The 142815-nt window shown below is 50.9% G+C and overlaps 1 protein-coding gene across 4 annotated transcripts; it reads right to left on the reverse strand.

Moving 5' to 3' along the window:
• Positions 1 to 14767: 14767 nt before the first annotated feature.
• On the reverse strand, positions 14768 to 118219 carry GTF2IRD1 (GTF2I repeat domain containing 1). Of its 4 annotated transcripts, XM_036225581.1 has the most exons (27): positions 117936 to 118219; positions 88000 to 88128; positions 86465 to 86606; positions 83892 to 84047; positions 81874 to 82057; positions 80893 to 81203; positions 79812 to 79901; positions 78036 to 78119; positions 73144 to 73327; positions 68455 to 68480; positions 67403 to 67511; positions 66427 to 66464; positions 65854 to 65934; positions 65084 to 65173; positions 58866 to 58913; positions 57874 to 57939; positions 56793 to 56976; positions 50925 to 50974; positions 50645 to 50701; positions 49137 to 49220; positions 45280 to 45463; positions 44723 to 44751; positions 22568 to 22645; positions 20853 to 21045; positions 18766 to 18803; positions 16279 to 16412; positions 14781 to 15002 (listed from the first exon to the last, which is right to left on the reverse strand). In XM_036225581.1, exons 2-27 carry the CDS (start codon positions 88120 to 88122, stop codon positions 14934 to 14936), a joined length of 2832 nt encoding a protein of 943 aa, XP_036081474.1. In that variant the 5' UTR covers positions 88123 to 88128; positions 117936 to 118219; the 3' UTR covers positions 14781 to 14933. The 4 variants fall into 4 exon arrangements, with proteins under 4 accessions (XP_036081476.1, XP_036081474.1, XP_036081473.1 ...); XM_036225580.1 differs by lacking the exon at positions 14781 to 15002 and having other exon boundaries at positions 16162 to 16412; positions 117936 to 118108; XM_036225583.1 differs by lacking the exons at positions 50645 to 50701; positions 117936 to 118219 and having other exon boundaries at positions 14768 to 15002; positions 88000 to 88122.
• Positions 118220 to 142815: the final 24596 nt, after the last annotated feature.

Here is a 142815-nt window from a genome sequence, read left to right on the forward strand (position 1 = left end):
TAGATTTTTTAAAATGCAGTATATCCATACAAATATTATTCAGCCATGAAAATAAATAAAATATTGATACATGCTATAACAGGGATGAACCTTGAAAACATTATGCCAGGTGAAAGAAGCCAGTCACAAAGGACCACATATTGCATGATACCAGTTATATAAAATGTCCAGAATAGGAAAATCCATAGAAACAGAAAGTAGATTCATGGTTGCCTAGGGCTGTGGGGGTTGAGGGAAAATGGGATGTGACTGTTAATGGCTATAGTGTTTCTTTCTCAAAATTTTCTGAAATTGTATATTTGCACAACTGTGAATATACTAAAGACCATTGAAATGTACAGCTTACACAAATGAATTGCATCTCAATATAACTGTTATAAGAAGTAAATTGTGCTACATCTACTTGTTGGACTATTATATGGCTATTTATTTGTAAAAAAAAAAAGTTTGAAAGTATGTTCATAATATGATGTTCAGTTAAAACAATAAGAATACAAAATTGTATCATATCAACTATCTAAATATATCTGTGTTGGAGATACTATTGGCAGCCAACCCAGCCTCCTTTTCTTCTTTGTCCAACTTAACAGACTATGTAACTCAGGGAAGCTGACCCAGCTCTGGGGATGATTGCTCTAAACCAATGGCAATAATTCCACCTTAATCTGGTTCACACTGGTCGGTTAGCATATGGCATTCCCAATGACAATGATTGGCTCAGGAGTGACCCAGGTTGACCCAATCAGACTGAATGGGAAAACTTTCAGCCCCTTTAATCTCTCCCTGCTCTAAGAGGTGAAAAAGATGCTAGATTTGTAGACACTGTTGCAGAATAACCCTTGGGGTGAAGTCAAAGTTTGAATGGCCCAGGAGAAGTCACCTGGGTCCTTTAGAATGTCATTGATCTCCATCACCCCAACACTTGGCTGCATCTAGGTTTCCTGCTTTTTGAGATCATAAACAGTTCTCTATTTTAGCTTGTTTGAGTCAAGGTAGTTTTTGTTATCTGATACACTATGCATAGAAAAAAGAGTGGAAGGAAATGTGTATAAGAATGTAAGTAGCGATTATCTTTTGGTGGTGGGATTATGGCTTTAAAAAATTTTTCCTTCCCTATATTTTCATTTTCAAAATTTTCTAAAATTAGCATGTGTTACACTTTTAGTCAGGGTAGAAACTTAAGTGTTTTTTTTTTTTTTAAAGAAAAAGGAAATATAAAAGGATATGTATGCCCCTGTGGTAGCCGGCCACTGGAGAAACATGGCTCCAATGTTCCCTGCCTCCTGGTGTTCACACCCTTGTGTAGTCTTCTCTCATATTGTGCTGGGGCTTGTCTATGCGATCAGCAGTATAAGGCAAAAGTGATGATGTTAGGTTATAAAAAAGGCTGTGACTTCTGTCTTGGGTGCTCACTTTCTCTCTTGAATCACTCTTTCTAGGGGAAGCATGCTGCACTGTTGTGGGCAGTCCTATGGAGAGGTTCAAGTGAGGTTCAACGGCCATGAAGGAACTAAGGTTTGCCTATAGCCATGTGAATGAGCTTGGAAGCAGATTCTCCTGCCCTAACTGAACCTTCAGGTGACTATAGCCCAACCAACTACTTGAGTGCAACATCCTAGAGACTCTGACCCAGAACCACCCATCTAAGCTACTCCTGAATTTCTGACCCTCAGATTCTATATTAGATAGTAAATATTTGTTATTTTAAGCCATTAAGTTTCAGGGTAAATTTTCCATAGCAATAGATAACAGAAATAGATACCACACTCTCACTCAGTAAGCCTCTTTAGGGAAATGAAAACTTCAGAAATAGAAGCACCAGCACCAAAGGGTGTATCTACAAGGATTTTTATTGCCACTACCTTTGTTTTAGAAAAATATTGGGCATAATTATAAATTATGGTGGTATCACTTTGTGGGACTATTGTGCAGCTTTTCATAGAAATGAGGTAACTGACATGCATTAATCTGGAAAGATTTATGGCATATCAAGTGGAGAGAAAACTAAGGTGCAGAATAACATGTATGGTATGTGGGTAGGCATTGCCAAATGTGTCTCCCCACTATCTATACTCCCCTTTTTCCTCATTTACAGGCTGTGTACCTAGCTTCAAAAATTAATCTTGATTTCTCAGCTTCCCTTGCAGCTAGGCACCACCACAGGACATATTTCTGGCTAATGAGATATAAGTGGAAATGTACAGGGAAGAAATGGAAAAACTACTGTCTTTTTAGCAGCATGTGTTACACATGCTTTTAATCAGGGGCAGCTGGTATGTGCCTGTCTTTTGCCTTCCCTCTTCTTCCTGCCTGGAACATGGACTCAATGCCTGGTGGAAAGAGCCATCTCATGACCATGGAGACCAAAGTCACACTCTTGGGATAGGGAAGTGTAAGGAGATGGAGCATGTGTCTTAGCAGCTACAGCAATCTGCACCATCTAATGAAACACATTTTTTATTTAAGCCACTGTTTAGGTGCTGAATGTAGTTCTGATTACCTTGTGGCCCATTTTCATTTTTTTCAAAAAAGGGGGAAAAATCATGTGTAAGATTAGTTATATGAGCCTAAAGATAAAGGATATATATCTCGCCATTAACTCTGACCATTGACAGAAAGGGATAGAGTGGAGGCAAAGGAGCAATTATGAAGTTTTTTCACTCTATGTAGTTTACATTGTTACATCAAACACTTGTTAATTTCATGATAAAATATATTAATGTCCAAAAGCCTTATAAATAGAGAGGAAGAAAGAAAAAGGGTATAACAGCATTCTGGAATTACCTGTTATCACTCAGCCAGCTCAGGCTCAAGGCAAGCTGGGCCCCAGTGACTGGGCAGGTACTGGGCAGAGTGCAGAGGAAGCCAGACAGGGATGGAAGATTCACCAAAGCTGTGCAGTTTGAGCCAACTCCACCAGCTTCATAGTTGTTCTGCAACTCTGTGGAACAGATGTGGAGGGTCAGACCCCAGCCCATCAGCCTGACACTGTAGGCATCCAGGAGACTATCAGAGACCCATCTGTGGCAGGAGGCCCAGGGGGGCAGGTGCAGCCTGGAAAAGGAGGGAAGTGGCCAGGAGAAGCTGGGGACCAGGGTAAGGAGCTACAATGCAGGACTTGTGGCCCCAAGCTCCCCAGAGGGGAGTTCTTGCTTTCAGGAGCAGGGTTCAGTTACCCTTCCTACTCTGGAGACCTGGGCTTGCAACTGAATCCTACCTTTCATGAAGCCGAGCAGGTCCGGGGCACACAGGAGCCAGGTGTGTAGCCCAAATCACAAGCAAAATCGTGCAGCTGATGTGCTCATGATTTGTCTTCTCAGTCAGCGGCTCTGCTTCCTGGGGCCTTCATGGCTATACAGATAGCCAAGGGGTTGGGGGAGGGAGCAACCATGCTACGGTCCTGAATCACCTGCCCCATCACTGTCTACCTGTTCCAATTTCCTCTCTTGTGGAAGCCAGAGGCTTCCTGTACTCTCTGGTTATCTTAGCAGCTTCCTTATTTCTCTCTCAACATCTTAGTGCAAGTGTCTGGATTGTTTCTGCTCTTGAAAACTCAAGCCGAGACCAAGCGGAGAGCCTCTGGGATTGTTCAAAGGGGCACCATGGAAGGAATGGCAGCTTAGCTCAGCAGGGCCCCAGCTAGGTGTTGGGGGAGCCAATGCAGAGATTTTCCTGCCGCCATTTTCCTGAACCAGGCCTGACTGCTCTGCTTCTTTCTCCTCCCTCCCCCACTCAAAGGCCTTCTGTTTGCTGATAACAGAATCTGTCTCCTAAAGAAGGGCTGCCAGAAAAATACAGGAAGCCCAGTTCAATGTGAATTTCAGATAAACAACAAATAACTTTATATATATATATATTTTATGTCCCAAATATGGCATGGAACATACTTATACTAAAGAATTATTTGTTATTTATCTGAAATTCACATTGAACTGAACATCCTGTATTTTTATTTACTAAATCTGGCAATCTGATTCTAAGATGGCTCAGCTTTCAAAGTTTTAATCAGATTTCCCAGAAAGGAAAGAGGGGGAGGAGGAAACAGCACAAAAGAAAAACAAATCTCTACAAAGAGAGCATGCATGTGACTCACAGCTGCCCCTCGGATCTAAAGGCAGAGGAACCTCCTGTGGGCCCAAAGGTGGGTGCTCCCAGGAGAGAGGGCCAGGCTGGCAAAGGGCATCAGCCTCCAACTTCCTGTGGGTCACCCTGGGCAATGGCTGGGCCTCCCTGGCCCTTTGGCTAGCACCTATAGCCTCCAGCAGTTATTTCATTCATCACACTTGTCCTCAGACACCCCCTCCATGTGCCAGACTCAGGTCTGGGAGAGGGGCAGGACTCCTGGGGCCCTTGAGCAGGTGGACAGCAGTTGGTATGTGGAGGATACAGACAAGAAAGCAGATCCCCATGATCCAGGGAGATAGAATTTCTGTTTCTCTCCTTCAGACAGAGAGTTACTTGGCCCCCACTGGGCCCTGCACCTGCCCTCTGCCTGGTGCCAGTGTCTCCTCAGGAGTCTGCACAGGGTGCCTACGGGTAGTATCAGCTGCCGTGGCACTTTTCACAATACCCAGCGGTTGCACTGCCGTTGTCAACAAAAAGCCATCTATGCAGCCATTCTTTCTCCTGCAGCCCATTAGGATGGCAGTAGTGAGCTTCATGAGCAGAAAAGTTTTCTGGAGGGACTGCTTTCCCTGGGCCTGCTGGGTTGGGTTGGGTTGAGGCAAGCTCGGGTCCCCAGTATGCCTACCTATAAGTGTCCTGAGGCTTCAGGTCACTTGGTGGAGCAGGGACAAGACCAAGGTGGGAGACTTCGAATGGCAGGCTGAGGCTAGCTAGTATGGTCAATACTACTTGCTTTATCCAGCATGGATGGATAGCAGGAAAAAAGGAAGGAGAGATTCTGATTTTGATAACCAAGGGGGTAATCTAGAAGCCACCATTCTCTAAACAGAAGCCAAAGTGCTTCAAAAAAATTTTTTTTTATTGTGGTAAGATATATGTATAACATAAGATTTACTATTTAGGTGGACAACTCAGTGGCGTTGAGTACATTCACAATGTTGTATAACTATCACCACTATTTCCAGAACTTTTTCATTACCCCAAACAGAAATTCTCTACCTATTAAACAATAACTCCCCATTCCTCCCCCTTCTTTCCCCAAGGTGTGCCTGTGTGGTATGCAGATTGTTTTGAGCTAAAGGCAACTTTAGAACAGGCTCAAGAGAAATTTCTGCCCTTCTCCTAAACACCTAGAACTTGAATTAGGTGCCTTGACCGTAATTAGCAATGATCAGAGATGACTTCTTTTGACCTATGCACAGGACAGGACAAACATCTATTATTAAGCATCTGCTTTTCTTATTCTGCAATGACCCTTGGAAGCCCTCAAGACACCTTACCTCACCCCTAGCTCAGAATGTCTTATATATCCAAGTTCCCTTTCTATCTCTGAAACTCTCCTGCATGTGGGGTCTCTGATTTCCTCATGTGTGTATTAAATCTGTTTATTTTCTCTTGCCAATCTGTTTTATGTCTATTTAATTATTAGACCAGCCAGAAGGACCTTAAGGGTAGAGGAAAGTTTGTTCTTCCCCCATGCCTCCCACTGCCTGATAACCTCTAATCTACTTCTGTCTCTATGAATTTGTCTGTTCTAAATACCTTATGTAAGTGGAACCATAAAATATGTCATTTTGTGTCTGACTTCTTTCACTCAGCATAATGTTTTTAAGATTCATCTATGCTGTAGCATGTGTGAGAACTTCATTCCTTTTATGGTTGCATAATATTCCATGGTACAGATATACTACATTTTGTTTATCACTTCGTTGTTAGTGGATACTGCATTGTTTTCATCTTTGGCTGCTATGAATGATGCTGCAATGAACACTGGCACACAAGTATCTGTTTGAGTCTCTGTTTTCAGTTATTTAGGGTATATGCCTAGAGAAGGATTGCTGGGCGGAAAGGAAAAACTCTTGTGTTTCTCCTCTACTACAACACTCTATACTTCTGGTCCTACCCCAAGCAATCCTCAGACACTAGCTTGGTGTCTTATGATTTAACTAGCCTTAGATCCCACAGATTAAGGCTCAGTCCCACAAGACTGCCCCCGCTTCAGATGCCAATTACAAGCCCAGGTTGTCACCTGTGCTGGCAGACTGGCTATAAACTGAAAGTTCCCATGACTCCCTCCTTGGGTTCAGTCATTTGCTAGAGTGGCTCACAGAACTCAGGAAAACAGTTTACTTCTAGATTTCTGGTTTATTCAAAGGATATTAAAAGGTACAAATGAAGGTTTCCATTTTCCAGAAGAGTCCAGAGCCCAGGAACTTCCATCCCCATGAAGTTTGAGGTGTGCCAGCATCCTGGCACATGGATAGATTCTTGTTCACTGACCTGGAAGCTCTCTGAACTTGAAATGTAGGAATTTTTATGGAGGCTTCATTATATAGGCACGACTGATTAAATCATTGGCCATTGGTGATTAATTCAGTCCACCTCCCTGCCCCACACTGCCTCTGGCCCCTGAGGTTAGGGAGTTGGGCTGAAAGTTTCAAACTTCTAATCACATGGTTGGTTCACCGGGCAACCAACATCCATCTTTAGGTGCAGTCCCAAAGTCACCTCATTAGCATAAACTCAGAGGTGGTTGAAAGGGCTTGTTAGGAATAATAAATTACACCTTTGTTGACCTCATCGCTTAAGAATTCCAAGGGTTTTAGGAGCTGGTGCCAGGAACAAACGTAAAGACCAAAATATATATTTCTTGTTATATCACAATATCACACTGGATCATATTATAATTCTATGTTTAGCTTTTTAAAAAACTACCAGTTGTTTCCCACAGCAGCTGCACCATTTTACATTCTACCAGCAAGGCATAAATATTCCATTTCCCCACATCTTCACTAATACTTGTTATTTTGTTTTATTTTTTATAATAGTCATCCTAATGAGTGTGAAATGGCATCTCATTGTGGCTTTGATTTACATTTCCCTAATGATTAATGATGCTGACCATCTTTTCATGTACTGATTGGTCATCTGTATATTTTCTTTGGAGAGATGTCCACTTAAGTCTTTGCACATTTCTCAGCTGGGCTGCATGTTTTTGTTGCTGAGTTGTAGGAATTCTTTATATTCTTCACACAGCAACCAGAATGATTTTTTTTTTTTTTAAGCATAAATCGGATTGTGTCACTGCCTAACTAGAACTCTTTGGCAGTGTCTCGAGGCACTCTGAGAGAAGTCTGCCTCTCTTTGCCTTTTCAGCTTCATGACTCTTTCCCCTTAACTCGCAATTCAGCACCTTCTCAGAATGAAACAGGCCTCCTTTCTCCTCCCTACCTCAGGGCCATGGGTGCTGTTCCCTCTCCTTTTGCTCTTTGCCTGGCTGACTCCTACTGACTCTTTGGGACTTGGCTTCACCCTGTCTTTGCAGAGAGGGCTTCCCTGGCAGACCTCACCCTCAGTCACTATACCTTGTTCATTTTCTTCACTACTCTGGTCTTCATTTGTAGTTACATGTTCACTGTTCACTTGCTGCTTCTTGTCCATCAGAAAAAAGGGACACAGAGTCTTGGTAGGGTATGTGGGGGATGCTTCAGGAACGCTTGTTTAATGACTAAATAAGCTGATGAATTATCTCTCTGATGGGCCTTTCGGGAAGACACTGTGCTCTCTTCCACTTCCTAGCCCTGACAGCCAACCTAAGGGGCCAAGTCTCACAAATTTATTGAAGCCACAGCAGGTGACTCTCTAAGTCTCTGCGGTCCCTCCCCCTTTTCCAGATTCATGTCAGATCATTCTCTTCCTTTGGGCCCAGGGAACCAGATGCTGAGGCCGTGAGGGTGCCCGAGATGCTGAAAGGAGGAAGCCCTTTAGGTCATGGGTAGGGCAAGTCTGTGAGCCTGCTCTGAGCTTAGAAGCATTTCCTCTGACAGGAGGTAGGGGCAGCAGCAAAAGAGAGAGAAGGGAGGAGGCAGAAATCAAGGGAGCAGAGCCAAGCTGCCTGTCAAACTAATCGACCTCCAGGAGCTCACTGGATGGCAGAGCAGGGGGGAGCTTGTGGGGAAAGACAAAGTGCCAGAGACCAAAAAACATGAGGCTTCAACAACCTACTGAATGAGAGAAAATATTTGCAAATCTTATATTTGATAAGGGGTATTTAATATCCAAAATGAATAAAGAACTCAAATAACTCAATAGAAAGAAAACAAACAATCCAATTTAAAAAATAGGCCAAGGGTCTGAATTGACATTTTCCCAAGAAGACATACAGGCGGCCAACAGGTACATGTACAGGTGCTCAATATCACTAATCATCAGGGAAATGCAAATCAAAGCCACAATGAGACATTGCCTCACACCTATCAGAATGGCTATTATCAAAAAGGCAACAAATACCAAGTGTTAGTGACTACGTGGAGGAAAAGGGAACCCTTGCGCACTGTTGGTGGGAATGTAAATTAGTGCAGCCACTATGGAAAACAGTATGGAGGTTCCTCAAAATAGTAAAAATAGAACTACCATACATGATCTAGCAATTCTACTTCTGGGTATTTATCTAAAGAAAACAAAAACAGTAACTTAAAAAGATATCTGCACCCCTGTGTTAATTGCAGCATTATTTACAATAGCCAAGACATGGAAACAACCTAAGTGTCCATTGATGGATGAATGGTAAAGAAAAAGTAGTACATATACACAAAAGAATATTATTTAGCCATGAAAAAAGAAAGGAGAGCCTGCCATTTGTGAGAACTTGGATGGACCTTAGGTTATTATGCTAAGTGAACTAAGTTAGAGAAAGACATATGAGGAATCTAAAAATAAGACAAAACCCAGAAAAACCAAACTCATAGATACAGAGAACAGGTCAGTGGTTGCCAGAGGTGAGGGTGGGGGATGGGATAGGGTGGGGTGAGGTGTGGGGTGAGAGGTGAGGTTGGCAAAATGGGTGAAGGGAGTTGGAACGTACAAACTTCCAGTTATAAAATACACAAGTCCTGGGGATGTATGTATATAGCACAATGAACGAAAGCAGCTACAAGAGGAATGGCAGGTTTCCTGAGTGAGGAAAGCCTGTGTCTTCAAGCTTGTATAGCATGACATCTGGAAGGCTACAGAGAAGGCTTCTTTTTTCTGGGGCATACTGAGGAGATATTTGGAGCATGTATTTCAGGCCATGTGTTCAATAAGCTATTTTTCAGAGGACAATAGCACATTGTGTTATGTGCTCTGAGAGTTGCAGCTGGGCCAGGACCTCCTGGGTCTGTACAGAGAGGACCCTACTGCTGGATCATAAAGCAGGGCAGATCCTTGTCAAGCAAAAAAAAAAAAAAAAAAAAAAAAAAGAGGGGAAAGTGTCAGCCAGGTGAAGTTCAGGGTAGTGGCAAGGAGGTCTGAGAGGCTCCAGAATGTTCTGAGAACAGGGAGGGCATGGTTTGGCTGGAGTCCAGGGCACACTGGGAGATACATCAGTGAGTTGTTGGGGACTGGGCCTCAGATACCAGAGTGAGGCCTCTGGATTTCTTTGTGAAACAGTGGAGGCCGGCAGAGCAGGCATAAGACTGGGTAGAGCGTGCTCAGAGCTGTGGCTGAGCGCGACTCCTCACTGCTGTGTTCTCTTCTTCAGGTGCCATCTTTTAAATATCTGTCAGCCAAGCACTGTGCTATAATTGGGGATTGTGGCAATACCTCTAATTGACAGTTTTTATTTGTTTGTGTGTATGGGTGAGTGTGTGTCACTGTGTGCATGTGCGCATATATATGTAAGTATATGTGTATGAGTGTGTATTGACTGTGTGTGTATATGTATGTATGCGTGTGTGACTGTGTATGAATGAATATATGCATATGTATGTGTGTGAGTTTGTATATGTGTGTATGAGTGTACGTGTGTCTTTCTAGCTGTGGCCTCCCACTGATGTGTCCGTCCTGTGGACTGAGAGTAGTGTCTGGTCTAAGCAAACCTGATCTAGCTGGCAGCCATTTTTTTTTTCTTTTTTTCAAATGTACCTCTCTTCTTCAAGCAAGGGGGAAATCAGAGGAAATTGCTTTTTTGCCACTGCTTTTCCTCTCCTGCAGGGAAGGAATAGCAGGCGGTATCCACCCTGGGGTAGACTTAGTGGCCTGAGTCTTTGAGTCAGGGGCCCTGGCTTTGAATCCTGGCTTGGCGCTTACATTTTCCTGGTTATATAACCCCCTGGATATAGTCTTCGATCTTTCTGAACCTCAGATTCTTCATCTGAAAAAGGAAGAAATATTTACTTTGCAGGGCTATGAGGATTAACAGTGCACACAATAGGTCTTGCCTAATGGCTGTGACGTTGTAGACGATTAGTACATAGTAGCTGTTTTTACTATTATCCGCAAAAATGTAAGCAAAGCAGAGTGTTTTTGGTGCCCCTAGTAGTGGCCTCCTATGCCTCTTCCACACTCAGTATTTATCCTGGGTCCCATTTCCCACATCTTAGGTGGGCTGTTTCAAGGACATTGATGTTGCAATCTAGGGCTCCTGGATCCAAACACTTGACCAGAAGTAAAGAAAATGAGCTTTAATGGTAGAAGAACAAGTAGAGGTGCCAGTTTATTTCCCCATACATGGATCTCGGGGGTGGGGTGGGAGCAAGTTTTCTGGAATCATCGTGGAAGGAAAATGTAGAGTTAAGGGAACACTCATTTTCTGCTCCCTGTGGACATGGGTGTAGTTGATTTATGGATCCATGTGGCTCACATTTAGTGAGTAGACCCTTGTCCCATGTCTGTGGTAGGTGCTAGGCTATAACAGGGAGCAGATGGACACCATGCCTAGCATCATAAAGCTAAAGCAGGGCATACAGCCAGAAAAATAACTGCACAGAAAGCGAAGTATTACACATGGTAGCAATAACATGATTTTTTAAAAAGGAGAATAAATTTAGAAATTATGAGGTGAGGGGTATCTGCTTTAGGCTGAGTGTTCTGGAAAGGCCTCTGAGGAGAGGACATTCGGTGACATTTAGGTGGAAGGTAAAACAGGAAGGAGCTACCATAGGAATTGGGAGGAGGAGGCCATTTTGAGGAAATGAAAGAAGGACCTCTAACCCCATGCAACAGAAGTGTGGTGCTGTGGAGACAGCCCTGGGGACGAGGCCAGAGAAGCATGGGGCAGAGGCCTAATCATGCAAAGAGTCTCAAGGTTGTTGGGATCCTGTTTTATCCACATTTCAACTTTTACGCAATTCCCACTTCTGCATCCTCAAATCTCGGGCATCTAGCGCATTGCCAACAAGAGTGGTGCTTGTGTCCTAAGAGCTGCCTGCCAGAGACCTTCGACCTCCAGCACTGCTCCTTCACTGTCTTCGTGCCTCAGTTTTCCCACTGAAAAATTGTTAATATTTTTTCCCCCAAACATTCACCTTTCACTGAACCGCTACATGAAGCTTAAAAGAGGGGCTATCATTTCTCTCCATCTTTTTCTTTTTTCTCCTTTGCCTGGGCCAGAGAGGGGACCCTGCGCACTGGGGTCAGCGGACCACCATTAATAAAACTTTGACTTCTTAAAAACAAACAAAAAAAGATATCTTGCAGGACTGTTGTGAAGCCCCTGCCACTGGAGCTCAGGATCACTCACCTTCTTTTGGCAGAGAGGAGGCAGGCACCTGGCCCGTGAGGGAGGCTTCAGCGTGGAAGCAGGTGCAGTGAGAGCTGCCGGCTGTCTCTGTCTTCCTACACCCCTACCCCACCCCTTAGCTTTGTCCCTGCACCATTATTGCTTTATTACTGTTTTCAGTCATATATAATTCCAGCATTTCCTATAATCTCAATCTTTTCATTGATACCAGATTTTTATACAAAGATTTGTATATAAAATGATTATGTACCCACCAGAATACATTCCCCAGCAATTAGAACGTTTAAAATGCAGCTCCTCACACTCCTTCCACACATTCCTCATTTATTACTTTTGAAAGTGTTTTGTAATTTTTTTTTTTGTGGATGTGTTTACAAATCCAATAACAATTCTCATTTAGAGTTGCACAACACGGAGCCATTTTGAACCCAGACAGATGGCAGCTAAATGAAGTTTAATTAAAGAATGAGTGCTTTGAATCAAATCACTGTAGAAAGTACAGTACACTGAGATTCTGGAGAGGTTGCATAAACAGCATCTGGGCTGTTCTGCAGAAAGCAGGGCCTGTTTGCGAGGAAATACTTGGAAAGGCATCCCCATTGGATCAGGGGCTGAGCAAAGAGAGAAGGCAGGCGGCCAGCGGCCCCCAAGCTCATCCTCTATCCTCTGTCCTCTGCCTGGACACGTCTCCCAAAGCCCTGACAACCAGAACAGGAGGGGAAACCGACGCAGGCCATCTCTCAGTTCAAAGGATTTGACTGGGCGGAGGCGGGAGGGGTTATCCCCTTCTGATTTTATGGAGTGAGGTCGAGCACTAAGGTGCGAGGGTTTGCCGCACTAACCCACTTAATTGCACGCACGTCCGTAGTGACAGTGAAAGGAAACAGATGGGGGAGGCTCTGCAGGCGGCAGCGCCGCTGGATTGGGGTCCACGGACCTTCGAACCCAGGGCTCCACGCCTCTCCCAGCAGGCGCCCGGGGCGCAGGCTCTCTGCCTGTCTCGCTTTCGCGGAGCCCGGCTAAACGCCTCCTCCTGCCAGCCGGGGCTGGCGGGAGCCGCTTCCGGCTCTGGCCTCTGATCTGAGCTTTGGGGCGAGGGCGGCCAGGGCGGGTCTAGACGGCTGACAGGCGCCAGACGGCTGCGGGTGGGAGGGGGTGGCGGGGAGACGCTGCAGGGGCGCCAGGTGGGCCCAGGCCCCGGGCGGTCCTATGGGAAACTGGTGCCCAGGTTGCAGCAACTCACTGCTCAGTGTGGCTGTCTTGGCAAAGAAAGGGGACAGAGGCCTAGAACGCTGGGTTTAGAAGTTTGCACTGGTGCTGTGGGGTAGGTAAAGAACGGAGGTTTTTAATTCAGGGAGAGACAGGGTTATATGGGAGAAGGATGAGTTCCAGGGAATCAGGGCTGAAGGCAAGGTGTCAGCTGCTAGGCTGGCCTTGATTTCCTGGGCAGTTTCTGCCTTGAGGGTGGTAGTCAATGCAGGTTTTTGAACTTTCCTGGCTCAGGGCAGAGGCATGAGGATGGAGTGGAGGGCCCCTGGAGACACTGGGATGAGGGAGGAAGTGGTGGCACCAGCAGAGAGAGGTGCAATTTGGGTCGGGTATGCCAAACTTGTGGTTTCTGGCTTCCTGCATCTTTCCAGGAGGAAGCAGAGTCCGGAAGGCTGGGATGGGGCCTTCCCTCCCATTTCTGGGCATGAGGTTGACCCAGGGGGCTGGCAGAAGCTCTGGACTGTTTGGATCATGTACTTAGCTAACTAATTACTCAGTTCCTCTGAGACTTAGGCTTCTTGCTGGAACTTGGCTGGATCCTGTGGTCACCTTGACTCCTCCACACCCCAGCACTCCTGACCAATTGACCTTCAAGTTCTGTTGGCTGATTTTTTTATTCTCCACCTGGCCCAAACCACTGCCAGCTCTCACTGAACTATTAAGAGCCTCCCACATGGTCTAGTTTCTCCTCACCTCTGATGTTTTCTCTATGAAAGAAGGCTGATCCTTCCAAAATGAGGTTCTGGTCATGGCTTCCCCTGATACTTTTTGCTGTGGCTCTCAACCCCCCCCCCCCCCCCCAGCACGCATGCACATGTGCGCGCCTGTGTGCACACACACACACATGCATGCATGCTACGCGCACATGCTGGCCTGTGAGAAAAAGGATGCAGTCTGGCCCCAGAGTGCACGCCTGGGCCAGCAGAACCAAGGCTGCATTTCTGCCCCCACTCACTCCTTTGGTGCAGCTCTGTGTTCACAGCTTGCTGACTACCCTTACCTACCCCCTCCATCTTAGTACTAGCCACTCTCCTCGAGCCTTCTGCTCTGGTGCCGCCTTCTTGTTCCTGGAATACCCAAGTTTCAGTCCAATTTCACTCTCTTTGGACATGTGGCTCTCTCCTCCTAGAATACCACCTGCCCCGCCCCTCCCCACTGGTCCCACCAACACTTAAATGCCCTTCAAGTCTCAGCTTCAAGGACTCTTTACTGATTCTACACTAGATAAGGTTGCCCTGCCTTGTGCTCCCAGGACACTCTGTCCTTCCCCATCAGGACACCAGCAATGCATGCCTATCTTCTCCACTGGGAGTGAATGAACAGCCGTAGTATGCCAGGCCCCAGACAACTGCCAGGCCCTTTGACTTGTGTTTCTGCCTCCAGTCCTACCCCTTCCTCCACCTTTCCACTTGCCACCCAAAGTGGTCTTTCTGGGACACAACTGTCTCCCATCATTCTGCTGCTCAAATGCCCTGAGCTTTATCAAAAATCCACCCCACTCTCCAGGCTCACCTCAAAGCCCATTCTTCAAGATGTCTTCCCCTCTAGCCATAAAGACCCCACGCTTGATCATACTTGACACGTTTGACTTCACCTGAGTTATTGGGACCAAAATAGCCTCCTACCACACCATGCACTCCCTGAGGCCAAGGGGCTAGTCTGGCACTTGGCTCTCCATGGCACCTCATCTTGAGGTCACGTGGGCCCAGCAGCAAGGAAATGACTGGAATCTGTGCCCAGACACCAGGGCCCAAAGGTCCGAAATACCACCTCTGTGTTCACAGGCCACCTGAGCTGGGTTTCCTAACCTCTTCCTATGGCTGTAGCCGCAATTCCAAAAGAGAACACGCAACAGTTAAGAACAAAGGCAACTTTTTTTTTTTTTTTTTTTTACTTATTTAAAAAGGCCTTGGTGGCAGGAATATAGTGTAAAAATCATTGGAAAAACTAAAAGGCATTGATACATATCCGAATATACACTTTGTACATAAATTACATTTCCTTTAGTCTTTCTGAGGTCCTGATTCAGCACTGAGGTCTAGTAATTCAGAGGTCCTGGCAGCTGCACGTTCAGACCGGCATAGTCCACCATGTACATTGGCCATTGCTAGAGAGAGGGGGACAAACGGTCTGGGTTAGGACTGTAGGTGATATGGGAAAAACACCAGAACACTTAGCTCTACTTTCTGAAGGGCTTCCTCAGATACTATTTATTTTGAGGCTGCTAAAGGCTCAGAGGGGTCATGAAGTTCACCAGAGGCTATGGAACCTGGGTTGGAGCCTTCTGACCTATTTCCACCTGTGTCCCAGAGGCTAATCATGTGGACATGAAGGCCAGAGGGAATTGGGGATTGGCTCAGAACGGGTGGTTATGCTATCAACTCAGCCGCTTCTAGGCCTCATGTGCCAAAGAAGCTGTCATGTCTCTCTGGGGGGAGTAGGGGATGGGAGGAGCTAGTGACCCTCTGTGGGTACTCACATACCCAGAAAGGGAGAATGGCAAAGCCTGAACTTCGGAGTTTTCCAGAAAGAGGCTGAAGGGAAACATGGCCAAAGGATAAATAAACCCTAAAATCCACAAGTAAAAAAAATTCTGTAACTGTGTATGGTGATGAATGTTAGCTAGACTTATTGTGGGAATCACTTTACAATATATACAGATATTGAGTCATAATGTTGTACACATGAAACTAATATAATGTTGTATGTCAATTATACCTCAAAAAAAACCCTAAAATCTTTTCCAAATGTGTTCCAATATTGTCCCCATTTGGACTCAGGATTTCAAAGCTAATCTTTTGAAATCAGAAAGAACTCTCAAGTATGTGCTCTTCGGTTTTCATCTTGGGTGGGAGAAACCAAACCTAGCCACATGGAAGAACAGGCAGAGTTTGCGGGTGAGTTCTCTGTCCACCAGTGACTGCGCAGTGAGGCTGCAGAATCAGTTGGCCTCAGATGCTCCTTCCTCGTCTATACTCTTTGGGTAATACCCACACCTCCCAGGGCTGTGAACACATGCTGTGAGCAGATATTAACCAAGCACCTGACTGCCACAGGGACCTGGGTGTGTCTGCTCAGGGTCCTTCTGCTCTGTCACTGCCCAGGGCAGTGGGCAGGTCCCTTCTCTCTTAGCCTCCGCTTGCCCACCTGTCTGGTGGGGATATGACTTCCTGCCCAGGTAACTGTGAGCTCTTGATGAGAGCGGTAGACTGTCTTGTAGGGAGATCAGGCAGATGTGTCTGTGACCATGAGGTTGTGGAGCCCATTCAGAGCCCAATACCTTCCTGCACCCCAAACCCATGTCCCATAGTGGAGGGTCCTGGCCGAGTGTGGGGTGAAGGCCAAAGAGGAGAGGAGTCAGGTCCAGATCTGTTCAACTTTACCACGAGGGAGATCTGGTTGGTGGATGCCACGGACTCCGGATTGGAGGACGAGGATGAGGAAGACGAGGAGGAAGAAGAGACTGAGTTCCCTTCGGAGATCCGCTTCCTCTTGCGCTTAGGGATGCTGTCTTTGGCTGGTGGGAGAAAAGGCTGCTGATGCCAGATGCCAAGGCCATTGTGTCTCAGCCTCCTAGATGCCCCCTGGAGAAGGCCTTTGTTTTCAGGTTTAAGTCTCCTTCCCAGCATTCAAGACTCCCAACCCACTATCTGAGGCCCATCTCTCCAGCTTCCTTCCCTTACCAGGCCCCACAGCCCATTCGCCTACCTTCTGCTCCAGCTCACCTGCCTGCCTTTACTAACACTACATCCTTACCTCTTAGGTAGGCCTCCCCACTAGGCTCAGTTCAGGCCCAGGTCCTTCTTATGCCCTGCTCAGACCATCTGGCCTGTGGGTCCTGGCCTCTCCAGAACTCCCAGAGTCCTCCCTGGGGCCCTGCGTCCCAAGAGCATGGCCTCCCAAGCAGTACAGACTTGGGTGTTGGGGAGAATCACTTAATAGCCCTGCACCTTCATTTCCTTGTGAGTAAAATGTGTATAAGATTCTGTCAGGTTGCCGGGAGGATCCCATGAGATAATGTGCCTGGTCTCCAGTAAATACTCAGAAACAGAACTAGTATCAACATTGCTGCTGTTACGGTGGACATGTGATGACCCTGACCTGACAATGCTGTGACAGATGACAGTTCACAGGTATGAGTGGACAAGCCGTGTCCCAGGAGTGGGGGAGAAAACCCTCCAGTTTAGAGCCAGAAGTCCTAAATTAAAATTCCACTGCTGCTACTTACTAGCTGTGTGACCCTGGGAAATTGATTAGCCTCTCTGAGCTAGGGGAAAACAGTGTGATGTGAGACTCGAATGAGATTATGTGTGTGAAAGAGCCCAGTACCAAGCCCAGAACAGAGTCAGGACTCAGCAGGTGTTTTGTTGCTGCTTAATTAAATTGATGTGACTATGGAAGACTTATAAAAAAGACTTACAACAATGTGCTATATAAGTAGGGTTTGAGACTTGACTGAGTGGACAGATAATTAAACAGAAACCTAGTAAAGCCCACTAAAAGGGTCTTAAGGACAGTGTGAGGGCAGGCTGGGCCCAGCGGGCAATTGTTTGTCTAGATGGTGAAGAAAAACCAGAGCCTGGGGGTCTGTGATATGGTATAAATAAAGACCCTGGGAAACAGAAGGCTCTGGAGGCTACAGGAGCCAGGCTATGAGTTAGGGAGTAGTGAATTTTGTGGGAGGCAGGCGGGCACTGCTGAAACTGGCTGAACTCCCTGGATTTTGCCTGTATTTGTAAGGCACATGCCTATATCAGACCTTGGGCTTTTAGAATCACTTCGCAGGGCCTAGGAGACCTTTTTTACCTCCACATGAAAAGAAGTCAGAAGTGCTGGCCCAGGGTTGTGGCCAGCCTAGGGTCACCAGAAGATCCTAATGATGGCCGTGGTGGGGGAGTGATAGATCTAAGTGATGGTGTCCACTTTGATAATGTCCCAAATTCTCCTCCTCCCTAAGGCCTCCTCTGTCTCTGCCTTTGACCTGGGAGCTTACCCTGAGTGCCTGGTGCCCTGCCTGGCCCTTGAGATAAGCGCATAATAGAAGGAGGTGATTTTTGGTTGGGCGGTGCCATTCCAGGCAGTGGAGCTTCAGGTGAACCTGGACCCATCTGGAATTGGGACCTCAGGTTTCATGCTGCGGTGAGGCAGCCTTGCTGAACCCCATTGCTGTTTCCACTGAGCAGTCATGCTTAGGCCTGTAGTCCTAATTGGCTTTCGGTTCATATGGGTGGTCTGGATACAGGGCTCTAGGTGGCCACCAACTCATTATGTGGCCTTAGCAAGTCCTTTTCCCATTTCAGGCCTCAGCTGCACAGCTGTACAATGAAGGCGCACCTTCCAATCACACAGATGTACATCCTCCTGAGTCCTATCTTATACCTTCTCTATCAGAACCATTGTACCAGTCTTCCAGGTTCCTGTGAATTGAAAGGTCTAAAAGTCCAGGGGCTGGTGCAGAAGTGTGCTCTGCAAATGCAGGCAGAATTAAGGGGGTCCAGCCAGTCTGGCAGTACTCACCTGCCTTATCCCTGCCAGTCTCGTGTCACCCTTTCTCTCCCCCTGTGGCCTCCATGATCCTACCTGATATCCCCTCCTTCTGACTCCAACCTGTCCTTCATCCTCTCTCTCTAGCTGATCTGACACCATCAGCCATGCTGTGGCAGGGCCCTGGTCTGAGGACAACTACAGGCTCCCTGGGGCCTTCTGGGAATACTAGCCCTGCAGACGGAGATCTCCAGCTCTATGGAGAGGTACTGGATGGAGGGGGCATATACTTTTCTCTAGGTGGTCAGCCACCTATTGTGTGCCACCTGTTGTGTGTCTACAGATTGGTCCTTGGGGAAAGGTGGCTTCTTCAGCTACCTATTTACCTGGCACCTTGGCATCATTGCAAATTTCTGCAAAAGGTCTGAAAAAGAAAGAAATGAGGTAGCAGTTAAAAAATGAGGTTTTCTATTCTTCTCCCCTGCTCCCTGAATATGGGTGATGTCTATCTTGAGATGAGATGCTGCTGCTGGAGCATTAGGTAAGACTCGGATGAAATGGTTAGCACCCCTACCACAGAGCACACAGATGAACAATCAATCGCCAGCCTGGAGCTGTCAGTGCTGTGGCAGGAAAATTGCCCCTTGTGGTCTGGTTTCCTCATCTACAAAGCAAGTGTGTTGTCTGACAAAGTGTTCGGAAATGTGTGCCTAAATGGATATTCATCACAGTGTTATTTTTTACAAACCTTTTAATTTTTACTTTATTTGCAGTATTATTTCCATGAACCTCCTCCCAGCCCCAAATTAGCTACAACCCATATGTCCATCAGCAGAGGACAATACATCCATCTGTATAGTCATTAAAGGGAATAATCATGGGCACAGGGTAATGCTCAAGTGCATTCAAGACATTTACTGTCTATAGATAAATGCTGTATGATCTCAGCTTCATTTTCCCCAAATGCACATCTAATAGGCATTACAAGAAAAGTGGAAATGTGGAAAGAAAGGCCCAAAATGTCTTTGGTGGTTCTCTCTGGGAGGTCCAAGTGGGCACCTTCTCCTACAGTTTCCTGTATTTTCCAGTAGTTACTTCACAGGGTGGACTGTAGGTAAGAGGGGAAAGAAACCTCAACTTTTCATCTGAGATCTTTCTGAATAATTTGTTGTTGGTGGTGGTGGGTTTTTTTTGGGGGGGAGGGACACATGCAAATATTATTTTAATTTTAAAATATCTAGTGTAAGATCGAAAAGAACGTATATACGGGGAAAAATACAGGAGAAATGCATCACAGCATTAACTCTGGAGAGGAGAGTTATGGGTTATCTTTTCTTCTACCTTTTTCAATTTTCCTAGTTTGCTATGTGTATTATTTTTAAATCTAAAAATAATCAAATAAACTATTCTATTAAAAAGTCTAGGATGGGGTTGCATAGTATAGCAGTTAGCATGTCTGCTTTACACACAGAAGGTCCTAAATTCATGCCCCAGTGGAGCCATGGTCCATGGTCTGTGGCCATCCCACCCTTGGAAGCTAAGTAGGGCTGGGCCTGGTTAGTACTTGGATGGGAGACCACCTAGGAAGACTAGGTGCTGCAGGCAAAAAAAAAAAAAAAAAGTCTAAAAGGGTATACAGTAAAATATGAACAGAGGTTATTGCTGGATAATGAGAGTACTAAATGTTATTTTCTAAATATTTGAAAATGGGTAAAAACTAATGATTGATTTATTTAAAGAAAGGAAAATTAAACTAAAATTTAAAAAATAAACACTCATGAATGTTGAAGCTGTGTGTTTCAGTAAGAAAGGGGTTGTAATCAGGACACCTGGTGCTACAGACTGAATGTCTGTGTCCCTTGAAATTCCTATGTTGAAACTAAACCCTCGATGTGATGGTATTAGGAGCTGGGACCTTTGGAAAGTGATTAGGTCATGAGGGTAGAGCCTTCATGAATGGGATTAATGCCTTATAAAAGAGACACCAGAAAGCTCCATGTCTCTTCCAACTGAGAACACAGCAAGAAGTTGGCCACCTATAAATCTGGAAGTGGGCCCTCACCAGACACCGAATTTGCCATTACCTTCCCAGCCTCCAGAACTATGAGAAATAAACTTTTGTTGTTTAAGCCACTCTGTCTATGGTATCATTATAGCAGCCCGGAGAGAGTAAGATACCTGGGTCTGGAGCCAAGCTGACCCACTGTGACTTACACCGTCCCTTTCCTCACTCTGGGTATCAATTTCCTCATCTTTAAGATAACAGTGTTAAGCTAACCCATCTCTTGGATTCTGTGCAAATGAATGGCAAATGAATGATAGGTGTGTCTGTCTGTCTGTCTGTCTGTCTGTCTGTCTGTCTGTCTCCTCCCCACAGCTCCTGGCTGGGCCTGCTTTGGGGATTCCCCTCCAGAATCCATGCAGCACCCTTGCCTACTTTGCCCACCGTGCTCCAGGTGTTGGGGGCACTCACTGGAGCTGGTTGATGATGACCATTCGGACATGCTCCCGGGCCTTCAGGATCTTCTCCAGCCGGTGGATGTCATAGGTGTTGGGGTTCCGGAATGGGATGTCGTCAGGTAGGCCTGTGACCTCAACGGCATCTGGGCTGTCCCGGATCAGTTTGTAAGGGACCAGCACAGGCCGGTTCAGGCCCAGGGCCTCACCTAGAAGGTACATGTGGTCAGGGCAAGAGGAAGATGTCCCCTGTTAAAGGCCAAGCCGTCTGGGAAAGGGCTGGACCCTGGCACAGTCCAGATAAGCAGTTACCATGCTCTAGAGAGAGTTTAAAAGTCAACACACACACCATTTCAAAAAACCTAATTAGCAAAACTAAAACTCTAACTAACACCCAATGCTTATAATGAAACGAGTACCATTACATGTGCCTAGTGCAAAGATTTGTTAAATGTGCACACCTAGAATTGACAAATGAGGGCTTGATGTCTGCTTAAAATCCATACTTAAGTGTTAGAAAAAATTAAATACTTAAGTATTTATGGATGAAATAATATATCTTAGATTTGTTTCAAAGTACTATAAATATCAAGTGAGTATGTGAAGTAGATAAAATAAGATGAGCAAATACTGGTAATCACAGAAGCTGGCTTTGGGTTACACGTGGGCCATACGTCACTCTTTCTGTTTTTGTGTATGTTTGAAACTGGTTCCAAAATAAAAAGTGAAAAAAAGACAACAGCACAAACCGCAAGCAGAGTCTCTTCCCGTTATTCTCAAAATGAAACTCTAACTCATGTCAGGCCTGCCCACCTCTCCCCACAACCAGAAGCCCCCCCAACCTACTTGCTCACGCTCCTAGCCCTCTGGTCTTCTTACTGGTCCCCAATCACAGAGCTGCTCCCTCTGCCTGGAAAGCTTTCCCTCAAATGTTTGTCTCCTCTTGACATTCAGTCTCAGCTAAAACACCCCCTCTTCAAGGGGTGTTCCTGTTCACCAGTCCAGAGAGGCCCTGGCCTCCCACTTCCTACCCTCAGCACTCCTGGTCACACTACTACATTTTCTTCTTTTTCTCATTCTCTGAAATCTCTCTTTTTAAAAAATTTGCTGTTATGTCTCCTCTGCTATAATGTTAAATGGAGATAATAATACTAAATTTGCCACAAATAAAATGTAGTGTATGCAGACCACTTGGTACAGACTGGCATTCATTAATCTGGAAAGTGTTGTATCAATTGTCACTGTATTATTAGCTCTCTACCCTACGTTCTGCCCTGGCACCCTGAATGCCTTCAGCACAGTGCTTAGTATCTCCTGACTCTCATCTATTCCATGTCCATCCCCCTCCACAGACTCTGAGCCCCCTGACAGTGGGAGCGGAATCCTTGTTTTGGAGTCAAGGCTAGGCGCCTGTTGGGTAGACAGGCATCAGCATTAACAAGCTCTTGGATGTGGGCCATGGCCTCTGCCACACAGCCCAGGCCTAAAGGAGCAGAAATGCTGAACATTGTCTTTGCCCTGATCACCACAGACTGGGACTCTTTCCCTGTTCTCAGATGAGGAATGAGGGATCAGTTCTCATCAACCACAGGCTGAGAAACTTTGTCCCCAGGGAGCTGGCAGGCCAGCTGGGGGCAACTGGAGGCCAGGCTGGCTGCAGAGGGAGGAAGGGCCAACCAGGAAGGCTGGCCCCAGAGACCCTGCCCCATGGGCCCTGCCCCCAGCACTGACCGTATTTCTCATTGAAGAGTTCCTTCACCCGCTCCCTCAGGATCACCTTTTCCCCGAGTCTGTTGGCATCATCTTCATCTACAAGAGGAAGACAAGGGGGAGTGAGGGTCGGCACAGGCTAGGCCACTGTCGCTGACTCTCACCTGCTAGAACAGTATCTCTAGGCTCTACCTACTCCCCTACAGCCTGTTTCTGGCCTCAGCTGTCTGTCTGTATATCCATCCATCCATCCATCCATCCGTCCATCCATCCATCCATCTATCCCGAATTCTCTGAATGGATTCCCAAGCACAGGCCCATGTTGCACATGAAGCATCCTTAGGAGAGGGAGGCAGGGCCCTTCCCTCAAGGAACTCACAGCCTAGAAGGGTAGCACAGTTACAGTGCCCACCCAAAAGTATAATAAGAGACACCTACAAGGAGACATGGGGCATGAATCAGGGCGCTCACCCCCATCTGTGTAAGTCTGGGGAGGCTCCCTGGGAGAACAGGATATCTTAAGTGGTCTCTCGGAAGGCGGGTTTGTGATGGATGAGGTGGGGCTGGGAAAAGACACCCACGTAGGACTGGTCCATGCACAGCAGTAAAGGGTGAAAGGTCACAGCATGATGGATGCGGCTGAAGCACAGGGTGGTGCCAAGGGATGCCCAGCAGCAGGTGCTAGTGTAACTGAGCTGGGCTAGCAGGCACTCACCCTGGCGCCTAGCAGACCGAGAGCCCCAGGCCTGTGACAGGAAGAAAGAGAGCTCCTGGTGTGGGGGTTGCACACTCTCCTTGCCCACTGTCCAGGACAGCCCTCTCTGGGCACCAGCTGCTTGGACCTGTGCTCCCCTCGCCCTTCTCCTCAGCCTAGAGGAGTAGCTAGGGTCAGGGGAGTCCCAGAGACAGGGCCTGGGCTAGGGGATGTGGTGAGAGGGAGAGGCCAGGGGAGTGGATGGAACGAAACAGGTCCTGGGACAAAGTGGCCTGTGGGCTTGTGGCCTGGTGTAGGGAGGGAGCTGGAGTTCCAGGAAGGGCACTTTGCACCATCATACAGAAACCACACTGGCTGGCATGTAGGGCGGGGGTGGAGCTGGACACAGGCAGGGAGCCAGGGCCTGGGAGATAAGGGGAAGAACAGACAGAATGGGACTGTGGAGAAAAACAACTCCGGTTCAGTCTGGAAAATCGCACAGAACTCAGTTCCACTTAGGAGGCCGACTCAGGAACTGTGTCTCCCAGGCAGGGGCTCTGTGCCTCACAGTGTCTGTTGCCCCTTCTTGCATATTGCGCCCTAGCCAGAAGGCCCAGGCCTCCCCATGTACCTACCGCCAGGGAGGAGACCCCGTTCCCAGTCTGGGGGCTGCCCGTCAGGGCAGAGAGCTTCCGGCACTGCCCGATGCCCCCGCCTCCCAGTGCTCTTTCACCCACTGCCCTGGGTCTGCCAATTCCCACGGTCCCTTTCATGGCCACATTCCTGACTGTGGAATCTAGATCTGCCACATCTCAAAGTTCCGGCATCTCCCTTTTCAACCACAGCTAACCTGAGACACTGCAAACATCAGGCATCCCAGTTCTCTTCCTCCTCCTGTGTCCCCATTTCAGGGAGTGATGGCCCTAATTCAGCTGCACAAAGACCCCAAACTAATGCCTCTTCCAGATGGTTTTCAGGGCCCTAGACAAGGCAAGAATTGACCTGACCCTTCTCCAGGTCCCAGGCAGACTACTGTGGCAGAGTTCTGGGCCCAAGGGCCATCTAGAGTCTGCAGGGAGGTGGTGGACACTTTCCACCTATCCCCTTGCTACCAAGGGTTCCTCTGGCAGCCAGGATTCTGCACAGGCCCTGCATCACTATATAGGACAGGGAAAGGAGGGCCTAGATTCACACTAACATATGCCACATACTCTGCTGGCTGCTTTCCCGGACACAATCAAGGCTACCTCTCACCACAGCTGAGGAGAGAGGCTGAGGGTCAGAAAGGTTAAGTAACTTGCCCAAGGTCACACAACTGCTAAAGTGCCAGAAATACTCTGACCACAAAGCCCTGTTCTTTCACTCCACTATGAACCCTGGATTTCATAAAGTCTCTGTTTCTCCATCTGTAAAAAGAAGAGTTGATTTTTAAGGTGTTTCCTCTAAATCTCTCGTTTTATCAGCTCACAGTTCTAGGTCTGTCTCCTCTTGAGCCCAGGACAGGGCCAGACTTCACTGATTCTTGACAAAGCCTGCTGGACTGAAAGGAAGTGGACAGCACTCAAAAGACAAACCCAATAAGCTGTGGTTGCAGACGCTGCTGGATACAGCTGTCTCTGTGCACACATGTATGCCTGAGTGGGTATTTCTTACATACTCACCCTGCCTCCTCCTTGAGGCCCTTGTTGCCGTGTGGGTGGAGAGACCAAGACAAGGCAGCCTTGCCTTGGGAAAGGCGATGCTAGGCCCCGGAAGGACACAGAACTTGGAGTCAGAAACCTGAGCTAGTGGGTCATGTGACATCACCACTCAGCATTTCTGCTCACTGTTCATTTGCCCCTTGAACAAATATTTCATAAGCACAATCCTACTTGGATGTGGTGGTGTTCCTGGGCACTTAACAGAGAACAGAAAACAGCCCTAACCTGCGTAAGCAGTGGTGAGGAAAGCTCAGTGACCCACCACAGGCTTAAACACTGTTATTGAAGGCGCTGTGGGAGCACACGGGGACCCAACCCAGCCAGGGATCAGGGAGCATTTCCCAGAGGAGGTGTCCACTGCGTGGCCTCATCTGCACACTGGGGCTCCAGGCATCCTGCGGGTGCTCAACATGTTAAGACATGAAAACTTTCTCCTTTCCTTCCAAGTCCTGCCTGGTTTGAGGGGGAGAGCACCCCCAAATCAAGCTGCAGCTGACAGGTAGTTACACCACGGTGCAGCCAACAGGAGGAACACTAGGATTCCGGACAGTAAACTAGAAATGGTGAGAACAGTTAAATGTCAGGAGAGTAAGACCCGGGCTGCCTCGGGGACAGTGGTGACACTGGGAGGTGTCCTGAACATCTCTGGAGTATGGTGGGGGGCTAGATGTCTGTTGATAATCTCGAGAATAATCATAGCTGCTGCTGTGCACCAAACATATACTACATAAGACTGTGCCTGGCCCGCAACACGTCATCACTAGGTTCTCCTGGCTCAGCATCAGGCCTCAGAAAGGATGTCTCTTGGCTTCTCCCCACCTCTTTGTTTCTATTTCATTTGGAGGAAGTTCCATTTCTCTTAAAGGATCAATCAAATGAATCAGGCTGGGTAGGTTCTGGTAGGGGCTGGAGGGGAGAGTGCTCCTGTCCCTCTGGGAACTAAGAAGAAACAGGAGGCAGCTCCTTGGGCTGTGTGGGCAAAGTAGTGACCCACTTTCTGGGAGGGAACCCAAGCCAGAGGCGAAGAAGCCCTGCTGTGTCCCTGCTCTAGCCCCATCCTGCCCAGCTCCGTGCAGGGGAGAGGGCAATGTGCCAATCCCAACACACCTTGTTGTGGCTTGGAGGTGCCCAGAACAGAGCTGGTCTCCCCTCCCCTGACGTGAATCGCGGCCACTGTCCATGGCTGATGCAGCTTGCCCCGGCATCCTGGTTATTCCTGGGGCAGAAGGTGTTGGGGGGGACTATAGTACTACTTGTTCCATAATCTAAAGGCTAGTTGTTACTGTTCTAAACCTTGAGCCAGCAAACCTATTCTGGGGGAACCTTCCTGAGTTCCCCTGAACCCAAGTTGGCTGTAAAAGACACCAATTAAAAAAAAACTTTTTTTTTTTTTTTTTACACTTACAACACCAGATCTTCCTAGATTGTCTACCATCCAAGTACTAACCAGGCCTGATCCTGCTTAGCTTCTGAGATCAGACATCGGGCTTGTTCAGGGTGGCATGGCTATAGACTAAAAGATACCAATTTTTGCAAGTATTTCAGAATGTTCTCCATCTAAAAACGTCACAGTTAGGGTTCAACACAGAGAGAGTATGTGTGTCCTAAATGTGTACCTGCTTGAATGCCTGCATACTGCAGGGAGGAAGGGGTTCCCCGGGACAGTGACAGGGAAGGTCCCTGGCCCAGCAGACTGCAAGGCAATCTTGATTGTAACACTAATGCTCTGTGGAATTTTGAAAATCACTCAACCGCCTGTTGGGAGGACCCAATAATATTGCATAAAAAAATCTGAAGTCTCATGCCATCAAAGTCAAGATGTTGATGTCATTGAGGCATTATCCTGTAGCCTCAGGAAATGAAATTGTACACAAGACTCTTCCAGATACTGGAAGTTGATTCTTTTAATACCCTGGGTTTGTTATACCCATTTTAGGTAGAGCATTTTATAAAATTCATCAAATACCCTTTTCTTATTAAGCACACATTGGGGGAGATTACCCTCATGATCTGTCCCCCAGTGCCACCCAGAAAGTGCTGCTGAACCTACCCCGCAGTAGTGACCTGTGCCCCACTGCCTCTGCCCCATCCATCCTGCTGGCACTTCTCCCGCCTCTTCCTGATCATCTCCCTTCTCTCACCACTGTCTGCCCCAGTAGTTCTCATCTTGTCCTTTCTAATCTGCTGTTAGGCTGAGGATTAAACAAATTTTGGCTGGGGAAAGAAAGCAACCAAGCTTATTAAATCACAGCCATGCTAGCTAGGTACACAATTTTAAGCCAATGAGCTCAGCCTGATGCCTAGGGTGGCCCCACAGCCCTCTCCTGGGGCAAAGTACAAGAACCCTGAACAGCCTGGCCTTTTTCTGCTGAGCTGAGTTTGAGGTCTGTAGCTCAGATTGACTGTAGGCTGATAATCATGATCATAAACGCAGAGGCACAGAAGCATCCAGCAGCGACAAAAGGACTGTTTAAGAGGCGAGAGACCGAGATCTGTCCAGAAGGGTGGAATGAATATTCCTCCTCTCTTCTCTCTCTGCTAGGCCTGGGCTGGCATCAAGCAGCCCCAGGCAGACTTGGCCCTCTAGAGAACAGAGGGCAGATATCTGCAGGGTATCTATCTCCACCCAGCAGGGAGCTGGGGCCACTCAGGTGGGGGACAAGCCACGGCCTGCTGGAAGCTTGTACAACAGTCCTCCCTTTCCTGGCACCGGACCATCAGAAGAATAAGAACATGCACTTGGATTCACCTTTTAACCCTTCCTGGGCCTGCAGGTAGGCGCAGCAGGAATTGTCATCTCTGTTTTACAAATGGAGAAATTAAGACTCAGAGAGGGGATGGCTATGCTGCAGTGGGGTAGAGGCCCTTGCCCAGGCCTGTGATCTCACATACCCAAGAGAAACTTTTGTACACATGCAAAATGAAACATGTTCAAGGGCGCTAACAGCAAGACCATGGAAGCAACATAAATCGGCTTAGGACAGGAGGAAGATGAGTCCGTGGCAGTACAGCCACTGGATGGAATATTATGGACCAGCGAAAACAAATGAGCTACAGCTACACATTTCACATTATGCTACATAAGGTTAAGTGACAGAAGTCCCAGACTTGATACAATAGGATACCCTGGTTATAAAAGTAAAAAACACGGAAATGAAACAATTTTGGTTTAGGCAAATGTCATATGCAATAGAACCATTTAAAAAATCGACCTGTGAAAAATGACTATGTCATGGGGGAAAACAGCCATAAGAGACATTTTGGGGAATTTGAATATAGACTGTGTATTAGATGAGAGGGAGCTATTAAGTTTCATAAGTGTTATAATTGTATCCTGGCTATGTAAAAGAATAGCATTGTTCTGAGGAGACATGTGTTGAAATATTTAGTCATGAAGAGTCAAGGTGTCTGCAGCTTACTTCAAATGGAGAAAGAGACAGAGAGACAGAAATAAATGGGGTGGGGGAGATGGAGGGAAGTGGAAGGGAAACATGACAAAATGTTAAGAATGAATGAATCTGGAGAAAAGATATACAGGCAGTCATTATACTATTCTTTCATTTTTTTCCCCCTGCAGTTTTAAAATTCTACAAGCAAAAACTAAGAGAATGACATACACAAAATTCAGGATATTCTGGGGAGAGAGGAGGACAGGATGAGAGAGCACGTGGCCGGGTGTACGTTATTGATACTGTTCTAATTCTCAGATGGGTGCTGGGTTCATGGGTGTTCATTGTAGCATATATTAACAAGTGAGCAGACAAATATGAGTACAAATGAAAGAATACAAACAATTTAATACTAAGTGCAATGTGGTACTCTGGACTGAATTTTGGAACATAAAGAAACTGATGAGATCTAAAAATAATCTGTAGTTTAGTTAATTGAATTGCACCAATCCATATTAATTTCTTAGTTTTGATAAATGTACTGTGGTTATGTAAGATATTAACATCCCACATGGGTCAAACAGTATTTGGAAATTCTGTATTATCTTTGCAATTATTTGTAAATTAAAAATATTTCAAAATAAAGTTATAGCAATTAATCGATTATTACATGCAAGATCAATGGCGGAGCAATTGATGTGATCAGTGCATGAGGTCTACTGAGGAGGGGGAGAGGGGAAGAAAGTAAGCCTTTTCCCCCAGTTCACTCAGACCAGGCTCTGTGCCTTCATCTCCCTTCCCTAGGGATGGGTGAGCCACAGCCTGTGCTCTGTGCTCCTCCCTGGACCCCAGCTGTCTGGCCTCCAGCTGCACACAAGGAGCTGGACTAGTGGCTAACAGGAGGCTCTGGCTGGGGCCTCCCCTGTTGGGGCTACCAGGCTCTTCCATTGCCCTCTTAGCTGCCAACACAAGGATGCAAATCCCACATCTGCTGATTACATGCCCACTGAAGACTGTGCCTGGCCATTTACACAGTGATGCCCTCTACTCCTCATGACAAGCGTGACTACTAGGTGTTGGGTTCCCCATTTTATAGCTAAGAAAGCTGAGGCTCAGAGAAGTCAAGTTGCCTGCCCAAAGTTACCAAGGACCAGTCTGCAATTGGTGGCATTAGGAATTGAACTCAGGTCTTTCTGACCCCTAGGTACTGCTTTCTTGTTTGAGAATAGACTAGTGCCTTCTGGGTGGGCTGTCTCACAAATTCTCCTTCAGCCCTATGCTTGAGTCTACAAGCCAGGCTGGGCCAAGCAGGCACCGGGTTTTCTTGTGGGGGGGGGGGGGTCTATCCTGAGTCCAGCCACATGCATGGCCCTTCCCAAGGGAAAATGCCTCCTTCCCTTCCCTCTCCCTTCCTCATGGTCTCAGCTACACAACTGACTGGGCCATGGAGAGCACTGACCCAAGGATGGCCAAAGCCCAGGCAGAACTGCGGCCACAACTGGCTGGGCACAGAATGCCATGCACTCAGCATGATGAGCAGGACATCGGCACCTCTCTTAGGAAAGGGGGACAGATTTGGGCAGCTGACCGTACAGGCTAGAGCAGAAAGGATGCACTCTCCTGCATCACCTGGATGATTCTGAGGACATATCCTCATGCTATGCAGCAGTAGCAGCAGCCAATGCTACAGCCAACGAAAGAATGGACACTCCCTGGGGGCTAAGGTTGTGGTCTGTTTTTAGCTATCTGTTCATGATTATAGCCCCAGCACCTGCAATAATGTCCGACACATTATAGGTGCCCAATAAAATGTAAGGGAAACCAAGCTCTTATATACTAGGCACTGTTCTTAGATCTCTGCATGGATTCATTCACCTAATCCTTCTAACAGTCTTATGAGGCTATCCCTATGAGTATCTCCATTTTACAGATGAGGAAAGTGAGACACAGAGAGGCAGCGCCTGCTCCAGGTTACACAGTGAGTGAGATGAGGAGCTGGGATTTATCCCAGACTCCTAATCACCTCGTAGTACAGCCTCTCTCTGTCCTCGTTGTGAGGTGTCTAAAACCCAGGCTTATAATCATGCTGACTGCTTATTAGGGCCTTGTTTCTACATGTGGGAAAGGGAGGAGCAGATCCTCCTACTCTGTTCACACTGCAGCTCATTCCCTCTGCACTTGCAACCCTCAAACCCACGTTTCCAACTGTCTCCTCAAGCATCCTGGATTCTGCACATCCCCAAATGGCCTCTCTCTCTCTGTGCCCCAACTTGTTTCTCCTCCCTCTCTTCTCACGGGTCGCTGATCCCACTCTCCCACATGCGTGCTCAAGAAAGAAACTGTGGCTGTCTCCAACCCCTGATGGGCTGAGTAGTGGCCCCAAACTCGTCCACGTCCTAATCCCCGGGACCTGTGACTATGTTTCTTTATATGGCAGAAAGGACTTTGCTGATATGATTCAGTTGAGGATCTCGGGATGGGGAGATTATTCTGGATGATTCAAGTGGGCTCTAAATATAACATGAGTCCATTAAAGGAATCAAGGTCAAAAGCAGGAGATGGGACAACAGAAGCAAAGGTTGGAGTGATGTGCTTTAAAGATGGAGAAGCGGCCTCTAGAAGCTGGAAAAGCCAAGAAAATGACTCCTTCTTACAGGCTACAGAAGGAACCTATCCTGCTGATGCCCTGTCTTTAGCCCTGCAAGATTCATTTTGGACTTCTGACCTCTCCAAACGTAAGGGAATAAAGCTGTATTGCTTTAAGCCACTAGTTTAGGCAATTTGTTACAGCAGCCACAGAAAACTAATACAAGCTCCCTGTGTCCCCTTGCTTCCATCTACAAATCCAGGTAGTCACCACAATGGGTCACTTTCCCAGAGAAACTTCACACAGGTCCAGCCCAAGGATAAGTCAGGCCTTGTCACCACTGAGGCAAGAACTTCTCACCTGGCCTCCCTGAATCTATTCTCTGAGCTGCGAGCCATGTTGCTCTTTCTAAACAGTCTATCTGACTATGTCATTCCCTTACTTAAAGCCTGCTGAGGACTCTTTGTTGCCCACGAGGCAAATCCATCTTCCTCCTCCTGGCAAACAAGACCCTTCGCTGATACCATTCTTTTTGTTTTTCATCTATATAATATGTTCTGCCTGCCATTCCCCAGGCCGCTACCCGAGAGGGCGTGGGAAATGTGCTGTTTCATGGAACAGATAACGGAAATTTGGGGCTCTCTCTGTGACGGAATGTGAAAAAGGGACCTCCTATTCCTGCCCCGCCTTATGTGGCATCTATAATCCTGCATTGAGGGGGTTGGGGGAGAGGTGGGCTGCACCTATGAAGGGATATTTTTCTTTGTGCCCAAGACTGGATCCTTCTAAAAAGCCATCACTGTTCAGGGCCTGACCCCAACCACCCCGCGAGATGCTCGGCCAAGTCCCTGGACTCTGGGATCCTCATGGCCACAAGGGGAGAAGGATCTCCTCCAAGGAGAAATGGGGTTTTACACTGGCTGCAGGATACTGCCCACTTCACCAGTTTCTCCTTCTCTTCCTGACCCACGATGCTGAAGGCACTAGGTTCCCTGCTCTGACTTGACTCACTCCTGCTGATCTCATTTTGCTTTCGGGCTTTAAATACCAATGATACATACGCTCACAATCCCCCAAGTTACACAATTATACCTCACACCTGGACTGCTCACCTTAACCCTCGATTTGTGCACTAACCTGCTACTGGACGACACCCCTGACTTAATATGCCACAGACTGAATGCCTGACATTCCAGCCCTCCGCTGGCTCCTCCTGCATCACCCCCATCTCAGCTACAGGCACTTTCGTCCTTCCAGCTCAGCTCAAACCTCCGAAGTCACATTCGACTCCTCTCTCTCACAGCCACGTCAGCAAGTTCCGTTGGCTTTAGCTACAAAATATACCTGGTGCCAATGACTCACCACTGGGTCTCACCTCCTTCCATTTCTCCTTGTTTCCACCCTGTTTGTCCTCACCCATAGGCCAGAGGAATCCTGTTAAATCCTAAACTGCATTCTTTCTTCTGCTCAGAAGCCTGAGCTGATTCCCAGCTCACTTGAAACAAAAGGCAGCCTCTTATCCGGCCCCAGACAATCTGCATTCCCTCCCCAGCTCCACCTCATCTCCCAGCACACACCCCCACTGCCTTCCTCCAACACCCTGGCAGGTGATCTCCTGGCCTTTGTAGTTGCTGTTCTTTATGCCTACACTGCTTTTCTTGTCCTCCCACCCCCTGCCCCCAGCTCACTACCTCCCCTTTCAGGCCTTTACTCAAAGGCCCTTCCTGGACACACCTCTCTATCTAATATTGTAACCTCCTAAAATAAACACAACCTCTCCCATCCACTTCTCTGCTTCTCTTTAGGGCTCACATCTTAACTTGCTTTATGCTTCACACTTTGTTTATTCTCTGCATCCATACCAGAATGCAAGCTCCATGAGGCAGGGATTTTTTTTTTTTTTTTAATTGGTGTTGATCAAAAGCCCAGCACCCAGCCCAGAACCTGGTCTCATAGACATCCTGGAACTGTTCATGAACCAAGTAACTGCACTTGAGCCCCAAAAGCCTCAAAGCCCCTCTGTGGGCTATGCTAGCCTGGTCTCCAGGCCGGGGACCTGTGGAGGGTTAGGGCTGCAAGTCTCCACCCCCCACCTCTTACCGTGAAGATTATTTGTCACCAGACCCCTTCCCAGGAGGTTGGAGAGGTAGAACCTACCCCAGTAAACCACATGTACTGAGCCATACTTAGTGCCCCACCCCCATGCCTCTACTTTTTGGCTCAAAGACGCATTTATCAGCTAGCAAGAACTTCTGTTCAGCACACAGTGCCTGGTGGCCCCTCAAGCTGATTTCATTCCAGCCCAAATAAAGGCAATGGTTGTTCCTGTCAGCTTGGGTGGTCCCAGCTGGGGAAGTAGTTTCAGTGAGGTCTTCTGGAATGTTGCAGAAGAGTCAGAAGACCCCCACTGCTCCCTTCTGGGGTTTGCTGAGGCCCCTGTCAAAATTGCTGGGAACACTGAGGTCCTCCGCCCCCATCCAACCAACCAGAGGCAGGATGGGGCTGTAATCACCCAGCTGAGCCCCCACAGGCTGAGAAATAGGCGGGGCCCCCTGACATCACATCGTTCCATCGCCCACTGTGCTGCCTCGCCTGGAAGAAAGGAGGCAGCGGGCCAACTTTGGGACTGGCATCCAGGCGTCTGTCTGCCCACAAAGGCCTCCAAGCCCCGCCCGGCAGATGCCAGCTCATCCCAGGAAGGCAGAAGGAAGATCATTACTGGAGCCTAATTAACAAAGAAAAGCAGAGATAATTAAGTGGAGAAACATGTGGCTGGCACTGGAATTGTGATATCTTTAGAAACTTGAGAAAGGGTGGTTTTATTTTGAGCTCCTAAGAGCCTGACAGGGTTAGGAGGGCGGTGAGTGAGTGGAAAAGGCCAAGAGGGCCAAGGAGTGTGTGTGCCTGGGAGTGGGAAAATGACCCTCAGGATAGTGGGTGGTGGAAGGTAGGCAGGCCTGCTCCCTGTGACCTCAAGGCCCAGAGACAATAAGTTAATTTGTCTGAGATCACAGACAGTAAGTTAACTTACCCAAGATTACAGACAGTTAACTTATCTAAGATCACACAGCTCAGAAGTGGTGGAACCAGTTTCTGAAGGGGTAGAGGGAACTTTTCCTGCTCTTGTTTAGCTTCCCCCTCCCCCAAACATCCTCTGCTGAAGTCAATACCACCCTGACATCCAGATCCAGCTCAAAGCCTCTTTTCCAAGCCCACTCCCACTAAATGACAGTAACATAGGAGAGAGGTGTGAGGACTACGCGAGTTGACTAAACATTAAACTAGGTTGTATTCAGAGCCTGCTACATAATGCTAGACACAGGAACCTGGCTGATGCCAGACCACAGGAAACCTACAGAAAGATTCCTGCTGAGATCACTACCACCCCAGCACCTTTAAAGCTGCATACCCACACCATGAAAGGAAACAGATATAAACCCAATTCGCTGAGCATGGGGGTCTCATTCTCTGGCTTTGAGAGACCACGTCTCTATCTGTAGAGCATTATTCCTTCTCTAATAAGCTGTCCTTTGTTTCTAACTCTGGCATGCTCTTGCTCTTGAATTCTTTCCTGTGTGGAGCCAAGGACCCTTTCCTGCATCAACAGGAGACTCCATAGGAGAGACCCAGCAGGAGCCCTAATGGGATCGGTGACAAGAGGCGCCACCCCATTTGGGGCTAGGGGTTTTCCTTATTTGCACCTTCCCCCCAAAACAGGGTGATAGCCCTTCACTTGGCAGTCCCTTCGCCAACAGCTGAGCTTCTTGAACTGGGCTCCAGGCACTGCTGTAGGGTGTGAAGTGAGTGAAGCAGAATCATCTATTTCCCTCAGCAGAATATAATTTAACATACACGGTAGTTCCTTCAATTAGAACTAAAGAAGAGTTTACAAAATAGACTATGTGAGGACTTCTTAGACAAGGATGGGGCTGGCCAAGAACTTCGGTCCTGGTCCTTAGGGGTGCTCAGGCTCCGGGTGCAGAGACATCAGCAGAAGAGCTTGCCAAGGCCAAGTTTGCAGGGTCTAGTCTGCGCTGCAAGCCAGGCCTTCCAGGCCCTCCACGCTCCAGCCTGGCCAGCCTCTACCTCACCAACTCCTGTTTTCTACAGGCCTTTCATTCTCCTTGCCCTTGCCTTAGCTCTGTGCCTCAGGAAGGCCTTGGTATGGGACTTTTCCATTTTACAAGTAGGGAAACCGAGGTCCAGGCAGGCAACCCTGACTTACTGGAGTCAGACAGGAAGTCAGCCGTTCTGCTGTGTCTCCAGGGCCCAGAGCCCTTGCTCTAGGGTGGGGATGGTGTGGAGGGAGGCCTGGCTGCTCACCTGAAAGCTCCCTCAAGCTGGCAGGGAACCAAAAGGAGAGGAAGCTGGGGCAGGGCAGCGGGGCTTGTCACTCTGGTTATGATTTGGTTCTCAAGCCCAAAAGATGTTGTGGGGAAGTTTGGAGCTGGGCAGCAGAGGGAAGCAATTCAGTTGGGTGGTGGGAAGCCCCCCCCTCTGTACCCTCCCCTCCCTGGTTCTGAAGGGCCTGGGCTCTCACTTCCCAGGCAGGTGGGTAATACACAAACCAAAGGTATGCCAGTTGGGAAAGCCCTTCTCTCCTCTCCTGCAGGGCACCCTGTGGGAAGAAGCCTCTCAGGTGATTGTAATGTAGGGAGAAGCAAAAGAATTAACATGTTAATCAAGCCACAATCAGAGACTGCTGATTAACCCTGCAGCCTGGCCAGGAGGACACCTGCAGAACAAAGGAAGATTTCTGCTGGGAGCACTAACAACCCATTCCCCACACCTGTGAAGGGGAACTAGGAACTGAGACTCATTCTCTATGGTTAAAACCATGGGAAACCTATGGATTAAAGGCTGGGAGCTGCCAGCAGGCCTTTCCCTCTACACAGTCTTACCTTTTCATGCTACATACTCTTCCCCTTTCTCACTGTATGTCCATATCAAAAGAAATGGGAACTAAAGAATGACATATAAGCTGAATTCCCTGAATACTCAGGGTCCCTCTCATGCCCCTGTCTCTCTCACTGTCCTCATCTGTACCGTCTGTCCCTCCCAGTGCCTTTACTCTTGTCTCCATTTGCTTCTCTCACTGTCCATCTCATTCTCTGACTCTGAGAGACCACAGTGTTATCCCTTTTCTAATAAACTCTCCTTTTGACTCTAACTTTGGTGTGTGTGTTGAATTCTTTTTACACTCTCTGCCAAAGGACCCTCTTCTCTTGATACAAGGCTTGCCCCGCTCCTCACTTGGGGAAATCTTCCCTGTCTTGCATCAATTGGATGCTAAACCTCTGCTTGAATGCCTCCAGTAACAGGAAATTTCCTACCTAACAAAGCTTTTTCTTGAAGCCACTGCTCTTTGAGAACAGTTCTAGAATGTTCTCTAACTGGCAAATTCCTCCACCCCCTCCCTGTTCCTTCACAGGTTCTTTTCCTTCAAGGTCCCTTGTAGGCCAGTGTACTCTGGGCTCTGCCTTGGGCCCTCCTCTGCTAGCTTGGCATTCCTGGTTATGCAACTGCCACTTTGCACCAACCATCCAGCCCCATTGCCATCTTGCCGGCTCTAAGTACCACTCGCGTCCTGCCAACTGCACATTTGGCCCTGGATGTACCGCACTCACCCTTAACGAAAACTGCTTTCCCTCCTGCCTCATACTCTGCTGCAACGTTTAGGTCCTAACTCCACCCACCTCTGGGTCCTGCAGCTGAACTGCTTGGCTTCACTGCCCCAGTTTTGCCTTATACAATACACCCATGGTGGGTGGAAATGTGGTTACCATGGTAACCGTAGGACAAAACAAATCCGATCCTATCATTTTGACTGGAAAAACCTCCAATGTTACAAGATAAAGCTCGAGTCACCAGCGCTTAGGTCAAGGCCTTTATAATTCTGGCCTCATTCTTTTGCTACCCTCCTTCCCCCCTGCTGAACAACCCCTGCCCACCCCATGCTCAGGCTCCAGAGCAGCACAGATCTGGGTATGGCTTTAGCTTGGTGCTAACTATGTGGCTTTGCCTCTTTCAGCCTTAGTGTGCTCAGCTGCAAAATGAGTATGACGGCAGCATTGATCTCACAGGCTTGTGTGAAAGACACAGGGCCTGCACACCGTGGGCTCAGCAAAGGCTGGATGTCATCATTTCATGGCTCCCTACCTTTGTGGTGTCCCCAAGCCCCGGTCTAGAATTTTCCAGCTCCCTAGGGAGCTTGCCCTCACCCCCAGATGCAGCTGGTTCTCCTAGGGGAGAAGGGCTGGTTTTTGCCTACAACTGGCACTGAACTTACATGGTGGTTGGGCTCAGGAAACCCACTGCTCCTCTCATTTCCTGGGGATCAACATGCATGTGGACAAGGCTTCCACGTCCCTGGCCCTCTGTTCCCCAACCTCCTCCCCTCCCTCTAGCCACATCTAAACCTTTGGTTATCAACAGCACAGCAGTGGCCTTTCCACGGTATCCATGCCATACATCCTTCTCTTTCCTTTCTCATCTTCCCAGCCCTCACCTCTAGGGCCCTGACGCCAATAGTCTTTTATCCCCTTTGGGACCTATAATCCCCGCTCTAGTCATCCTGCTGAGGAGTCGGCAGAGGGCCTCTTGCACGAATGCTCAGCAATCCCCCTTCTGCCCATCTTATTTCTTGGGGGTTTCCCCTCTTCTCACCATTCTCCCCACTCTCTCAGCTGGATCACTCATTTTTCTCTAAAATCACGCTATTGCTATTCACACCTCTAAGACCCTTTCCTGATTCATTTCACCCTGCAGCTCCCACCCCATCTCTCTTCCTGCCCCTAAAGGGTCATCTGTCCCTGAGGAATTCCATTTCTCTTTTCGTGCAATTCTGAGCCTACTACACCACACAGGTCCCCACCCCTTCTGGAAACTGCCCTAAACTAAGCTGCCTGTGACCTCTGAATTGCTCAGCCCTACAGTCCTGTTTCAGGTCTCCTGTACTTGACCTCTCAGCAGCACTTGGTCCAGGTGATCACTCTCCTTCAACAGTTTTGGACATCACACCCTCCAGGTGATCCACCTATCTCTTTAACACCTATATGCTGGAGGGCCCCAGGGCTCCTCCTTGCACTCCTTCCAGCTATTTACACTCATCCTCCGTGATGTCCAGCTTCATGACTTAAGTATGTTAAATACAGAGTGGCTCTCCACTGCCTGACCTGCCTGTCCACCTGAGGGTCAAACTTGCTCACCACTCAGATCCTGCCCCCCTCCCCCTCCAGGTGCTCCGGACAAAATCTTGATGCTGTGGGGGTCCAGAATGACTCACCCAAGATGTCCCTCTGTGGTATGCAGATTGTTTGAGCTAAAGGCAACTTCAGCACAGGCTCAAGAGAAACCTCTGTCCCCCTCCCCCACAACAATCTAGAAGAACTTGAATTAGGGACCTTGTCCATAATAAGCAATTATCAGAGATGACTTTCGACCTATCTATAGAACAGGACAAACTTCTATTTACTAAATGTCTCCTCTTACCATCCTGCAAAGGTCCTTTGAAGCCCTCAGGTGAGTTACCTTGTCCTTGGCTCAGGGTGTCTTGTGTTACCTGAATCCTCCTTTCTACCTCTGAATCTCCCCTGCATGTGGGATCTCTGTCTCTCTCATGTATGTATTAAATTTGGTTATTTGGTTATTTTGTCTTGGTAATCTGTCTTATGTCTATTTGATTATTAGAACAGCCAGAAGAATCTTGAAGGTAAAGTTTGTTCCTCCCCACAATGTCATCTTTGACCTCTTTTTCTCACATCCCACATCCACTATATCAGCAATCTTGTTGGTTTTACTTTAAAAACATCTAGAGCCCCAGGACCTTTGCACTGATTGGCCCCACCCGCTGGATGTTTAGACCTGGATTTCAACATGGCTCATGCCCTAACTTCTTTCAGGCCTTAATTCCGGGTCACCTGTTTAAAATTGTCCTCTCAACAGATAGTCCTGTCTCTGTTGTATTTGTCTCCATGGCACTAGTCACTATTGAATATACTATTTTTTCTTACTATTTGTCTCCCCCACAAGAATATAAGCACCACAAGGGTAGAGATTTTTGTCTATTTTGTATTCCCATATCTTGCTTGGCACAGAGTAGACTCAAATTTTTGTTGTATAAATAAATGAATTCCAAGCATTGTGAGCCCAAAGGGTTAGATAGGGAGGATCAATGTTATAGATTATGCTGGCAACCAGAAGGGGGCAGCAGAGAACCTCGTAGTGTAGATATGAAAGATAAAAGGAGAGCATGAGCACATGCTGTGTGACCTTGAACAAGTTCCTTAACCTCTCTGAGCCTGTGTCCTCCTGTAATACTGGTTGGTTATTGGGAGTGATCACATGTGCCAGTATGGGAAGGCTTTGTAATTGGCAAATCATAAGCATGTGGATATTAGGTGTCCATGGTGTGAAGTTACCCAAATATCCACAGTTGAGGAACAGGGAAGTTATACAACTATGCTACAGCCTGATGAGGCAATATTATAAAGTGTTTTTAAAGACATGGGGGAAACGCCTATGTTTTAAGTTTATGTGTTATGTAAATATCATAGAAAGAACAACTGTGAGATGTAAAATTAATAGGCTTGTGGAAAATTTTGGAAGAAACACAGCATCATAAAAATGAACAGCCATCTGAGCAGTTAGATTTCTGTGTTTTCCAAGTTTTTACCATGGACATGTATCCGCTATTCCGTTTAGGTTTTTATGATCCACTAGAAGAATGTTCTGTGGTTGTTACTATACCTACTACCTACACAGAGGGCCTCTCCTTCCTTAGTCACCACTGCTTCTTCCTACATATCCTGACCGGCTTCCTTTGCTGTCCTGGGTTTTTGGATCCTGAGGCCCCTCTGAGTTTTGGGAGAGGTCGCCTTGCCTTGGTACTGCTGAGGACACACAGGGCTATCAAGCTCCCCCAGAGCCTCTTCCACAGAAAACATCCTGCAGTGTTCTGTGTATTTGTCTGCTAGGAGTCCGATGACCTGTGGCCCCTGGTGTACATATGTTCCTGAGAGCCAAGATGCTCTGTTGCTATCCCTAGCCACCCATCTCTCTGGCACCTGGCCCAGTCTCCCAGTGGTACTGTAGGCAGGTGAGTGAGGTGGGGAGCAGCCCAACAAGGCAGCAAGGAGCTACCCATGGTATGTACCTCTCCAGGCCTCACTTACTTGGGCCCCTGGGGTCAGGCCCGAATTCCATGGGCCTCCCTGACAGAATACAGGGAGCCAGACTTTGGAGCCAACAGTTCCTTCATTATAGGTAGGCATACCGGGCACATCACTGAAGTTCCCACCATCCATAAAAAGGGACATAAAAAGGTGACAGTGCAAAGCACTGGACTTATGGCCCGGTATACATCAGGTGTCAGAAATGACTTCCTTTCCTATTTTCCAAGCTCATTAAAAATGTGTATGTCCCTCAAGCGGCTGTATTTTCAGGCTTCCACAGGGACCTTTCCTTCCTGGAAGGAGGGGCTGAGGAACACAGAGGAGCAGAGGGAGGCAAGAAGCTGTCTCTACTCGCTGCATTTCTACTTGCTGCCTCTCAGCAACCCCTTGAAGTCGGTGCTGGAGCTCACTCAGTATAAGCAGGGGGCCTGGCCCCACCACTGTCTGTAGCCCCAGGCTCCTCCAGCCGCATGCCCATCCCCCAAGGATCCTTTGAAGTCCTGACCCACAGCTCCCTTGGCTAGAAGACTGAACCCGTCCCTCCCTGGCCCACTCTTTTCTCTGAGGCTCAGTTGGAACCTGTCTTCCTCTCTAGTCAGGTGACTGCCACCATTCAGGACAAGGGGAGGACAGGCTACCAGACACCAGCGGTGAAACCAAGGGCAGATGTGTACACCAAGCTGGGACAACCCTAAAGGCCCAGGAACGGGTGAACCCTCAACCCTCTCTGGGCCAGCCCACCATTCTGGGTCTCCTTGTGAAATCTCCAGATTTAACAACCAATTCATCTTCAAAGCAGAGTTTCTTCCTTTACGATTCACCTTCACAGAATGGTTCTGTAAAGAAAGGCTTCCATGAAGCCTTCCATACATGACTGAGGAAATCTGAGAGCCATCCTTAACAGGGTTTGCTCCTCCCCAGGGAAGTCGCCCTCTTTGCCAAGCCTCACCCTCTGAGCGCCTTGTTCCCCTGTGGACCCGGACTCCCCAAGCGCCAGTTGGCTCATGTTCAATCCTCTGCAGTGTGGCAGTGACTGCAGAAATGGGCTTCATAGAAGGTTCCAGGCACTTGGCAGGGGTGGGGGTGAGGGGCTCAATGTGTAAGAACAAGGGGCATCTTTCTAATCACCTGAGTGGACAGGTGCCTTCCATGTGTCGATGAGCATACGTGACATTCACGATGTGATGGGCCTCTTCCCCTAACTTGGCAGTATGAAACCCTCTAGAACGTGGTCACAAACCCAGGGAACAAGGGATCCTAAGTAAACTCAGATTAAGTTTCTGCCACTATGTAATGCGGACTTTTGGTAGAAATCTATTTCAATTTTAGAAAAATAAAAAAAGAAGTTTACATGTCTTACACTTCTGAGTTTGCAGACTAAAGTCCATTCTGTATTTTTAGAAGAGGACATAAGAAAAAGGAAAACGTTTCAAAGTTCCCACTGTGCCTGGGATAAGGCCTGCCTCTTTGTCATTACAAGCCACATCCTTCTGGTTGCACTGGCTCCATCTCCTACTGGACACATCTGTACTTTCGCTTAGGCTGTGCCCTGTGTCAGCACCGCACACTGTTCTGCTCACCTCCAAGGCTCAGTTCAATGTCACCTCCTCCAGGAAGCCTTCCAGAGCCCCAAGAATAACAATAATCACCACCCCCATTGGCTGAGCCAGTCCCACAACTGATTCAGGGCTGAAGGCTTTATAAATTTTCACTCAAGTGTCAGGACGAAGTCTGCCCAGGGCAGCAGGGAAACTGTCCTCCAGAGCTCACCCAACACTGTCCACCAGTTGCCCAATTCAGATCACCTAGGGAGGCAGGGCTGACTCCATCTTACAGATGAGTTAGTGTTGGCTCAGGGATATGAAATAATGAGTTCAGGCATATGGCTAGTAAGAGGGTACAGGGATTTGAATCCAGGTCTCTCTGAGTACCAGCCTGTGCTCTCCCATGGGCCACAACCCCAAAGACATCATCTGCCACCTCTCTACACACCCAGGGCACCTGCTAACATTCTACTTCCCCCAGAGACCTGCTCCAACATCGCCCCCAGATGCTGGCCTGTGCCAGGCTTCAGGGATTTTCTCATGGAAGGTTTGGAACAGCCCTTTCTGGAACAGGAACAGCACTCAATGACCTCTGGTAAACCCTTGGAGGCCCGTGAGCCTGGACATTTTCCCAGTGCAGCATGATAAGCGGCATGAGTAAGTGTGGAGCTGGCCTGCAAGTCAGTCTGCCCGGCCTCTCCAGGCTGCCACCAGGCCCAGGGTGCCAATGCCTGGAAAGGTGCAGGCAGTTCCATCCCTGAGGGCTGGGGCCAGGGCCACTTTCCCATCTCCTTCTCCAGGCAGCCTGCCATACTCTCCCACAGTACGTGGGCCGAGAAAGCATTTCCAAGGTTTCTCTCTGCACGGAGGTGCCAAAGGGAAGGTCAAAGGGCAGACAGGCTGGTAGAGACTGTGGGACAACGGCCAAGATCAAGAAGCTGCTCAAACAGCAAGATGGGCCGCTGGGCTCTCCTAGCTGGAGGAACCTGATCAGTGAAAGAGGTCACCCCCAGAATGGCCCAGGGGCTCTGTGGTCTGTATAAAGGCTCCTGGCTGACTTTCTGTCCCCAGTTTTTCTCCCCAAAGCCTGACATTCCACTTTTCAGTGACTGTTCTGAATTATGTACGCTGTGCCCACAATCTGTGGGCCTCCCTGATGGAATGCAGGGAACCAGACTTTGGAGCCAACAGTTCCTTCACCACTATAGGTGGGACATACCACGCACATCACTGAAGTTCCCACCATCCATAAAAAGGAACATAAAAAGATGACAGTGCAAAGCACTGGACTTATGGCCCGGTATACATCAGGTGTCAGAAATGATTCCTTTCCTATTTTCCAAGCTCATTAAAAATGTGTATGTCCCTCAAGCAGCTGTATGTTCAGGCTTCCACAGGGACCCTTCCTTCCTGGAAGGAGGGGCTGAGGAACACAGAGGAGCAGAGGGAAGGCAAGAAGCTGCCTCGCTGCATTTCTACTCGCCATCAGCAGAGGGAAGCCTGGCCATGCTTCCTGCTGCTGCCCGTGGGGTTGGGCCTAGCGTGGATACCGACTTAGGCTGAAACCCAAGTTCTATCAGGGCAGGCAGTGGCTGGAAGCTGACTCAATGGCACCAGCACTGATTTCTATCAGCCCTGGAGCCAGGCGAGTGAACCACAGGCTGCCAAGCACGGTCCTGGAGTAAGGTAGGTTCACAGAGAGCCAAGCAGTCTGTCACAGAGAACTGGTGTGTTCTGGTTCCTATGGCCAGTGAGAAGGCAGCTTACTTAGTGCTTAAGGTCGCAGCACAGTGATCCTAGTGCCTAGTGCCTAGAGACCCAAGGAGGGCCTTGGAAATGTGTGAAACGAACCCACGTGAGGTGGGTGTGACACCCAATGATCTTCCGGCAAGCTTTCACCGGGGGCCGCCATGGCGGCATTTTGCTGCTACTTCCTTGCACCATCTGCACTTCTTCCTACTTTTGAGAGTTCTGGGAAAACTCCTCTGGGGTGAGCCTTGGATTCCTGCTGCCTACCCACCAAATACCTCTCTCTTCTCCCCTCTCCAAGTCCTAACTCTCCCTGAGGCCCAACCAGAGCCTTCCTCCTCAGGAAACTCTCCCCGCTCTCACTCCCCTTCCTGCGGTGGCGGGGGGGGGGGGGGGAAGGGGGGGGGTGGCGGGTGGTCACTGCAGCCTAGATGCCACATTACTACCCCCCTTGGGAAGTCTTGCTCCTTCCAGTTTGATGGCCTCTCAACCCTTCCTCAGAAGCCCAAGCCTGGCCTGGGCATGGGGAGTGAACATCTCCAGGGAGCAGGGGAGAGTGTGCATGCAGGCAAGTGAAAGGTGATATCCCAGGACTGTGAAACCGGATTCCTGTACCGCAGGCTTCCTCTGATCTGGGCATGCTGTGACTGCTCACGCATTCCCAACACGTTGGCTCACCCCCCCACCCCCACCCCAAAGGGCACAGGTTGGCTAGTTTTCACACCAGCAGTGGCTCCTGGGGTAGGCATGGGACAGGGGTGAGGTGGCAGGGCTCCTCTCCTCTCCATACACAGGCTCTGGGGTCAATGGTTCAGTAATATGCAGCCTTCTCCCTAGAGGCCTGGGCAAGTCTGGAGTGCTCACCCAAAGGGACAGCCTCTCTCGTTCAGGATTTGAGAGGGCCAAGGCACAGCCCATGGAGGAGATGGAAGGGGACAGATGCCTTGAAAGGAGCTCAAGGGAGGCATTTTACCATCTAAAGCTGGGTTGGCACCTCTTACATCTTACCACCAAGCTCACAGGTCCCCATGTGGACCTCCCTCCCTTTGAAGTTAGAAACCTACCTGCTATCAACCTTACCTACTCACCAAGGGCAACTAGGCCCCTTCATCAGGAGTAGGGGGGGGGGGGGCGTTCTGACCTAGCCCTTCCTCCTGAACCCTGGCTGGGTGAAGCTTAAAAGTTGCCAGTGTTGCCTACCTCCCACCCCCTTCTCTGCCCAGGTTGCAGTCTGACCTTCCTCCTCCTGCCTCCTTCTTCAGGCCCCACAACCTGTGTCCCACTGTAAGCTCTGCTCTAGCCTCTGGCCCCCTCCCCCACCCCCGGCCAGTGCCTCTTACCAGGCTTTGGGATGAGTCCTTGAAAAGGTCTGGAAAAGAAACAGAGAGGAAAGTGTCAGGGGGAGGACCTGAGAGCTCATCGGAAATGTTTGGGCCCATCCTAGACCCATTTAACTGCCATTTTAACGAGATGCCTAGTAATTCATGTGCAAGAGGGTGACAAGGGTCTCCCACTGGCTCTGCCCTGGCTGGGTCTGTGACCCTGGGCTAATTACTTATCTAGGTTTCCTCCCCTCTGAAGTGAGCCTAACGCTTCTCCCAGGGGGGCTAGGAGTGCAGTGAACAGGTGCTATGGGCAGGCAGTAGGTGCCCATGAGCGCTGCCCCTGCTGTGATCGTTGAGGTGTGGTGCCTGGTCTTGCCTCTGAGGGGCCTTCTGCACCCCAGCCGGCCTGCAGTCCTCCCCCCAACCTCCAGGACCCAGGATGGTGCTGGGAAAGCCACCCTGTCCAGCAGAGAGGACAAACTGACTGACTAAAGGAAAGGTCGAGGGTCCCCAGGTACACGCTCTGATCCATGCTAGTCTTAACTCCTCTCCCCTTCCCTTCCCCTGAGTACCTGGTGACTGTGAACTTAATCTTGTCAGCCACCGCGAGGATCCTCTCCAGGTTCTGTGAGCCAAAAGTGCAGGGCTTTCGGAATGGGATTCCTGGGGGCAGCCCTTCGATGATCACTGAGCCGGGGTTACTCTTGATCCGCTTGTAGGGGACCTGTACCGGGTACTTGATGCCCAAGGCTTCCCCTGTGGGTGAGGACACAGGAAGTACCATCAGGAGCCAGAGGTGGTGCTGGATGTGGGGGTGTGTAAGGGTGCTCTGTGCACATGTGTAAAAGAGAAAGCTGTCACATAGCATCGAGGAAAGGTGCAATCGGTGGGAGACTGGGAGTTAGGGTGTATGAGTCTGCCTGGGCTGGGCAGAGGAGTGGGCAGGGGACATGTAGCTACGACTGCTGGGGAGAGGGCAGTGGCTAAGGTTTCTTAGCCTACTAGCCTGGGAATCTGAAAGCCCATCTCAAGGATGGTACATTCTGAGCATGGTTGGTCCTTCCCACCATGCCTGAGCCTCCATCAACTCCAGGGCTCTGCTTCACCCTGGTTCAGGACCAGTCTGGCTTGAGAGGGCAGACTGCATCTGGAAGCAAGGAAAGCAGTCTGAGGCCAGCCAGGGTGCAGCTCAGACGTCAAGGTCCAGCTCAGACCTCAGGGTCCTCTTTCTGCATCTGAGCATTGGCCTCACTCCTGTCAACAAACTTCCGTGTAGTGCTGTGTCATCTCCATCCCAGTTGACAGTACTTTGTCTCACAGCCAGTTTAGGAGCAGTCCTGGGGCCATTGCTACCCTACTCTCTGCCGAGGCCTGCCGCCTACTGTCAGGGGCCACCCATAAGGCCACGGCTCGGCTGGTCCTCCTGTGGTTCTTGCCCACAGAGCCAAGAACATGGGTGCATGCAGTGCAGCCTTGGATGAGATGAGGCTGACTTGAAAGTCCACGGCTTTCCCAGGCTTAGATGGGATCCACCACTGGAGCCCCCTCCTGGACAAGGGCTGAGCTCACTGTGACTCCTCTGAGGGGCTGGCTGAGAGCATTACCCTCAGTGTTGCAGGATGTCCTTTTATGAAGACACACTGCAAAAATCTCCATGTCTTGCACTAGGAGGAATAGCTGAACTTTTTCATGCAATAAATTAATTTTTATCTCACAGACGTCGGGAATGGTAAAACTTGCCTCATTTCCCTTTCTGCTCTGACTTTTAAGGAAATTGAGGGCCTGTATCCATGCCCTGCATCTAGCAAGTACAGAATTTCTGAGTCTTCATGTCACCCTGGGCTTTATGTCATTGTTTCTGCTTGTTTCGTTTTATTTAATTGAGATATAATTCATAAACCATAAAATTCACCATTTTAAAGTGTTCAATCCAGTGGTTTTTAGTATATTCACAAGGTTGTGAAATTATCACTACTATCTAATTCCAGAACATGTTCACCACCGCAAAAAGAAACTCTGTACCCATCAACAGTCACCCCCTCCCCACACCCTGGCAACCACCAATCTGTTTTCTGTATCTATGGATTTTCGGCCTGCTTTTAATTATTATCTTCATTTTGTTGTTGACTAGTTTATATGTTCCTTTTTGAAATGAAAAAAAAAAAAAAACAGACCAAAAGGAAAATTTATACTCATAATACATTAAAGGGAACACTGCAATCTCTACTTTTCCTCTTGCCTCCCAAATGGCTTTTGCCACCATGACTGACGGCCTCTCTTTGGTGTCCATGACCCGTCACTTTCCTGGTTTCCCCTCTTTCTGGCTGCTCCTCCTTCTCCTGGACCTGACCTCTAACCACGGGCTGCTTGGTCTTTGGTCTGGGTCCTCCTTCTGCCCTCTCTGCATCCCCAGGGGTGTCTCCTCCACTTCTATGACCTAACTTTACCATCCAGTCCAGATACCCCTTCTATACAGCTGACTTGTGTGTATCTCCACTTGCCTATGGGTCAACTTCGGTCACTCCTCAAACTCAACACATCCCCGATGGAACTCATTACCTCCACCCTCTAACTTCCCCCATCGGTGAGGGGGCTGCCCCTTCTCCCTGACAGTGTGAGTGTCCTCCTGTCCCTGGTGCACCAAGTGCTCCGCCCCTCCCTCTTCTCACGGTGACAGGTCCAGGTAACCTAATGAGCATGTGGTGTTTCCCTGTCACAGGGATTGACTCAGGAATGGACAGATGACTCAGTGCGGACTAATGAGAAACTAGGGGAGAGCTCAGGGAATTCTGGGAAAGAAATAACCTGGCTCTCTTGAGAAAGCCTATTGAAGAGCTAGCCTTCTCCTTCCTTCCAGAATGTACAGATGGGATGTCTGGACCTGCTGTGGCCATTCTGCCATCCTGAGATGATGCTGACACTATAGAAAGACACAAAGGACATTCCTAGGCTACTGAGTCCAGCTGACCCTGAAGTCCATCTTACTGCCAGACATCCTGTGTTAGGAGCTATGGCTGGCTGTACTGTCAGAAGACAGCTACATTACTCTTTCTCCCATCCCACACACTCCTCTTACAGTGTAACATACACACTCCTCCACGGAGAACTAGGAGTGGGACTTTGTAACAGCCTTGACCACTAGAGTATGACAAAGGTGACACTGCACAATCTGAGGCAAAATAGCTCCCAGCTGGGTCTCCCTCTCAGGACACGTGCCTCAGGGGCCCTGACAAGTAGGAAATCCAGCTACCATGAAGCCACTATGCGGGAAAGCCAACGGGGAGGGATCACACAGAAACCGTCAGAGATGTCTGAGGGGCCCAGCTGTTCCAGCACCAGCTATTTCTTAGCCCAGGGGTCAGACATGTGAGTCACGATCCCAGCCTAAGCAACCTTCTCACTGAAACCTCAGGAAATACCCTGAGCAAGAGCCACCCAGGTGAGCTGCTCCCAAATTCCTGACTCACTGACACCATGAGATCATAAATGGTCATTGTTATTTTAGGCCACTGTGTTTTGGGGTGATCTGTTCTGCAGTCATAGTAACTGAACCACAAACCAATTAACTCCCTTTATGGTTGAAACCAGTTTGAGTTTGTTTTTGTTACTTAAGACCATAGAGCATCTTAACTGATTCAAGCCAGGACTCAACTGGAGGCCTCTGTTTTCCTCCCACTCTCTGCCAATTCAGCACTAATGATTCTTCCTCTGAACACATCTTGACTCCATCTACTTTCCTTCAGCACCAAGGCCAGGGCCCCAACCAAGATCATTGCTCCTGCCTGAACTACCACTTCACCTTCTGAGCTGGTCTCCCAACATGTACCCTCACCCTCCTGTACCCATTTACCTTCCTCGCAGCAGCCAGGAAGATACTTCAAGTGTAAAGCGACCCCAGTCATGTCAGCCCTTTCAATGAAATACAAAGCTGATACCGTGGATGATATCCTGGCCAGCTCGGGGTCCCTCCTTCCCTAACCTGTACCCCATGCTTTGGCTTTCTTCTCTTCTCAGAACAAGCCCCAGGGCCTTTGCACATGCCATTACCGCAGCTGGAATGTCTTTCCTTCACACTCTGCTTGATTAACTAATTATCTCCTTCAGTTCTTTCTTCAAAGAGGCCTTCCCTGGCTCCCAATTTAGGTAAGCATTCAAGTTATTGTCTCTTGAACAGCTTGCTCTTTTCTTCTATGATCACAGAGCCATTCTTCATTGTCACTAGATTCTGTGTATAGTTGATGAATGTCTGTCTCATCTCAACTATTTATGGGGCCCATGAGGGCAGGAACTGTGTGTTTGCCTCACTGCTGTATTGTCAGTGCTTTGGTAGGTAAATGGTTTTCCCAGAGGTGACCATGGCTGGACCTCGGAAGGTCCTGCCTCTTCCCACCCAGCCGACTCCCCTTCTACCCAGGAGCCTAGGACTCACCATATTTCTTATTGAACAGATCCTGGACTTGTTCCCTCAGTGTGTTGGCGATGTCGATCCGGGAGAGTCTGGCGTCATAATTTTCTGCAAAGTGAAGAACAATTATGGAATGGGCTATTAAATTAAAAGGCACTTGGTGACTTTTAAGGAATGTGATTTTCTAATTATGGGGAACTCCTCTCTGGCAATTATCAGATCCTTGGAGTGGGCCCCTCAGACTCCTTCAGAGCTAACGTCTTGACAGAGACGTGTGTTTTCCCGGAAGGACGCACAGTGTTGCGACAACAGCCATGAGTTGGAAATTAGGTTAATTGTTGGCATTTGAAACACCACAGCAATAAATAAGCCCCGGAGATGAGAGACACCAGGAGGAGGAGTGGTTCCTGTGCCTCGGTGGGGGATGTGAGCTCAGATGACTGGGCAGCTCCTTGAGAGGCAGAGAGCCAGCTAGTAGCTCCCAATGGTCACTCGCTCACCCGGAGGGTGCTTGTTAAGAAGCCCATGTGCCAGCATGTGCCGGGGAGCCCCAGACAGGCCCCTGCTCTTGGGGAGATTACAGTCTGGCACTGTGTTGTGGGAAGAGAGAGGTGAGGGGAAAGGCAGGAAGTGGATCTTGGGGTGGCTGGATTGTGGGGCGTGGTGAGGGCCCCAGTCTTCTAACGGGGCTGGGTATGAGGAACCATGAGGTGAAGTGAGAGACTCAACTCTCCTCATCACAGAAAGTTCCAGGTGCCCGGGAAAGAGTGAGAGAGACTAGGCAGTGAGTAGTCTTGGGTGCTATCTCTTGGGGCTCCGCCACTGCCAGGGCTGGCCCTTCTTGGCACTGGTCTCGCTGACTCATTTTCTCCTTAGAGCCACAGTGACCACCTACCCACAGCCCACCTGGGGAACGCCACACCCAGAGCTGATCCAACAGGCTCATAGATGACTATTCTGTGCCCGCTCACTGACGCTTAATCTCAACCAAAAAGCTGAGAAGTGATACTGCACTCCTACTGATGAGAAAGAGCATCTCCCCTCAGAGCCTAGCCCCTTCCAGCTTCTGCTTCTCATGTATGGTCTGCATTCCATGCCTTTACTTAAGCTTCCTGCTTTTTCCACGCCTCTCTGTCCACACTCACTCCTCATCCCTTCTCAGCCCAGCTGCAGTTCCAATCCTCTAGGGAGCCCTCCTTGCCCTTGAAGACCTCCCCTTCCTCTGATTTCAAAGCAGTAAGAGCACGGCTGCCTGCCTCATATGCAGTGGGCAGGTCAGCTGACTCCCCAGATGGACAGTGGGTGGCTCCTGCATCTTGTGTCCTGTCACCCCCCAGAGCTCAGCATTCCTGTGGAGCCTCTCACTCAGAGCTGGCAGGCTACAGCCCTGTCCTAGCTGCCAGCCCATCTCACTTGGCCCCCCAGACCCAGAGGTTGTAAACAGCCCCACTCCCAGCCTGGCCCTCCAAACCCAAGCCAGGTCAAGGTCATGGCAATGGGACAGCTGACCCCATCCTGAACTGCAACCTTACCTTGAAAGCCCTGTCTCTTCAGGCTCTCGTCCACAAAAGGGTCCCCGGAATCCCTCTCTGGGGGCGGGGGGAGAGAAGCCAGGGTGAGCAGGCAGCTAGCTCTTGAGACTCAGGGACAAAGATGGCAACCAGTTGGGCAAACCCAATGGGGAGGGGAGTGGGAGAATGCCAGGGAAGGACAGGACCAGGACAGAGGAAGCAGAAGGAGGGGAGGTGGCAGAGGCCTGGGATCCCTCCCATGCCCAGCCCACATCTTGGCCCATGACACTGTGCAGGGTACCTTGGCTGTCCGTGATGGGCTCTTTGACTCCCTCGGTGAGCAGCTCGGGCCTGGAAAACACAAGTGGGGCTATCACCAAGGTCCCTCCAGGCCTCCCTCATTCTGCACAGCCTCCCCTTCTGGGCCTCAGTCTATACATCTGTGCAATGGGCCCTCCTGGCTCTGACAGTCCAGGTCTAGAGTCCCTGTCCCCACCTCCCTGCAGCTGTCTTGTTGACTGACCCACAGTGTGAGATCTTGGGGGTGCTGTGCTGGGCTGAGCATTCAGCTAGGAGTGAGACCAGCCTGGTTCTGGCCTGGGGGGCTGACACCCTCACTCTCAGTTCCAAGTCACTATATGACTTCACTATCCAGGGTCAAAGCACATGGTCTGGGGGGCTCCCCACAGAGACAGTGTTAAGTGTAGAAGCCTTCAGGCCTGACTATGTGGAAAGTTCTCAGAGATGCAAGGAAGGCCCGAGGTTTCTGGCTGATACCTGAGAGCTGTCGATCCACTTAGGAGTCAGGGCCTTGGGGATTAGGCTCAACTTTACATTTTAGACTCCAATATCTCATTCTTAGGATGAGGAGACTGAGGCATCAGGAAGGTGAGTCACATACCCGAGACCACACAATTTGAAGGGCAGAGCTGCAATTAGGTGGCCCTCTCCGCCTCATCCATAGCCTTTCTTGAGGGACAGCCTCTCCCTACCCTGGGCCTGTTTCCTCAGATGAATGGGATAACAACCCAGCTTTGGCTCAGAGAGGAGCAGGCCTAATAAATGCAAGTTTGTGAAGGCAACATAGGAACATGGAAAGCACTTTGGCCTGAGTCCGAGAGCCCTGATCGGATGCTCTAAGGTGACTGTATGGACATCATTATACTTTCTGAGCCTCAATTTCCTCATAAGGAGAAGGAGAGGGAGAGGTAGCGGTGGGGGCTCTGAATGCAGTCTGAGGCCTTTTTCAGCTGTTGAGACTGTGGTCCAAGACAGAGAGCTATGCCTCCTCCTTCGTCTGCCCCAGGAGCCTAGTTCTGTGCCAGGCATGGAGTTGATGCCCAGATGCCTGCCTGATGCCAGAGCAGGCACCAAATCCTCATCCGCTGGCCACCTGACCTGGGGGTGGGTGCCCTGAGAGCCTTACTCCCAGACAGGGGCTCTGTGTCACTGCTTGGCATGCCAGTGACAGAGAGCTCATCACCTCTGCAGGTAGCCTCACTACACACCCATCCTCGCACTGAACCCTGGTCCAGCATCCCTTCCCTTCAGATTTGAATAAGCGGTTCTGCTGCCAGTCCCACTCTACCAAGCCCTGTCGGTCTTCCTCTGGCCAGCCTGACCTTCCCAGTGCACTCAGACTGCCACAGACCCCAGGCCTTTCCCCTGCCCCCCACCACCCCAGCCAGCCTGCTCTAGCTGGACAAAGCTGCACTAAAAATGAGGCATTTAGAATCAGTGTGGTATAAAGAGCTTGCTGGTATTTGTCCCTCCAAACCTTTGGAATTTCTTGAGTGACAGGAGTGTCTTTGTTAGTCATTGTGGGCACCCTGGATCACATCTACATTTATGCTAACGTGGTGACTCAGGATTCAGGAAGAGCAATGATGTGATTCGAGGACCAGAGCTTTGAGCCATCTGACATCAGCCCAATCTCCCAACCAACTTCTAGGGAGGGGAGAGCCTGGAGACTGAGTTCAATCATAAGGCCAATAATCCAACCAAGCCAAAGGAATGCATCCCAATAAAAACTGTGGACAGTGAAGCTCAGTGGAGCTGCCTGGTTGGTGGATAATCAATGTGCTGCTACGGTCATGTGTCCTGATTTTGCAGGGAGAGGGCGTGGAAGCTCTGTGTTGGTGCCCTCCCAGACTTCATCCTTTGTGTCTCTTCAATTGGCTGGCCTTGATGTGTATTCTTTATATAAAACTATAATTGTAATACAGCCTATCCATATGAGTTGTTCTAGTTAATTATTGAACTTAGAGGAATCATGGGAAGTCCTGAATTTGACGCCGGTTGTTCAGAAGTGAAGGTAGCCTAGGGCCCCTCGAACTTGGGGCTGGTGTCTGAAGTCGGGGAGGTCTTCCTGGAGCCTGTGCCCCAAACCGGTGGGGTCTAACTCCCAGGTAGTCAGCATTAGAACTGCACTGCAGCACTATGATCAGACAGAACCTTCCACCACTACTTCCCTAGACCTCAGTCTTCCACGATGAGAGTCCACTCATGGTTTTAAATTTCCTAAGGGTTTTTAATTTTGGAGAATTGGACAAAAACAAATTTCTTCTATCCAGAAGAATGCACAAAATATGAAAATTCTGCATACAAATTCAAGGATTTCGATTAAGAATTTTTTTTGACCAAGGTTTATAAAGTTTAATTTCATTTTGTGCCAACTCTCATTGACTGGTAGTGGTTGTCTGGATATTGTTTAGAAGGATGCAGAGGTCAGGTTCAGGCAGGATGAGTGTCAACCAATTACTGATGTCTCCTGCAGGTGATGATTTGTCACACATAAAAACATATATATTTTTATGAGCTGAATTTTGTTCCCCCAAATTTCATAGGTGATGCCCTAACCTCAGAACCTGAGAAAGTGACTGTATTTGAAGACAGTCTTAAAAGAGGTGATTAAATTTAAATAAGGACTTTAAGATGAGCCCTAATCCATCGGACTGGCGTCCTTCTAAGAGATTAGGCCATGCAGAGAGAGACACTGGGGAAGTGAGCACACAGAGAAAAGACCACTTGAGACACAGTGAGGAGGTGGCCACCTGCAAACCAAGGAGAAAGGCCTCAGGAGAAAGCACATCTGTCAGCACGTTAATTTGAACTTCTAGCCTCCGGAATGGTGAGAAATAAATTTCTGCTGTTTAAGCCACCTAGTCAGGAGTATTTTGTTATGGCAGCCCCAGCAAAAATAACATACACACGTATACATACATACATACATACAAATATACACACAAATATACATACATATATAAGACACAGACATATGCTTTACTGATGTTAATTCACACACCGTAAATAAAATCCACTTTTAAACTATTCCATCAGTGGATTTCAAGATATTCAAAGTTTTTATGCAGCCATATTTCTATCTAATTCTAGAACACTTATATCATCCCTAAAATGTATCCTTTTTAAAAGATTAATGAGAAATGGCTAGTTTTCACTTAATATTCTCAGGAGTATTTTTGTTATTTTTAAAAATGAGGAATAACAAAACACACTCAGGTGTTCACTCTCCCTCCTTCAACCATCTCTTAAAATCACCCCGACCAGTCCTTAGTCCCACTGCCCTCCCTGCCTGTTACATTCAACAAGGTTAATCACTCTCTCCCACTTGAATCGCTTTCTTCGCTTGGCTTTCAGGAAACTGGAATTAGTTAAATTAACTTTTTTAAACTGATACGTTTTTAAGGAAATGAACTCCTCATACAGGCAACCACATGGATGAATCTTGAAAGCTAAGTGAAAGAACCCAGACACCAAAGGCCATACACTGTATCAGTCCATTTATGTGACTTTCTGAAAAAAGCAAAATGATGGCGGAACATTGATCAGTGGTTGCCAGAGGTGCCAACGAAGGGGGCACAGGAAGTTTTTGGAGACTGCTTCGTATCTCGATTGTGGTGGCGGTTTATATGGCTATATGCGTTTGTCAAAGTTCAAAGAGCTGCACATTTAAGAAGGGCAAATTTTACTGAATGTAAATTAAACTTCCTAAGGGTTTTTAAAAACCCTGACATTAAAAAAACCACATCTTGACTGATTCCTTACAGTGTGCCAAGTTCTTTGCAAGCCTTGCTCTCTACTGTTACTCTGGGATTTGGTACAGTGCACCCCATTTAACACCCTAAACAATCTGCCCAGGGACACAGGGAGTAACTGGACTGAGACCCGGGACACTGTCTCTCAAGTTTGCCACAGAGCCACTGGGCTCATGTGACTCCTTTTCTAAATATAAAATAGCATTTAAAAATGCTCAGGAGCACAGGGGAGAAGCCGTCTCTGCAGGTAAACAATGAGAAAGGTCAGTTCATGAGGATTTGTTATTGATTTGGTTCCCGCCTCTGAGCTGCCCAAGAGCTTCCAGTTTTGGGTTTGGGGAGATGGACGTGGCAAGCCACACCCATGTGCTACATCCCTCCTGCATGCTGACAGCTCCTAATGTTCTGTCCACACCCTGACCTCTCCTGAGCACTGGGACTTAAGTCCTGATACCCATCCACCATCCCTCCCTAGGACGCCTGACGCATCTTCAACCTAACACACGTCAGCCCCAAGTTGAGTGCAGCCTCCATCCTCATGTCTCCATCTCAGAAAATGGTATCCCCACCAGCCTGGTTGCTCAGGCCTCCTCCTCGCACACCTCGCATCCAACACATCAGCGTATCCTACCAGCCTCATCGTCAAATCATTGCCTGAATCTGACAACTTTCAACACTCCCACTCTACCTTCACCCAGACCAAGCTGCTGCTCTGTTCCCTGGGCCAGAATATAGCCTCCTTACTGGTCCCTGCTTCTGCCTCTGCCCATCTCCCTCAGCCTTACCCTTCTGCCTCACAACTGGAAAAACTGAAAATGAAAATAAAAAAATAGACCAGATCATGTCATACTCTCTTTAAAATCTTCCAGTGAGTACTCATTAAGTTTAAAATAAAATCAAAACTCTTTAAGCCAGCCCCAAACCCCGTGGAATCCGGCCCCTGCTACCCCTTGGGCCTCACCACTCACCACTCTTTCCTTACTCACTCTACACCAGCCATGCTGCCCTTCCTAGTCTTCAAACACACAAGCATGTCCCTGCCTCAGGGCCTTTGTACCTGATGCTCCCTCTGCCTGAACACTCTTCCACCAAATACTGGCATGGCTTGCTTCATTGCGACTCTGTTCTAATATCACCTCCTTAGACAGGTTCCTCTTGTCCCTCTCTGCCCCCTTACTCTGCATTACAACACTTATCTCAACCTGACATTATATTGTGACTTTATTTGGTGAGACTGGCCAACTCAAGGGCAGCACTCAGTGGCATTTGCTACTGTATCACAGCCTGGCACATGGCTGGCATTCGAGATGCATTTGTTGAAGGAAGGAACGAAGTAACCACTATTTGCGTCTCCTGGAGCACCACCTTCCCTACTCCTCCTGGTACAAACCAGACCCCATAGGACAGCTCCCTGTCCCTCACTCCATCACCAGCTTGCCACTCTGGGTGTGAACACTGAATTTCTTAACTTGGGAGCCATTACTCCTCTAGGGAACAAACCCTTGTCTCCTTTTCTTGCTACTTTCAACCAAACCAAACCTAAATTTACAAGATATGACAGTAACACACAGAAGCAACAAACACAAAACAGGTTATGCAAGGTCCTCCCCCTCTTAAAAATTAACAGCTGCCTTCTCCTCCTCCAGAGGGGCTTTATAGCCAAGCTGGGCACACAGCTCCACTGGGTCTTCACTGACCAAACTGAGATGCCCAAAGAAACAAAAAGAGCCTAGAAATGCCACCATCTTTTCCAATCCAGGGATAATGGGATATTGCCCTCAGCAGTACCTGATGCCCCTGGCCCAGAACTCCAACACATCTGCCCAGCAGATGCTCAGAATGGTCTAGCAGAGCAAGCCGGTGGGCACCTTCTCACTCCACATGTTGCCAAACTGGGAACTGAGAGGGTGTCAGTCTGGTTGCTTCGGGTCTGGGAGGCCTGGATTGGGCCTGGACAACGTTGTGCCATCCAACTGTGCCCAAACTCTAACACCTGCTATTTAAAATCAAAACAAAACAAAATCCTGCCTCAATCTGAAGAGGAAGATGGCAATTTGGCACTGCACCTGGGCGCTGGACAAGCCTGGAGGCCTATGGATCTGGTTAGGCCTTACCTCTTGATGACAAACTGGATGCTGTTGCTGGCCTCCAGGATCTTCCGGAGCTTGGCGATCCCGAAGCAGTTGGGCCTGCGGAGGGAGATGCCTTCAGGCAGCCCCACCACAAACAGCTCCTCTGGGTACATCAGGAACTTGGAGTAGGGCACCTTGACAGGCTCCGAGATGCCAATGGCCTTGGCTGCAGAAACACAGCTGCTGTAGGGTCACCCAGAGCTATGGGGCCATCAGCCTCAACTCCCACCTCCTATGTCTGTGCAGGGGGCCACAGATGCCAGAGAGCCCTTTAAGAGTCAGCACTTAGTCAAACCTTCCCAACCTTCCTGAGAGATGAGTATTGTTACCCATAGTCTCTAGGTAAGAGACCTGGAGCATAAAGAGATTGTGAGTCATCTCAGGTCCTAGAGCCCCAGAGCTGGGAGATGTGAACCCCAAACTCATGCTCATTCCGTGCCCTCAAACCAAGGCATTGAGGAGAAACCACTGACAGCTGGTGGGACGTGGTGTCGGCCACTCAAGTCCATGTGTCCCTGTTATCAGAAAGTCCCTCCAGAGGGTCCTCCAACACTGCAAAGAACCCCAAAACTCTGTGTGCCCAACAACATGTCCTGGGAAGAAGACAAGATCTGAGGCCCAGGCCAAGTGCTGCCACTCACTAGTGGGGTCTCAGACACTTCACCAGGCCTCATTTTCCTGATCTGTAAAACGGGTGTTAGGTCACAGGGGTTTTGTGAGACAGGATGAGAGAACTTGTGTGAAGCACTTAGCCAGTGCCTGGCGAACCACAGGTACTTAATAAAGAACAGTTTTCTCTCCTGTCTCTCCACCTTCTCTCCTGGTCTCCTCAGTAGGAAAGTTCTTGCTACATACGTGTCCTTCTGAGGACCCCGAGTGAGGGTGTCCATGAGGACAGAGGCAGACATGAGTGTCAATGTGTTGACTGCGGAGGCTGGGGTGCAGCATTCCAGGAGTAGGGTTTTCTGGCAGTGCCTCAGTCTCCCTGGGTGCCCCTCTGCTCCTGCACAGGGAGCAGCTGGGATGGAAGGACCAGGACGCGGCCGTCCAGCTCCTTGCTCACCGTATCGTGTGTTGAACAGCAGCTCCACCTGCTTCCGCAGAGGCCGGATCACATCACCATGGCTGTCTGAAAGGCAAAAAGTAGCCTGCTGAGCCACCCCAGGGGCAGCGGCACCTTGCTTCCCAGCTCATGTCCCAGCTCGACCAGCAGCAATAATGATCCTGTGGTGAGACCCTGGAATGAGGAAGGCCAGGAACGGTGGTGGCAGTTAACTTCTTCCCTCAGAAATGACATTCCCAGACAGGTCTGGAATTCCTGGGCTCAAGTACCTGCTTGTGAAATCTGGTCTAGGGCATCATCAGGCCCGAGTGGAGATCTGGAAGGTTTTGGGGCCTAAGAATGACCATGGGCCTTTCTAGGTAAGTACCACTCCAGACCAGCTCAGTGATTTAACTAGTAAATACTAAGCCTGCAAATTGAGTATGCTGCCACCAGGTGCCAGCGGACTTCTGGTAACACTTCATGGTTCCCTAACCCTGGCAGGCTGGGTCTGGGAAAGTAAAACTTCTCTCCTTTTACACCCACTCATTCCATTCCAGGGGTAGATATTCCCGAGATGAAACAGACCCGTCCTCACCTTGATCTCCCTTCCTGGCCTACTCCTGCTCTCAGTAGGAAGGGAGTGAGTGGGTCTGATGGACACGAAGCCAATTTTGTTTTATCAGGCCTAAATTCTATCTGCTCAGAAAGACTAGGCTCAGACTTCAGCCTTAAAACCTTTGTGGAAAGAAGCAAAACCTTTGTGGAAAGAGCAGGGTGTGCATAAAAAAAATAAAGCCTTGCAATTTCCCTTTCCATAAAGAGCTACTGTACCTCTGACCAGGTACCTCCTAGTTCTAGAAGACAGGTCGGTAAACCTCCCACCTCAGGCAGCCCACAGAACTCCCACCCCCAAACAGGGTGTTGGAGAGAGATGAAGGAGAGATGAGGAGCCAGAGAAGGGAGCAGCGATTGGGTGGAGAGTGAAATGTGGGAGGTGGTCAGTGCCTCACCCTCCACAGGCCTCTCCTCGGGCCGCAGGTCCTCGCTGGGGCCTTTGTCTGAAAGAGAACAGAAGATGCTCAGAAGCCACGGTCGTTATCTCCTGCATCCTGTGCTGCCAAAGTCGGGCCAACAGGTGAGGAACGGCAGGCTGGTGGGCTCTGACTCAAGCCCAGCAGAGCGATCCCCAGACGGGATGAGGGACCCAGATTCAGCAGAGGTACCCTTCACCTCCATGCAAAGAGAGCAGGTTCAGACACCAGGTGTCCATCACATTTGGTGTGTGCCCCCTGGGGGCCAGCTCTGAGCCTGCCAGTCCTCCCTACTACCTCGTTCTACGTTCTATTCCAGGCACTCAGGACAAACACATGGGAACGAGACAAAGGCCTTTCTTCCTGGTGTGATGCAGACATAACGCAATGCGAGATGGTGGTGATGCCATGAAGAAAAACAAATAAACATGGCGGGGGAGGGGGCAGGTGAGAGGCATGGAGTTATCCAGGGTCAGGTGGTTGGGAGGTGGGGCCGATGAGGTGGTACTGGCCCCAGCCCAGGCTGGAAGCAATGGATCCAACCTTGTGCCCAGATGCTTGTCTATAGGCAGCAAGGATGCAATGCAGCAAACAAGTGACAGCTGAGGCTTCATGGGGGTAGAGGTGGTCCCCTGTCGGCCTTGGGGGCTGAGGAGGGGAGGCTTCCTGTAGGAGGGGAACATCTGGGCTGGATCTGTATCCAGGAAAAGCAATGAAGTGGGAGAGACACAAGCAAGCAGGGAGGAGGAGTGTGGGGAGGGGGGCAAACTCAGAGATAACTGGTTTTGGCTGGAGGATGATATGCAAATGAGGACACTGGGAGTGGGTTGAATGGGGCGTGGTGAAGGGGACAGGCCCTCAGCAGCACCGCCATGGCCAAGGCAGGAACTGGAAGGGTTTTCAACACTTGTGAAAACCCGATGGGAGCTGTGACTTAGGAAGCTCACCAGTGCGTTTCGCAAGCAGGACTAGCCCTTAAAGGCCTTTCAGCCCACAATATGCAGCTGAGCTGGGGAGTGAACACCAGGCGTGCTTGAGGAGAGAGCATTCATTGACAAGGGATGCAGGGCACTATCCCTGTTCTAAACGGGATCTTGAGCTGAAGGAAAAGGACAAAACCTGAGAGCTGTCAATGGTCAATGATCACTCACCAATTGAGGGAAGGTGAACCCGCACATCTAGGATCACCAAAAAACTTGAGACTTGGGGCTCAGCTCAGAAGGAACTGGATACTCAGCCACAGACTTGAAAAGACTGAGTGCCAGCCTAAACCTAAAGGTTTAGGCCTAAACTTTCCTCAGGGGTAAAGGACACACTGCAGGCAGCAGATGCTGGGTCCAATTGACTCTGCCTGAAGAACTGGTTGTGGGAGAAGAACCCATAAGCTACAAACTTGCAGTTAACACCCTGGAAAAAGCTCTCAGCCAATAATGGGGGGTGACTTGGCAGATCACTAACTCAGCTCCCTCCTCACCCAGCTGCATAAACTCAGGTGTGTGGGCTCTCGTGTGCCATCAGCTCGGCTGCCCACAGTGGTCGCAGGCCTCGTAACACTGCTGTATTGTCTCGGTCCCTCTTCCCACCCTCTACTGGTATTCCCAGATCTCTCAGTCAATGAATGCGTTTGTTTTGGGGTCAGCTTCTGGGGGACCCCACTGATTCACTGGGGAGTGGGGCAAACAGGAAGAGACGAGTGGTGGCGACAGAGGGACAAGCAGGGCCACCAGGGAGGGTTTCCCTGAGCAGAGGCCTGTGACAAGGAGTCAGGTATTATATCTGTCTGGAAGTAGAGGAAGCTGCCCAGATGTCAAACCTGGAGCACCTATTAAGTTTTCCAGGTGGCCTGTGAGGGTCAAGAGAGTAGAGACCCGGCCCAGGAGTCTATCCCCACTGTGAGCTGTCCACATGTGCAGTGCTGTCCCCTCAAGAGATAGCAACAACTGAGAGAACTAGCAGATGACCTGAGCCAGCCCAGCCAACCACAACTTTGGAGGGGCTTTTGCCAGGCTTGCTGGGTCCCGCAAGTAGAAGGAAGCTGGGTCGAATCCACTCAGGGGAGGCCTTTCAAAGGCAGGAGGACACGATCCAGGTGTTTGGGGGCCCAAATTCTAAACAAGCGGAACTTGCCTGATTCTCCACCCAGATGGGGAGGGCCAGGCTATTTAGCCTGAACACACCCATCCGTGAGTTCACTGCTCCACCACTTCAACAGTGAGAAACTGGAATGACCTCAATAAATGACCAAGGACATGCTGACAGCGAATACCATACTGCTGCAGAGATATGTCCAAGGCACCAGGCAAAGAAATGAGGGATGAAAGGTACAAAATAGTAACAACAGGAGTTAGCATGTGTGCAGTAAAAACACGGAGGATGGACACTAAACTAGTAGGTGCCTGAGAGGGGGCAGCGGGAGCTTTTTCTTTATGTGTTAAGAGTTCTGTATTATTTATTTTACAGTGTACATGTGTAAACAGAGAAAAGCACAGCATATACACACAGCCCTCTAATCCACAGTGGTCTTAAAAACCTCAGAATCTTCATAACTTTCAGTTTTGAGTGGGGTGACTTGAAAGGAGCCCTGGACAGGGAACTGGCAAACCTGGGTTCCAGCCCAAGGCTGAGTGATCTTGGGAAGGTGAACTGGCCTTGCCAGGCCTCGGTTTCCTGTTTTGTCAGACTAGGAGGGAAGAAGCTTTCCAACATAAATGGCACCATGCTAGACCACAGCTCACTGTCCCTGCAGCACTACCAGCCTCTGGGTCTGCAGACTGGGACCCCACGGTCTCATCTGATACGGCTGTGAGCACAGCCAGGCCACACTGGCAGCTCATCCTGAGCCTCTGGTCAACTAAACTCCTTATAGTCTCACCACCTGCTGTCAAGTCTGGTCATGCTCAGCCCGTGCTTGACAAATAATACTCTTCTTTTCATTACCAAGGTATTGAAAGCACATCATAACTAATTTAGGACAAAAGAAAGATAAAACACTTAACCTAACATAGCTACTGTTTCGATGTGTGTGTGTGTGTGTGTGTGTGTGTGTGTATAAAAACCAGTGATTATGTTTTCAACATGGTTGTCAACAGAGCACACTCATTTTTGTGTCTTTTGCATTCTCCCATGTTGCCTATTTTTAGTAGCTGCATCAGGAGGATACCACTAACAGCACCCCAGTAGTTGGACTGGCTCTTTCCAATTTTTCATTGTCATCAGGAACACTGCCACAAACACCTCTGTACAAAAAATGTTGTCCGTATTTCAGATATTTTCTTGGACTGGATTCCTGGAATGACCAGGGGAGTTCATTTTCATGGCTCTCTGAGCTGACAAATTTCTTTAAAAAAAAAAAAAAAAAAGCAATTTGTGCATTTGCATTCTTACTCATATCATGTATGCTCAACGAAAGTTCTGCCCCGTTAAGGGGTGCAAAAGAGATGCCCCCTGCGTAAGCCCTCGTTTCTCTGTGGCTGCATGTGTTTGCTTACAGGCTGTCTCTTTTTGGTGCAATCATCAGTTAACACTGTGATGAACACTGGGATGTACCACCCACATCCCCACATTGTTGCCCCAGCAGCAGGGACTATGGTCAGCTGGCGGTGCCCCATGTCCTATGACCAACTGAGGTATGAAGGCTAGGATACTGGTTCAACTTGGAACAACTCTACGGGGCCATTCTGGCTCCAGAGCTCCCCGTGGAGTTGGCAGAGGCTATCGCCAGGGCCGCATCAAGGCTTAAGCTCTCCTTCTGCCCCTTCGTGCTTCCTTTCCATCCCCTCCCTTATACAGGTGTTGATCCCAAGGGCAGCTCCTAAGAAATATCCCACACATTAAAAAGGCCCCACTCCATTTCAGAGTCTGTTTCCTGGCGAGCAAAACCCATGACCCATGTCCATGGGCCGTGAATTCTTCTTGTGCATTTCAGACTAGTTTCTGGTGAATCAAGGCCATGAAGAACACCATTCTTGGATGGACTGCCCATTCCTTCCTGAGGCATCTGCAAATTGCATAAGCCTGCTACCTGAGGGTCCTTCATTAAACTAACTGATAAATATTTGGGGAAGAACCAAGCCCTCCAAGATAGAATGGGAAACATCCTCCAAGTGGAAGTTGGGAGCCCCCTGCAGCCCTCCTTCCCCAACTGGCCCAGGGCCAGCCCGAGATCCTGACAGCTCACAAGCCAACTCATACCTTATAAATGATCCGCACTGGGTCCCTTCTTATAACTCAGTTGTCTACATAGAAATCTGTTCCAGAACTGTGACTGGGACTGATACCCGGTCTACTTGTCAGCAATTTGGGCAAACCCTCATCTTGAAGTCTGTTTTCCGTTGTCAGCTCAGCTTCTGTCCACCACAACTTCTCAAGTGCTACAGATGGTGGATCTTAGGTATTTGCTGCCTGGGATCGGACTTACCAGAAGCTGGAGATCTACACTCGTCCACAGCAGCTCTGCAGACGCTCGCATCTCCTTAATAAGTGGGACTCCCAGGTCCTCCTCACTCCCCCATTTCTAGACCGTTCTCCCTGACAGAGGTGATGGAAGCAAATGAGGGGCAGAGATGTTCTGCCTTCATTCTGTCACCAACTCACATATCACAACCCACCTGGCCAGTAGGAAACCTGATTTATTTTTCCAGACATTTGTTTGTTTTTGGTGAGGGAAAATTTAAAAAGTGTAGAAAATCATACAGAATTTTTTAACAAACACTCATGTACCTACCAGCTGGAATGAATGCATGTTAGTATTTGGTCATATTTGCACTTGATTTTTTAATAAATCATTAAACAATACTGTTTTTATGTTTTCAAATTTAGATAAATGCTATATTGTCCATATCCGTCTACACTTGTTTTTCACACTAAACATTGCATTTTTGAGTTCTCTGTACTGTTCCGTTACATGCTGCCCACTATGCTTTTGCATGGTATCCTTGAGCGATAGTTGCCCCTCCTCTCCCCTTCAGATCAAGCCCACACTGGACACCACACACAGGGAAAGTGACAAATGCCATCTCTCTTCTTACAGTTTCCTGGCCTGGCCTTGCCTCCCTCTTACAGAGCTTTCCGAACTCCAGTCACCTGAGTACTGCCATTTTCTGCCGTACCCTCAAACTTTCTGTACTATAATTTACATACTATTTATAATGATTTATTCTTTAAAAAGTACCTATAATAATTCTTATTTTTATTAGGTCTAATAACATCTGTTGATAACGGTTGGAGCTGGGAGTTGGGCACATGAGACTCATTAAAGTATTCATTTCAGTTCTGTTCCAAAACCAAATTTAAAAAGCAAAACATATAGAACTCCACCCACTCCCTGCTGCAGGCCCAACCACTCCTCTTGCCTAGATTATTGCAGTAGTACGGTTCTGCCTTTGTCCCTACTCCTCCGCAGTCTATTCTCAACCCCGTGGTCAGAGTAAATACTGTTAAAATATTCCTTGCTGGCTCCAACCCCCAAGCAGTTCCTGTATCCTCAGAATCAAGCCCCCACTCCTTCCTTTGAGAACCCACCTCATCACCTCCCTAATCTCACCTTCTCACCTTACTCTGCTCCAGCCACTTGGGCCTCCTTGCAGGCATGCTGGGCATGTCCACCTCAGGGCCTTTGTACTTGCTGTTCCTTCTGCCTGGAAAACTCTTTCCTAATATCCGTAGGGCTCCCACCTGCATCTCCTTCAGGTCTTTGCTTCAATATCACTTTCTCGGTGAGGTCCGCTCTGATCAACCAAGTCCTGTAGTAACTGCCTCTCCTACCTCCAATACCTCCCCGTCCTGGCTTTGTGCCCCATAGTACTTACCATCATCTGACTTTCTAATTTATTTATTAATTTGCTTTATCTATCTGCCTATAATGGGATGTCAGCCCCATGAGGACAGGAGCTTTGGTCTGTCTGGTTCACTGCTCTGTCCCTAGCATCTCGCACAGGATCTGGTACATAGCAGGTGCTCAATAAACAATTGTTGAGTAAACAAACAAATTAATGCATATTAAGGCTAGTAACCAGACTTAATATAAACCATGACCAGGTTCAAGTTTTCAGAAAGGAACTGAGCCTGGGCTAGGGAGTCAGGCATGCACTGGATTTCTCTAAGAGGAAAAGTCCATAGCAAGGAAAGCCTGTGGGCTTCGTGGCCCATGCTTCTGCCCATTACACCCCGGGGAGGTGGGTCCCCAGCTCATTTCTTACCAGTCAGCATCTCCATCCCATAACCAGAATCTTCTGAAGGCAGATGCCCAGGCATCGAGTCTGTCATTTCTTCAGAGGTTGGCGAAGGGTCTGGGGACAAAACTCCAAATGACGAGAAACTCTTCTGCCCGTCTCACACAGTCACAGTCTCCCAGGGACTCCAGCCCAGCACGCCCACAGAGAAGGACCCTCAAGGAAGCCATGCCCTGAAACTCTGGGAAGGCAGCCTTAATGATCAAAGGTCAGGAAGGGACCCAGAGGCCTGACACCCTGGGGGCTCCTAGTGGTTACCCTATGGTGAACCTCCAGGGGCCAAGTACTCCCTCCTCTTCACAGGCATGGCAGCTGAGACTCGGGGTTCCGAGTCAGGTGTCAATCTTAGATAGATCCTCTTACTCCGGTGCCTTTTCTTCTCCTCCCTCCTGCATCCCAAATCCCAGGGAAGCCAGGCCGGAGAGATGAAGATTGCAAGGGGACCTTTAGGAAGATCAGAGCTGAGAGACCTGACTCCTGGCACACGGGGCAGATGTGGCTGCAGAAAGCATATGTGATAGTCTACTGTTCTCAGGATCAAAACCAGAGAAACAACAGCCTGGAGACTCCTTCTTGGTTAGGACAGAGTCTAGGGAGACTGAGTGGACAGCTCCGATCTGGCTGGGAGGGGAACCAGTGGCTCCTGCAGGTCTAGGAGCCTTGCTGTGGGAGCTGCTTGATTCCTGTAGGTTCAGGTTGAGGCAGCAGCATCAGCCCTTCAGACATTTGTCCCTTACCTGGGACGGTGACCTGAATGATATCCAGATCCTCTGGCTCAATTTTGATGGGCCTCAGCCCGCCCAGCTCCCCAGAGGTTCCTGTGAGGAAATGAGGGATCCAGTCAGATGCAGACATAAGCCTGGCCAGGTAGGGTGAGTCATTCAGAACATTCTTTTGTCTGTGACTTGTTAGTTACACCCAGCCAAAGTCACAGCAGCCCACACGCTCTTGCCCAGACCACACAGGACCTCAGGCCAATTCTGGTGTCTTCCAATTCATAGACCTGGTGACTAAGGCCCTAAGAGGGGAAGCCACTTGAGAAAGACACCCAGGAGGCAGTATGATGTCAGAATCCTGGTCTCCCAACTCCCTCACAATGTCACCCACATCCCATCTGTCCCTCTCAGCTCCCCACCACCTGTGAACTCCCAGCATGCTCTGAGGCCTAGGGCATGAGGGAAGAGACAGAGGAAATTCATTAGTACTCCAGGCTCATGGTCTGATCTTATCTCCTCAAGGCTGCTGGGTAGCTGGCTGATGGACACTCTCCCGCCCCATGACACACACCAGGGGGTCCTGCTTCTCCTCACCTGGCCCACAGTCTTCAGAAATCCCGCTCTTGTCTGACCTGTGGGAAAGAAGTCAAAAGATGACATGGCGCCAGCCCAGATTTCCCCTCCAGGCAGTCAAGGACCCATCGTGGCTGCCAGTTTGGAATGTACCCCTGACCACACTCACTCCCATCCACACAGAATGGCCCTCCCCATAGCGAGGTTCCCAGTGCCCCGTCTCCTGAGACAGCAGTCTCCTGCTGCCCTAGCCTGCTCACTATCCTGGCGAACTGTCTGGGCGTCCACCTTCCCCACCAGCTGAGCATCCCGGTTTTGGCCAGAATGGGAGCCCCATGACTTAGCACAGTGAGAGTTTGACCAGCGCTTATTGGGGGAATTGAGAGCAGTAGGAACCATCAGCCTGGAGGGTGGGTGGGAGTCTGGGAAAGGGGCTGGGGAGTACAGCTGAGCAGGGCCCAAGATGGATGATTCGGTTAATTCACAAAGCCTAGCGGGGAGGCCTGGGCTAAACGTGGGATTTGGGACAAATGGCCTGTCCCTGGCTCCAAGCCTGGGTGGGGGGCACTGGTAGACAGTAGCCAGGCTGTGAGTTGAGTACAGGACCTTGAAGATATACAGGGCAAACATATGGGTGCCATGGGAAGGCTTCTGAGACCAGGCAACAAGTAGTCAGTTCCCAAGAGAAGATAAGAGGTCTCCAGGTAAAGGAAAATCAGTGATCTCTGTTCTTTTCTGTCCCTTTAGATCCTCGCTGGCCCACAGTGCTGTAAGGGCACACGGTATGTGAGTGTATGTGTGTGTGTGAGAGTGGGTATGTGTGTATGGGGGGGGTCCTGTGTGGGATGACCCTCTGCTTATGCAGGGCATCAGGGAGTTGAGAGACGCTGGATACAGCATCCTTGGCCAGCCCTAGGCCTTGCTCCTCCCTATAGGTGACACCACCCCAGCCCAGAGTGGAGGTGGCCATGGGCCGGGAGCTGGGGTGGAGCCTTACCGAGCAGTCCCGGCCAGGTCGAGGATGGCAGGACGGGAGATCTCTGCAGAGGTGTCCTCTGGCGGGCTGGCTGGCTCCAGTTTCGTAGGGTCTTTGGTAAACTTATTCCCTGGGTGGCGAGTCAGAGAGGGGTGGGGGAGGTCAGGGCAAAGGCTCCCCAGCCTCCTGCTTGCAGACCACCTGGGGAGGGGTCTCTATGTGAAGCTCTTGGGGGAACTCTTGGGTATGGTCTGGCCTCTGTCCCTTTTTCTTGTGGGCTCCATGTCCAAGCAAGCCAGGGTGGGTTTTGGGGAGAGATGCATCCCCTGGGAGAAGGAAAAAGAGCCGCAGTGCCAGGGAGAGCAGGAATCTGTGAGGACTGAGGAGGAGGAAGGAGCGGCCAGAAATGACAGTCTTGACCTTACACATGCTGCTGGGGCTGAGGGAGCCCTGGGGAAACGGCCTGAGTCCCCTCCAAGGCCAAACCGTGGGACCACTCTCTCGTTTAATTACCTCAAGAACCCAGAGGAACATACTCGTATCACCCCCACTTCACAGATTTAGAAATTGAGGTCCATAAGACCTTGCCCACGGTCGTAAAGCTGGTGGGAGATAGGGCTGGAATTGGGATCCTGATACGTTGCACCCCAAGATCCGTGCTCCCTTTGTTGCACCAGACAGAGCTGGCCTCTTCCTCCTGAGAGGCGTACTGCCTACTGGTCATGGCCTGGGCTCTGTGTTTGTAGCCAGGCCCCATTGCTCACTAGCTGGACTTCAGGAAAAAGAAAAACACTCATCTTACAGGGCTGTTGAAAACTAAATTAAATTAAAATGAAATATTCTAACAGCTCAGAAGAGCACAAATCACATGGTAGTATCAGAAAACATTAGCTTTATTATTCTCTGTCCAGGGCATCCCAAATCTTGAGGTTTTTTTTTGTCCTGGGACCTGGGTGCCCCAGGGTGCAGAAGCCACACCCAGGCTCCTTCCCTGCCTGGGGTCCAGTGTATTTGCAGCTCAAGTATTCATCAACTTGGCGCTTGAGAAAAAACTGGGTGGTACCCACACATACCTGTGAAAATTCGCTCATCAAACATCCTGTGGAGAGAGGAGAGACAAGCATGAGAGCAGTGCAGGCCCGAGGGCTCTCCCAGGCTCAGGGAGCTGGCCTCCAAGTCTCATCAAGGAGTCACTGGAGCCACACATGCATAGCTATAGCTACAGACCTGGGCTCTGGGCTAGCCACACACATGGACAGGAAAGGGCATGGTCCGGAACGGCCAGCTACCCCAAACCATATCTCCTCAGCCAGGGAAGCCATGGGTCAGTCCCTGCGTGGTCTCAGAGGGTCCCCACCCTGCTCAGCATGATGCCCCAGGGGCCTCCTCCAGCCCCAAGCTTTCCTTAGCAACAGCTGGCAGATGACTCACACCCTTTCTCACCAGGGGACTCCAAAGGCCTTTACCGAATACCACCTGTGTCTCAGGGACAGGCACAGGGAAGGGCTCTGCTCCCAAAATGCAATCTGTTGACTGCACAAGCCTGGCCTGTCACCAGATTAGCCATGCTGAGTGACACGTGGAACCACTCATTTGCGTCTCAGAAGCCAAGGGGGTCCAAGCAGGAGTGGGGCTGGGAAAGACTTCAGGGGAAGGGGACGGCAAGCTCAGGTGGGATGGCTGAGAGGTTCTCTAGGTAACGGTGGGGGAGGGGTATATGTGCTCCACCCGGCTAGCTGATGCTTAGGTACATGGGTCTCTACCCTGTGGGCAACAGGAAGTCCCTGAGGGGCATGGCACTATCAGATCGCTCCATCATCGCACAGAGGATGGCTGGGAGGATGGGGATGGCTGGGAGCCCAGGGGCCATTCAGGGGCCCCTGAGTCATGCTAGTAAGACACCTGGAAGACTGGCCAGGAAAATGAGAATGAAGAAGTGGGCAAGAGAGGTGGGGTCACCCACCCACCCATGTCCAGGGCTAGTATTCTCTGTTCTGCCCCTAGCCCAACCAGGGTGGTACCCAGCAGTATGGGGCGCCTTGGTCACTGAACCTGAGCAGCAGAGATGACATGGAACAAATGAAGGGGTGTCCAAGTCTGAATACAAGGGGGCAATTCCTAAGGCAGGCCCAGCAGAAAATCCAAACAGAGCCATAACAGGAAGTGAAGCCTGGGTTTCCAGGGCGATGAGAGTACGAGCATGATGTGACCCTGTTCTCTTTCTGAGAGGCCCCTAGTTCCCCTACTGTGCCTGGGGGACCACCACTGTCCGGGTCCCACAAGGCTATGCAGCAGCAACAGGGAAGAATTCTGGAGAAAAGTGGCTTCCTTTCTGAGTCCTGCTTCCTCACCTGGTGACGGGAGGCTGCCAGCATTGCTGGCAGTTTTATTATTTATGGTTTTAGTTATTTACATGGGAACATAGGGATGAGGGCTTGCAGTTTCCCGAGTGGAGCTGGGGGACAGATGACAGGTCTCTTGGTGGCTCCAAGACTGTGACAGACCCCACATGGGCTGCCTAGCCTGAAGGTCTGCTTGATGGGCGTAGACCAAGGGCCACTGCCAATCTTCAGTAGCGCACTCCAATCTCAGAACCCCTCCAGACACTTTCCTTCTTAAATATCCTCTAAAGCTCTGCCTTGGGCAGAACCAACATGTCGGCCCCTCAGGCCTGAACTCAGAGCCCTTCACTAGGGGCTGTGTCCTGGAGGGACAGCAGAGTTGGAGGCCAGAGCTTGGCACAAATTGGGGTTTGGAGGCCAGGAAGCTCCCTCCTACCAATACCCACAGGCCTCGTGGAAATGCTTCTCGTTGGCAGGAGAGCAACCCGACCTCCTCCCACCTCAGTCTCTGAACCTGGGCCCGGCAGAGACTCCACCTCCTGGCTGCATCCTAACCCCCTTTTCTCCTGATCCATGTCTGCTAGGATGATCTCAGATGCTCCACTGAAGAAGCTGGAATGTGTAATAGTGGTAAATGCATACAGGGCTCAGAATAGAACAGCCACTGTTCTAAGCACTTCACTCACACTCAGTCATTTAGCCTCCAATCAGTACTACGAGGCATGGATAATCACTAGCCCCACTTTACAGATGAGGAGAGCGAGGCACAGAGCAGTAAAGTGACTTGCCCAAGGATATACAACCAGGAAATTGTAGGGTCAGGATTTGAACCCAGACCATCAGTGCCCATGCGCTTAATTATTCCTTTATACATGAGGGAGATGAGGTCAAGGAAAAGGACTCGTGTTTATTAAGCATCTACTACACGTAATGTCCACTTCCTCAGTTCGTGTTGAAAAAACCTGGGAGGGGGCATCACTGTCCCATTTTTATAGATGAAGAAACTGATGCTCAGAAGAGAAGCTGCTATTCAAGGTTATCAAGCTGCGAGTGACTTCAAGCACAGCCTGCCTGATGCCAAAGCCTCCTTCTCCAAGAAGCCATACGGGTTTGCTATTCAGAAGCCATTCAGCCTGAAAACATGTTTTGATGTGTCCTGGACTCATCATAGGAGTGACCACCCCCTATGATGGGCAATGGCCTCTGTGGGCAGGAGGGGACCATGCCTGCTGTTTCATGAAGTCCTCGGCAGAACCCAGTAAACGAGCCTGTAGGAGGCACTCAGCACATACTAGTGAAAAATTAAATGAGCTATAGTTTGGATTGAGGGAGGTCAAATATCATGGTCAGGCACATCAGGGGACACTGGGGTGCTCTTGCTTTCTTCTCTCTCAGCCCCGTACCAAGAGTCAACTGAGGAGAGGGACTTAGGCACCAGCAAGAGAGATTTAAGCTAGACAACAGAGGGCACTACCAGCCAGAAAGGCGCTTGATTTCAGTTCACCTACAGAATCATTTATCAAGTGCCCTGTGTAACCAGGACCCTATCAAGCAGGGGTTGTGAGGCACAAGAGATGGCTCAGATGTGGTCTAAGTGTTGCAAAAGAAACCACTTGCTACCAGAGTGCAAAACTCTTTCCAAATGAGGATGAGGAGGGCTTTCCGATGCAGAGAAAAGAAAAAGTGAGCCTTGAAAGACAGAGACAGGTGGGAAGGCAGGTGGGAAGCTGGTCTAGGTGGAGGCAAGGACTTCAGCAAAGGCCTGGAAGCAGGTGGGGCAGCAGGAGTTCCTAGGAGTGGAAGGGCGTGAAGGTTGGCAAGGTGGCTGCCGACAGGCCAGAGAGCGTGCACTGTCCCCTGAGGGCCAGGGGCAGTGAGGAGCTCTGTGCGGGTTAGAACTGACTTTCAGAACATCTCCCAGGAGGCATTGAGAGGCTCACCTCCCCCCCCACCCCACCCCACCCCCCACCGCCGCTCCCCGGCCCCAGCCACTTGTCTCAGCCTCTTGTCCTCACCCCAACCTCCAATGTGGAATCTCAGGGTCCACCTGGGATCTTCTCACCTCTGTCTCCTCCCATGATCCCTTCCTGACCCATGCTGATAACCCTCAGATTTTTATCTCTAACCCAGATCTCTCTCCTGAGCTTCTGATATCTGATACCTCAATTCAGCCTCTGAGAATTCCATCCCCTGAGAGCTTCTTTAACATATTCAAAATGAACTCTCAGAATTGGGGGGGGGGGGGGAGTGGGGGAGGTGTGGGGGGGGGTGGATCCTTGCCTCCCTGCCTCCTGCCCTGCTCCTACATCCCATTCACTGACAAACACCATTACAGCTCAGAATCTATCCCAAATCCAGCCACTTCTCTCCCTTTACCCACAACACTGGCCTGGCTCACCTCCGCAGCCTCCTTGTGAGTCTCCCCACCTTACTCTCATCTCCCCACCTCACTCTCATCTCCCCAGAGTCTGATCTTCCCCAGCAGCCAGAGGGCCCATCAGACCCATCGGATTGCCTCTGGGTCACAGGTAAGCTTCCTGTAGAAGACGGGGACCATGTGGTCCAGGCCCAAGGCTTCCTGGCTCTGGCTTCTATAACCCTGCACAGAGGTCCTTCCCACTGCTCTAGAATGATCCCCAGGCTCTGAGTCAAACCCCAACCTCTACTCACGTCCAAGCCTTCTCTTCTACCCCTGCGCATCTAGGTTGCTCAATGAGGCCATCCCTCTGCCCACTGCCCAACTCAGTGCGGGCTGCCCCTTCTTAAAACTCCCAGCTATGGCTTAACAAATGGGACCTTCTCTCAGAGGCCCCCTGCCCACCCTTAAAAGAACCCCCACCCATTTCTTTCCCATTATCCTGTTTATTTCCTAAGTTCTAAGAAGTCACAAGGCATCAGCCCAAATTTGGACAAGCATTCATTTGTCTGTCTGTCTATCCATCTATCTGTCCATCCATCCATTCCAGATATGAATTAGGCACCTACTACACACCAGAGACTGTTACATGAACACACTGGGAGCCTTACCCTTAGAGAGCTTCTGGAACAGATACCTGGAGAGGGACCAGTGCTACCTAGAGGCAGGGGGCTGGCTGGCATGGCCTCTGGCCACCCCTCCATCTCTAACCATTTAGGAAGGAGCAACCAGGAAGTCTAGGCATTGTCTAGAGCTCCTGGTGCCAGATTGGTGATGAGTCCAGGTAGCAGTGACAACAACTACCCTGCCACCTATGAGGGCCAACACCCTCCCCAGGGAGGAGAAGGCTGCACAGCTGTTAGGTTAAGGAGACTGGATTCTCTCCCAGGTTTGCCTGATTTTTCTGTTTAGTCGCAGAACCCCTTCATTCCACCCCTGCCTCACCATCACCTCCCCGGGGCCCTGCCTCATGCCTGCTGTTGCCCCTGCACCACACCCTGTACCTCTTAATGATGAAGTGGATGCTATGCCGCTCCTCCAGGATCCGTTTCAGCTTGGGGACCCCATAGGTGCAGGGGCGCTTGAAGGGGATCTTGTCCGGGATGCCCACAATCTCCACAGCCTCCGGGTCACAGGCAATCTTCCTGTAGGGGACGGGGACCATGTGGTCCAGGCCCAAGGCTTCCGCTGGAAGGGCAATGGCAAGGCTGAGTGAAAGATGGAGGCTGCAGGACACACAGGGCTCCCGGGCCATGCTCATCATCACCTCCCACCTCCCCCGCACCACTCTGGCCATGCAATGGCCATGCTGAAATGTCAAATCATGTCACTTCTATCAAAAAAAAATGCCCATAGGATCCCATCTCATTCAGTGATGGCCACAGTCTTCCCTGGGCCGATGAGGCCCTTTGTGACCAGAACCCCATCACTTCTGACCTTATCTCCTTCCTTTCACCCCTCTGCTTGCCCACCTGGTCTCTCTGGCACCCTTGTTGCTTCCCTAACACACCAGGCACATGCCCACCCCAGGGCCTTTGCACTTGCTCTTCCATCAATTCAGATATTCTTCTCCCAGATAACCATATGCTTCCCTTCCCTTCTCCATTCAAGTGTTTGCTCAGATGACACCTCGTCAGCCTAAAACAGTCCCCTCCATCCCTTCTTAGCCCACCCTAACACTACAAACATGCTCATCTATGTGTGGGTTTGCTGGAACCTAAGCTCCAAGAGAGCAGGTGCATTTGTTCGCTGCTCCATGTCTGGGATCTAGATAGAGCCAGCACGTAGTAGCTGATCCTTGCATATCTGGTGAGTGAATGAATGGCTGCAGGAAGCTCCCAGGCTTGAGGGAGCTCTTGGCAGGACCTCTACGGATGGCTGCACAGATGTGTCCTTTCCTCCAGGGAGGGACCTGGCACTCCTCTCACTCTTCAGTGACATAAATGAGATCCTGGCCAGAGCTGACAGCAGTGTAGACAGGATCCAAGCTTGTGAGTGGTTACTTGTTTTCGTCTAGATTATTAGGTTTGGTCTTGCGCATTTTGGCCATGCGCTTACACCCATGTTCTGGGTGTTCATTCATTCACTCACCAAACACTTCTTGAGCACCAACTGTATGTCTGATTATACTTTCAGGTGTCCCTGTTCTCCCCAGGCCTGGAAGGTCTCAGGAGACAAGCTGGGCTGAATGTCCACTTCACTCTCGCCTTGTCACTCTGATCTCTCCCAAGGGTCCCGCGTCTCCTCGCTGTTGCCCAGGCCCCTCTCCATCCTGGCCTTGTCTGGGTCCCCACCAGGCTTTGTCTGTGTCCAGATAAGGGTCAGCTCTGAGCTGGACACCCCTCCTGAGCAGGGAAAGGCAGAACTGTCTGGGGCCCTCCATGGGGCACTTTCACCATTGTTTTTTTGTTGATGCAGCCCAGGTTTGCGTTGGTGGCTCTGGCAGCCAGATCCCACTGTGAAGTCACACTTAGCTCATTGTCAAATTAAACCCTCGAAATCTCAACAGCTGTCAAACCATTTCTTCCCCGCACCCTCACCACTGCCAGCCACAACCCAGCCCCAGTACTTGAGTGAAGGGTTCCTCGAGTCTATTCATCTCCACCTGAGTTCATCTGATGTGCTGGGCTTGCCTTTTCAGCAGCAATGAGACCCAGCAGACAGAGGCATGACCCCTCCCAGCCTCTAGCTACTACTACCTGCTGGGAAGGGCAGAAGGAAGCCCCATGGACAATCCTACATCCCTCTTCCAGTCTCACCTCACCTCTTCCCAGGAGATAGTGTCCTTGAGGCTTCCTGAAGGCTGGGCTCCCTCATTTCTTTCTTTCTTTTTTTTCCCCCCTCTGTAATCCCCAGACCCATCGCTGGTCCACCTTGCCCAGGGCTGGTGGTTGAAAGGGCAGAACCAGGGGCAGAATCTGTTCATCCAATGTCTGCGGATGCCTCAGGTTGCCAAATGTCCTCACCCATAGGATCCTCTAATAGTCACAGGGAACCTCCTTTTCCCCTGGCCAGCTGAAGAGAGCTCTGGCCTGAGGAGGGGCAAGGCCTCTATCACGCCTGAATTTGGCTCTGGTGGGGTCCGGGTGCTAAAGTCTGAAAAGGCTCCACATTCTATCAACACCCAGAGCCCACAAGAGGCCAGAAGACTGGCGGCTGTGTGTGAGTTGGGTTGGGGCAAAGCCCTCTGCCAAGGCAGACAGAGCCAGCCTTCCCCAGCTCCCTCCACCTGCTACCCATCCAGTTCATACCCGCCTGGAGCCAGGAGGACTCAGGTGCAGACAGCCCTCCAGTAGGCATTACTAGGCAGAGGAGCAGAGTGAGTGAGCCAGGGTGGCCACATCAAAGGCACCCAGACTATCCCAGACTCCTCACTATGGCTTCAAGGGCCTTGCTTGGCTCCACCTCAACCTGGAACTGCCAAGCCCACATGGCCCGGCCTCCCCAGCCCCAGAGTAGATCAAAGAGCACCTCCTCCATGAAGCCACCACTTATTCCCAAAGCCTAGTAAGACCTCATCTTCCTCTAAGCTGTCCTCTTTTTCTGAGAGCCCCCACATCTGTATGCTACCACATGCTAGAGTGTGTGACTGTATACCACTGCGTGCTCCTGCAGACACATGTTTAGGTGACTGCTAAAGCGCCTTGAGACCAGAGCTGGCCCGAGTGCCTGGTACAAAAACAAGGTTGGGGACTCAAAATGCATGACAGGTAAGTGAGTGAACCAGTAAATGTGTGACAAGAAAATAGAAGGGAAGAAAGCAAGACTGCTACGTGATATAATAAGTATATATGTGGTCTTCAACTCTGGCTCCTGGCACAAGGGCTCCTAAAATCCTCATAATTTCCAGAGTGATAGGGGTGAGGAGGGCATCTTTCATTCTTCATAACAAGCCCCTTTCAACCAGAGTTTATGTTAATGAGGTGACTCTTGGTGGGCCCCCAAATAGCTTCAGGATGGGGCCTGGTTGCCAAAGGAACCAACAGTGTGATTAGAAGATTGGAACTTTCAGCTGCCTCCCAGGCCACCTCCTTGAACGGGAAGGCTTAGAGACTGAGCTAATCACCAGTGGCCAATGATTCAATCAACCGCCGGTGATTAAATCAGCCATGCCTGCTTAATGGAACCTCTCTGAAAACTCCAAATGAAAGGGTTTGGAGAGCTTCTGGGTTGATGAATCCATGTGCCAGGAGGGTGGCACACCCCAAACTCCATGGGGACAGAAGCTCCTGTGCTAGAGACCCTTCCAGACCTTACCCTATGTACCTCTTCATCTGACTGCTCATTTGCACCCTTTGTAATAAACAGATAAAAGAAGTAAAGTGTTTCCTTGAATTCTGTGGGCTGTTACCATAAACTGTCGAACCTGAGGAGGGGGTCATGGGAGCCATGGATGTGGGGCCAGGTCAGACAGAAGTGTGGATATCCTGTGGACCCACTACTTGTGACTGGCATCTGGGGGCAGTCTCGTGGGACTGAGCCCTTAATCTGTGCAGTCGGTGTAACTCCGGGTAGTTAGCATCAGAACTAAATTGAATTGTAGAACACCCAGTTAGTGTCCACAGAGAAATGGAAAATTGCTTGGGAAAACCTACACTTCTGCTGTCAGAAGACTTATGAGTAGAGAAAGGATTTCCCCTTACCAAGGGAGGAGGGAAAGAAAGAGGAGGAAGAAACAAGAGATGAGAGAAAAAGGGAAGGCGAGAGGATGAGGAGAGGGCAGAAAGGGCGGTAAAGCCCCACCCCATCAGGCCTAGCCATGGCTAGAAGGCCAAGGTTAGGGAGGAAGAATGGCCAACGCTGCGCGGCCAGGCAAGTAGCCATGGACCCCCAGTACACTGCTCATCCCCCCACCTTGAACATGCAGGGAGCTCCGGAGGCCCCTGATTCTCCTCTCTCTGTCCTCAAGCTCTGCATTGTGCGCTGTCCTTTCCCTTGCTTGATCCTACCATGCAGATGGACTTCCACACAGTAGGACTGCACGATTCAGGTGGTATTAAATGACATCACACCTGAGTGCTCACAAAGGGACCTGTGGGTACTTGTGACATCTCCCCAGTGACTGACAGCCACTTGCCCAGGCCAGGGCCACACTGTGTCTGACTCCTGAGTGAGGCTTACAGATGGAGCTCAATAAAGGCTGAGCAAGCAAGTGAGAGTGAGGGCTACCAAGGAGCCAGAGAACAGGTGTGGTGGGGGCACACCTCCCTACGAGGTCCTAGAATGTGTACATCTTCCAGTGGCTGTGCTTTTCACTTGGTGTGGAGCTCAACCACAGAGGGTATACCTGCCAACTTACCACCTGAGTGCAGTGGGCTGACATGTGCTCTGAGCCCGGCTCTGTCCTGGGTGCCAGGGACACAGAGAAACACAAGCACAGTCCTGGCCCTCACAAGGACAGATACAGACAGGGCATACAAGTGTGCAACCTGTAACGAGGGGAACCATCAGAGCTTTGGGGGTCTGCCTGGCCCAGGCTAAGTATTGAAGAACAAGTGGGAGTTTAGCCCCAGGAGATGCAAAGGGCAGGGCAGGCAGAGGGCACAGAATGGGCAAGGGCGAGGAGGCAGGAAACCGCATGGTGCTGGGGGGAACTTAAAAGCTCCGTGAGGCCGACAGCCATTTTTCATTTAACAGCCTACCCCAGACCCGCCCGCCTCCCATAGGTGAGTCTAGGTCTGGGGCTTTGCCATCAGTCTTACCCCCTGGAGAATTTGGAAGGGAAATATTGACACAACCACCTCCCTACCCAGACAGGAGATGACATTAGCGTTGACAGCGTGCGGGTGCCAGCATATGGCTCCTGCTGTCATGTTAGGGAACACAAGTGATTGCCATGTAATGAGATGCTCAACACGCTGCTGGGGCCACACAGCGGGCCGTACCGCCTACTCACCATATCTGCTGTTAAACAGGATCTGCACGCACTCCCGGAGTGTGTTGATGTCCTCGGTTTCCTTTATGAAGGCGTCCCACTTCTCTATCAAAACACAGGAAGTACAAGTAAGGGCCACTCGGAGACAGGACCCCATGCCTAGCTACCTCGTAAAGAGCCACCCATTCCCTGCTGCCCTGTGGACACCCCCTGCTGAGGCTGTGCCCCAGAGATAGCCATATTCCTCCCGTGGCCCGGGCAGTGGCATTCCTGTCCAGAACCCCAGAGACCAGCCCCAGCCCTTCCACCTGTTCCTACCTTGGACCTCGACACCCTAGCCTCCTCCACAAAGCAGCCTTACACAAATTCAAGGTGCTCTGATGGTCTCCCCACCTGCTCTCTCCACCACCATGGACAATAGCTATCGCGCAGGCTTGGCCTGTCCATCCCGGGCCCCTCCTACCCTAAGCAAGGCAGGAGACTGAGAGAACGTTCCCTCTGAGTAAGGAGAGGCTGAGTCCTGACCTCGAACACCTAACTCTCATGCCTCATACATTTGACGTCTCGCCCAGCTCGGCCTTGTCGGCTTCCCCCAAATCCTCAGCCCTACTGGTCTCTTCCATAAAACCAAAGGCTCTGCCTCAATTTAATATGAATAATAAGAGTGATCACTTGATTCATTATAATGATAATAGTAACATCTTTCAATTTATTAAGTGTTTACCTGTGCTAAGTACTTCTCTCTACATAATATCCTATTTAATCCCTCATGACAACCTTTAACCATAGATATTATTCTTATTTTTCAGATTGGAAAATAAGTTCAGAGAGGCTGAATATCTTGCCTGAGATTACCCAACTAGTACCCGGTGAGATTCTACCTCAGCTTGTACCCCTTACCCACCAAAGGCTCCCATGATGCTGTGACATCTGGATATCTAGGTCCCCTCCCTGCCAGAGATGGACCCTGTCTGGAACAGTCGGGTCTCCATTCTGAAGACAGGGGACTAGGTTTTCTGAAAGACCCTCTCACTAAAGGTGAGGATAAGACCTCTACAAGGCAAAACTGCTGGAAAGTCTCACTTCGTCCCTTTTCAGTATAAATGAATCCCAAATTTTCCTGCTTTCAGTACTCTGTGAGGTACTTTCAAAATCTGTCCACATATTTTTTTTTGATACTCCTTCAAAAAGTGGAATTTAATGCCTCTTTCTGCTTTTGAGTATGGACTGGATCAAGCTTCTGGCTTCTAATGGGTAAAACATGGCAGAAGTGACAGTGATTTCTGAGGCTAGGTCATAAAAGACATGCAGCTTCCTTTCTCTCAGATGACTAACTTCTAGAAACTGGCTGCCATATTGTGAGAACACTCAAGCAGCCCTGGAAAGGCAGCCAATGCAGTGAGGAGCAGGCCTCCTGCCAACAGCGACCCAGTGAGCGCTGAAGTGGATCCTCTAGTCCCAGGCAAGCCTTCAGATGATCGCGGACCGAGCTGACATCTTGGTGACAACCTCATGAGAAACCCTGAGCCAGAACTGCCCAAGTGAGCTGCTCCTGAATTCCTATTTCACAGAAACTGTAAAGTATAAATGCTTGTTGTTTTGAGCTAAGTTTGGGGGCGTTATGTTACACAGCAACATGTAACTATTACACACAAGCTTTACTCACAAGTCCCTTGCACAGAGGTGTTCCTCCTTTCTCTCACAAAGAGCCAGTGGACACTTTTTGATTCCAGTAAGCACCACCCCCAGCCCTTGATCCCCACTCTGGTCAAGGGACTGCCATGGGCACTATCCTACCTGACTTGTCATGGACGATGGAGAAGAGAATGCGCTTAGAGGCATGGACGTTCTGAATGAGAGGCCCACCAGGTCCGGTGGGCTTCTGTCCTGGACAAGGGGGAGAAAAGGTATAGGTTCGAGGTGGACCCCAAGAGGAAACCCCAGACCCAGCATAGGCACTGGCCCCGGGATAACAGTCTTACCCACCAGGAGCACTCCAGAACTGAGCCCTGTGATCATGAACTCTAAGCAAGTTCCCTGACCAGAGGCCTGAGACATTCTTTAGCAGTCTGCTATCCAAATGGCAGATCAGGGAGGTCACCTTTCACAGATGGGGACACTTATTTCAGACATGTAAGTCCCATCATCCTGCTCATAGCAGGAGAGCATCCTTTTTTCTCCTCATAATAATAATAGTAAACATAACTTATAAGCACCTATTGTGTGCCAAGCATTGAATGTGTTTTAATACAGTTCTCAAACTTGAGCGTACATGAGAACTACTTGGTGGACCTGTCAATTTGCAGACAGCTGGGCCCCGCCCTCAAAGCTTCGGATTCAGCAGGACTAAGGCAGGGCCTGAGAATGTACATTTCTAACATGCTGTCATTTCATCATGAAAACAGCGCTGCAAGGCAAATACTACTGGCATCTCCATTTTATAGATGAGGAAACTGAGGCTCAAAAGGGTAGAGATTTGCCCTAGAAAACATAGCCACTAAGTAAAAAGCCAGGCTGTGAATACAGGTGTTTCTCATACCCAACTGTTCCTTCTCTGATGCTTCCAGCACCCCTAATCCAGTGGGTACTAAATCATGCGACTAATTAGCATGTTTACTGTCTCCACAGACTCCTCTGGGAGTCTTCTCGAGTTTCTCGTGGTCCCAGGCCAAGGACACTGTTCACAGATGGCTGAGCAAAAGCCTGGGGTCTGACAGGGTCAAAGTTAAAATGTCACCTGTCCCACCCCAGCCATCCTCCTGCTCCATTATTTCTTCTTCGGCCTGAGGAGGACCTGAGAGCCCTGACGCCCTAGGGTGCCCTGCATGAGTGACCTTGGCTCCACCCCCCGACTTGGAGGTTCCCAGTAGCAGCTTACCACAGCAGTCAGAGAAGTCTTGGGCAGCGGGAGTCTTGGGCTCAGGCCCAGGCCGGCCGAGGCCCAGGTCACTAGGGGCGAGTGGGCAGGCGGGCATCTCCTGCTTGAGCTCTCTCACAGCATGGTTGGGGACTGCGGTGCTGTACAGGAAGCTGGCCATGGAGGAGGAGGTGGCTGTGGGGGGCAGGTCCTGGGGTGGCCCCTTGGAGGCCTGGCCGTGTAGGCTACAGTCCCGAGACCCTTTGGCTATCAGCGAGACACCGTTCAGCTCCATCAGGGCTTTCGAGTCCCGCCCGCCATCCTCAAGCGGCCTGGGTGAAGGACACAGGATACAACACGATTTTGTGCATTGGCCCCACTGGCTGCATCTCTTACTCTGCAGCCCCCTAACACTCTCTCCGCAGAACATGACAGCCTGAGAGGTACGCAGAGTAGGAGCCAGTCCCCAATGATCAGGTAGGGGTGCAGGCCTGCGGCGGGGCATGATGTGCCTCAAGCCACACAGCTGGGCCACTGGAGGGCCCTGGCCCTGCCCCTTGGCCTCTGTGCCCCAGTCAACCAACTGTGTCCTTTCAGCTGCAGCTGATCATCTTCCATGGCCTTCAGGCTGGCTTCCCACTTCCACACTTCTGCATGGGGCATTTTTGACACCTGGAGTGCTGCTGGTGCTACTCCCTCCGCCCCGACCAGGTCCCTTCCAGCTTCGTTGTACCACAGAGGGCAGCTGGGAAGACTTCTGTGACTAAACGCCTGGCTCAGATCATGCTCCAAGACAGGACTTTAGGCTCACCTCCACTACCAGACTGGGAGCTTTTATAACCGGGTTCCCCCATGGGGGCCTGAAGTCCCCTCCCCTCTGGCTAAGTGACCATGGTGGCTGAGCCAGCATGGGAGCAGGCAGCCCTTCTAGCCTTTTCTGGCCAAGCCCTCATGGTCCAGCCACCAGACCTGGCCCACTCTCAAGCAGGCTGCCTCACTCACCTCTTGAGCTTGAAGCGGATACGGTGGCTGTGCTCCAGGATAGCCATGAGGGCTTTGGGGTCATACTCGGCCGGCCTCCGGAAGGCCAGGCCCTCGGGCAGTCCCTGCACGGCCAGCAGCCCTGGCTCCCTGAGCAGCCTCTCATAGGGCAGTGGCACCACACTGGCCCTTCCCAGGGCCTCGCCTGTGAGGGAAGGGGGTTGAAGAGAGGGCCTAGAATGAGAGGGCAGCCAGGATGGGGTGGGGGCCGGGCATGCCCCATGTTCAGTGACTCCCTTTGGTACTGGGTTCCCAAGAAACTGGACTCCATCGGCTCCTTAAATGCAACCTTACACAGAATAACCCTCATAAGCTGGGAGTAGGATGGGCAGGAGCTGTCTGAGGGATGGGGCTCTCCTGTTGAGGGGTTCCCTGCTTCCCTTACCTTGTTCTTCTGGGTGGAAGGGAAAGTAGGCCCAGGGCTGTGGGCAGGAGATAAGAAGGGGAAAGGGGTGAGAGAGAGAAAGGAAGGCAGGCGAGAGACTGCAAGGAAAAAGCCATAGGGAGGAAGGGAGGAGAATGAGGGGGAGGAAAAGTAAGGAAAATAGGAAGTGAGGAGCAAACAGAAAGGAAGAATTCAGAAAGAGAGAGAGAGACTGAAAAGATGGTAAGGATGAGAGAAGGAGTGAGTAGAGGGGAGACTGGCTAGGAAATAAGGGGGGGTGGGAGGGCTGAGGGGCCTGCGCTCAGAACATCTGTTGTCACCGCCATGCTACAGCCGCCACCAGAACCAGAAAGAGGTGAGGGTCTCACCTCATCGCCACCTCTGATTCTGCCTGAGGTTGGAGAGGGAGAGCCACAGCAGAGTGGGCAGGGGAACAGGGGCTCGGGGCACAAACCCTACAGCTGGCAAAAGTGTCTGCAGTGGCAAAGCCAATCGCATATGAAAACTCCTCTCATCCCAGGGTGGCCAGTGTGTCCACCCAGAACCTCTGGGCCCCCTATCTCCCCTTAGCCTCCTTCTCCTGACATCTAGAAAACAACAGGAGTTTCCTCACAGACCTTTGCTCTATAGAACCAAAGGCTGAATAGGGAAAGGAATAAAGCAAGTCAGAGATAAATGAGGTGGGACCCTTACGGACCTGCCCAAGGTTACCTAGGGAGTGTGAAGGCCATCACTGTGCCCTGAGACTCTGTATCCTGACATTTCCCAAGAAAAGCCAGACCTGCCCCTCCCCAACCCCACAGGAAGGACTTGGCTGACCTGTTAGCCTTTAGTCAGTCATTCAACAAACTCCCTTTGAGCACCTGCTGCTGCTGGGCCCTGAATTGTATGCTGGAGGCAGCAGAAAGGGCGGGCACGGTCCCTGACCCAGTTGAGAATAACCGGGCTAATGAGGGGACAAGGCATAGTGGTTGTCCAGAGAAAACCCTAACCCAGTGTGTGAGGGGCTTCCTGTAGCTAAGCTTTAAGAGAGTATACAGTGTCCAACACACAGAGGAAAAGGCAGTCCCCAAAGGCACAGAGGCACAAAGGCATGGAGGTGTGAAATGAAGCTAGAGTGTGCTGAAGAACAGGGAGTAATTCTATGAGAAGGGTCAGCTTTGCTGGAAAGGTGGGTGGCAACAGGTTGTGGTGGGTGCTTACGCCATGCAGAGGGCAGTGGGGAGCCCCAGAAGGCAGTAGAGGGAAGAGCATGGTCAGATTTGTGCTTTGGGAAGATGTCCTTGGTCATACAGTGGGTGGGGGCAGCAGGGAGTTGGCCTGGAGGTGAGGAGGCCAGGGGAAGCCTGAGGCCATTTCCAGGTGAGAGGTGAAAATGACCAGTGCCGGGGCAGAGGGGACGGTGGTTCGGGAAACGAGGCTGAGTCGGAAGAGCCATGCCTGGGGATGCAGCTGAGGGGTAGGGGGTCATGCCCCTAGTCCTTGAGGTTTTGCCCAGGGTCTGTAATGAGGCAGAAGGGGGCCCCCTCAGGTGAGCAGGGACTGGGGCTCCCACCCACCTGGGGGCCCCAAATGGAATGAGGAAGGATCTTACTATAAAGAACATCAAACACCTCCTCTACCATCTTCCGCAGAAGGTACACGTCCGAGCCATGCTCCAGGGTAGACCTCGGGATGTTCCGGCCACCAGCCTCGCCTCGTAGCACCTTCTTGTGGTGCTCTGCCTCTGGCTCCTTCCATGGGGGCCCTCCTGTGGGACACAGAGCATATGGGCCATGGTGAGCATCTGTCTCCCACCTGCCCAGTAAGCTGGACGTCCCTGCCCTGTGCTGAACCCAGAAGCTGGGCGCCCAACATGTAGTGTGAATGAATGAATGAAGAATTAATGAGTAAATAAGCCCTGCCCCAACCACCCTACCCTAGGGCCAGGGTCATGGAACCTGGGTCTCATCTTTGGTCACTTCTAACATGCTGTGTGACCTTGAGCAAATCCCTTTCCTCTCTGGGCCTCAGTCTGTGAGCTCTCACAGGAGACCAGCTGGGCTGGCTTAGAGCTGGAGTTCTATGAATGTCCATTCCATCTGCCCCTTTCTCTGCTCTGACACTAATGCTCCGTCTTAACCCAAGGCCTCAATTTTCTGCTCTGTCAAATGAGGATATAACGGAATCCACTGAGAGGCCAAGAGGCTGCAAAGAGGCAGGCTCATGCTAGGCTGGGCCAAGATGGAGGCTTAGGCATGTCAGTGGATCCTTGGGTGAGGAAGATGCTAGAAACAGTGTTGGAAAGGGGATAAGAGGAGGGCCTGAAGGCCTCCCTTCCCAGCTTGGAACCTTCTCTCCTCTGGGATCTTAAAGCTTGAAATAAAGAAGCCAAGTCCCTGGTGCTATAAATAGTGGCTTTGCCTGGCTCCGGGAAGACAGGTGCACCTTCCCCAGGCCCCAGGCTGGATCTCAGCCTAGCCAACTGAGGGCCACAGGACCCTGCCACTGTCTACCCTACCCTGGCTCACCCTCAGCCCACCCTCTCCAAGGGTACAGGTTCTGAGAGCTGAGTGAGACTGAGGAATCGCTGCAGAAGGAAATGGACCTCGGTAATGATATGTCTAAAGCTGGGCTGGGGTCTAGACCCAGGGTGTAATGAAAATGCTAATAATGGTGAGACAACGTTGGCATTTACTGAGTGTGAACTAAGTGCCGGGCATTGTTCTAAGTGCTTGCCATGAATTAATTTGTTTAATCCTCTGATTGACCTGTGAGGAAGTAGCACTGTTTTCCCTTTTCACAGATGAGGAAGTTGAGGCCCAGTAAGTAACAGGTGGCAGAGCTAGGATGTGGCCCCAGGCATCTGACTCCAGGGCCTGCTGTTACCTCAAGAACTCTGAGTCCCAAATCATGGGGTTTGATGTCTGCTTGGGAGCTGGCCTTCAATGCTGGGACCAGGCCCTAACCCTGTAGGACCTAAGCCACCAGAAAGGTGAAGCTGACATCCCCCCGCCCCCGCCTGCAAAGATTACTGCCAAGCTGGGGCACCGGGCACAAATGGAAATTTAGGGCATGGGAGGCTGGTGTGGTGTGAGGAGCAACCACAGCATAGGTGCAAGGGGTAGAGGAGCCCAAATGGGGCCTAGGGAGGGCCTTTTAGGTGGAGGAACAGCAGAGGAAAGGTGGCGGTGAGAAGGGACGCACAGGGCTGGTGGGGTGGCACTTCAGCACGGGGGGAGTACAAGGCACACTGGAAAGACAGAATGCGGAAGCAGGGGCTGGGTTATGAAGGGCCCTTAAGGCCCAGTGTCGAAGAGCTGGGGCCTCAGAATGACCCCTCTGCCTTGGGGCTTCTGGATCACGGCCCTGATTACTGTCTTCTTCCAAGAGCGACCAGGACCTCCTGGCAGGGCTCCCGGGGGTGCTCGTGCTGCATTTCTCCAATTTTGAAGGGTTGTAGCAGAAAGAGCATGGGTTTCAGAACCAGAGGCCTGGCCTCAAACCCCACCTCTGTCAATTGTCAGCTGTGTGTCCCTGAGGAACTGGCTTATGCTCACTATGCCTCGATTTCTCATTTGTAAACCAGCAGTAACTATCTTAAGCCCGCTGGGAAGGATAAACGGCACCAGCACGTGGCCCTGCCCACAGCACTATCAGACAGCACCAAGCACTCACACTCATCGAGTATTTCCTACATGCCGCTGAATGTGTCCTCAGTCACTCTGTCCCCACGAGCTGCCAGGAGGTGGCTCCAAGATTATGTTACTATAACAATGACAGTGCCTACCTCATAAGGCCGATGTTAGAATAAATGAGTTGGCATTGTGAAGGGTGTCACACATAGCGGGTGCTCAATAAGCATTAGCTGAACAAGTGTGCTCAGTCCCTGTGTCGGGGGCTCATAGAAACTGGGCAACAACACTGGGCCTCAATGTCCCCTTCTGTCAGTGAGCAGACAGGGGTGGCTGGGCCTGGCTGACTCTGGGGTTCAGTGAGCCAGGTCCTATTGACTGGCTGAGGAGCTGCTGTACGATTCCAACTAAAACTGGCGCTGCCCCTGACAATGCCACATCAGGAAGCCTGCACAATCCACTCCTGTCCAGGGCAACCCAGACACAGGGCTTCCCACTCTGGTGGTGTTCTGGGGACCTAGGACCTGGCCCTCCAGAGCCCTGGGGTACTCACGGCAGAACCTGAGGAAATCTGACTGTAGCTCCTTCCGTGCATTCAGGAACATTCTCCCTTTCTCAGTGCCCACCACGAAGGCGCTCTCATCATGCACAGCGACACAGGCCACTTCCGCGTTCAGCTTGGAGAGGGCTGAGCACTGTGGGGGGAGCAGGGTATGTGAGCCTGGGGGAAGGTCCCCTCAGCCCGGGACAACTCCAGGCCAGCTTTCGGGGTAGAATGCAAGTTCCCACCAGCAGCTCCAGGGAGAGGTCACTCCTCCAACATTCTTAGGCTTATATTCTGCAGTGGGAATGGATGATGACCCTACCCATTAAGGGCCCCAGGAATGGGGCAGGAGAGACCTGTCTTGTTCACCTCACCAGGCTAGCTACAGGGTCACTGGCTCCTCCAAGCTCCAAGGAGCCTCCGAAACACCCTTTAGAGCAGTGCTGTCCAATAGAACGTTCTGCCATATGGAAATGTTCTATTTCTACACTGTCTAATACTGTGGCCACTAGCTAGCCACATATGGCTATTGAGCACTTTGAAATGAGGCCATGCGACTGAGCAACTGAATTGTTTATTCAATTTTAACTAGTTACAATTTAAATGTCAATTGCTACTTGTGGCTAGTGGCTGTGCTGTTTGCCAGCACTGCCTGCAGTAGCTGTACTTCACTACCAAGCTAACGCTGCTGCAGGACACAGGGATGAGCTCCTGGGGCTCCCTTTCTCAGGAAGGCCACTTTGCACAGGGGAGGGGTTGTACCCAGCTGGCTTCCCCCAGGGATACCTACTGCCTATGGCCCAAATACTACCAGAAATTCCCTAGAGCTGCCTACAGCAGGAACTGCCAGGAAGGTGGCCCTCCGTCCTACAGGAACTGAAGACTTTGCACATGGGTGTCCACTTTAAAAACTGGACATGCTGTGTGTCTTCAGATAAGGTACTGCCCTCTCTGAATTTCAGCTTCACCACCCAAAAATGCAGGGGTACAGCTACCTAACGCCAGACACATTTTTTAAAAAACACCTGCTTACCCCCCAGCAAAAGGCTAGAGAAAAAAATTATTTCCTCATTCGGGGTAAACTACTATAGGCTTAGGTATGTAGACAACGGTGCTAGAAGAGTGATTTATGAAGTCCTGTTTCTCTCTCCCAGCCCTGAGACGCAGTTTCAGCTCTTGCTGTAACACTGGGGACAACAGCTTTCTAATAAATCACTCCCCACCCACTATCTGCTAGGTGACCTGCTGGGAGGGAGACTTATGACCATGCCGGGGAAGGGCCTTGAACGGCAAGAAGTGATGAAATAAGGACGAGGGGACGAGGGCCGGAGCCAGCATTTATTCCCAGGACTGGATTTTTATGTATTTGATCTCACTCAGGCCTCCAGCTCCCTGATGTAGGCAAAGGCCCTTGCTGCAGGTAGGGACAGTCTCAGAGGCTCAGGTGGGTGAGGATGCTCTAAGTGGCAGAGGTGGGACTGGAGCCCAGTGTCTGGTTACAAAGCTGGACGTCCCACTCCTCCAGGGCAGGCAGGGGCACTCACCATGGAATCTAAGGCAGACACAAGGCTGGTGATGATCTCATCTTTGCGGGTGAAGGCAGAGTTCCAGCGGTCAGGCCCGCAGCCGTTGGCGGGGACATCACAGCGCTTCCCCAGCAAGGCCATGATCACCTGGAGAGAGAGAGGGAGGAGGCAGAGGTGGGCGTGTGCCATAGGCTGTGGCACATGTGGCAACTTCCCACCCCAACCTACTCAGCTCCGGGACCCCAGGACTGTCGCTACTTCCCAGGTGGGATGAATCAAGAGCTGGCCTTCTCTTCTCCGCAGGGCCTTACATGCAAAACAGAATTAGAGCCTTGATAGGCCTGGACAAGCAGCAGCTCACACATGGTCCATATAGGTGTCGGCACGATGGCAGGATAACTGAGGGGTGTGCCCCACAGCACTTCCTCCAAGTCTGTAGCCCCAGAGCAGAGCCCAGTACTATGACCAGTCGGCCCAGCACTCCAACCACCAACTCTCCCATGTACGCTGCTCTGGCCATGGCCCTTCTCATGCTCGCACACATCTCTGGTTCCCTACTGCCCACTTTAGCTCTTGAGTCCTTACTTTGGTGTTCAAGGTTCCTTGTCCAGACTCCCACATTCCGGGTATTCTAAGCATTACTGTCTCCCCAAACACAGCAACATTCTTCATGGCTCTCCAGCTTCATGAGTTCCATTCTCTCTGCCCCAAGTACCTTTCCTGCCTCCTTTGTCATCTACTGACTGCCCACTCAGTTTTTAATTCTTGCCTCTGCTGGGAAGGTACCCCCTCCAGCCCCACCTCCTGCCCTCTCCTGCTTTGGCTGGATCAGGTGCTCTCGCTGGCCTCCCATGTCCCCGAGATCCTCCAGCTCAGTTCTGTATCAAGCCACATGCTCCCCACAAACAAGGCCACTGCCCTGAGGCCTGTGAGCCTCAGTCTACTTCCTGGCTGTCGGGACCCAGGCTCAGAGGTGCAGAGGCTGCTTCATCTCAGACCAGGGTTTTTCCCAGATAGGACTTTGTCTCCTTGTCATGAGACTCCTGGAGGACAGTGCTGCATCCTCCCCCTCGTTGGGTTCCCCTCAGGCCAGGGCCCCCTATCAGGGCTCCCCCAGGCAGGAAACAGGTCTGCTGCCCCTGCACCACCCAGCCTGGCCTAAACACCCACGTGACACCAAGGTCGGCCTCCCTCGGCTCCCATTTCTTCCTGTCCCTCCCTGTCCAGACCCTAGGAATCAGGCCCAGGGGGCCCCCCTACAAGTTGCCCCAGTGCCAGCACCTTCCTCTGAGGCAGCTGCCCCCTCACCAATCCAGGCAAAGGAGAGGGCAAAGGTTAGTAGGTTTCTCTCTCTGGGCTCAGCCCCAGGCAGCACTCTGTGCAGAGGCCCCAGGCAGCCAGTTCAGGGGAGTGAGCAGGGAGCAGGGCTTCAGGCATTCAAGGGAGCCTGTGAATCCCGCCCACTCTGTTTCCTGCAGATGGGGTGAAGGAGTCTGTGTGCATGACTAGGGGAATAGAGGAGGTGGGGCACTGGGCAGGTGACAATGGGCCTGGCACCTTAAAGGGTGCCAAACCCACAGTGTCTTCTACCACTACTGCTGCCCCTGGGCCCTGTAAGCTCTGTGAGGGCAGGGACCAGTTTGTCTGTCACCCCCAGGGCCCAGCTCAGGGCCTGACATACTAGACGGACCGAAGCAGTATGGTCCAAATCACGGACTATGGATTTTAAGTGGGTCATGAAACTGAAGACATAGAACAGCAAATGTCTGAGTATAGCACATATAACAAGGTGAGAAGTGTCTGACTTCAGTTACGCAAACATTCAAAGGAATTAGGGATGCATCAGAGCTTGGCTCTGGCCTTAGTCTTGGCCTAAGTCTGCTGTTTGGCTGTGGATAAATATTGATTTTAACAACTGGCCAGTCAGCAGTTAGCCAAAGATGTATCGGGTTCACTTCTAAATGTTTGTAAAATGTATTTCTTCCCCCCAGGTTGCAGTATTATAAAAGTTCAAAATCCACAGTATTAAGGATGCTGAGGGTATGACAGGCCATGGATGAGATATACTAATGCACCAAGAGCCAACCAGGCACCACGGCCAGGAGCCTTCTGTGGCATGACCAGCTGAGAGGTTTGCCTGCCTGGGGCGCTTCAAGGGTGCTTGTCCCCTCCCCTTAGCCACCCACTGCCTGCCAGTCCCTTGAGCCATTCCCAGAAAGGCCTCAGGCTGCCAGCCTCCCAGCTGTGGGAGCCCAAATTGAATCAGGGCAAAGTAGGAGGCTCCAGACAGCGCTCCAGCCTGGCCTCTAGGTCACCCCAGATGGCTGCTGGCTCCTAATCCATTTAGGAAGGATCCAGGGAGTTGGAGAGGGAAGGATGAGGGAGGGAAGGGAGGCTGGGCTCCTTTGTCCTGGCCATCTGGGCTCCCAGGACCCTCTGTGCTGAGCTGAAGTCCAAAAAAAGGCCCAGACCTGGGCATGTGAATGTGTTTGGTGAGGAAAGAAGGAGAAGACTCTCCCATAAACTGCCCAGGCCTCAGAGAGGACAGGTTCCATGTGGCTGGAGCTGCTGTGGGTGGGACGGGGCCAAGAGCACTGGGCTGGGAGCCATGCGCCGTGACCCCTGCACAGGGAGACCCAGGGCCAGGTCTGTCGGGACCACACTGCATAAACCACTTAAACTCATTTGTAGTTCTAAACTGAAAGTGAGGGAAGGAAGAAAATAACCCAATAAAACCAAAAGACTATATAGAACAGAGAACAGTAAGTATGATAGGCAGTTCACCAGGAGGCAAGCACCCAAACGTAACCAGGAGAAAAGTCCCCAGAGGAGGAGACAGTGAGAACAGAGGTCAGCCTGAGCCATCGCATACTGGTAAACGAAGGGTTTGAGGCTGGAGACAGCTAAACACTGCTCTGTGGCACCTGTGGCACCTGAGAAAGGGCATCAGAAGTGACACCACAGGTGATAGCTACCTGGCTCCTGACCTGGGGCACAACTGACCAGGAAGCTCTCAGTTACAAGGGACTTCCAGTCACCCCTGGTGCTTGGATGGGCAAGGCCTGCAAGGCCCGAGAAGCAGGGAGGGAGACCGTGAGCACCCTCTCTCTCTTCAGCCACCTCCCGAGGCTGCCAGGGTGCCACACACCTGGTTTTCCTCCCACCTCCCAGGTGCTCCACCCCCCCACCCCCCCGACACTGACCACCAAATGCCAGCGGGTTCTGGGCCCTCTCTTCTTCCCCATCCAACTCACTCCCTCATTGCTAGGCAATCTCTTGACTTTAAATATTACCTCTGTGCTAGTGCCTCAATTTCTCTCTCTCCTCTCCTGAGATGCCAAGTCCTACCTGCCTCCTTCCGTTCTCTTCAACACCTAACAAGCAACTCAAAACGGAATACGGCCCTGTGCTTCCCGCTCAGATCTGCTCTTTTCTGGTCTTCTGCTCAGGCTGAAACCGAGGCTTCAACCTGGAGTCCCTTCTCTCTCACTTCTAAAACAGTCGGGGGCAGGTCTCACTGCTCAGCTCCAACACACCCAAATCTGTCCACTCCTCACCACCTGCCCACCCAGGCTACCATCCTCACCCATACCCTGGCATTGGCTCCTCACTGGCTTCCCTGCCCTTCTATGCCCCCATGGCCCTCCCGCAAACACATAAATCATGTCGCTCTCCTGCTTAGAAGCTGCTGGTGGCTTCCCACTGTACGAAGAATGGAAAGCAGCACCTTCCTATGCTGCAGGCCCAGGTCACACGGGGCCTCGCACTTGCAGTTCCTCCCACGTGGAAGGCTGTTCCAGGTCTGTATCTCCTCCCACTACTTCCTTTGCTCCTCCATCCCTCAGCCCAATCGCCAGCACCTCGGAGCCTTCCTTGACCACAGAGCCACATACAGTCCCCACCCCACGCACTTCCATCCCATCTCCTCTTTTTATTTTCTTCACGGATCTGAAGTGACTTGTTCATGGGGTCTGGCTTGATTTCCCTAACTAGAATAGAATGTGAGCTCTGGGAGGCTAGAGGCTGTGCCTGTCAAGTTTACCATGTTCCCACTGCCTCAAATGCCACTTAGGTTTTCATGGGGACTCGACAAATATTTGGGGACTGACAAGTATGACAACCAACCACTTCAGGTGGTAGCTGGGACACTGCAAGCTATAAACAGAATGTCTGACAACTTTTGGCTTGCCTGGCTCTCGAAAAAAAATAAAAAAGGAAGAGGCAGTGTGAGAGATGTAGCTGGACCACAGAGGAACAGTCCTGGAACTAAAGGGTGACCTGGACAGGTGCAGGCCCTGCAGCATCAGCACCACTTAGACACCTGTCAGAAAGCCCAGAGTGCAGCACCACTGGGAGTTGCCTTCCATCACAGGACACGGAAGGGACTTTCCTAAGACTCCAGCCACTTGGTAGTGGGGATGAGGTCTGTCCGTCTGTCTGTCCCCATGCCTGGTCCTTTCCCGTCAATATGCGTCGAGAGAACTATATTCTTCACACTCACCAGGATTCAGGGAACAAAAAGACCAGCTGACCAAATCCACAGCTGACATTCAGTCAAGCTGACCAACTTGCCCTGGTCTGCCTGGGACTTGCCTGGGTTTAGCCCAGAAACTCCTTAGTCCCTGGCAAACCAGGACAGTGGGTTACTCACACCACACAGGGACCAGCAGGACCAGGAGCCCAAACGCCCCTCTCAGCCTCTGAAAACATCCCGACTCTAGTCTGCTCAGCTCTTCCTGCCTGCCGCCGCCTCCCTCCCTCGCCAGGATTCCTTGCCCAGACAGTGGCAGCTCTGTGGGCTGCTGAGAGTTGGAGGCCAGCCCAGTTCCTGAGCCAAAGATTAGCCAAGCACTTGTATCCATGTCTGAGTCACTGATGCCCCGACCCAAGGCAGGCCTGCCTCCAGGTGGGAGGCACCCATGGGGGTTGGGCCTAGAAAACCCACTCCAGCCAGCCCTGGGGCCCAGAGGAGTGGACACCACTTTAGTTGGGTTTTCTATCTCAAACACCCTGCGCTTGGTGCTTCAGGCCACCTGGGAGACTAAGGGGAGGTGTCCTTGTCCTGTCCTTTCCACTGCCCATAGTCTGGATGCCTAGGGGAAAGATATTTGCTCTGGTAGGCACCGAACCTCTCCCTGTGCCTGGTAGAAGTGAATGGGACCGATGGAGTCAGACATGGAAAGAAGGTGCAAGCCAAACAATTAGGGCTGCAGACCAACCTCCCAGCTTGGCCCATTTAAAAACTCCCTTTCCCCATCCACCATCCTGGATGTTCCCTTCAGCCAGTGGTTCAACAGCCCCACCCCCTCCTCTCCTCGGCTGGAGAGCCACCCTCATGCCCACCAACCATGGCTGCCCACCGGGGCCTTCTTGAGCAGGGCCTCCGCCTCCCCTCGGAGGGTGCCACCCTGTTTATAAGCACTCTGTCATCTGTGACCTCCAACCAGGGAGTGCGGCAGAAGAGAGGGCGATGCACCCATTTTAAAGGTGAAGAAACCAAGACCCAGAGGCAAAACATGCTTGCTCAAAGTGAGCGTCAAAGCCAAGACTAGATTTGGGACATACACAGTCAATTCTCTTTTTGTTTCCCCTCAGGGCAGGGCTCCTAATTCAGAGGAATGAGGCTAATGGTGAAACCCTGGGTGCAGTGGCAGCTGGGTGGCTGACAAGACCTGTGGGGCTGGCCACGTCCTTGGCTGAAGGCAGAGAGGACCTGAGGCAAGGCTTTCACAGTTGATGGCGGGGGCCCAGGTACCAGACCTCCATATCATGAGCCCAGGAACTTGGAGCTGCACACAGAGGACACCCAAAGGGCCTGAGAGCCAAGACAGCGAGTACCAAAGAAGTGGGCCCAGCCGCCATTCTCTCTAGTGGGACTCGGCAAAGGGGAGCAAGAGAAGGAGAGACACGGCTTACCCCTGAGTACCCAGGACTGGTTGGGCCCCTGGTATACGGTTAATTCTCACGACCTCTCTGTTATAGAGAAGGATTCTGAGGCTTGGGCACCCTGACCCACGGCCCAAGGGCCAGGATGTGGCAAAGCCGGGCCCTGAGCCCAGATCTTCCCGACTAAACCTTTTACCCTACAACAGCCTTCAGCCTACTTTCTTCTGGAACACCCAAACAGCAGTGGGCTCAGCTAGCTGGAGTAAGAGGGGAGCCCATCCAGCACTCTGCTTCCCTACCCATGGGGCCCCAGGGCAGGCACAGGTAAGGAGACCCCTGGAAAGGTGTTTGTTTTCCCTTGGCCTGCAGGAAGCATGCCTGACCCCAGAGTCCAGAGCTGCTTGGGCAGATGCCTTCCCTGGCCAGTGGCTCAACTGAAGATCCAGACCCTGCGCCCCAAGTCTCTCCAGAGCTTGCAAAGTAGGGGCTTAAAGAAACAGGAGTGTAAGCAAGCATTTGTGAGTGTGTTGGAGTGTGTGTCTGAGAGAGGGAGTGTGTGAGAGCGAGCACAGCGATGGAAAGACCAGGGATGGGTAAGAAAGGAGACTGTTTTACACACACACAGAGAATAAGAGTAGCCCCTGGCCAAAGTGACAGGAAGTGGCCTGGTTGACAGGAAGTTGGCTTGTAACTGAACCAAGAAACAAATGTCACTAGCTCTCTTACAACCAGCACATCTAGGGGGTGGCGAGTGAGGGCCACCCACAAGCCAAGTCTGCCACAGCCCAAGCCTTCCTCTCATGCACATGTCTGGTCCCTCCATATCAGGGTACATGTGTTGAATATACCTCGCCCCTTTCCAAACTTGATGAACCCCAAGGGCTATACTTATCAGCCACCCAGCTAAGCCATACTGGGACAGAAAAGAAAACACACCTCCCCCTGGCCATCAGCTGGGTCACAGTCCCAGGCAGTTCGCTCTTAGGAGTGGGGTAGCCAGCCTGCAACAGCTCGGCATTAGCTGGAGGCCTGACTGCCTGTGGGGAGGCCCTGAGAGGATACTTCACCAGTCTCCCTTCGTCCCAACCAGTTCACTCAATACCTCCTGGAAATGACTCAGACAGCCCTGCCTGCCCTCCTAGAGCCCACCCACAGGGGCAGCACATCTACGAAGAATTACGGGACCATGAAATGAAGACAGACAAGAGAGCTGGCCAGGCACAGAGCTTGATAAGGGGGAAGGGGCTACCCCGACTCTATTTAAACATTTTATGTTTGTTTCACTTTGGGAGAGTAAGGGTCTCCACACAAGGTTTCCCTGAGTTGAAGACTACTGAGATGGGTTTTAAAGGGCAACAGAAGGAGTTCTCTGGGAATTCTAGTGGAAAGATGATACTGTCACTTCTATGGAGAGGCACAGGGAAGAAGCTTGGCTTAGACATACACAGCCTTCACTTAACAAGTAAAGAGAAGTATTTGCTTATGTCCTAAAATCAGAGCGGATGCTCAGTAGCCTTTGCTGGAATGGGGCAAGTGGGAAAGAAAAGGAGGGTGTATTTGATGAGCATATCTCTGACCCAGAGTTGAGTGTGAGCACTAGCAAACACTCATACACATGCACAGGCGTGCACGCAAGTATGCTAGTTCAAGTCTTCCTTGGGCCAGTACCAGCATGGTCAATCTGACTGTGGGGGGACACTCGTGGAGAAAGCGCCAGCCCAAGCCCAGCAGGCAGGTAGTACAACCCTGGGGTCAGCAGATATACAGCACACAAGCCTCGCCCTTGGGGGGTCATTGTCTGGAGTCATCACTATGTTTCAAGCTGACCTGTCCCTGCTCTGGGCCTCACTGCCCTCCCTCCAGCCTGCAGGCCCCTGGATACACCTGCCCTCTGGCTTCTAGGTCTTAGCTCCTCTGTGCCCTTTGTAAGGTACCCCACCCCTTTGCCTGGCTCACTCTTAGCTGTTGTCAGGCACAATGGTGCCTCCTGTTCTGACCCTCCAGGCTGGCCTGCTGCCCCTTGGCTGGGCAACCACAGCTCCCTCTTCCTTCCCTCTTAACTCTGGCAGAGATATCTGGGCCCCCACAGGACCACCAGCTCCTGTGTGCCCCTCCACCCCACCCCTGGCCTGCCCAATATTGGCCTGATACACAGAACTGGGCCTGGAAGGGCATCCGAGGGGAGGGGCTGTTTGTGCAGATTTGAAAGAATGGGAAGACATGAAGAAGGTAGGGGGGAGGCGGGAAGGGGGACCCTGGACAGAGGGGACAGCACAGACAAAGGCATGGAGGCACGAGCAAGCTTGATGTGGTATGGGATCCTTGCTGAGACTGGAAGGGAGCTGGCACAGACCCCTGAAACGCTTTCAACACAGCCCATGGCCAGATTCTGAGACTGTCCAATTGGAAACACCCTGTTCCACCTATGGCCCCAGAGCCTCGCCCTGCACTTCAGAGGTCCTGCTCCAGCCCTCCTCCAAGGGGTAGGCAGTCTGCAAGCCTAAGAGGACATAGTGCACTAGAGTCCACATCTCCTTCAGGCTACCTTCTGGGTACTGAGGCCCCCAAATCTACCAGGCAAACGAATCCCTGTTCCGAGCCCCCAGAGGCCTCTTTTCTGGTGTGTCCTCTCACAGTGGCATTAAACGAGACAGCAAATTCTTTGACATGTCTCCCATGAAGTGGTAACATGCAATTTCTCTCCTCTAGAATACGGGCCTTAATAACTCACTTCTAACCCACACAGTGCTTTGTAAGTGCCACCACGTGACCTCCAAGGCCCGGTCCCAGAAGGTACTAGGCTTCTCCTGGCTTCTCCCTCTTAAACACGCACTACTGGAGTCTAAGCCGACATGTAAGAAGTCTGGCTATCATGACACCACCGTGCTAGAGAGGCCAAGTGAATCTAAACAAGTCTGAGCAGATCCAGCTCTTTCCTAGACTGGGCACCAGAACAGTGAGTAAGGAAGTCTTTGAGATGACCCCAATCCCAGCCATCTTCTGTCTGCAATTGTAGGAGAGACTCTGAACAAGAACCACCTAGCTGAGTCCAGTCAAGTCCCAACTGTGAGAGATTAAAATGAGAAGTGGCTGTTGTTTGACATGGTTACATTTGAGACTACTTATTACACAGCAATAGATAACCAATACACCCTGTGGGCAGACCATGCAGACGCAGGCGCACCCCCAAGAGGCAGTTGCTTGGGAGGGTAGCTAGAGCTTGGATATATGTTTGGGGTGTTAAGAAGCATGTGCAGTGCAGATAGGGGCTCAGATGGGAAGACAAGGGCTGGGTACCTGGGAATTGCCATAGGTCCTCGTCCTAGCCAGTATATGTTATGCGAGAGCCCATCTACAAGAATGGCTGCTCAAATTTGCCCTTAGGGACTCATGACAGACCCAAAAATGGCCCCTGCAAGACATTCACATCCTAATCCCTGGAGCCTGAAATGTCACCTTACATGGAAAATCACTTTTGCGGATGTGGTGATTAAATTAGTAACCTTGAGATTAGGAGATTATCCTAGATTATGCAGTGGGCCATAAGTGCCATCGTATTTCCTCATAAGGAGACAGACGAGATTTGACACATACAGAAGAAAAGGCCACATGAAGACAACATAGAGAGAGGTCAGAAGATGCTGACCGTTAAGACTGGAGTGATGCAACCATGAGCCAAAGAATGCTGGCAGCCACCAGACGCTAGAAGAGGTAAGGGACAGATTCGCCCCTGGAGGGAGCATGGCTCTGCTGACACCTTGATTTGGACTGAGTGGTACTGATTCTGTTCTGGCCTCCAGAACTGTGAGAGAGTAAATTTCAGATGTTTTAAGGCACCAAGCTGATGGTGATTTGTCTGTCAGAGAAGTCTCAGGAAATGAGGCCAGGACCCCTTCACTCCCCTCACCCCACCCACGAATCCTGGTCCATGTCCTCAACTCCTGGACACACAGTCTTCAGTTAGGACCTCTGCAAAGCTCAGGCCTGGGTTTCCAGAAAGTTCTCCAATCCCTTCCCCACTGGAAACTCCAGAACCACCACTGGAAAAGAGGTGGATATTTCTGGATGCTGGAGGAGTGCCTCTGACACAAGTCTCACTGCCCTGTGTACCAGCTGGGTGCTGAAGCCGGTAAAAAATACACTCAACCATGCAAAAGGCAAGCATATACACCACCCAAACACGGCCCCCGCACCATCCGCTGCCATATGCTTGTGTTTCTTGAAAAAGAAGCCTGAGAGAACAAACAAGGAATCTCTCCCTCCTGGGGCGAGGCAGGGAGGGGCATCCTTCCTCCCCAGAAATCCCCCCCTCACTGGACATCCTATTTCCTGTCCTAGGGACCCCCAGTGGGGATGGAATTGCCTGGGCCCTGAATTCCTGCCCGCCCTCCCTATTGTCCACCCATTGCTGCAGCTGGCAGAGAACAAAGCAGGCCATAGCCCTGACTTCCCGTCTGCCCAGGCGGGCCGGGCCCCTCAAGGCAGCTGGAGGGGGTCCATACTTATGGTCAAGACACCAGAGTCCCAATCCCCACTCTGACCTCAACTCCTTTCTCCTCTCTGTGCTAACAAAGAATACTACTGAGTCCTCATTAAAGACAGGTGCTTGAAGCAGTGACTCTTGGTGACTCTATGGCTTGGATCAAGGCAATCCCATCATCCCTTATCTGGGGTTGGTTTGAGGAGAAGCAGGTAACCCAGTTCTGACCATTGAGACACAGGGGCTTCTAGGAAAATTCTCCTTCAAAAGAAACTCAAATCAGAGATGTCCTCCTTTTCCTGCATGCGACACCCCCAACCATGACAGTTATCTGAGGACAAGAGGAGCCAGCCCAAGAGGTGAAGCCATCACATGGACAGCAGAGCGGATGTGTGGAAGAACGCAGCCCTTCATGACCCTAGATCTGCCACCTCCATGCTTTGGGTTGAACTGCTTAAGCCACTTTTAGGGGAGGTTTCTCTTCCTTGCAGCTGTATATACAGGTGAAAACTCAGCACACTGGACATCACATTTTTTTTAAAGATTAAAAAAAAAGCATCCTGGTTAAGTCGGCCTTTTTCAGGTGTAAAGTCATCTATTTGTTTTTGTCTCCTGGTATATTTTATAACAAAGATTCCCTTTCCAGCTGGAAGCTACAAAGCGTACATCCCATTTGGTGACCTACCCACAGTGAGAATCTAGGATTTGGTGGCAGACGCTGTCACTGGTTCACACAACCCCCATCTGACTCTCTCCCCACTGCCCACAGAGCAGGGCTGGCTGCCAAATCCCTCCTGCCCCTTTATGCCAGGATGACCAAAGCTGCCACCGAGGACGGAAGAGCCAGGGAACAGAGGTGCCAGCCCCAGTGATGTCCCTGAGCAGCTGACCCAGGACTGGCCTGCCCATCTCCAGACTTCTCGTTACAGGAGAAAACAAATCCCTCACTTCTTCAGTCTGTTTATCAGGTTATTTACAACTGAACACATTCCTAATGGCGACAGATTCCACAGTAGGTATTTTCAAATTTAGATCACTTTACTCTAGTCTGTCTCTTTATCGGTCTTTCAAATCACTTCTGAAATAAAGTGGGATAGTAAATGAAAATAAATCGACCCACTAACCTTTAAAAGCCCTGCTGCTGGGGGCATCATTCAAGGAGCGTAAAGCATTGCCTTCCTGGGAGCCAATTACTTCCAATGAGCAAGTTGCTTAAATCTTCTTAAACCTTGTTTTCCTCCTCTGTAAAATGGGCAAATCAAACTCCATCTACTTCCTTTTAGAGGGGCATCTTGAAACATAGAGGACGCCCAGTTGTCCTTCTCTCTGCCATGATTCCACTCTTAACGCCTGTTTTCTCTACCCTAAGCCACCCATTTCTGGCCCTCAGACAGTCAGAAGTATTAGAAGGTAGTAGGACTCCCATCCCAGCCCTGGCATGCATCCAAAGCCAGAAGAAGTCTCAGCAGGAAGCTGGATGGACAGACAAGCACTGGACGAGGGGTTGAAAGAGGTGACTTTTCAGATTCGTTCCATATTTGAGGTCCTATATTACAGCGACATTGATAATAAAATCATAAGTCTCAAAGAGATATTGTACAGTATTATTTGCAACAGCCAAAAGGCAGGACTAACTCTTGTCCATCTACAGATGAATGGATAACGAAAGTGTAGTATACACATAGAACTGAGTATTATTCAGCTGAAAAAAGGAATACTGCAATATGCGATGACATGAATGAACCTTGAGAACATCATGCTAAGTGAAATAAGCTAGTCACAAAAAAGCAAATACTGTATGATTCCACTTTCCACTTACGTGAGGTACCTAGAATAGTCAAACTCTCAGAGATAGAAAGTAGAACAGAGGCTATAAGGGGCTATGAAAAGCAGGAAATAGGGAGATAGTGTTTTATTTGTACAGTTTCAGTTTGGAAAAATGAGAACAGTTCTGGAAATTGGTTTTAGAATAGTATGAATGTGCCTAACACTACTGAACTGTACACTTAAAGATGATGAAGATGGTGAATTTTACCTGACGGTTATTTTACCACAATTTTAAAATAATAACAATAACAGCAAGTGCTACCATTTACCAAGTGCTATCAAGTAGCATCTGTTACATCAGGCCTGGTGATGCACATCATCTCTCCAATCCCAGATTCCATGACTAGCTCCTAAAGTCTCACACCAGGTCCAAGTTCATTCACATTGCACTGGTAGAAATTACAGGGATACAGGCTTTGGCTCAACCCAGGGAAACACCTCCCACTGGGAGGGCTGTCCCCAAATGGAAGAACAGGCTGCCTCACAGGCACTGGGCCCTCGGTCCCTGGGAGTTTTCAAGTGGAAGGCGCCCACGTACCAAGACCCTTTTAAAGAGGGTCAGTGCACGTTTTTAAAGGAGATGGGACTACCTGCAAGGATCCTTCCACCAGTCACCTGGCCTGGGAATAATGCGGGCAGAGGTCAAGGATAGTGCATGTTTGCTTTATGTAGAAAGTGAGGCAAGCTGATAAATAGGATTGGAAGAGCAAACTTCCGCCACTTTAGAAAGTAAACTCTTAGTGCTTTTATACACTTAGTATCATGGTGTCCAGAGCTGGACGGGCCCCTCATCCAACCACCTCCACATGCACCTGGGGAAACTAAGGCCCAAAGGGGGCAGACTGCACCCCAGATGTCGGCACACCCGGCACAGGCTCAGGCCACAACACAGCATGCTCTCCCGTGTGCTTAACTGCTGGTCTGGTTGCAGATTCTTTCCTATTCACCAGAGTAGGTCCTTTAAGGTAATAAACTATTTCTTTGAAAATGGGCAATAATTCAGACGGTACTGTTTTCAGGGTAGTGCCCACATGTTTACTTTCACTGCATTCTCCCTGGTGCCTGATCTGTTGAAAAAGCTGTCAGACATACAAACAAACCACACCTACATGCAACACCACAGCAGAATCTATCAAATGTGAAAGAATCCAAGCGCGAAAGGTCACACTGTAGGATTCCATTTGTACACGATTCAAAAACATGCCAAGCTCTGATGTTAGAAGTCATAATGGTGGTCATGTTGGAGGGCATAGGATAGATTAGAAGGGGGCATGAAAGAGGTTCTGGGGGCTGGGAATGTTCTGTTCTTGATCTGGGTGCTGGTTACATGAGTGATTTTGTTTCTAAAATTTATTGAGCTGTTGACTCACAACAGCTTTTTTTCTCAATAAAAGGTTTTTAAAAGACGTCAGATATTGGGATCCCCAGTTAGGCAGCAGACAACAGGAAAGTCACCTTGATACCTCTTAAGAGGTATAACCGATTCCAAGCCTTCAACTCAGCACTCTTAATTCTATCAACTTATCCTGAGAAAATGATCCAAAACACAAAGATGAACTTGCAAAGGCATTTCACCAAAGCAGGTAATGCATCCATAAATACATATATTATACTCAAAAACACCACACAGCAGACACTCCGAATGCCCCCTGGGGGGGGGGGGGCGGAGGCTGAAACCAACACTGCACAGACAACCGACCTCAGGTCACACGGAAGAGAATGGGATCCAAACTCATCTCAGTAGGCTGGATCATGAGGGACTTTTCTTCCCTCTACTTTTCCATATTTCTGAGTTACCTGAGATAAGGAGGTATCGCTTTTGCAATTTAAAAAGAAAGAATAGAAACCTCATTCTTAGGAAAAAGAAAACTTAACGATAACCAACCAACCCACACAGCTGCCCCACCTCCAGGGCAGAAAAGCGGCCCTACGCTGGGCAAAGGGCAGACTCAGGGAAGCACATGCCTGATGCTGCTTCCTGGGGAAAATGCGGGCGGCCTCCTGCCCCCTCCTCAGAGGAGGAGCTGGGGGATGGGGCAGATCTGTGGCCTGGCAGTGGAAAGCCCCATCTCTTCTTAGTCCAGGATTCTAGAAGGCAGGGCTTTATCCCTCACAGGTGGGGAAGGGGTTCATGAAGGTGGGCTGCCTCCTCTCAGACTGGGCTCTCCAGGACCAGGCTAAAGCCATGCCTATGCTCTGGGTGCTAAGACAACAAAGGAACCCTCAAATTCAGGTTTTGCCATTTCTCTGCCACCCCAGAGATGGGAAGGATACTGCTAGCATTATGGGGTGTCTGGGCTCCAGTAGGCAGACAGCTCTCTGGGGTCAAGTTTCCATCCCTTTATTTAAAGCTTGGCTCCAGCTCATGGCAAGCGGGCAGGGGCAGCTACTGCCTGCGTGACCAGGATGAGAAATCACAATCCTGACTCGAGCCTGCGTGCCTATGGCAACTGGCGTCGTGGCCTTGGAGACTAATCTCCAGGCTGCCAGCCGGCAGGGGCCTCTCCAGGCGGGGCTGCTGCTCATAGAGGAGGTCCTTGGCTAAGACTTGGGACCAACCCCTGTCCCCACTGAAGAGGGGGCATCGGGCCTTGCAGTAGGGCCCCTGGCCAGGCTCAAAACACACAAGTTCCCATGGCCACAGACCCTGCCACCCTCCCCCGCCCCTACTCACAGTCACACATGTTGGGGACATGGCCATACGCATGCACACCAATACCATCACACATTGTTCTACGCAGCACTGGGACAGAGAGCAGGTACTTCTACCCTTGAGAGAGGCCCAGGATGGGAGGAGATAGGGCAATTATAATAAAATAGGCTATGAGAAAAAAAAATTAAAATAGTGTGACACATCTCGATTTGAGTGGTGGTTACATGGGCATATACACAAGTAAAAACTCATGCTGGACACTTCAGATTTATGCACTTGACTATAAATTACACCTCTGTTAAAGATAAAAATAAGTGACATATAAGAAGTAGAGGATGGCAGGTAGAAAAACCAGGGGAGGCTCTTTGGAGGAGGTGCTGCCCAAGTTGAGTGGAGCGTGACATCACCGGGGGGCAAGAGTTTGCAGAGGAGGGGCAGGGCAGGGAACTGTACCTAAGCGCCGCTCATCTAAAAGGATGACTGCTTTGCCCCCCATTCACCCACCTTCCTGGAAATAAATGCTGAGCAAATAGAGCAAGCCCTGTTTGAAGGTGTGCCAAATTACTGGCTACCCAGGAAACCCAACCACCAGCCTAGGCCTCCCACATGTCACGGTCGGGCTCAGGGAGGTCGGTGGATGGGTGGGTTACTGGGCCTAGCTCTGCGTGGCTGAAACATTCAAATCAGGGCAGGAAATGGTAGGTGAATAGGCGGACTTGGCCACTGGGGCCAAGTCAAGGACTTCAGAAGGTCATCATTTAGGAGACAGGAACCACCAAAAGGTTTGGAGCTGGGGTCAGACAAGGTCATTTTAAGAGGATCTGTCAGGATATGCCAGACAAACTATGGTGGGCAGGACTGGAGCCAGGGAACTGGTAGTTAGCAAGCTTCTACAACAGCCTGGGCCAGAGGTGGCCAGGTCTAAGGCACACGGTGGCAGCGGGATAGAGAAGGGCAGAGTTGGTGATGGCGTGGATGGGGGAGTTCTAAGAAGGAGGTACCTGGAGTATCTAGTTCCGATGACGTTGCGGATGATGGTGTCCCCAGCTCAGCAGGGAAGAGAAGGAAGGAGCCTGAGAGGCCAAGTCCAGGATCCTGAGGGCCACCTGTAACCTATGGGTGTCAGGGCCGGGGGTTTGTGGAGGGCTGGGATGATGTGACAAGATCTGAGATATAGGAGTGGGGGAGGGCAGCATTCAAAAGAGATTAGAATGCTCAGGGAGAACATAGTGGGAGAAATTAGAGGGAAACTGAGGACAAGGGAGAGTCAGAGAGTCAGGGGAGTGAAGGACAGGGCCCCAGGAGTGGGAGATCAGAGGTCAGGAGACTGTTCAAGGAACCTAGAGGAACACAAAGGCTGGGAGGGCAAACGAGGTGGACAGGGGAGCGGAGCAGAGGGCTGAGGAGTAGGAAGAGGTGGAGACTTAGACTGTGGAATCTGAGGGAGAAAGCAGAGAAAGAAGAGGGGTGTGGAAGGTTCAAAAGGGCTTCATTCTTTCAGAAGGGAAAGCCCAAACCAGTCTCTCAGCTGAGGGCCAGGCCTCCCAGGTCCTTCAATATGGGTCCCTAGGCCTCTGAATTCAGGACACAGGCGCAAACGCCAAGCCAAGAGCCCCTATGCCCAGGCCCTCAGCCAATCTAGGACAACGAAGGGTCCCTACTTCATGGCTGGTTCATTGCACTGAATGGGAAGGGGTGTGCAAGACAGCAGAGGCCGGAACGAAAGGCCAGCCCAGGGAGGTGGAGCGAGGCAGTGAGTGGTCTCCCCAGCCTCCACAACAGACGTGTGCACCCGGGGGGCAGGGATTTTCACGGCTGTGCCCCAGAACCACAGCAGGTGCTCCATACATGCATGTGGTGGGGAGTGAGTAGCTAAAATGAACTGGAGGTCTGAGAGTAGGGGACAAGCTTAGCTACCCATGGCATCCTTGGCATCCAAAGCCCTCCTCGGGCACTTCCAAACCCATCGCACTCACATCTGATCAGCCTCAGTCCCCCTGCTGCCCCGTGGGCATCAGGCTGCCCCCTCAGAGGAAGATCGAAACACCTGGGCCTTGGGGTCAACCAAAGCTGGCTATCACCAGCTGGTAGCTTCCACTGAGGCACTTGAACTATTCATGCTTCATGAGCAAAATGATGCCACCAATTCTGCCACTCTCAGCATCGTAAGGCCCGCAGGAGCTCCCGTGTGAAAAGTCTCTGGCACGAGGCCTGGAGATCACAAGCTCTCGTTAAAGAAACAGCAGCGATGATGGCGATTGCTTCTGGCTGACATCATCGCGTCTCTTCAACTCTAGGCTAGCTCACTCTGGCCTCCCAACTGGCAGCAAAATGATGTTTCTTTTCCCCAATGTGCAGGGGAGCCTGGGTGGGAAATGCAGGCCTGGCACTCGGCTGGGCGGCAGGGGCCCCGGCACCCACCTCCCCACAGTTCTGGTTGATCCTTGGCAGCTAATCGGCAGTGTGTACATATGTACTGGTAGGTAAGCATCAGCAGCGCTTGGGGGCTGAGTGTCAGGAGATGGTGGAAGAAGCCAGCACCGGGGTGGTTCCAGACCCTATATTGGGTGACCCCCTTGTCTACAGCAGTGAATATTGAGCCAAGAAAATGGAACAGGTTTCATGCCCCCAAAGAAACCTCATCTGAAGCCTGGGAAGACGAAGTCACTCCTCTTCCAATGTTCTGTCCCTGCAAAAGTGCAGGGCAGTGGGGCGGGGTCACAGGCCCTACTCCTGGTATCCTCACGCCCCCACTGTGGGCTCTAGGGATCCACTTACAGAGTGAGAACCCTCCTCACAGGGCCAAGAGCTTCAAACTGGCTCCCAGAGATGGGTGGTGGGCAGTGGGCACTTGGACATGAGCCAGGTCCAGAACTGTGTCCACAGGCCAAGCCACTGCTTTGCCTGTCCATCCTAATGGAAGTCTTGAGAGCTCCTGGCAGGGCCACAAGGGCAGACATGGCCCATATGGGTAGTGACTCAACATCAACACCAAGACACACCCAGGCCAGTATTGCTGAGATTAGGTCCACAACTCCCAGGGCAATCACCACCCAATATATCCACCTACCCCACTCTGGGTCTCCTGGGGTATCTTTCTTAGGAGGTCCTTCCGGGTTGGCAGCCCTACCCAGCAGACCCTGAAGACTGCATCTGCTGGGATCTAGCTAAACAGCAATGAGGCTGAAGGGTTACCCACGGTGACACCATGAGTTTCCCGGGGCAGAAACTGGTGCCACTCTCTGACTGTCCCCGGGGGCCATTGGCCATTCCCAGACTCCACTACAATCAGTCGCTTGCTACTCTGCCTCTAGGCAGAATCTGAGCTACTCTGTCCCGCAGCAGACTTCTCTCCCCTAGTTTGGGGGCGGGGAGGGGGGTCTCAGAAGCCCTGCACTCTCATTCTCTATTTCTCCTGAGTGCCATGTTGTGCTCCAAAACTTCCTGCCAGCTGTTTTGCCTCTAGCCCTGGCCCTCACTTTCCCTATCTGAAAAGGGAAAGAAGTCAGCATATTCTGAGGTCCCTTCCAGCTATAACAGCTCACGGCCTAAAAGCATTTGGCAGACCCGACCCAAGAGGCTCAGGAAGAGGGGAGAGAAAGGATGTCTGAGGAAAGTGGCAGGAGGCCCCAAAGGAGCCCTTGGCCCCAGCCCTAGGCGTAAGTCACGGTAACTATCCTGAAAGATAGACCTGAACATGTAAAGGTAAGGTGGCACCAACTAGAACAAATGGATTGGTTAACCCTACGCGGGGTTAATCTGGGAGGGCAGGTCCCAAGTCTTCATACAGTTAAATTCACTTTTTGGTATACAGTTCTACAAGTTTTTACAAAGGCAGAGTCACGTAACTGCCATCATATTCAAGACACAGAACATTTTCATCGACACCCCATAGTCCCCTGTGATCCTCAAATCAACCCAACCCCACCCCTAGGCAACCCGATCTGCTCTCTGTCCCTATAGTTTTACATTTTCCAAAATATCATATAAGCGCAACCATACAGGATGTAGCCTTCTGGGTCTACTCCTTTCACTCAGCTTAATGCTTCTGTGATTCACCTGTGTTGTTTGTATCACAAGTTCATTTGTTTTCACTGCCGACCAGCATTCTGTGGTATGGGTGTACCAGGGTTTGCTTACCCTGCACCGGCTAGACATTGATAGTTTCCAGTTTGGGGCAATTATGAATAAAGCTACTATAGATATTTCTCTTCAGATTTTGATATGAACCTAAGTTTTCATTTATCTGGGGTAAATACCTAAAAATGGAATTGCTGATTCATGTGGTTAAGTGCACATTTAACCTTATAAAAAGATGCCAAAATCCAGAGATACCATTAGTGGTTGCCAGGGCACTAGGAGTCAGGGGACAATGGAGAATGACAGGTAATGGGTTTGGAGTTTCTTCTGGGGTGCTAAAAATCTTCTGGAATTAGATAGTCGTGATGATAGCACAGTCTTGTGAATATACTAGAAACCACTGAATAGAGTACTTTAAAATGGTAAATTTTATGGTGTACTTACATGTCAATAAGATATAATAATAAATAACTGCCAAACTCTTCCAAAAATGGCCATGCCACTTTACACTGCCATCAACAGTGTATGAGAGTTCCAGGTCTAGGCCAGTTTGAAAGGCAAGAAGTCACCCAGCTCATCCTGGGGCGAGAGGCATGGAGGAGCAAAGGCAAGACCAAGGTCTCTGGGTAGAGAGGGGAGTCAGGTGACTAACACTGCCTTGTGCAAGGCGTGGTTCCCTGGATTCCAAGGCAGGAGACAACTGATGGCCATTGGTGACTGTGGGCTGCAGAAGAGCCAGGCGCCCACGATCTAAGCCCCCACCATATCCATTGAGGGTCTTCACATCCTTGCTCTTACTCCTGGAGAAATGAAGGCATTCTCATTGGTCTGGGCCACAAGGGGCAAAGACTAGGGTTCTGCTTGCCACAATTTTCCCTATCCCATTCCTCTGCCAATAGTCCAAGAAGCTGATGCCTTTGTCCTTCCAGCTCCCTGGCAGTTAGGGGGTGACCATGTGACCTGGGCTGGACCTGTGCAGTAATGGAGAAGTCCTTGAGGAGGCATGCATGACGGCAAAGCTTTGAGAGAAGAGGCTGCCCTAACACATCTCCATCTGCACAACAGGTGTGAGGGCTGGAGGGGATGTAGCCATTTGTGACTACGAGGCACAAGCATGAAGACAAAATCCAACATGGTAAATCAAAACAACAGGGGACAGCACTTCACACCTACGAGGACGGCTATAAGAAAAAAGATGAACAATACCAAATGTTGGCAAAGATGTGGAGAAATTGGACTCCTTGTTAAACTGTTGGTGGGAATATAAAATGGTACAGCCACTTAGGAAAATAGTCTAGCATTTCCTCAAAATGTTAAACAGAGAATAGCCATCACGACCCAGCAACTCCACTTCTAGGGATTTAGCCAAGAGAGCCGACAACATAGTTCACACAAAGACTTATACACAAGTGTTTACAGCAGGAGTATTCATAGTAGCCAAAAGGTTGAAAAACCCCAAATGTTCATCAACTGAGAAACAGATAATAAAAATGAGCTATAGCCATTAAGGGTAATAGTATTCTATCATAAAAAGGAATGAAATTCTGACATAGGCCACAACATGGATGAACCTCAACAACATCATGTTACATGAAAGAAACCAGAAGCCAAGGTCACCACATGTTATATAATACCATTTATATGAAATGTCAAGAATAGGCAAATCCGTAGGGGCAGAAAGTAAACCAGTGGTTGCTGGGGCTGAGGGGAGGGAATGGGGCAGGTAACCTAATGGGTTTGGATTTCTTCTTGGGGTGATGAAAATGCCCTTAAGTGATATAGCAGTGAATACTGCACCACTCTGTGAATATAAAAAGACATACTTAACTGTACGCTTCAAAGAAAATAATTTTAAACTAAACTTAAAAAAACAGGCTAGGGAGGAAAAGAACCCCTGAAGATGTCACTGTGCCCCGATCCCAGCTTCCAACTGCCTACCTACTCACCAGCTTTTTCTTGTGAGAAATAAATAAACCCCTCCTTGTTTAACACTCTGTAGTCAGGTTTTCTATTACCTGGAGCCAAACACACTCGACTCCCTTTGCCACCCAATGAAACGAGAGGGGGCTCTACATTGGGCAATACTCATCGCAGGCCGTGGTCGGGATTCAGCTAAATGTCACGTTATCGGGCACAGTTACCAGCCGGTGGCCTCCAGAATGCCACGCACATGTGCATATACACATGTGCGTGCATACAATCATGTGTGTCTAAATAGCCCAGGGGATTAACGGTTCTGAGGCGCCACACTTGTGCTCTCTCCATGCGCACGAGCTGCCCTTCACAAGGGGAACACCCCCAAAACTGCGCTTCACCCAGCCCAGGAAGCATGGCACTCCTGCCACTTCTGGATGCTTCCGAGAGCCACAGCCAGGCCAGCAGAGGCAGCCCCTGGGAAGGCTGGGGGCGAGTCAGTGGGAGTCAGTATTAAAGGGTGAAGAAAGCCCCTAACCTTCCCAGGCCCCAGCCTGAAAGCTCTGACACCTAGCTCATGTCTAATTCATGTCATAAGTCTGTCCTGGACCCTCACTCTGTGCGGCTGGGGGCTGGGGATGCGGAGGGATAAGGCAGCACGGCCTTGACCCACTGGAAGGTGACAGACAAAGTCTAAGACAGTTGGAACACAAATGTGGTGAGGGTTATGCTGGGGAAGTTGAGGGGTTATAGGGACACAGAGGAGAGGCTCCTAACACAGGGGCATCAGGGAAAGCTTTTAGGAAGAAGTGACATCCAAGCTGAGACCTGCAAGTGAGAATCGGCCCAGTGAAACGGACAGGGAGCATTAAAACATGTTCTAGGGAGAAGCAACAGCACATTGGAAAGCACAGTATGTTATAGAAACCGAGTGAAATTCATCATGGCTGGCAGAGAAACAGGCAGGGCCTGGCCATGCCCAGCCTGGGAATGAGGCAATTACCGGAAGGCCCTCAGCTGGACCCCGTATAATTCCCCAAGCTGGTCCCTGTGGGATGCCTTGCCACTTCTGGAGTAAAATATTCACTTGGCCACATGTACACTGCCATTCCCTATCTCTGGGCTTTTATTAACACTGGCCCCGTGGCCCACCAGAATGCTCACCCCTGCCTACTCCTGGGTCCAAATCTCCTGCAGGCTGCCCTAGGCACACCTGAGAGTGGGCTTATCTCACTTCCCCTATAGAGAGCACAGGCTCTCCAAGAAGCAGCCCATTCCCCTGGGTAGCCCCAGCTTTCTCATGATGATGCCTGATTACATACTCCAAAAGGTGGACAGGCCAAGGGTCCTAATCAGTTCTATCCTTGAGGCTTTCCCCAGTTGCAGCAGAAACAGGCATGTCATACCCCGTGTTCCATGGGCAAGGGTGTGTGTCCCAGGGTGTCTGGTACTAAGAGCAGAGCGAGAAATGACGGCATCCAGTTCCCCTCAGGGGCCATCATGTGACAAGTTGAGGAACCACTTGTGGATAAAAAGGAGTTCTATGGAAAGTAACTTCAGAGAGTGATCTGATCATAAATTCCTAACTGGGCAGGTGCTGGGCAGGGGGTGGAGTTACGACCCAAGCACACAACTTCTTTAGTAAAAGGCTTACCTCTGCCTTAAGCAAAACCCTGTCCATTGTTTCTGTGCATCTGGGTTAACACACCTTTGAAATGGCTCCTTTTAGACCCCTTCTTCGACAGCCTGACCACCCTCCAGAGAGCACATAATCTTAACTATCCAGTAATCTAATCCCTCCCTTGCTTTCTCCCATCCTCATGTAATCTTCCCTCCTTAATTTCAAATGCATAAAAGAAACTGAAAACTGTTATTCCTGGAGCATTTGAGATCTTGCTCCCCAACATTTATTGTCAGTTTGGCTCAAATAAACTCTTTTAAAAATTCTTTACAGGTTTGGCAGTTTCTTATGTCAACACGCTCTTAACTGAAATATCGACCAGCTTCTCCTGACTATATGTGCCAATCCTCCCAAGAAACTGCAATATCCACATAACCATACTCATTTGTTCAAATGAAGCCGAGAGGTAAAGTCATGTGCCTGAGGCCACACAGATGGCTGGTGGTAGAACTGACACTTGAACTCAAGTCTGTCTGGCTTCAAAGGCCCAGATGCTTCCATAGTACCCTACTTGAAGTCGGAAAGCCCTGAGGCAGCCAAAGGACCCCCCAAGAAGGAGCCTTGACTTCCCACCTAGGGGCGACAGAGAGCATCTCTCCCTAAGATGTGTTGAGATCAGTGTCTCAGGGAGTGGCTGGCCCCAAGCGAGCATGGCCCAGGATCAGAGGGAGGATGTGGTTAGCCCACCTGCCCAGAGGCCTGCATCCCCAGCTGGAAGCCAGGGCAACCACCTCCTTCCCAAATGCCCTGCCTCTCCCAATGTGGGCCTCTCTGTTGAAAGCTGTCATACCTGAAAAACCAGCTCCTGGATAAACATGAGAGACACCAGACCGGCCCAATAACAAGACCCCCATGGAGTCCGCCAGGACCACCCTGGAGCTGGGTGGGTGGGTGGGCAGGGGTCTTGCCTGTTTATAGCGCCACCCAGGAGCACCTGAGGGCCTTTCTGCACAGGGCTAACTTGTCACAGTCCTTGTAGGCTTCTGCTGAGTATAGCCCACAGGTCAGACTGAGGAATCTAGCCTTTGAGGACTTGTTGGGGTGCAGAGAGCAGGTGCTGGGGGTGGCCCAGCTCATGAGGAAAAGTTAATCACTTCCTCAGAAAAGTAAAGTTAAAAACCCCCAAATCTCTCAAGACATCTATGTAGGCCAGGCTATCACCCAGGGACCTCCCTTTTCTTAGGAAGCCCTGGGAGACTGACAGCCTCTTGTTGGCTTCCCTTCATTCAGATACCGTCAGTCATAATGCCCAACCAGGAACCCCCCTGGGTTTCTAGACAGTTAAACTGAGGCTCAGCCACTGGGCAGCCATACAAGTCACATTCAGCAGGCAGGTGGCAGAGCTGGAATTGGCCTGGCTAAAAGCTTCCGTGACCAATCGAAACCTCAGTGCTGTCCATACATTCAGGAGAAAGGCTGCTGTTCACACAGGGCTAACCACAGGTGCATCCCGAATGTTCTTGTCAGCTAAAATTTTATTTAGAGCCCTAACAGGTAACTCAAATAAAAGTGGCCCTACTCTGGCCCAAAGGGGGACACAGGGAGCTGGAGGGCCACATGTCCCCACCTCTTCCCCCTTGGCAGCCATCCAGGCCCCCCAGGAATTTGAGGAACCCCACCAGCTTGGGTTACCCCAGCTGAGTCTCATACTAGCCCAATACATCAGATGCTGCTCTCCCATTTACAAATGCCATGGAGGTGAAGGCGCCCACACGAGGTCACGCAGCCCCCTGCTGTCTGACTCTAAACTATACTTGTGGAATGCCCTCTTTTCACAAAAAGGAAGAAGCTCTGCCCTTGTTGCAGGAAAACAAAGAGTTTCTAACCCAAGCTAACAAGCTACAGGAGTGGAAACCAGAGATACACAACCAGAGACCCCCAACCTCCTGGGGGAGTGGGGCGCAGAGATGGGGGAGACACCCCAGGGCACAGACGGTTCCCTTTCCTCAGGCCCGCCCCCACTGCTGTCCCCCAGCTGTCCTGGCTCCAGAGCATAATTGTTCCAGGAGCCCACCTGCACAGCGAGGATCCAGCCCTGAGGGCAGCCACAGGCAGGTGTAATTTCATCAGGGGCTCTGTGTCTGTGAGTCACCAGAATCAGAGGATGAAATTCCAGCTCTGTGGACAGAGGCATGCAGTTCTCCTGGCTCAGGTCAGCTCTCGATGGGGGTGGGGATGGGGTGCAGGCAATGACTTTGTGAAAATAAAAATAAGGCACCCCATCCTTTGGGTGGTCATGAGCCAGAGGAGGACTTGGCAAGTCAGGTATGCTGGGTCTCTACTCCAGGAGAGTGGGTAGAGCTATGTGGTGGATCCATACAATGGAATACTACTCAGCAATCAAAAGGAACCAGCTCCCACACAACATGACAGATGCATTATGTCCAGTGAACTAAGCCCAACAGGTTGCAGACTGTGTTACTCCATTTATGTGACACTCTGGAAGATGCTATAGAGACACAAAACAGAGCCAGTGGTTGCCAGGGGCTGGGGGAGAGCCAAGGGTGCTGGCTGCAAATGGGCTTGAGGGAACTCTGGCGGGGAGATGAACTATTCTGTATCTTGACAGGGGCTGGGCCATGTGAGTGTGTGCCCTGGTCGATCTCCTTGGATGGCATACTTGAGACCTGGGCATTTCACTGACTGTCCATCGCTCAACAACATATATAACGTGTGGGTGAACCCCTACTTGCTGGCCTGGGGCTGGATGCCAGGACCTAAGACTCTGTAGATCTGGCACCTTTGCATCTCTCACTGGCTGGTGGACTGACAGGCAGATGGATGGATGGACAAAGACCTCCCCCCCCTTCTTTATGGTTCTGCCAAGCAGCAAGATAATGAATGTACCTTGAGACACCACTAGACACACCAACCAGCAAACAGGCCTGGCCCAGTCCAAGCCTCCAGAAGACAAGGGCCCAGCTGCTCCAGCTCACAGCTCACCTGCCCTCCCAACTACAGCCTGGCTGAGCACCTGTGAGCAGCCCAGGACCCCCTCCCTCAAGCTGGGACCTCTCACTTCTGGCTTCTTAGCCTGTCTCCACTTCAGACCTGCAATAGGATGACCCACATACCCATTAGCGGCTACAGAGTCCCCACAATGCAACACTGAGCCTCCCAAAGCACAGCATCACCTTGGGGCTCAGGCAAGACAGAGTATATTATCTCCATGTTACATATGAGCATGTAACCAAACTGTCAAGGAGGGAACATGGACCATGAGACCCTGGCCCTCACTTTCTGGCCATGCTCCACCGCTCCACATCTCAGTGTAGCAAAGGCACTAAAGGGGGGTAGTGGGGAGTTCTGCCTCAGATGACGGCATGGCCAAAGGTGAGGGGCAGCAATTCCCAGCAACCACGATGCTGTACTCACCTGGCGTCCCTCCAAAGGGACAGCCCCTGAAACCTGTGACTGGTCCAGCAATGACCATCCTCTACCAGGGCTTCCAGAGGCAGGATTTCCAAACCTTGAAGGTGGGTATCAGAGAAATAGCCTCCCAGTGCTCAGGGCTGGTTCTGCAAATTGCCTGCAAATCCTGATTTTGTTTCTGACAGCGTGTCCCTGGCAATTTCCCTCCTCCCAGCATCTCTCAATGCACCAAATAGACCACGGTGGCATAGAAGACAAAACCAGGGCTGCCCAGACTGGGGACCCTGAACCCTCACACCATCAGGCTAAACAGGAGATCTGGACTTTGGACCACAGGCTGGAGAATGCCCGACCGTGAGAACCAGCGCTGCCTGATTCAAAGTTGCTCCAGACCATCCTCATAGCCTCTGGCTGAGCCTAGCCCCAACTGCAAGCCCCAGCCACACCCTGAACTTCTCCCCAGCTCCTAAGAGTCGAGCTGCCCAGAGGCCACAGCTGTAGGGTTGCCAGATAACACAAGACCCCCAGTTCAGTCTGAACTTCAGATAAAAAAAGTAAGTTTTTAGTATAAATTCTGTCCCCAATATCCCATTGTCTATTCCATATCTGAAATCCAAATTTAACTGGGCATCCCTATTTTTATTAGCTAAATCTGGCAACCCGAAGCAGGTGGTCCTGAAGGAGGGAGACAGGTGGGCACACAAATAGCTCTGGGTCAGCCAGGCCCAGCTCTAGTCCAAGAGCAAGGGTGTCTAAAAGAAGAGTTCTGCTCTCTGCCTGAGACACCGCCACCAGGCACCCCAGGCCTGGTATGGGCAAAGTACAGCCTCGCCGGCCCATTCAGGAAATCTAACTCACCCCAGAGAACAAAAGCTCAGCCCCTGGCACCACCCTCCCCCCAGGTCTCCGAGCCTCTTTGCTGTCATCACTGTAACCCACAGCACCGAGTGTCTGAACAAAGTACTAACCACAGTGAGCATTAGGATCAGACAATCCCAGCCAGACATCCCTGCAAATGAGGAAACTGGATGCCCAGCAAAAGGGCTGGCTCCCCTTGGGACTCACCTAGAGTCCCCAACACCTGCAAACAGAAGTCTCCACTGTTACCCCACCACAGAGGGGGTGACAGGTCTTGCTCCTGGTTATCCCGAGGCCTCTGTGAGACCCATGGTGCTGGGCACACATTCCTGGTTTGTCCCAAAGAACCTGACTACGTCCTTGGCTGCCAGGCATCAGAGAGAGAGAGATGCCCACAAATAGCTGAGAGTCAGAGGACTGAGAGAAGCAAGACAGATGACACTCAGGGAGCAAAACCCCAGGCTCAGGTTTGGGGAAGGACACAGGCTGCAGTAATGGGGAGAGGGGGGCCCTAGGAGTATGAGAAGTAGGAAGTTCAGAGCAAGAACCTGGATTCCTACCATTGTGGGGGACGTGCCCTAGAGATGTGAATTTTGGAATGTGGGCCAAGGCTCTGGAGCAGAACTTCATTCATTCACTCAAATAGCCATTCAACAAGTATTTGGGTACCAGTTCTGGGGCACCAGGGAATCAAAAGCAAGCCTCAGCCCCTTTCCTGTCCCTAGGGCAACTAAGGAAATAGTCATGTAAGTTTTGAGTGAGGTCAGTGTTCGGACAGAGGAAGGACAGGATATCATGGGGACACAAAAGCAGTGCCTCGGCCACTCCTGGGGACAGGAAAGGCTTCCAGCCTGAGGACATGACAGCCAGCTAAGTCCTGACCAAGGAGAGGAAAAAGACAAATGATCAGGTGGGGCCACTAAAGGAAGACACCTATCCCCCTCAGGGGAAGGGTGAGAAGAACCTTCCAGGCAAGAAGGACAGCAAGTGTAAAGGCCGTTCAGATAAACTGCAGGATTCAATTAGTGGCCCAAGGAAGAGTGGGCGGACAAGGAGATGAACTAGACCTAGAATGAAGATAGAGCAGATGGAGTCTGTGATTCCAAGGTCATACTTAAGACGTGCTTGCCCCAAACTATTACCCACCACTTCACTCTGAGATCCTCACCTGGGGTCTCCGACAACTAGTCTACCACCACACTGTGGCCACCCTGACTGCCAGAAATAGGTGGGCTGCAAGAACAGCTGCCTCTGAGACCTCTATATTCACATCTGCCTTCTGGACTATTTCCAAGCATCAAGCACTGTCACCATGTCAGGGGCTAGCCTGGCTCTGGGAGACTGCCTTAAATGAACACATAAAAAGTATCTGTGATTAGCACATTGCAATAAACGTCCCTTTCTCCAGCATCTAGAGAAGAGTCCTCTTAAGTAGGTCAAGTGTGCCCCTACAATGCTGTCTTTAAGACCCAGTTTTGCAACCTTTGGTCCCAAGTTCTCCCACGTTTTGAATGAATTGCCAGTTTCAACCCTCCTGGTTTCCACTGCTGGGGCCCTCTGGGACCCTCTGAGTTAGAGCTGCTACTTTCTAGGTCACTCTCAGAGCAGGCTCTAGAATGGGGTGTGGTCTTAAGTCTCCCACATCCCAAAAGCAGGTTGGGGGTTCTGACATCCTACTGCCTTGGGGCCAGGCATGTGACTTAGTCCACTGATCCCTATTCAGAAAAGGTCAGAGTCCACCTCAAACATTCCTGGGCCCTGTACCCGGTGGATCATGATGGCCACCTGACTGACCCTATCCTTGCTGTCCTCCACCAGCCCCTCCCAGCCAGCAGCCACCAGCTTCCCAGCTACTGCAGCCTCCTGCTCTGAATAAATAATTGATGCTCGTGCCCTTTCCCTTTGGGAATGACGCTGCTGAAATAAACGGCCTGCTCTGAGGAACCTCCCAAGCCCAGAAGTCCAAGGCCAGTACCAAGGAGCAAGCAGTGCTACTAGCCACTGGGCCATCAAACACACAGAAGACAGCAGCCAGAGTGGGTGAGAGCAGCTTCTGGCCACCCCTTCCCTCTGCTGTGAGCAGTAAGAGACACCCCCGCAAATGCTCACTCCTCTAGGTGCTGTCCAGGCCTGCCCCTCACCCTGCTGCCAGGCCCAGGGCAATCCCAGGGCAGCCCCACGCTCCACATCACTGGTACCACACTCCATCCAAGACCAGTGCTTTCCCCAGGTGCCCAGCAGGGAGACCCTAAAAGCTGTACTCCCTGACTCTTGGAACATAGGAGCCTCCCACCCCAGGTGTGGTCCTGGGAGGCTGGGTCACAGAGCCAAATATCCAGAGCTCGAGGTCCCTCCAGCTCTGCCAGGAGGGCAGAACTCTCAGCTGTGTGGTCGCCCTCTGCCTTGGGCCCAGGCCAGGGCATCCTGTCTTTCCCTGGCCGCAGGCGGAGCCCAGGAGGTGTCAAGCCCATCATTCCCAGGGAATCGGGATAGAGGTGGGCATCAAGCACCTGGCAACCCCTCCTCGGAGTGGCGTGCCCGCCCATCTGCAGGAACTCAGGGACTACCCACAGATACGGCATCCCAACTTGCTCCTCTGAACCCTTTGTCTCCCCCCCGCCCCCGCGCCCCCCCTGCACTGCCATCCTCTGAGTCTTCCCCCCACCCCCACAACAGGGGTTCGGCTGCCACCGTTATGGCCAGCCCCTTCCCGGGAGACCCCAACAGTGTGCTGGGGCAGTACTCGCAGTATTGGACTTAGCCTGGGAGTGGGGGGTTCGGGCCAGGGAATGGACCAGCCCAGGGAAGGCAGTGCGGTGGGGGGGGCGGGCGGGGGCCACGGCCTTCCCAGACCCCTGGGCGCCTGTGTGGGAGCCGGCCGCGGCAGGCAGCATAACTGACCTCATTCGCCAACTGCAGCAGCCTTCAGGCTCCCCTGCCGGGCCGGGGCGCCCCCCTCCCGCCCCCGCCTCCGGAAGGGCTGGGGGTGACAGCTCCCGGCTTCCACCCCCTCCCAGCAGGTGGGGGCAGCCATCCCTCCCCTCCCCCGGCCCAAATTATAATCCCAGTCACGTGCTTCGCAATGCACCCAAAAGCCGGACCCAGATTCTGTAACACCTTGAGGGGGAGGGGCGGGGGTCACGGGGGTGGGAGGAGAGGGGAGAAGGGCCTGGGCGCCCGCCCCCCGCAAAAGTTTCTCCTACCTTGGAGGATCCCCAAGCGCTCCTGCCAGCGGCGCCCCGGCCCCGGCCCCGGCCCGCGGCCAGGACGCAGCCTCCTGCCGCTGCCTCCTTAATTAATCCGGGAGAATGGGGGACGGCGCGGCGGAGGAGGCGCGGGGCGGCGCGCGCGGCGGGGGCGGGCGGGCGCGGGGCGCGGGCCGGGGAGGGGGCCGCGGCGGGGGCTCTCGGCCGGCCGGGGGGCTGGCGCTCGGCGGCCCCCACCCCCGGCGCGGGCTGCGGCGGAGGGCGGGGCGCGGCGCGGGGAGCGGAGCCGAGAGCGGGAGCGCGGGGAGGCTCTTTGTTCTGTAATCCCAGTAAGATTGCCAGCCATTCGCCCCGGCCCTAATCCCAGCCCCGCGCAACACCACCCTCCATTGGCTGCCATTTACATACGGGATTAGCCCGCTCGGCCCGCCCTGCGCCCCGGCCTGGGCACCGCGGGGGGAGCGCTGCGCCCCCGCCCCGCACTCTGCGCGCGCGCGCCGCCCCAGCTCCCGCCACCAAGGGGGCCTGCGGGAGGGGCGCCCCCGGTCTCGGCGCCCCCTGGCTGCCTGGCGAGGCCCCTCTGTCATCCGAGCGCTGGCCAGGGGCGGATTAGGAAGCCGGGGCGCAAGGACCAGGCCGGAGGGTCAAGGTCACTCAGCGGGCGCAGGGAGGATCCCAGGACCAGAGTCGGGGGCCTGGAGCAACCCGTAGGCCCCTCGCGTTATCCGGGGAAACTGAAGTCGCAGTTGATCACTCCCACCTTGTCCATGTTATCTTTCAGTGACATGGTCCAGGTACCTTTTTCAGCTTTTGTCCCCTAGGATTATTGTGGTGTGAGCAATTCTAAGACCCACAGAGCCAATTGACCCACGGAGCCAATTGAGATGAATTATGAGCCTTTATTAGCCAGGCAACTGATTGTCTACCACGCAGCGTTAGAGATCAGCCCTGAGCTCCCAAAAGAGGCAGCTTATAAAGCCTAGAACCACATCAAACAAGCAAGCAGATTACAGAAGCAGAAGTTGGCCGTTAGCATATCTTTGCACAATACATCTCCTAGAACCACACCCTGGCTAACATTAAACAAGCAAGCAGATTACAGAAACAGAAGTTGGCTCACTTGAAAATTTTCCACCCTTAACATTCCCCACTGGTTTTTAGGGGAATTCAAATCATTGATTCGTCAACTTGGAGCAGTGGGTAGTGAGTTCTGAGAACCATGAGTTTCACTGCCTGCACCCTTTTTTGACATATGTAGTTAACCAATTAATTGTACAAGGTCCAAATAATAACCCTAGAAATGCTAATATTAGGGGGTCCTGCAATAGAGGAAAGCAGAGTAGTTAACCACAGAGACCAGTTAAACATGTCCTCATACCAAGATCCTGTCCTCCAGGCGTTGTTCTTCTCTGTCACTGAGCCGTTGTCTGACTAAAGCTAGGCCATCTCTAATAATGCCTGAATGGTTAGCATAAAAACAGCAGGTTTCACCTAAAGCCGTACAAAGACCCCCTTGCTTTAGGAACAGTAGGTCTAATCCTCTCCTAGTCTGTAAAACAACTTCAGCTAATGAGTTTACAGAAGTTTCTAAGTGAGATATTGAAGTTTCAAAATCCTGTAAGTCTTTGTCTACTTGTTCACTGAGTGTCCGGTAGTTGGAATCTCCAGTGACTAGAGCTGTGGTCCCTACTGCAGTGGAACCTGCAATGCCTATACCAACTAGTAAGGAGACTAGGATGGGAGCTCTCTTAGCTCGGTGATCTACACACTGGAAATGTTCACGACCCCCTTCCCCAGAGTAGAAATATACTTGGGGAACAACGTGGACTAATACACAAAAACCTCCAGTACCCTGAGACCAGTAGTTTGAGTTAATACAAGCGGCGAGTCCAGTATTGCAGGCAAACCAAGTCCCCTGTGGGCCTACTAAGTAGAAATGGGGAGTAGTATCTATAAGTGTTGAGCTGTTACAAGCCTGTAATAGGGTGATGTACTAAGGGAATAGCTTTTGGAATAGATACAAGTACCTTGCCCTTGTAGGTCTCCCAGCGTGAGTTTAAGAGACCTACCCCAAGGGCATAAGGTATGGTTGTTATTAAGGTCAGAGCCTGAAATATTTCTGATCTGGGAGGTAGAATTTCCAAAGGTCATAACTGTTCCTAGTCCAATATAGTAGGGTGGGACTGGGTTCAGGCAGAACCAACAATCATCTGTAATATTTGGATTAGTCTGATTAACAAAACTGAAAACAGCATCTAGCATCCCTAGAAGAGGGTTAGTGGGTTGAGGAGCAATAACGGGGGGAGGAACAGCAAGATTTGCTGGGGTAGTGGAGGGACTGAGGGATGTTGGAGGCTTGGGCTTAGGTGGGGGAAGGCCCACTGGGTTTAATACAAGGTTGGGGCCAATTGGCCTGGCTATCTGTCGGTGGCTGATCTGCCATTGTATGGTGATGAGTTCATTTGGGTCAACCCCTGTTACATACAAGCGAAATCCCCATGTTTTTCCTGTAGTCCAAGTTTGGGCATTCCATTGCTTTACAGTAAGGGTTCAGGGTTACATTTCCTGGAGGTGGTACAGCTAGACTGAGAGGGGCAGCTATGGGTGATATAATGGTCTCGACCCCCCGACTCAGGTACCCAAGGTGCAATGGTTTCACAGCCCCAAGATGCACAATAATATTGTCCTGACTCAGAGCATGAAGGGCTACTTTCCTTAGGGCAAATATAGAGCTGGGTGCCTTGGAGCCCTTGCTCTAGTTGAGTTCTCCCACACCTGTGTGCGGGTACTCCAACAGTGCCCCGGCCTCTGTAGCCGTACCCCTGGTGAGGGTAGTTAAATTTTGGGCCTACAATTTCACACAAGTCAATGTTAAAATTAGGTTGCCTCATGGCATTTAGAATGGAAATAGGAATGCCAGTTTCTGTCCTGGTAAGTTCCCAATCATATAACACAGGCTGGTGGAATTGCTGGGGTTACAGTTAGAAGATTGGAAGAGGACAGAGAGAATTAAGATGGTCCAGACTGGACCCTTGATAGTCTTATCTCTAGTGGGTCCTGTGTCCAATGCAGGGTCCATTGTTCTGATGTCTGTGGTAGATGCGCAGCCTTGATCCTGGTGTGGTGAATCCAATGATGGCATCCACAATCCAATTGACTGTGGTGGGTGTTGTAAGGATTGTTAAGGGTATGGTTCTAGGCAAAGATATGCTAAAGGCCAACTTCTGCTTCTGTAATCTGCTTGCTTGTTTGATGTTAACCAGGGTGTGGTTAATCTGCTTGCTTGTTTGATGTTAACTAGGGTGTGGTTCTAGGCTTTATAAACTGCCTCTTTTGGGAGATTGGGGCTGATCTCCTCTAACCCTGCGTGGTAGAGGGTCAGTTGCTGGCTGGCTAATAAAGGCTCATAATTCATCTCAATTGGCTCCGTGGGTCTTAGAATTGATTGCGCCACAACAGGATGACAGGGAAAGGTCCATCCCAGCAGGGCTCAAGAAAAGCAGGCTGTACCTTCTTCACCCAGATCCATTGCATGGAGCATACTTGTGTGGCTGGACTGGATGCGAGTGTTTGTTCTGGTGGCAGAGACCAGTTGGTGGGTCTCCTGCCGTGAAAGATGGAGGCCAAAGACTTAAGCAGTGAAAAATTACGAACTTCTGTTAGCTTTTCTTCCCCTAACTTGGGGAGGAGAGGTGGGGGGTCTTCCAAACATTATTTCATAAGGCATGATGCCCTTAAAATAGGGTGTGCACCGTGCCCTTAATAGGGCAAAGGGAAGGAGACTCACCCAGTCTTCGCTAGTTTCCAGCTTGTACTTAGTTAAGGTTTCTTTCCAGGTTCTATTCATTCTTTCTACTTGCCCTGAACTCTGAGGCCTATAAATGCAATGCAATTTCCAATTGATCCCTAACACCATTGCGATAAACACCAGACCGTTGTCGGCCCCCAGTGTTATGGGCAGGCCAAATCGAGGCACTATTTCTGAGACTAACTTCTTTGCTACTACCTGAGCTCTCTCCTGCTTGGTGGGGAAGGCTTCAGTCCATCCTGAAAAAGTGTCAATGAATGCAAGCAAGTACTTGAATCTGAAGGTACCCGGGCTGACCTCAGTGAAATCCAACTCCCAATGTTCCCCCGGTGCCTGTCCACGAAGTCTCGTCCCTTATTGTATTTCCTTGAAGGACTCAGGATTCACTCGTGCGCAGATGTGGCACCAGGCTGATATCTGCTTGGCCATTCGTTGTAGCCCCGGAATATAATAGTCTCTTTTCAAAAGTTCAATCAACTTGGTCCCTCCCGAGTGAGTGCTCTGGGGAACCTAGGTTATAAGGTCTTGGCTCAAGGCCTCAGGTACCATAATGTGGCCATCTGGGAGCCTAGCCCACCCAGCAGATTCCTTTTTTCCTCCCAGCTTGTTGCATAGTTCAACTTCCCCTGGAGTGTAGGTAGTGGTGTCTGTTAGCACTCTGGGTGGTAGGGCCGGCAGAATGTCAATTGGCCCCACTGGTTTTCGGGCAGCCTCCTTTGCTCTTTGATCAGTGAAGGAATTGCCCTGTGCTACCTCAGAGTTCTGGTGCCCTGGGCAATGGATGATTGTCACTTTCTTTGGCAGCCAAATTGCCTCAAGAAGGGCTAGTATTTCCTCCTTATTCTTAATTTTTTTTTTCCTCCCGAGGTCAGTAGCCCCCTTTCCTTATATAACGCCCCACGTATGTGTGCCATGGCAAAGGCATACCTGCTGTCTGTGTAGATGTTAACAGTCTTGTTTTTACCCCACCGCAGAGCTTCATTCACTGCTACATCTGGGCTTAAGCCCTAAGCCATGGCACTTCAGCCCGCTGAGCTGAAGTGCCATGGCTTAGGGCTTAAGCCCAGATGACAGTCTCAGTGGTAACCACTGCAGCCCCGGCATACCTGACTCCTTGTGAGACAAAGCTACTCCCATCCATAAATAGAGTAGTGCCCAGATTCGGCCAAGGGATGTCTGTCAGGTCTGATCTGGTGCAGGTGACGTTCTCTAGGATCTCAAGGCGGTCATGCAGGGGTTGGCGAGGGTCATCGTCAGGCAGTAGGGTATCTGGATTGAGTGCCGCAGTTGTGAAGTGGGTTGAGAAGCAGGACCTGAAACTGGGTGATTCGAGCATTGGAAATACACTGATCTGGTGGACTGCAAAGCGTGTGAGGAGATGATCTGGAGGGTCTGCCCTAGTGTCAATTTTAGGGCTTCCTTAGTGAGGATTGCAGTGGCAGTGATCGCCCTCAAACAGTCGGGCCATCCTGCTGCCACGTAGTCCAATCTTTCGGAGAGGTATGCATGCAACTGGTCGCTTCCAGGGTCCTAGGGTCTGTGTCAGGACCCCTTTTGCGATTCCCTGCACCTCGGTAACAAAGTGCTGAAATGGCTTTTCCAGATTGGGCAGAGCTAATGCAGGAGCTGTGGTTAGGGCTGCCTTCAGGGCTTCAAATGCCTTCCTTCTTTTCCCCAGGCTAGGCCCTCTCCTTTCCTTCTGGTACTAGTGTACAGAGGCTTAGCTATTTCTGTGAACCCCAGAATCCAAAGCCTGCAGTAACCTACTGCTCCCAGGAACTCTCGAACCTGTCGCTTGGTGCACTGCTGGGGTATCCTCAGAATAGCCTCGATCCAACTAGAGGACAGGGTCCTTTTCCCTTTCTGTAGATTGTACCCTAGGTACGTCGCTTGGGGAGTGCAAAGTTGAGCCTTCTTAGCAGACACTCGATACCCATTCTTGTCTAACTCTTGGAGTAGGTCCTCAGTAGTCTGTTTACACTCTAATTCTGTTTCAGCCACTAGCAAAAGATCATCAACATATTGTAGAAGTACTACCTCAGGGTGCCTCTGGCAGAATTCAACTAAGTCCTGACTTAGGGCTTCATCGAACAGGGTTGGGGAGTTCTTGAAGCCCTGAGGCAGTCGAGTCCAAGTCAGCTGTCCTATATAAAGTCTGTCTGGGTCTTCCCATTCAAAAGCAAAGATGGGCTGGCTAGCCTTGGCCAGCAGCAGAGTAAAGAAGGCATCCTTCAGATCTAGGACAGTATATATTCGATGACTCGGGGGTAGCTGACTGAGAAGCGTGTAAGGGTTGGAGACTGTCGGGTGGATGGTCTCAACTCGCTTATTAACCTCTCTGAGATCCTGGACAGGTTGGCAGTCATTGGTGTCGGGCTTCAGTACTGGGAGCAAGAGAGTATTCCAGGGGGAGTGGCAGGGAACTAAGATTCCTGCCTCCCTCAAACTTTGAATGTGAACAGGAATACCTGTTCAGGCCTTCTGACTGATAGGAGATTGATATACCCAGTCTGGAGTCGCTGAGCTGGACAGGGTCACTATAATAGGAGAAGGATGAGCTGCCAGGCCGGGGGGATTTGCCTCTGCCCAGACACCAGGAATCCTTTGTTGGAATTCAGTTAACAGGGGGTTTTTAGGCAAGACCCCCAGCAAGTTTGCTAGGGGCTCCTCTAGCAAAAGGTATTCCTCAGATAATGGGCAGGTGAGTAGAATGGCCGGTGGGCCTGACCCGACAGTCAGTTCAGGATGCCCTTCCTTGAAGGAAATTATGGCCTATAACTTCTGTAGCAAGTCTCTACCCAGCAGCAGGTATGGATATTCTGGCATAACTAGAAATGAATGGATAATTGTTCCCAGATTGGTTATCCTGGCTTGGGTCCAAGGGTATGATTTTCCTTGTCCAGTGGCCCCTTGTATAAGTGTCTTTTCCTTTGAGAGTGGGCCCTGGGCGCTCTGTAGGACAGAATAGGTAGCTCCTGTGTCCACCAAGAGGTTCACAGGCTTGCCCCTGACTTATAAAGTTACGCTGGGATCCTGGGGGCTCATAATGTAAGAGCCCTGACCTCCTCATTCTGTGTCCTCGAAGAGGATGAGGGGGGCCTTCTTATAGGGGTCTTGTCCTTTTTCAGGGCACTTATTCTTCCAATGTCCCTTTTTCTTGCAATATGCGCATTGGTCCTTCTCTAACCGGACTCTCCTGGGTCCATTGTTTGCCCTGGGTGCTTGTTCTCAGCCTCTGCCTTTTCCTGACGGTCCCTTTGGCTGGGCTCCTTGTATGGTTGCAAACAGGACCTTGGTCATCTTCTTAGTCTGTGCTATATCTTCCTCATCTCTATTGTTGAATACTCATTGGGCTATCTCGACCAGCTCAGACAGGTTCTTTCCTTCAAACTCTTCCATCCTCTGCAGTTTCTTTTTAGTATCTGGGGCCGACTGACCGACAAAGGCTAAATTCACAGCCCTCCTATTATTAGGGTCCTCCGGGTCAATAGGGGTATATGACTGGTACAACTCTGAGTCCTTCCAGGAACATCGCCGGTGACTCATCCTTAGTTTGGATGACCTTGCTTACCTTAGATAAGTTAGTGGGTTGTCTGGTGGCAGACCAGAGGCCCTGGAGCAGAAGCTGGCGATACCGTTTGAGAGCTTCCTTATCTTGGTTGGTGTTGGGGTCCCAAGGCAGACAGGTGTTTGGGAAAACATGTTGGATGTGGGCCAGATTGGTGGAAGGCTGCCCCTTGGGCTCTAATATTGCTCTTGCAGCCTCCCTCAGGATCCGCTCCCGCTCCTCTGAGGTAAACAAAACCTGGAGAAGTTGCTGACAATTGTCCCAAGTCAGCTAGTGGGTAAAGAAAATAGTCTCTAGGAGAGAGGTTAATCCCTGGGCTTTCTCTAAGAATGAGGGGTTCTGGTGTCTCCAATTGTATAGATCGCTGGTGGAGAAAGGGACATAAACCATGAATGGCCTCTGGGTTTCTCCCCCAACCGGGGGAGCCAATTGCCGAAGTGGGGCCAGGACTGCTGCCTGGTTCGAAGAATCAGGAACAGGATCAGGGTCTTGTAGGGGCCAGTACACAGTCCTAGTGCGGGTGTGGGGAGGACTCTGGAGAGGTTCTGCCTCCCGGTTAGATGGAGACAGGAATGGGTTACGAGGGGAGTAAGGGGAAGGATTAGTGATCCTGGGGTCCTCAGGGTAAAGAGAGTTAGGTGTCTGTCCAGACGGTTTCTCTTTTGGCCCCTTTGATTTTGAGAGAAGGACAGGCTTGGGAGTTGCCTTTGACTCTTGGCCACAGCGGCAGCCCTTCGGGTACTTGGGGGCATTGGAAACAATATCAACCCATACATCGATATATGGAGCCTGATCAGGGTGGCCAGGATTTCCGTAGATAATATCCCACACCTGAAAGGCTGTCTGCAGGTTGAGTGACCCCTCTGATGGCCACCCTGTTCCAAATGTGGGCCAATCTAACTGGAAGAACCTCTGAAGGTCAAAGGGAGTGACACTAGCTCCGTAGGCTTGGGCTCGTCTCCTGAAATCCTTAAATTGGTTAAGGAGTCACTGAAGAAGGGTAGGGCAATTTGAGGAAGAAGCCCGACCCATGTTAGTAAAACAGGCAAGAAAAGAGAAATTCCCCACAAAAGCCAAGTAAGCCAGGGCTAGGATCAGCCTCTGACCTAGCATCCAGTTGGATGGGGCCATGGAGGCCAGACCTAAGGAAAGATCAAAATAAGTAAACTAATGAAGACTAAGGCAATAGGAGAGTAACAGTACATTCAGCCAGTCCGGACAGACAGACACAGTACAGACAGACAAGACAAACTACAGGTAACACAAAACGCTAGCGTACCCAAAAACCTGAATACCTGAAGTCAAGTCTGATGCCTCAGACCTTGACCAAACTAGGAAAGTATTGCTGCGTCCAGCCTTCCACTGGTTCCCTTTAGGGCCTACCGACAGACAAATCCAAGTGCAGTCTTACTCACCGGTGAAGCTGCTCCAGATGGCTTGTGCCCAATTGTTACAGAATTGACCTTTTTTGTCCACCTGCCCTCCTGGGCGAGTCTGCCTGGCATCCAGGACTGAGGAACGTCTCTCAGCGGCCATCCCTGGATGGGGCAGGACTTCGCCCAGGCAGCCGGAGTCGCTTGCAGGTCTTAGGAGATTTCCCCCTCTGGAGAGATCTTGCTGGGCCTTCAAATGTTGTGGCATGATCAATTCTAAGACCCACGGAGCCAATTGAGATGAATTATGAGCCTTTATTAGCCGGCCAGCGACTGACTCTCTACCACGCAGGGTTAGAGGAGATCAGCCCCGAGCTCCCAAAAGAGGCAGCTTATAAAGCCTAGAACCACATCAAACAAGCAAGCGGATTACAGAAGCAGAAGTTGGCTCTCTTGAAATTTTTCCACCCTTAACAGATTGTGAAGGAAGGCAGTGACATGCCCAAGGTCTCAGCAGGTCCAACTGGACACGCCAGGTCCCATCTTGTCTCTGGACAGCCCTCTTCCTGATCCCCTGACCCAGGTTTTTGCCACCACTTCCTCCCGCCATACTAGGCATCCTATGAAATCAGGGAGCACACCTCCCATCCTCTCCAAGGCCATACGGGTTAAGTCAGCACAGGAAGTGCCCTGAGTCCCGTGCTAGCCCCTTGCTATGCTGGACACTGAAGGGAGGTGCACAGACCAGGCAAGCCCCAACCCCAGGGAGATCCTGGCCTAGACAGAGGCAAGCATATATTGAGAACCTACTGGGTCCTAGCAAAGTCCACAAGGTCCACCCTCCAGGCTCCTGTTGGTCACAGTGGGCACTCGGTAAAGGCTAACCTTGGTTGTTCAGGGTTCCCCCAGCAAGCCCACAAGCCCACCAGACTAAGAGCTCCACCCTAATAGGCCGTGTTGGCAGTGCCCAGGCCAAGGCTGAGCCCAGAAGGTGCCTTTCCCACAGTTGGCTAGAGAAATGGGGATTGGGAACGGTCCCACAGACGCTCCCTCCATCCCATGCTGTCCCCTGCCCTCTTGGGGTACCTCATCTCCCTTATCATCAGGACACCTCTGGGCACCCTGTTGTGTGGTCCCTCTTGCACCCATAATCCCCCTTGCCCTAAGCTGGCCTTTGTGTGGCAGCATGGCTGAGGGGAAGAGCCGAGGTTGGGAGCCTGACTGTTGAGGTTCGAATTCCGGCTGTTCCTCTCACCACCTTGGACAAGGCAGTTCACCTCTCTGAGTCTCCATTTTCCGCTTCCTGCAGCCTCTCAGTCAACCGTAGTGTGGGCCCCAGGGTAGATAACAGTGATGATAGATACCCTTGTTAAGTGTCTTCTAGGTGCCGGGCATATTGCATATTAAATCTCTGTTCTTGACACTAATCCTGCAAGTGGGGTCTTACTGGCCTCGTTTCACAATGAGGTGAAGTGACTTGCTTAGAGACATACAAGTGGCGCTGCTGAGACTCACTCCATTGCCCTTGTTCTCTGCCCACTGTCCTGTGGTCCATCCATCATATATGCACATGCCCAGGAGGTGCTGGGGGTAAGGCCTGCCTGGTCTCAGTGAGCCTGGCTGGGGGAAGCTAGTCCAAGCAAGGGCTGTCTGGCTAGGCTGTTGGTTTCCGGGAAGAATGCTTCCCTCTCCCCAAGTCCAGGAGCAGAGCACCAGAAGCCTCTGGAGCCCAGGACCTAGAGGAGCTGAGACCAGGTATGTGCTCAGTACAGCCCTCTGCAGGCAGAATCCAGAGCAGCCATAACACAAGGAGAGCACTGGGTGTGGATGCCACCTTCCTGCCTCCAAACTCTCTTCTGTGTGAGAACAGCCATCCTGACCCTAATCTAGTCAGGCAGTGTGGTACAGCAAGCTTTGGCTTGACATTCAGCCACATGTGACTGGGGTATAATGACTGGCTCCATGTTGACTGTCTGTGTCCTAGGGCAAATCGATTGGCCTCTCTGGACCTTAGCTCTCTTATCTGTAAAATGGAGTTAAGATAGTCCTTTCTTCATAAGATTACTGTGAGAATTAAGTGGTATAATTCAGGAAAAATGTTTAGCATAGTGCTGGTGGTGTAGGTGCTCGATAAAAGCTAGTTCTCAATTTTTTATTTGCTGGTTTCATCTAGAAATGAAGTCAGACTTGGAGCCTTGGCTTAAACTGCTCTTCCTGGGGAGGTGGAAATGCTAAACAAAAGGTCATGGGCATAAACATTTTTGTTAAGTTCGATTCCTTCTCCTGAGAAGGGCAGCAGTAGCTCCCTCAGCTGCAAGGAGAATTTGGTTGAGAAGCCCTTGCCAGTGGGTACTTCTCACCTTCAGGAACTTTTCCTGCCAGACTTATGAAGCACATTTGTACTGGCCCTGCCACATCCTCCCCGAGGCCTGGCCAGATCCCCGCTACTACACAGGTGTAGAAACCGAATCTCACTGCCTTCCTCTTAACAGCCTTGAAGCCACATGACTTCTCCTATTACAAAGCCCTTTCCATGCCAACTTTCACTTAATCAGGTGGGCCTGACAGTCCCTATTTCACAGATGGGAATGTAGGATGGCGGGTCACTTGCAGAAGTGAATGAGTGTGTACCTGGGTGTCCTGTTTCCCCATCAGCCCTGGAATGCCCAGAGCAGTAGTTGGTCTCTTCCTCCTGGGCCAGTGTGTGTGTTCCAGATTCTCTGACCAGCAGACTGGGACACCTGCCCATATGGACTCAGCCCCCTGCTCCCCTGGAGTTTGGGCCCAGTCCTGGGTTCGTCACCTCCTGCATGTATCATTTTCTTTGCCATGATTCTGGGCCAGTTCCTTGGAGGTAAGACTCCTGGGGGAGAGAGGGGAGGTGGGGAGAGCAGGTAGCGGGACAGCCCAGCCATCTCCAATAAGGTAACCCTTCTCTAAACATTAGAGCAAGCCCAAAGGAAGCCTGGGGCTGTGCTACCCTGTATGTGACCACAAGGGACCAAAGGTGAGGACAGTGAGCTCAATGCTCTGATCTTTTGGGTAGGCACACTGCAGTACTGAGAGACATAGGCCTGACCCAATAGCAGCCTAGGGATGAATGGCAGGGGTGGACCTCAGGGTTCCCATCCCCACCTGCTACTCCTTTTTACCACCTGTAGGGCTTTCCTTGTATTTTCAGGGATATGATTTTATCTTGTAGTTGCTATTTATCCTTTAAAGATAAGATGAATGCCTCAGTAATCAGTTACTCCTATTTATTTTCAGAGCAGCTTATCTCCTATTCCATCATGGAAAACAAAGGGAAAATAAAATTTGGTATTTAAAAACATGCTTTTCAGATAGCATGCAAGATCTATGAAACAAGGGCAGAGAAGGTGACCATGGACTCTGTAACCTAAATGTTAGATGTCCCTAGCAGCCAGGGCACTCAGGTGGTATGTGGGCCACGGAGGAGCAAAGGTGATGGGCTCGCTTGGGGGCCCCAGAGTCTGCAAGAGTCTGCAACCCAAATCTTCACCTCCTTCCCCAATGAAGGGCCATCCCCCGGGCCTCCTGGCATCTCGTTCCATCCCCTGCCTGGGCCCCGTCCTCCTGAATCTTTGTCTCCATGCCTTGTCCAGGCTGATAAGGACAGAAATCATTTCCTTTACTGGGGTATTTGATCAGCAGACTAACCTCTTAGAGTCCTTCAAGCCTTCCGGAACCCCTCAAATAAAGCCCTAGCATTGGGATTTCAGGCACCCTGGCAAACCAAGGTGGGGATAACCTGGACACAGGAAGGTCTTCCATTAGGACATGGGCAACTCTGCGGCCTAGCCTTGCAGGCCTAGAGTTGGCCCTGGTGAGTAGTCTAGGGCAGTGCTGGCCAAGAGAAATAGGATGTGACCACAAGTGTACGCCACAGAGGAAATTAAAAATTTCCTAGTAGCCACGTTAAAAAAGTAAAAAGAGCTGAAATTAATTTTAATAACATATTTTATGTAATCCAGTATAACCAAAATGTGCTCATTTCAACGTAATATTTTTTAAAATTTAGTATTTTACATTTTTTTCTTTGTACTAAGTCTTTGAAATCTAGTGTCTATTTTATACTCACAACACATCTCAATTTGGATGAGACAGACTTTAATATGTAACTAGTGGCTACATTTTAGATCACCCAGTTCTGGGGGATAATTTTCAACCCTTTTTAAGCCGTAAAGCCTTTTTCCAATAGATTCTCACATAGAAACTCGGTCCATACAAGAGAAAAGCATGGTGCTGCTCTAAGCGGGAGCAAGAAGGGGGGGCCTGGAGCTGCCCTGTCATGCCTCTTCATCTGCTAGTTCCTCTGAGAACTGCTCAGAGCAGCCATCGAAACTACTAAAAATAGCAATAACTGACATTTATTGAATGCGTACTCTAAGCCAGGCCTGGTGCCTGGGGTGAGATAGTCGACTTTACATAAGTCCCAAAAGTGGGAATCACTGAGACTGCCTGTGAGGCCTGCGAAGCCCCTAGCTGGGAGAAGAGGGGACAAGTGGGGAACAAAGTTATTGCCCCTCACATCCCCCTCCACAAAGGACCTCTGCTTCCCAGGTCGCAGTATCTCCAGCCTCTTACCTGGGCCCAGTGCCCCTCCCACAGCGCCCCCCCGCCCTGCCCCCAACCCTGGTAAGAAGCAGCAGGCTTGGTTTTCTAGCGAGTACCAGGCAGCTGCTCTGCCAAGCGAATTTAATTATAAATTAGTGAAGATTCAGAACTTAAGGGCCAAAAAATGAAAAACGAGGGGAAAGCACTTTAAAGCAACTTTCCCAGACACTGTCAGAAAAAAACAAGGTATGTTGGAAAGCTTCGAGGGGACTTCTGCTTGGCGTGTGTCTCAGCGGAGGGTTGGGGGAGAGGGGACACCAAGCAGCCAGGCACCCTCTCTCTTGCTAGGAGCCTAGCACAACAAGAGGCTGAAACTCAGAGGCGTTGTTTGGGATAGTTTCTTCTCTGAGCCTCAGTTTTCTCATTTGCAGAGAGGCTTTCTATCACAAGCCAAGGCCTACATTGAGTTCAGCCTCAGCCCAGAGCTTGGCACACGGACAGGAACCAGATACAGCAAGTGGATGAGGAGCTGAGGAGTCAAGTGGGAGTATCTTCCATCTCAGCTCAACTATTGACTTTGGGGGACCTGGACTTCGGTTCTCTTATCTTGTTTGCTTGTTAAGAGTGCATGTCCAGACCTTTCCAGGAGATGTGTTGACTCAGACACAATGGCTAGGGGAGAGGCCTAGGACCGTGTTTTAGAACAGAGCTCCTAGCTCTTTCTGATACACATTCAAGTGCGGGGAGTACTGGCCTTCATGTGCTCGGTGAGCCGTTCGGGCTCTGGCATCTGTGGTTTCACTGCACAGCCCAGCAGTACCATCCTACAGTCACATCCCATGTGCCACCAGGCACTCAATACTGTCTCTGTGTCACAGGCTGCTGGACTGGCCCTGAGACGGTAGGGCCCCATTTCCACGCCAAGGCACCCTCTCTGCAACCAGGTGTCGTGTACATCCCACCCCTGCGCCTGGGAGTTCTGGGCCAGCAGTTACATATATAGCAATGAATGGGGCCCTGGGCGCTGGAGCCAGAGGGCTTACCCAGTTCAGCCTGAGGAGGGGATAGGGTTGCTGAGTTCTCATGGGAAATGGAGAACCAACTGGACAGCCCCTTCTGGCTTCCATGCCAAAGACCTACTGGTTCAGGGCCCCAGCGCATGCTAAAATAGTTCTCTCCCATCCCAGAATTTTCTGGGAACCTGCTGCATCCTCCAGACCCCAGGAGAAGACTTATCACACAGATCTCTCACCCTACCAGCCTTTCATAACGCAGCCCCCAAGTTCTGGCCTAGGCCTTGGAACCATGTCCTTGCTTTTGCGTCAGGGAGTGAAAGCAGGCCTTTGCACAGTGTTTTTACATTACGTTTCTTCTAAACCCAATGCCCTGCCTGTTCCTGCCACATCTACTCTTTATCCTCCAGAACTCAGCCTTCCTGACTGCAGTGATGGGGCCACCCACCCCACCAAGGCTTCCAGAGGCCCTCAGGAGCTCTGAGCATTGTCCCGGTCAAAATTTTACACTGGGTGAGCAATTATTTGATCCCTGTCTAACTCACCCATTAAACTCTATGCTCATGCGAAGACAGAGCTTGGGGGCTTGTCCTTGTGCACCTTGCCCAGTATCTAGCCTGGAACACAGTAGAGGTCTACAAACATTTGGTGAATGAATGAAAGGAAGAGAGAGGGAGAAAAGAAGAAAGAAAGAAGAAAAAGAAAGAAAGAAAGAAAGAAAGAAAGAAGAAAGTCAAGAAGGACGGAATGGAAGGAAGCAAGAAGGAAGTAGGTCAGGCTGAAGCCCTCCCCAACCCCACACCACATCCCTAAAGCACATAACCGCCAGAAAGAAAGAAAGAAAGAAAATGGGCCTCATCTGTCTGATGTCAGGTGACTTATCAGTCTCTTATTTTCCCTTTCTCTCCATCTGTTTGTTGCCGTCTCTTTAGGTAGCTCTCTACAGCAAAATGTGTATGCGGGTCTGTTTCTACGTCCCTGGTTTTGCTTTGTCCTGTCTCTCTTATCGTATTCTCTCCATGTCTGATCCCAGCTGTCTCTCTCGATTGTCTCCGTCTCTGTCTAAATCAGCTCTGTCTTTCCTGGGATGCTCTCCGTCATGTACCTCTCTTGCGCTAAGCCTTTATCTCTCCTAGCTATCTCAGGTCTTTCCTCTCTGTCTCTGGGGGTCTCTGCGTCCATTGCTCTTTGTGTCTCTCTCTCCTTGCGCCTCTGTCTCCGTCATCTCTGCTCTCTGCCTCCTCCTCCAGTCCTGTCCCCTGGAATCTTTCAAGAACAGCGAGAGGCATGTAATTGAGCTGGGGCCGTCTCCATGGTTGCAGCTGTGGAGTAACTGAAAGATCAATTTGGAATAACTGTCTCTGTAATAATTGTGCCTTAATAGTTTCTGTGAGGCAGAGTGGGGCTCTGTGTGAGGTGGCCGGGACCGCCCTGGGACCCTGGCAGGAAAAGTCCACCTGGAGCCTCCAGTATCCCTGGGCCAGGCTCTGGAGGGGGCACTTGGCTTTGGCCAGAAACGGAAGGGGTGCAGGAGCAGGTGAGTGGGAGGGGAGCCAGTCTCACCCCCTCCCCCTCCCAGAGGTGCTCCTGCCTCTCTGCTCCTACCCGCTGCGCCCCACTCCTGTTTATAATTTATGCTTACGATCAGAATTATCAGCAATAATGATAACATGATTATAATTGCCGAGCTGCCTGGCTCAATTGCAGTGCTGTTGGTAAATATTATGATAGAGAGTAGCATGAGGTCACTGCCTCCCAGAGCTTGAGGGACGGCATGGGGAATAGGAATGCCACAAGGGGTTGCATGGTTCCTCCCCTGCTCCCAACTAAACCCACCCACTCCTCTGCAGAGCACTTACTGCTCGACCATTTGCCCATCTATTTTAACACCTAACAATCCTCCCTATATTTAACTGAAATCACCCCCGCTTTAGGCTAGGCAGTAACTGTTCAGAAGCCCACAGGTGTGGGGCACATCATCTGTCGACCCACCAACAGAGGGCACTCTAGAGCTGTGGTGTGACTTCCACTTGGGAGGTGAGGCAGCCGGGAGAGAATGATCCTTCCACACCCAAGTTGAGTTTGACCAGTGACTCAGCCCCCCAGGAGCTCAGAGGTAGTCTGAAGGGTCTTGTCAGAAAGCTAAGGATCAGAACAGTGCCATTGCCTTAGGCACAGGTTCTGGGAGACGGATATTTCTGGCATCCAGAGACTCCCTTTCTGCCTAAGGGAAGTGAGGCTGGAGGCCCAGGGTAGGAGCAAGAACTGCAACCTGCCTCAGACATGAAAATGGCCCCTTTAAGAGAGCCCACCCACATCATCCAAGGACGAGGTGAAATGTACCCATTGCTGCCCTTTAACAGGCCCACTCCAAGGTAAGCCTGTGAGGAACGGGCCCTCACTCCTCCTGTGCCTCCCAGCAGCCTAGAATTCCTGTCAGTCTCTGCTGTCAAGTTCATGTTTACAAAAGGCTGGTGAGCTCTGAGAGTCAGTGAGGCCATGAGCAAGACAGTGAGGGCCCAGGCGGCGGTGAAGACAGGACTGCACTTCATGGCTGCTGTGTGGGCGGCAAGGAGAGGCTCAGCACCCCCGTGTTATATCTGGGGACTCTAAGGCTCAGAGAGACTTGCCCAACTGCACAGAGCAGCAAATGGCAGGGCAGGATTTGCCCAGGGCCCATTTGTGGTGACCTGGAGCCTCCTGGATAGGACAAGCCAGCACGGCCCCAGTCCCTGGTGTGCTGCATTATTCATAAGCCCAACATTCCCCCCGGGATAAACGTTCAGAAGGAGCGTTTCAAATCCACTTGCCTGCTCTAAAAATGAGCAGAGAATGCCGGTGCCCATGGAGGCGGTGCGCCCAGACTCCTGAGAGCCCTGGGAAAGCTCACAGAAGGCCTATTTCTGTCCCTTCATCTGGGGCTCCTGAACATTGGGGCCCAAGACTCACGAGCTTGGCAAGTTGGGCCATGCCCAGAGGAGGTCCTGGGGCCAGATGCCCCTCTCTGCCCACTTTTCCTGCCCTGACCTAGGGACAACCCAGCCCCCAACCTCCCAGGTGACTGTGGTCCTTGGAACTTGTTAGGTCCTGGGCAGTTGGTACAACCTGGGGATCCTCTGGGACCTAAGAAGCTCAGAGTGCCTCAGCTCCCTGCCACAGTCAGTCTGACACACACTTAACTCATGCTTTTGTGGCCTAAAAAATAAAGAGGCACCACACTATCGTCTCATGATGCCCCAGAGCCTCCCCTCTCCCTGAGCTGCCTCTGCACTTCTCCATCAGACCCTTGGAAGGAGCACGTTACACAAGAGGCCCTCGGCACCCGTGTATGGCCTGAACTCCAGGGCACACCTTTTCCAGAAGGTGCATCAAAGATGGAAATGTTAATTTAGATAAACCCACATCAACATTGTTTTAAAAAAGGAGATCAGTGCTCTGGACCAAGGTCACAGAAAATGGCCTTGCTTTCAACAGCAAGAGGGCAAATTGAGAACTGCCCATTTGAAGTTCAAGAGTGGGTATCGAGTGGTCAGGGGTGGGCGGGAGCTGCACCTTCGGGGCTGGGCTGCTCAGATGAGGGAGAAGAGGGGAAGGTAACCCAGGTAGAATACATTCAAGTAACCTATCAGCTCAGGTCCCCAAGGAGAAGGGTAGAACGTGTGTCATTATTCCCTGAGTGACAACGAGGAGCAGTATACAGATATAGGGAGCGAGGGCCTCACCCTCTGAATCTCCTTTTTGAATCCCCATAACCACAGGTCCACCTCAAGGGCCCCACTGCACACTGGTACACTGAGCATGGGCTGGATTTCAGCCCCTGTCTGTTCCTGAGCACAAACTACCAAGGCCAGGTCCCCCAAGGCTGAGGGCTGAGACTCTTTGAGATCTCAGAGGGTCCTTCAGGTGACAGAAGAGGACTGTTTGCTCCATGCCAGGGCAGGGAGGTAGGAGTTGCTGTGCCGCTGCCACAAGTGCCTTCCCTCTGAGCATTGGTTCGTCCATTTGTAAAATGAGAAGGGTTGTCTAACATTTTAATAAATTTCCCTCAGCTTCATTCTAAATGATCTAAAAGGGACCATCTAGAACCAAGGGGAACCCATGGATAAAGAGAAAGAGCTTGTTGGCCCAGTGATTAAGAGTCCAATCCCCAGCTCTGCCACTTGCTAGCTGTGTGTCTTTGGGTAAATAACCTCACCTCTCTGTGAATCAGTGACCTCACTGATCAAATGGGGATGAGGAGCTTGCCTCCCTGGAGGAGGTGCCGTGGGACCTAAATGAGTTCCTGTATGCTAAGTGATCAGAATGGTGTCTGGCATGTAGCAGGCTCCAGGGCATTAGCCTCTACTACCTGGCCTTGGCCCAGTAGGGAGGTGGGCTGGACACCTGAGAGGATGGACACACCGGACATCTAGACCTGCCATGCCAGGCCTTAGTAGTCTGGCATGCTGTGGGCAGGTGAGCCAGGGCTGAAGTCCGGCCATGCTCCACTCACCAGGCTGCAGAGGCACAGGGCTGCTCCATAATCAGCTCACCCTGGGGCCCCAGCACCGCATCAGCCCGGAGCAGAGCCGCTTTCTAATTTGTTCGGATCCCACCAGCTCCAGATCACCAGTCCCCTGCCCCATGGACCCTCCTGAGAGATGCTCCTCAACCCTTCTGGACATCTGGGCCTCCTTCCCAGACTTCCCAAGAGCAACATCCAACTCTGAGAAACGGTTTGTCCAGGCCTGCCTTATCTGAAGCCCCACTGGACCTGGAGCTTCCTGTCACTGCTGATGACTGAGACTGTCTCTCCCTAAACTTTTTGTCCTTTCCAGTTAGCTGTTTCTACAAGACCAGGGCTCTAGTCTGTCTGCTTCATGTCCTGTACCTAGAACACTGCCTAAAGAAGCTCAGTACATGTATGTACACTGAATGGGGTGGGGCTATCTAGGGCCTGGACCTGGAGCGCAGTCCCCCGTCTCTGAGGCATGATCTTCCACCCTCGCCTTGTATGGATCCTATGGAGCCAGTGCTGAAGGCCTTCCAGGGCTGCTGCTCAGGTGGACACACATACCATGGCCTGCCAGGCACTCAGAGAACCCCGAGGTTCCTGGACGGATGACCACCGGGTGTCCTCAAAGTCCCCTGTCTGCCTGCCAACACTCTGTTCACCTCTCCAGATCCAGCTGTCATGTCACCACCTCTAGCAAGGGGTCCCTAATCTCAGGCTGGTCAGCTGCCTGGCTAGGCCCCCATAGACTCACAGTACTCTGCCCCTGCTTAATCTGCTTTGCAGAGAACTGAGTAAAGAAGAAAAAGATCACCACACGAGGTGCTTCCCTTCCTGCCTGGCTGGGGCCAGCTATGTAAGTGCTGAACAAAAACATGGGGCACATGGTTCAATAAGCAAGAAAAGTGTTTCTTTAAAAGTACTAAAACAAAACTTTTTCCTTTCTCCCGTGATCTCGCTTTCGATTTCTCATGGTGTTTGCTTTGTTTGTTGTTTTGATTTGCTATTTGATGTCATTCTAAGCAAAGAAAAATTAAAAATTTAAATTATTTGCATTTTGACATCTCATTCTTTACCATTCGCCTTTATGTTGTTCAATGCCAGTCTTGAATGCAGCTATAAGAACATTTAACTCGTAGGTGGAATCGCCAAATTCACACATTCCATATTGTGGCTTGTCCGTGCATATGTATTTCATTTTCACCCCAAGAATGAAAGCACCGTACAAAACTAACTCAACTGTTTTTATTTCATTTCTTGATACATAAGCATTCAACCAACTCCCTCTGTTTTGGGCTTATGATATGAATAGAAGGATTGAAAGGGAAAACTATGCATTGCCCTATCTTTCCTTTTCCTCCTATGTCATCATTTTGACTCATACAGGGAAGTAACAAGTAAGAAAAAATGTGATAGGTTTCCTTGGTCCTTTTTGTTTCTTAGAAAGCCATTGCCTTTTTTCTGCACTTGCAGCAAGGACTGGTTTGAACAGAAAATGGCCTCTCGGGGCTCTCGGTGGTTCCTTGATATGACGTGCTTACCTTGCTTGAGTCTCACTGAACTCCTGCTCATCCCGGGTCCACTGGAATCCCGTGCCCGTGGGGCACCGCCAATGCTGTATGCAAATTGGTGGCATGGGACAGGGACACCCGTGTTCTGAGTACCCCCTCTGTTCCTGCTCCTGCTCACTGTTGCATTGGATTCATTTACGGAACACACAAAGAGAAAATTATTAAGAATTTAAAACGGCAACAGCTGAGCATTAAACCAAGCATGGAGCCCTTCTGAGCACAGGGCCCTGACTGGCTCAAGAAGCTGATACTGCCAAGAAGAGCACAGTTTGCCCATCTGCCTGTTTGCACAACCAACTGCAGGGCTGCTGTTTTTTTCTGCTGGAACCCTAGGAGTCCAGCTCAGGGCTGCCGCACCGAAGGCCAGTCAAAGCCATTGCCCCAGCATGGTCTCCCTGGGACCCAGGCCCAAGCTTCAGCTTCAGGAGCAACCCCCACCATCCGCTCCTCCTTGTCTCCAGAAACCAGAAACCTGCCTCCCCACCCCTGCCGTTTTTGAGCTGCGCTGCCTTGGGTGCGAACCTCCCCCTCTCTGTGAGTCTCAGACAGCTGTGGCGCCATAGGCTCCCGAACCCGCTCTGTGAGCTTGCCATCGGCCAGGCCGGGGAGCAGTTGTCCTCTCTCACCCACCTCTTTGCCACACTTGGGGACGTTTCAGTGAACTGTCAGTATTCATGGTCACGCAGATCCCACTGGCCCTGGGCCTGGGGCAGCCTGGACCTCTTCCCAGATTAGGGGGTGTTCATCATACAGTGCACTGGTTTCCTTCCCAGTTGGAGTTTCTGCTGGCACAGCCGTATTTTCAGCGCTGGCACTGTGTTCGTATTTAGGTCAGGCCTATTTTAATTCCCCTGGGACTGGTGCTGGGCTGGGACTGCCTTCCGGGGCTGACATGGAGAAGTACTGGGTTGGTTCAGCCCAGCTGGGCTGCTGAGGGTTTGGGGAGGCGGCAGAGGGAGGAGGGCAGGAGGGAAGGAGGCAGGCAGGCAGGGGCAGGTAGCCTCAGCCTCCAAACCCTGGCCCATCTGGGGCCCTTTCAACCTGTCCCTTCCAGGTGGAGCCCCCCAACACATACATATGGGCGAGAAGAGGACATGATTTATGTTCCACCAATATGCAGTATGATTTTGATGCCCTCTCCTGCCTCAGTTTCCCTACCTGTGTCATGAAGGGCTGTTCTGATGATGCTAGCCAGCGTGTCTAGGTCCTTGTGTTCTTGTGATTAGGAGCACAGGCTGGTGTCCTGGTGCTGCCACTGTGTGACCCTGTCAAGTTTAAAACCTCTCTGTGCCCAAACGTCCCCAGCTGCAAAATGAGGATAAAAATAGGAGTAATCTCAGCAGCATTGGGAGTGAGATGACAGAAGGCATGTGAAAAAGCGGTCATGTGGCCACTGCCCAGTACCTGGTAACTGCTTGGCAGGAGGTACCCGGTGCTGGTGGCGTTACTATTGGTCATCCGCACAAGGTGCGCCTCACCTCCCAGCCCCTCCTCAGCCCAGACTGAGCCTCAGATGCTGGGTGCTCATTGACATTCTGACACCAGGATCCGCGCCCAGCCTGCGTAAACCTATCCCATGTCTATCACCAGATCTGGCAATTAACACCCTTGACGGTTTTTATTGGAATGAAGCAGGACCTGCACATGACTTGCTTTTTAATTAATAACCAGCCTCCCTCCTCAGTCCCCTCCCCTCCTCCTACTGTCCTTCAGGACAGGCTGGGGTGGGGGCCTGGAGCAGCCCGGGACTGTTCAGCTACCTCTGGAGGGAGGGGCGCACAGGAGGGCCCAGGGAGGCGGCCCCTAGTCATCTCCCTACATATGCCCCAAATCTTCCCTATGCAGGACAAAGAGCTGGCTCTGACATGGCCCCTGACCTTGGGGAGCATGTAGCCCAGGGTGGCCAGACCCACAGACACATCGATCTCAGGAAAAGGTGCTACAGAAGAGCAGAGCCAGAAACAGCCAGCTTGGCCCAGAAGCGCTGGGAAGGTGCCTTTGAGCTGATGCTTAAAAGATGATGTGGCTCTGCTGGTGGGAAGAGAGAAGCCACCACTCCAGGCATCAGGAGTAGCCTGTGCGAAAGCTCAGAGTCAGGGCAAGACCGGGGTGATTGGAATGGGTGTTCACTCACTAGAGAAATGGGGAGTACTGGGGATGAGGTGGGAGAGGATGCTGGGGGACCAGGCAGCATGGGCCTGAGCGCAGGAGTAAGAGCTTGGCTTTACCCTGTGGGCAATGGGGAGCCGCAGCAGGTTATGTACAGAGAAGCGACGTGATCAGACCTGATTTTTAGAATCACCGTTTGGGTGTCTGGCGTGGAAAAGGGACTAGTGGGAGCAAGACGGCTGTAGGGGTACCTGGCTGTTAAAGCCGGGGTCCATGACCAGGCTCTGAGGCCTGGTCACCCCACCAGGGGCCCAGGAGCTTGGGCCTTCTCAGCGCATGTGGCCTGGCAGCCTCTTGCCTCCCCCAAACTCACCTCCTTCATCCTGCTATTTTTAATGTAGCACCTTGTTGAGATTCAAATGAGCATCTCCAATCTGGGCTCCTTTGCATAATTTCCCTCAATTAACATTTTTAAGATGTCAAAGAAGACAGTACACACCCCCAAATGGAGACTCCCTCACTCTAGAGGGACCTGGCTTCTTGGGAGAGGAGCAATCTCCCCTCGTCCTGAAAGCCGAGTCCCAGACAGGGACTTGTTGAGTTTGACCAAATGAGCTTGGGTGGGCCCTTGGCCTGTCTGGGCCTCTGTTTCCCCATTTGTGAAATGAAGGGGCTGGCGGTATGATCTCTAAAAAGCTTTGCCCACTCTTGGCTCAGAAACCACACACAGTCTCCTTTTCTCCTGGCAAATGTGAGGATAGTAAACCCATTTAACAGACAAGGAAATTGAGACCCAGAAAAAGGGAGAAATTTGCCCAAGGTCATTTAGAACTTTGGTCGTCGAATTAGACCCAGTCTCTCCATCTCACTCAGTAAGGTCTCCTGAGCTCTATGGGCTTTCAGGGCATTTGGGCAGGCAGACCCCTCACAGGAAAATGATGAACGGAAAAGTAAGGCGAGCCAAGGCCACAGACAGTCCCTGAGGGCTGAGGCGGCCAGGAAAACCTTCCTTTTTGTTCCCCAGGTCTTAGCCCCAACTTGCCTCCTTCAAGAAGTCTTCTCAGACCTCTCGTTTCTCTGAGCTACTTTTATCCCTTGCTGCCCACATTGCCCACCATCGCCTGGTCCCACAGGTGGTCCTCTTCTCCCAGAATGCTCTGGTCTCCTTGCTGGATGGGGCTTCATGAGGGCAGGGATGGAAACCGCTTCATGTCTGGCCTTCCTGCCTCCTTGTCCCAGGAGGCTTCGCAAACAGGGCTGGCCATCCCCAATACCTGCATCTAGCACGTGGCAGGACACTCCGTGTACACTGGACATGTGTATGAGTGCCAGGCACTCACACAGGTCACTCTTTCCTCGGCTAGAAGGGATGCACCGCTAGGGCAGGGTTCAAGTTATTTCCTCTTTTTGGCTGACAAGTCCAAATAGGATTTGAGTTACCACATAGGGCTGAGTTTCTGTTGGTGCCCAATAAGGCATTTGGGGATTTGGGTCACTTTGCTTCCCAGGTCCATGTCTCCTGGTCTGGAAAATGAGAATTCACAAGCTTTTTAGGGGGCATCTCTGACATGCGGGGCACAGTAGCAGACCCTGGGACCCCTGGAGGAAGCAGATTTGACCATCCTTGTCCTCTCGGAACCTAAGTTTAGTTAGGGAGACAGATACATCTAGGAATAGATACCAGGTTATTAGATCAATGCTCTGAAGAAGGCAAGTAACAGGCCACGGGGACGTGGTGGAGGGGGAGACACGAGTGTCTGAGGTGGACCTACCTGACGAGAGGAGGGCGAGGCCAGATCAGGAGGAGGAAAAAGCCTGAGCACAACCTAGGAGACAGGAGATGGTGCAGGAGCCATTGGGAATAGTGTGTCTGGCTTGACCCAAATGTGGGAGAGAAGGCAGGGAAGGGAAGCAGCAGATCTATTGGAAAGAGCCCTGAAATCGGGGAAGGGGGAGCTGAATTGTAACATTGGAGGGGCACAGCACTATTTGTGGCACTTTTACCCACATGGCCAGGGCTGTTGGTGTCCTTCCCCTATGCCCTTGGCCAACCTGGAGTCACCTGCCAACAGCTTCCTCTAACTGTAACTGAGGGCAATGTCTGGCCCCAGGTGAGAGCCAGACGTTGGGGGAGGAGCTGGTGACCAAACCCTCCAGCTGCCCCCACTCAGTGGGATAATCCTGAGGTATGCTGTGCTCCCCAGCTCCTAGTGCCATGTGCCAATCATCTGCACCCAAGTCCTTGGGGAATCTGAGTGAAAACAGCGAGAATTTCCTATTTCTCTGGGATCAACTTGGTCAGGAAGGGGAAGGGGTGTAGTAGACAAGGTGGGAGAAGCAACCCAAGAGGGCAAAGCTGCAGGAGCCA

This window comes from Rousettus aegyptiacus, unplaced genomic scaffold, assembly GCF_014176215.1.
Source record: "Rousettus aegyptiacus isolate mRouAeg1 unplaced genomic scaffold, mRouAeg1.p scaffold_m13_p_8, whole genome shotgun sequence".
NCBI lineage: Eukaryota > Metazoa > Chordata > Mammalia > Chiroptera > Pteropodidae > Rousettus > Rousettus aegyptiacus.

Bases quoted from the DNA above. Each gene is read 5' to 3' on its own strand.
- GTF2IRD1 (XM_036225580.1), bottom strand. From the start codon at position 88,122: ATGGCCTTGCTGGGGAAGCGCTGTGATGTCCCCGCCAACGGCTGCGGG. The intron at 58,914-65,083 runs GTAAGAAATGAG...GTTCTCTTTCAG, and splicing joins TGGGATGGAGATGCTGACTG to ACAAAGGCCCCAGCGAGGAC. The intron at 16,413-18,765 runs GTAAATAGGTAG...TTCTCCCACCAG, and splicing joins CAATGATGCCAAGGTGCCAG to CCAAAGACAGCATCCCTAAG.